Source organism: Martes martes (genome assembly GCF_963455335.1).
Source record: "Martes martes genome assembly, chromosome: 14".
In the NCBI taxonomy this organism is placed as follows: domain Eukaryota; kingdom Metazoa; phylum Chordata; class Mammalia; order Carnivora; family Mustelidae; genus Martes; species Martes martes.
Genome location: NC_137902.1, coordinates 28,574,045 through 28,718,223, shown reverse-complemented (window position 1 = coordinate 28,718,223; position 144,179 = coordinate 28,574,045). Strand labels below are relative to the sequence as shown.

The 144,179-nt window shown below is 43.3% G+C and overlaps 2 protein-coding genes across 3 annotated transcripts; one reads left to right on the top strand and one right to left on the bottom strand.

Annotated features, from left to right (window-relative positions):
* Positions 1–37,422: 37,422 nt before the first annotated feature.
* CNNM1 (cyclin and CBS domain divalent metal cation transport mediator 1) lies at positions 37,423–93,558 on the top strand (the record flags this gene model as incomplete). Of its 2 annotated transcripts, XM_080823035.1 has the most annotated exons (12): positions 37,423–38,989; positions 61,811–61,954; positions 65,394–65,534; positions 68,455–68,624; positions 70,124–70,223; positions 70,614–70,661; positions 73,770–73,832; positions 81,670–81,833; positions 90,381–90,564; positions 90,708–90,857; positions 92,433–92,534; positions 93,479–93,558. In XM_080823035.1, the coding sequence occupies 12 exons, from the start codon at positions 37,423–37,425 to the stop codon at positions 93,556–93,558; spliced, it is 2,913 nt and encodes a 970-aa protein (XP_080679161.1). The 2 variants fall into 2 exon arrangements, with proteins under 2 accessions (XP_080679161.1, XP_080679162.1); XM_080823036.1 differs by lacking the exon at positions 73,770–73,832.
* A 4,492-nt stretch (positions 93,559–98,050) lies between these two features.
* Positions 98,051–129,377, bottom strand: GOT1 (glutamic-oxaloacetic transaminase 1). The gene is made up of 9 exons (XM_080823262.1): positions 129,119–129,377; positions 119,940–120,121; positions 111,906–112,029; positions 111,333–111,445; positions 110,994–111,098; positions 109,111–109,261; positions 108,865–109,030; positions 108,054–108,196; positions 98,051–98,447 (listed from the first exon to the last, which is right to left on the bottom strand). Exons 1-9 carry the CDS (start codon positions 129,234–129,236, stop codon positions 98,308–98,310), a joined length of 1,242 nt encoding a protein of 413 aa, XP_080679388.1. The 5' UTR covers positions 129,237–129,377; the 3' UTR covers positions 98,051–98,307.
* Positions 129,378–144,179: the final 14,802 nt, after the last annotated feature.

Below are 144,179 nucleotides of genomic sequence, written 5' to 3'. Positions count from 1 at the left end.
AGTAATTACTTTAAATATAAATGGATTAAACTTTTCCATTAAAAGGCAGAAATTGGCAAAATGGATTAAGAAACATGATCCACCTATGCACTATTACAGACTCATTTTTACACAAAAACACAAAAGGTTGAAAGTAAAAGGATGGAAAACTACAGTCCATGCAAATAGTAATGAAATGGTAACAGAATTAGCTCTACTACTATTAGAGAAAAACATACTTTAAATCAAAAGATATTCCAAAAGACAAAGAAATACATTATACATTAATAAAAGGTTCAATAAAACAATTATAAGCTTCTATGTACCTAATGACAGATCATCAAAATATACAATGCAAAAACTAGAACTGAAGAGAGAAATAAACATTTCTATAGTGATAGTTGGAGACTTTAATACCTCACTCACAATAATGGGTAGAACAGACAGAAGTAAAGAAATAGAGGACTTAAATTGTATAAAACCAACAACAGATATATACAGAACACTTTATCCAACAACAGCATACACATTCTTCCAAATGCACATGGAACATTTTCTAGGATAGCCTGTTAGGTCACAAATTATGTTTCAATAGACTTAAAAACTAAATGTCATACAAAGTTTCTTCTCTGACCACAAAAAGATGATATCAGAAACTATTAACATAGAGAAAAACGGAAAATTCACTAAATGTTGGAAATTAATACATATTAAACAACTGATGGGACAAAGAAGAAATCACAAGGGAAATCAGAAAATACTTAGAAATTAATGAAAATGAAAACACAATACATCCAAACTTAGGAAATAGAGTAAAAGAGTAAATAGAGTAATAGAGTAAAAGCAGTGCTATGAGAGAAATTCTTACACTATACACAAATTCTTACACTATAAAACAAGAAAGACAGCCCTGGCACAAAAATAGATACATAGATCAACAGAACAGAATAGAGAGCCCAGAAATAAACCCACACATACGGTCAATTAATCTTCAACAAAAGAAGCAAGAATATGCAATAGGAAAAAGTCTCTTCAACAAATGATACTGGGAAAACTGAACAACTACGTGCAAAAGAATGAAACTGGACCACTTACACCATACACAAAAATAAACTCAAAATGGATTAAAGTAAGACCTGAATGTGAGACCTAAATATGAGACCTGAAACCATAAAAATCCTCGAAGAGAGAACAGGCAGTAATTTCTCTGACATCAGCTGCAGCAACATTTTTCTAGATGTATCTCCTGAGATAAGGGAAATAAAAGCAAAAATAAAGTATTGGGACTACATCAAAATAAAAAGCATCTGCATATCAAAGGAAACAATTAACAAAACTAAAAGACCACCTACTGAATGAGAGAAGATATTTGCAAATGACTATCTGATAAAGGGTTAATATTCAGAATGTATGAAGAATTTAAACAACTCAACACCAAAAAAACAAATAATCCAATTAAAAATGGACAGAAGACATAAACAGATATTTCTCCAAAAAAGATATACAGATGGCCAAAAGACACATGAAAATATGTGCAAAATCAGTACTCATCAGGAGAAAGCAAATCAGACCTACTATGGCATATCACCTCACACCTGTCAGAATGGCTAGAATGAGAAACACAAAAAACAATAAATGTTGGCAAGGATGCAGGAAAAAAGGAACTCTTGTACACTGTCAGTGGAAATGCAAACCAGTGCAGCCACTGTGGGAAAAAGTATAGGGATTCCTCAAAAAAACTGAAAACAGAATCACCATATGATCCAATAATTCCACTACTAGGTGTTTATTCAAAGAACAGAAAACACTAATTTGAAAAGATACATGCACAACTATGTTTACCGCAGCATTTACATTAGCCAAATTTTGGAAGCAGCCCAAGTGTCCATCAATAGATAAGTGGATAAAGAAGATGTGGCATACACACACACATACACAAATATTACTCAGCCATAAAAAAGAATGAAATCTTGCCATCTGCAACAGCATGAATGACTCTGGAGAGTATAATGCTAAGTGAAATAAGTCAGTGAGAGAAAGACAAACACCCTATGATTTCACTCATGTGCGACATAACAAACAAAACAAACAAACAAAGAAAAAAAAGACAAACCAAAAAACAAAAAATAAAAAACAGATTCTTAAATATAGAGAACAAACTGATTGTTACCAGAGGGGAGGTAGGTGCAAGAATGGCTGAAACAGGTGAAGGGAATTTAGAGTGAGGTTACCATGAGCACTGAGTAATGTATAGTATTGCTGAACCATCAGATTATATATCTGAAACTAATATAACACTGTATGTTAACTATACTGAAATTAAAATCTTTTTAAAAAGATATAAAAAACAAGACAGATTTCAAATCAACAATCTAACTTTACAGCTTAAGGAAGTAGGAAAAGAACAACAAACTAAACCTAAAGCTAACAGAAAGAAAGAAATTATAAAGGTTGGAACAATATAAACCAAACAGAATAGAAGAAAAATAGAGAGTATGAATGGAACAAAAAGTTGATTAGAAAAAAAGAAGATCAGAATTAAAGGGGGGACATTCCCATCAATTCTACAGAAAAAAGGAGGATTACAAGAGAGTATTATGAACAACTGTATGCCAAAGAAATTAGATAACCTAGATGAAATGGTCAAATTCCTAGAAATACAAAACCTACAAAGACTAAATTACTAAGAAAGAGACAATCTGAATAGTTCTATAATTAATAAGGAGACTGAATTAATAATCAAAAATGTACCAATAAAAAAAGCCCTGGACCTGATGGTTTCACTGGACTCTACCAAACATTTAAAAAAAGAACTAATACCAATCATTCTCAAACTTTTCCAAGAAATTAAAGAGGATGGAACACATTCTAACTCATTTGAGGCTAGCACAACCCTGATACCAAAGCCAGACAGACATTACAAGAAAGCTATAGGCCAATACCCCTTATGAATATTGATATTAAAATCAACAAAATACTAACAAACAGAACTCGGTAGCATATTAAAATGATTACATACTATAACCAAGTGGGATTTATTCCTGGAATGCTAGAATGGTTCAATATATGAAAATCAATATAATATGATCAAAATGAAGGGAGAAAAGCCTCAAAATTATCCCAATTGAAACAGATAAAGCGTGTGACAAAATTCAATACCTTTTCATGATAAACATTCAATAAAATAAGAATAGAAGGAAACTGCCTCCACATAATAAAAGCCACATATGAAAAACCCACAGCAAGCTTAATACTCAATGTTGAAAGACTGAAAGCTTTCCTCTAGGATCAGGAACAAGTCAAGGAAACCCATCTTCACCACTTCTATTCAACATAGTACTGAAAGTTCTAGCCAAAACTATTAGGCAAGGGGAAAAAAAGCATCCATATTGGAAAGGAAGAAGTAAAATTATCTGCTTGCAGATGATATGATCTTATACATAGAAAATCCTAAAGACACCACAAAAAAATTGTTAGAACTAATTAATGAATTTAGCAAGCTAGCATGATACAAGGTCAACACACAAAAATTAGCTGCATCTCCATACACATAAATGAGCAATCTGAAAAGGAAATTATAAAAACAATTACATTTATAATAGCATCAAAAAGAATAAAATACTTAGGAATTAACCCAAACAAGGAGATAAAAGACTTATACAATGAAAACTACAATGAAAACTACAAAACATTGCTAAGAGAAATTAAAGAAGACATAAATAAATAGAAACACATCCCATGTTCATGAATTGGAATACTTAGTATTGTTAAAATGTCAGTATCACCCAAAGTGATCAGCAGAATCAATGCAATCCTTCTCAAAATACCAATGACTTTTTTGTAAAACTAGACAATCTCATTCTAAAAAAATTTTTTTAAAGATTTTATTTATTTATTTGAGAGAGAATGAATGAGAGACAGCATGAGAGAGGAGAAGGTCAGAGGGAGAAGCAGACTCTCCAAGGAGCTGGGAGCCCGATGCGGACTCGATCCTGGAAGTCCGGGATCATGACCTGAGCTGAAGGCAGTCGCTCGACCAACTGAGCTACCCAGGCGCCCCTCATTCTAAAAATTTTATGGAATCTCAAAGGACCCCAAATAACCAAACAACATTGAAAAAGAAGAACAAACCTAAAGATTCACACTTATTGATTTCAAAACCTACTATAAAACTATAGTAATCATAAGAGTATGGTGTTGGCATAGAAAGATATATAAACTAAGAGGATAGAATAGAGAGTCCAAAAATAAACCTTCTCATGTCAAATGATTTTTGACAATGATGCCAAGACCATTCAATAGTGAAGGACAGTCTTTTTATTGAATGGTGCTGGGAAAACTGAACATCTAAATGCAAAAGAATGAAGCTGAACCCTTACCTAATACCGTATACAAAAATTTACTCAAAATGGATCAAGGACATAAGTGCAAGACCTTAAACAACAAAACTCATAGAAGAAAACAGAGGATGAAAGCTTCCCAACACTGGATTTGTCAATAATTTCTTGTATATGACACCAAAGGTATAACCAACCAAAGAAAAAGATGCAAATTGGGCTTTGTGAAAATTTTAAAAATTTGTACATTAAGAGACACTATCCACAGAGTAAGAAGACAACCCACTGAGTGGGAAAAAGTAATTGCAAATCACATACAGATTTTCCTTGACTTACAATGGGGTTATGTCCTGATAAGCAAGCCTATCATAAACTAAAAATGTTGTGAGTCAAAAACACATTTAATACACCTCACCTGCCACACATCACAGTTTGGTCTACCCTTCCTTAAATGTGCTTAAAACACTTACATTAGCCTGTGGTTAGGAAAAATCATCTAACATAAGGTCTATCTTATAATTAAGTGTTGACTATTTTATGTAATTTATTGAATTCTATACTGAAAGTAAAAAACAAAATGGTCATATGGGTACAGAATGGTTATGTTTTTACCCTTGTAACTGCATGGATGACTGACAGCTATAGCTCACTGTCAATGCCCAGCACTATGAGAGAGTATCATACCATATATCGCTATCACTAGCCTGGAAAAAGATCAGAATTCGAAACTTGAAGTATGGTTTCTCCTGACTATGTATCATTTTCACACTGTCATAAAGTCTGAAAGTTGTAAGTCAAACCATCATTAACTGAGGAATCATCTGTGTCTGATAAGGGATTAATAACCAGAATATATAGAGAATATCTAAAACTCAGCAGCAACAAAAAACCCAATTCAAAAATGGACAAAGGACTTGAACAGACATTTCTCCAAAGAAGATATACAAATGGATAATAAGTATATGAAAAGATGCTCAGCATCACTAATCATTAAGGAAATACAAATCAAAAATACAATGAGATAGATACTACCTCATACCCATTAGGATGGCTAATATTAAAAAACAGAAAACAAGTGTTTGTGAATATGTAGAGAAACTTGAGCTCTTGTGAATGTTGGTAAGAATTTCAAATGGCACAGCTATGGATAATAGTATCAAAAAACTGAAAAATAGAATTCTCATATGGCCCAGCAATTCCACTTCTGGGTATATATCCAAAATAACTGAAAATGGGATCTCAAAAAGATATTTGTACACCCATATTCATAGCAGCATTATTAACAATAGCTAAAATATGGGAGCAATCCAAGTGTCCATCGACAGATGAATGGATAAGCAAATGTGGTCTAGATATACAATGGAGAGTATTAGTGAGACTTAAAAAGGAAAAAATTCTATATGGTATAATGGTGATTTCCAGGTGCACGGAGATGAGAGAATGAGGTGTTATCGTTTAATAAGTATAGAGTTTCAGATTTACAAGATGAAAAGAGTTACGGGGAAGGATGGCAGTAATGGCTACATAACAGTGTGAATCTATTTAATACCACTGTAGAGTACACTTAATAGTTAAGATGGTAAATTTTATGTTATATGTATTTTAACACAATAAAACAATACAAAGGAAAAGCAACTGGTGAAAAACCAAAAGTAATTAGGGCCAAAGTAAATCCTTCCAGAACCCCTCTCTTATGGGTATTCTGTTTCCAGAAGAAAAAATAACAAGTAGGATTAAAGAGCAAGAGAATTTACAATGTTGATATTAGAATAATAGAGCACACAAGGTCACAAAGGGTGGGTCAACCAACAAAGTTCCCATTCTGAATTCGCAATGGTCTGATCATCATTTCTCATTCCTGCTCTCTCCAGTTAATGGTTAGAGAATCACTGAGTGTTATTTCCAGAAAGAAGCCTAGAAATCATCCTGTCTCCCTGTTTTTTCTATGAAGATCTGAGATTCCAAGAAGAGATTCCCCCAAATTATACTCATGATAAGGATTAGGGATGGCACCATCATCCAAATCTTCAGACTGTCTGTGGCTTTGTATACTTTTTCTTACTTGGCTCACATTCTCTCTTTTTTTCTCTCTTGTTCTCACTCCCATTCAGATATTTAGTTGTAAAAGATAATGGCCTGTAGAGGGTTCCAATCTGCCAAGTGAATCACACTATAGTGAGCCCCACTGAGAAAGGCCTGTGCAGGTGTCTGGGCAGAGAGAGAGAAAAGCTAGATCCTTCTCTCTCAGCCTTTGGCAAGCTCCATTCCCCTCAGTGAACTTTAGTTGAAATTTGCAAGGACAAACAAAAAGCTAGAAACAAGAGGGAACCAACTAAATGGCTTTTGAAGGAATAAATAAAAGACTGTCAGAACCACATGCCATGCTGGTTTAAAGATGCCCAGGAAAAAGAATTTAGATGAACAGGGAAAGGGGAAATGAGAAAGGAGAGAAAAGGAAAGGGGCAAGCAGCCAGACATATCACACTGAAAATGTCTGAAAACCAGCTGGAAACTGGCTAGTAAGAAATGAAGTAAACATCTGGGAAGTTTCCATCAGAAAACATTATTTTATTCATTCATCTAATAAACATGTTCCAAATGCCTACTATGTGTGTAACACTCTACTAAGCCTATGGGGAGGCACTCAAAACATTAAAATGCAGTGGTGGGTTGTCAGAAGGTTTTAATCTAGTTGGAAGGGAAGACATGATTAAACAAGCATTCAGGGAGTACTTACCAGGTGCCTGGCACAGTGCTAGATGCTAGGTATTACAAAGATGAAAAAAGCAGTCCCTGCACACTCATAATCTGCATCCTAGTGTGGTGTTGCCCAACAGAACTATAATGAGGACCAGAAATATGAGCCACATATGTAATTTTAAATTCTCCAGCAGTTACACAAAAAAAGGTAAAAAGAAACAGGTAAAATTAATAATATTTTATCTAGCTCAATATATCTAAATATTATCACTTCAACATGTAATTAACATAAAATTAGTGAGATATTTTACATTTGACATAATTTTTATAAAAAGTCTGAAATCCAATGTTTCATAGTTAACAGAACATCTCAATTCAATCAATCCACATTTCAAGTACTCAAAAGCCACGTGTCCAATAGCTATCTTACTGGAGTGTACACTTCTAGAGCAATATTTCTCGAACTTTTTTTAATAAACCTAAATATCTCACACACCTCTGAAGTTTCTCATCTGTATTGTCTGTATCTACCTCACCCCAACACTTGGTCAAGAGGAACTCCTTCTCCATTCTCATCTCTCCCTTTCTATCCTTGTTCATTTGGTAGGCTCTAGTTTACTGGCTAGGACAGGTGGCTAGACAGTCCATGCTTTTCCAAGGTACATGTGACCCTCTTTATCTGTAAAGTCTGATAGGCAGCTATCTGTCTCCCCAACTCATCACCCCTCAGACACACACACCATACCTATTTGAGAATCACCATTAAATTTAAAGAGTGCACAAATATAAAATAGTGCTGTTATAGGAAGTAAATAGAAAAAAAAAGGCAAACTAGATAAGCTATTTCACAGACCAGTGCATAATTATATAGCAAATGTTAAGTCAGGAGTGAGAAACACTGGCAAGGCAAGAGCAGCCAGGTAAGGCTTTATTGAAGGAATGGGACTTGAACTGTGCTTTTTCAGATGAATAATGCACATTGAAATAAAATTTGAAAACTTGGGTAAGCCGTGACTTAAAATGCATTAAAAATTTTTAAAGAGACTGTTTACCCAGTCCTAGAATAAGTTTTAGGGACAAGGATGGGAACATTTTGTTCTTCCTATTAAAAATAGGGGCGGGGATAAGGAGGAGTCAATTAAGGGTCATGCTCAAGTGAAAAACAATTTTTGTTTCTTACAGCTGCCAGTTTTAAAATAAAACATACACCCTGGTAAAGTTTTTTTAATCTTTAAATAATTCAAAACAGGGGACGCCTAGGTGGCTCAGTTGGTTAAGCGGCTGCCTTCGGCTCAGGTCATGATCCCAGCATCCTGGGATCGAGTCCCACATCGGGCTCCTTGCTCCGCAGGGAGCCTGCTTCTCCCTCTGCCACTCTGTCTGCCTGTGCTCTCTCTCTCTCTCTGACAAATAAATAAATAAAATATTTAAAAATAATAATAATAATAATTCAAAACAGTATACAGTCACAGAAGACTAATATAAAAACTGATCAAGAAAAGAGAACATTAGATTTTAATCAATAATATAGCAATTATGATTTTTTTAAACTTCAGGCCCAGATTATAGCCAATTCCAGGAGACAGAAAGTAGAGGAAAATATGGGCAGATAAAGGTAAAAATGCCTTACTCTCTCACTCAGTCCAAACCCTGGCTATCCCTGTGATTTTCCTAGTCTATTAGCCAAAATGCATGCCAGTAAGAATGTTCCACCATTGATGGACAAAGCTAACTAACACTTATAATTCTAAATGAGGTTCCAAGTTTCCTACTTAGTCTTCACATCCTAGCAAATGTACTTAGGGCAAGAATACCCTTTTCTAGGGATATTTCTCTCAGGTCAATGTAACTGTACAGTCTGATCAATGGATTATGTTTTTAAAATTGTACCCAATATGAATATACCTTAACCTCTTTCAATACTCAAAATGGGGTAGTGGTAAAAGAGTATGGCCCTGGGTATTACACTGCTATAGTTTGAATCCCCATTCTGATGACCTTGGGCAAGTTACTTAGCCCCTCAGAGCTCTAGTTTTCCATGTGTAAACAGTGCTAATAGTATTTCCGCATATGCTCTGTATGCCCTAAATGACACAATAGGTGTAAATTCCTTATTATACAACTTGAACCTAGTAAGCGCTCAATTTGATATTATTATCATTATTTTCCCATTGACATGATAACCTCCATCGTGGAGACAGACCTATCAGGCAATCTGAGCCTAGTGGTATAAAACATTTGGTATGTCCACCAACTCTCTCTGTTCTGTGTCTAAATAAGGCTTGGACGCCTGGGTGGCTCAGTCAGTTAAGCATCTGCCTTTGGCTTGGGTCGTGTTCCTGGGGTCCTGGAATCGAATCCTGCATTGGGTTCCCTGCTCAGTGGGGAGTCTGCTTCTCCCTCTCCCTCTGCTCCTTCCCCGGCTTGTACTCTCTCTCTCACTCTCTCAAATAAATAAAATCTTTAAAAAAAAAAAAAAAAGAAAGAAAGAAAGAAAGAAAAGAAAACAAGACTTTCCACTTAAGTCCACGTACAAGAAAACGGGTTTTCATTTACATTTATATATATGATAATTCCTGAAGTAGTTACATTTCTAATTGAAGATAAATCTTCTAATATAAAAAATGTCAAGAAAAAGCTGTGATACATTTATAACATTTTGCCAAGAGCACTCACAAGATAAAACTATAATCATTCTAACTCACTGCAAGGGGGAGGGTAAAATATAAATTAGCAACACACTTGGAAAGCAATTTGGTGAGCTGTTTCAAGAGCTTTAAAAAATACATTTGACCTTGATGAAGTCCCAAAAGTTCATCTTTGCCTTTGTTTCCTTTGCCTTTGGAGACACATCTTGAAAGAAGTTGCTGTGGCTGATATCAAAGAGGTTACTCCTATGTTCTCCTCGAGGATTCTGATGGATTCCTGTCTCACGTTGAGGTCTTTTATCCATTTCGAGTTTATCTTTGTGTACGGTGTAAGAGAATGGTCAAGTTTCATTCTTCTACATATAGCTGTCCAGTTTTCCCAGCACCATTTATTGAAGAGACTGTCTTTTTTCCACTGGATATTTTTTCTTGTTTTGTCAAAGATTATTTGACCATAGAGTTGAGGGTCCATATCTGGGCTCTCTACTCTGTTCCACTGGTCCATGTGTCTGTTTTTATGCCAGTACCATGCTGTCTTGGTGATCACAGCTTTGTAGTAAAGCTTGAAATCAGGTAACGTGATGCCACCAGTTTTATTTTTGTTTTTCAACATTTCCTTAGCAATTCGAGGTCTCTTCTGATTCCATACAAATTTTAGTATTATTTGCTCCAGCTCTTTGAAAAATACTGGTGGAATTTTGATCGGAATGGCATTAAAAGTATAGATTGCTCTGGGCAGTATAGACATTTTAACGATGTTTATTCTTCCGATCCAAGAGCATGGAATGGTCTTCCATCTTTTTGTGTCTTCTTCAATTTCTTTTAGGAGTATTCTGTAGTTCCTCGAGTACAGATCTTTAACCTCTTTGGTTAGGTTTATTCCGAGGTATCTTATGGTTTTTGGTGCTATAGAAAATGGAATCGATTCTCTAATTTGCCTTTCTGTATTTTCATTGTTAGTGTATAAGAAAGCCACTGAATTCTGGACATTGACTTTGTATCCTGCTACATTACTGAATTGCTGTATGAGTTCCAGTAGTTTGGGGGTGGAGTCTTTCGGGTTTTCCATATAAAGAATCATGTCATCTGCGAAGAGAGAGAGTTTGACTTCTTCCTTGCCAATTTGGATACCTTTTATTTCTCTTTGTTGTCTGATTGCTGTTGCTAGGACTTCTAATACTATGTTGAACAAGAGTGGTGAGAGTGGGCATCCTTGTCGTGTTCCTGATCTCAATGGGAAGGCTGCAAGCTTTTTCCCATTGAGGATGATATTTGCTGTGGGTTTTTCATAGATAGATTTGATGAAGTTCAGGAATGTTCCCTCTATCCCTATACTTTGAAGCGTTTTAATCAGGAACGGATGCTGGATCAAAAGCTTCTGCATAGCAAAAGAAACAGTCATCAAAACAAAGAGGCAACCCACGGAATGGGAGAAGATATTTGCAAATGACAGTACAGATAAAAGGTTGATATCCAGGATCTATAAAGAACTCCTCAAACTCAACACACACAAAACAGATAATCATATTAAAAAATGGGCAGAAGATATGAACAGACACTTCTCCAATGAAGACATACAAATGGCTACCAGACACATGAAAAAATGGTCATCATCACTAGCCATCAGGGAGATTCAAATCAAAACCACATTGAGATACCACCTTACACCAGTTAGAATGGCCAAAATTAGCAAGACAGGAAACAACGTGTGTTGGAGAGGATGTGGAGAAAGGGGAACCCTCTTCCACTGTTGGTGGGAATGCAAACTGGTGCAGCCACTTTGGAGAACAGTGTGGAGATTCCTCAGGAAATTAAAAATAGAGCTTCCCTATGACCCTGCAATTGCACTGCTGGGTATTTACCCCAAAGATACAGATGTAGTGAAAAGAAGGGCCATCTGTACCCCAATGTTTATAGCAGCAATGGCCACGGTCGCCAAACTGTGGAAAGAACCAAGATGCCCTTCAACGGATGAATGGATAAGGAAGATGTGGTCCATATACACTATGGAGTATTATGCCTCCATCAGAAAGGACGAATACCCAACTTTTGTAGCAACATGGACAGGACTGGAAGAGATTATGCTGAGTGAAATAAGTCAAACAGAGAAAGTCAAGTATCATATGGTTTCACTTATTGGTGGAGCATAACAAATAATATAGAGGACAAGGGTAGATGGAGAGGAGAAGGGAGTTGAGAGAAATTGGAAGGGGAGGTGAACCATGAGAGACTATGGACTCTGAAAAACAACCTGAGGGTTTTGAAGGGGCAGGGGGTGGGAGGTTGGAGGAACCAGGTGGTGGGTATTAGGGAGGGCACGGATTGCATGGAGCACTGGGTGTGGTGCAAAAACAATGAATACTGTTACGCTGAAAAGAAATTAAAAAAAAAAAACTAATGATGTATTGTATGGTGATTAACATAGAATAATAATAAAAAAAAGACGAAGAACCATTCAGTGTCTTCAAAACCAGCAATTCTGCATCTTTTTGACCTTCTTCCACAATTAAATCTCTGCCTTATTACAGCCAGGAAAGGTCCTCTGTGTTTAAGGACTCCTATAATTAGACTAGACACCACCAGATAATCCAAGACAATTTCCCTACATCACAAGTCTTTACCTTAATTATATATGCAAAGTCCCTTTTGCCATGTAAATTATTCCAGAGATTATGACATGGACATCTTTGAGTCCATAATTCTGTCTACCACAGAAAGGCTTTAGCAACCTCCTTTCATAGATCTTAGACCTCAGGATCACCCTTGATGACCATGAATTGTCTGTGGGTTTTTAATGTAAGAAACTGCTCTCCTCAACCCCACACTACATGCTAATAGAGAGAGGCGATTATTGGCTCATTACTGGGATCTCCTGGAAACAGAGGCTCTCATAGACTGACCCAGTTATTCTACACACTCAGCTGCTTGTTATGCGTTGGGTCATGGAAGCAGCCCCCACAAATTCAGCATGGCCATTGAGGCACCCTTACTAAAATGGAAACAGTACCTTTAAGTTAGAACCAAACCTGGGCCCTCTGGCATTCCTCATTTGCCGGAGGGGGTAGTCTCTCTTATTATCAGTCCCTTGACAAATGCCACATTGCCAGAGAAGTTCACTTATCTCTCAGATGCCTGGGGAGCCCCTTTGGATCATCTGAGTGAACAGCAAAGGGCACTCATATACTTTACAGACAGCAGTACCACCATCACACATGATGGAGTTTAATGGACAACTACTGCTTTTCATTAGGCACATCTCTAATAAAAAGGAAAGAACTCAAAGGTCAGCAAAATTGGCCAAACTTCAGGCAGTCTTCTTAGCCCTGGATGGCCTAATCACAATCTGCCCCCTTTACACGTTTTTACAGACTCCAACAATTTCTTATCCAAGGTTGCCCCATTTGAGGCAAAGAACTCTCAGAATGTCATGCCTTACTGATGTCCAAAATATACATTAAGATCACCCATATCTCTTCACATCCTAATGCTACACTATAAGATCTAAGACATGTCTTATTGCCTTTGGTGTTCCAAACATTATTTATAGTGACCAGGACACACATTTCAATTAATACATAATACTGGTCTCTTGAACAAGGCATTCAATTGAACTGTAACTCCCTTAGCAGCTTCAGGCTGCAGGCCTCAAAAATGCCACATGGCTTAAACAAGTTCAAATTCAACTCAATAAAACATGGAACATCTCAGTTGTCAAATATCAGAGTTGAATTATAATAAAGAGTTTGACTCCCATTTTTGATGTCTGACTACTGACAGCTTCCAAACCCCTTATCTGAGAAAGCTGATAATAATGTTCATGAACTCTCTCCTTTGGTACAAATGGAAATTTAAAATGTACAAACCCTATCCAACATATAAAAATCCTCATTGTGGCCCAACCCCTAATGACAGTAATAGCCAAAGCCAGTTACCTCTTCTGGTTCTTGCAAGTCATTTTTGGACCTATTACAAACCTAGCTCTGCTCTCCTGAAAAGGCTCATACACATCCCAAATAAAATCCCAGCCAGTTTTTTAAAATATGTAATAGGAAAACTGATTCTAAAATGTGTAACAAAATGCAAAGGACCAACAACAGCCAAGGCAATCTTTTTTTAATTTTTTATTTAAATTCAATTTAGTGGGGCACCTGGATGGTTCACTTGGTTAAGCGTCCAACTCTTGGTTTCAGCTCATGATCAAGCCCTGCATTGGGCTATGCATTGTGTGGAGCCTGCTTGAGATTCTTTGCCCCTGCCTACCCTTCTCCTTCTGCTCCTGCCCTTGCTTACGTGCTCTCTAAAATAAGTAAATAAAATCTTTAAAAATAAATAAATTCAATGTAGTTAACATATAGTATATTATTAGTATCAAGGGTAGAATTAAGTGATTCATCAGTTGCATACAACACCCAGCACTCATTACATCAATTGCCCTCCTTAATGCCTGTCACCCAGTTATCCCATCCCTCTACCCACCTCCCCACCAGCAACCCTATTTGTTCCCAATAGTCAAGAGTCTCTTATGGTTTGCCTCCCTCTCTGTTTTCTTTTTTTTTCTTTTTTCTTTTTTTTTTTTTTAAGGTTTTATTTACTTATTTGACAGAGAGAGACGCAGCGGAGAGGGAACACAAGCAGGGGTAGTAGAAGAGGGAGAAGCAGGCTTTCTATGAGCAGGGAGCCCTATGTAGGGCTCAATCCCAGGATCCTGGGATCATGACCTGAGCAGAAGGCAGGCGCCCAATGACTCAGCCACCCAGGTGCCCCTCCCTCTCTGTTTTTATCTTATTTAATTTTTTCTTCCCTTCTCCTATGTTCATATGTTTTATCTCTCAAATTACACATATGAGTGAAATCATATGGTATTTGTCTTTCTCTGACTGACTTATTTCATTTAGCATAATACCCACTAGTTCCATCCACACTACTGCAAATGACAAGATTTCATTCTTTTTGACAGCTGAATAATATTCCATTGTGTACATATACCACATCTTCTTTATCCATTCAACTGTCTATGGACATCTTTCCATATTTTAGTTATTGTAGACATTGCAACTTAAACATTGGGGTCCATGTGCCCCTTTGAACTATATTTTTGTACCCCTTGGATAAATACCTGGTAGTGCAATTGCTAGGTCAAAGGATAGTTCTATTTTTAACTTTTTGAGGAACATCCAATCTTGAAAACGCAATCAGGAAAAGAAAAGAAAATGACTGAATTACGAAGTAAGAAGGCCTAATATAAAATCCTAGGAATTAACACACTGATGAAAGGATAAACAAAAACTAATGTAACAATACATGCTACAATGTGGATAAAAGCAGAAAACATTATGCTATGTGAAAGAAGTCAGGCACAAAAAGGTAACATGGTCTATAATTGAATTTATATAAAATATCCAGACTGCATACATAGAGTAAATCCATAGGGACAGAAAGCATAGTGGTGATTATCAGGAGCAGGGGAAAAGGAATATGGGAAGTATCTGCTTCATGCGTACAGGGAGTGATAAAAATGCTTTGGAACTAGACAGGGGTGATGGTTGCACATTGTTTAAGTGTATGATGAATTGTTCACTTTAAATTGGCTGATTTTATATTATGTGAATGGCTTCTTAACTTTAAAAACTATGATAAATTGGGCACCTGGATGACACAGTAGTTTAAGCATCCAACTCTTGATTTTGGCTCCGGTCATGATCTCAGGGTGGTAAGATCGAGTGGAGCCCACTTAAGATTGTCTTTCTTCCTCTCCCTCTGTCCCCTCCCCCGACCCACGTGTGTGTGCTCACGTGTACACATTCTTGCACACGTATGCACACCTCTCTCTCTTTAAAAAAGTAATTTAAAAATTGTGATAAATGGTTTTCAATTAGAAAGAGTAGCTAGCCATGAAATCGAAAAGTGAGCAGCATGCACAAAAAATTTTAAAAAATGTTTCAACACTATTAAAACAGAATAGAGAGCCCAGAAACACAACCCATATATGTGGCCAACTAATTCAAGAAAAAAAGATGATAGTCCACTCAGGAAAAGTGAACTGGATATCCATATAAAAATAAAAGTAACCTTGACTTCTAACACCTAAAATCAATTCCAGATTGATTTTATGGAATGCAGACCTAATTGTGAAAAGTAAAACAATAAAGCTTTCAGGAAAAAGAATACAGGAAAACATCTTCACAACCTTGGAGTAGACAGAGATTCTTAAATAAGACACAGTTAACTAAAAAGAAGAAATGGTAAACTGGATTATATTAGGAGTAAGACCACTTGCTGATAAATAGACATCATTAATATTGCAATGACACCAAGAAAAGAAAGTACTTTTACAAATTAAAAAAAAACCCAATTTTAAAATGAACAAAAAACATTAAAAAAACTATCAACATATGAAAATCAATGTAATAAACCATACATACAGAATAAAGAACAATAACCACATGACCACCTCCATAAATACAGAGAAAATTTATGACAAATTCCAACACTCTTTCATAATAAAAGCACTCAACAAACTAGTAATAGCAGGGGACTTCCTCAACACAGTAAAGGGCATCTACATGAAACCCACCACTAACATAATAGTTAATGGTAAGTCCGAAAGCTTTCTCCCTAAAATCAGAAACAAAACAAAGATAGCTTCTCTTATCCCTTCTATTCAACATTTTCCTGGAGGTTTTAACCTAAACAGAGCAATTAAGCAAAAAAAGGAATTTAAAAGCATCCAGGTCAGAATGAAGAAGTAAGATGTTCTCTATTCATGACATTAACATATATATGTAAATATATATTATACATATAAAACACTAAGAAATCCACTAAAAAAACAATTAGAATTAATAAACAAGCTCAGAATGTTGCAGGATAAAAGATCAATGCAAAAAAAATTGTATGTCTACACACTTACAATGAGCCCCTAAAAATGAAATAAAGAAAACAATTCCCTCTACAGTAGCATTAACATGAACAAAATACCTAGGAATAAATTTAACAAAAGAAGTATAAAACCTGTACACTGAAAACTACAAAACACTATTGAAAGAAATTGTAGAAATCCTAAATAAATGGAAGGACATTGCCTGTTCCAATGTTCATGGATTGAAAAACTTCATACTATTAAGTTGGTAATACTCTCAAAACTGATCTACAGATTCAACACAACCCATATCAAAATCCCAGCTGTCTTTTTTTTTTAGTACTTGACAAGCAATGGTGACCACCTGGAGTGGCCAAAACAACCTAGAAAAAGAATAAAGTTGGAGGACTGATGCTTCTAGACATCAAAATTTAATGCAAACCTACAATAATCAAGAAAGTGTAATACTGGCACAAAACAGAACCGAGAATCCAAAAATAAACCCTTACATATATAGTCAACTGATTTTCAACAATGGTGCCAAGACCATTCAATGGGGCAAAGTCTTTTCAACAAATGTTGGGACAACTGGATATCCATATGCAAAAGAACAAAGCTGGGCCCTTACCTGATGCCATAAACAAAAATCATTTCAAAAAGGGTCAAAGGCCTAAATGTAAGAGCAGTTTTGAAACTATAAAATTCTTATGAGTAAACATGAGTGGAAATCATTGTAACTTTGAATTAGGCAATGGTTTCTTAGATAGGACACTAAAAACCCAACTAACAAAAGAAAAATTAGATAAATCAATTTTCATCAAAATAAAATACTCTGTGCTTCAAGGATACCATCAAGAAAGTGAAAGACAACCCAGAGAATGGGAGAAAATATTACAAATAGTATATTGGATAAGGGACTTGTATCCAGAATGTATAAAGAAACTGGACAACAATAAAAAGATGGACAACTCAATTAAAAATTGGCCAGAGAATTTAAAAAGACATTTCTCCAAAGAATACATACAACTGGCCAATAAAGCATGAAAAGATGCACAACATCATTAGTCAATAAGGAAATGTAAATCAAAACCCAATGAAATACCACTTCACACCCACAAGACAGCTATAAGAAAAAAAGACAGACAATAACAAACTATGGTGAGGATATGAAGAAATACTGGAACACTTAGATGTTCTTGGTAGGATTGTAAAATGATTCACCTGCTTTGGGAAACAGTTTGGCAGTCCTCAAAATATTAAACATAAAGTTACCATATGACCCAACAATTCTATTCATAGGTATATACCCAAGAGAATTAAAAACATACATCCACACAAAAACTTGCACATGAATGTTCACAGCATCATTATTCATAATAGACAAATTGGAATCAATCCAAATGCCCAACCACTGACGAATAAACAAAATGTGTTGTATCCAATACAATGGAATGTTATCTGGCCATAAAAAGGAATGAAGTAATGATACATGTTACAACTTGAACTTTGAAAATATTATGGTAAGTAAAAGAAGCCAGACACAAAAGATCCCATATTATATGATTCCACCTATATGAAATGTTCAGAAAAAGCAATCCACAGAGACAGAAAGTAGATTAGTGGTTGCCAGGGGCTAGGAGCAGAAGGAATGGAGACCATAATTGTTAATGGATATAGGTTGGGTTTTTTGGTGTGGGGGTAATGAAAGGTAGTGAAATTCGGTACTGATGATTATTACACAATTCTGTGAATATACTAATGACCACTGAATTGTTATTTTAACAGGTTGAGTTTTATGGCATGTGAATTATATCTCAAACTGTTATTTTAAAAATGAACAAAAACTTGAGGGACCCTGGGTGGCTCAGTTGGTTAAGCAACTACCTTCGGCTCAGGTCATGATTCTGATGTCCTGGGATCCAGTCCTGCATAGGGCTTCCTGCTCAGCAGTCTTCTTCTCCCTCTGACCCACTCCCCTCTCATACTCTCTCTCTCACTCGCTGTCTCTCTCAGGTAAATAAATAAAATCTTATTTAAAAATGAACAAAACATTTGAAAAGACACCTCACAAAAGAGTACATCTAAATGGACAACACCTGAAAAGAGGCTCAACTTCATCAGTCATCAAGGATGTGTGATTTAAAACCATAATGAAATATCAGTACACATTGACTAGAATGGCTAAAATGAAAAGAACAGAAAATACCAAGTGTTGGTGAGGATACAGAGAGAGTCCGCAAACTAGGACCCACCACCTATTTTTGGAATAAAGTTCTACTGGAAAGGGTTCATGCTCTTTCATTTATGGGATGTCTATGGCTTCTTCTGTGCTACAATGACAGAGTTGAGTATTTGCCCCAAGTCCATATGGCCTATAAAGCCTAATATATATACTATCTGACTCTTTCATATCTGGCACCCAGCCCTTGATGCAGAGCAACCAGAATTCTCATACACTGCTACTAGGAGTGTAAATCAGTACAATCACTCTGGAAAACTACTCCGCATTATCTACTAAAACTGAACATTTGCATACACTATAAACTTTATGTATTAGTTTCCTGTAGCTGCTGTCACAAATTACAAGGTTAAAAATAACCTTGATGGCTTAAAACAGAAATTAATCCTCTCAAAGTTCTGGGGCCCAGAAGTCCAAAATCAAGGTGTAATTCACCACAACCATAAGATTCAAAGTATTTAAAAAATTTTCTTTTGAATGATACTGCCATTATAATTAGTACCCAAATGAGCAAAATAGCATAAACATAATTTATATAGATATTAAGCATAAGAAAATTTTTTGACATCATGAATCTTAATGAGATGAAATGTGGCTTTTACTTTATAAATCTATTGATAGTATTAGTCAATGTACAAAATCAATCACTTCCCTTTTTAAATTTTATTTTTAAATATAAGCTCTAAGTGAAATAAGTCAGTCAGAGAAAGACAATTATCATATGATCTTACTGATATGAGGAATTTGAGAAACAAGACAGAGGATCATAGGAGAAGGGAGGGAAAAATGAAAGGAGATGAAACCAGAGAGGAAGACTCTTAATCTCAGGAAACAAACTGAGGGTTGCTGGAGGGAAGGAGGGTAGGAGAGATAGGTGATGGACATTCGGGGAAGTATGTGCTATCGTGAGTGCTGTGAATTATGTAAGACTGATGAATCACAGACCTGTAGCCCTGAAACAAATAATACATTATATGATAATTTTAAAAAATACATAAACTCTGAGAAAGTTTGTTTACATAAATAAGTAAATAGGAATAATAACCATTTTCTTATAGCAACATCACATAACTCTTTGCTCTCCTTTAGAGTTATATGCCAAATCCCAGTGATCTCTTGTTAAAAGTTACTTTTAATTATCTATCAATTAACAACTACAGTAGGTGCTCCTTCGGTTTTGTAGAAAGAAGTGGAAACCACCTAAATTGTATAAGTATTTGTGGTACAATGATTTGGGTCATTCACTTTCTTAAGATTGACACTAGTTTTCCTTCTAGGCACCATAGTAAGATTAGGAATAGATGCAAAATAGATGCAAAATAGATGCAAAATAGATACGCAAAGGAAACCAATTATATTGAACTATACTTATCAAAACGTGTTTTAAATTACTGACATAGTATTAAATGTTTCAATGTTAACACTGAATAAAAGATCAGGGGGCAAATCACATAACTCAAAGTTTCACAGGAGTGAGCAGGAGTATTTCTAAATATCCACAATGTGACCGTCAACACCTAAGATTTCTGTGGTCAAAGGTACAGGTACTGTTAATACTACATGATTTCCACTGATGACATTGTCACAGGTACTGCTAATTACTTCTGTGGTTTACAATTTCATAATTGATGAAAATGCAAAAGTTGATTGATACTTATATAAAATATATATATTTATATAAAATAAACATGTGATTTTCCTTCCATCCCAGTTCACGAATCACCAAAATTCTAGGGTTAAGAACGCCTGGTTTAATGGACGAAAAGAGGATAGGAAGAAAGAGAAGGAGTGACAAGTGAGGAGGGGAAAAAGAGGAGCAGGGCAGGCAGGAGGAAAGGGAGAAGAGCAAGCAAGAAACATATATATATCTAAATCTCTACACTCAGACTCTAAGCAAGTAAGCTTGGATATTCACTCCCATTGTTATCGTTATGTCTAAAGAGATGTTATATATCAACATTTTATAACTAGGTTGTTCAGCGGAGTCCTACCCACTAATCTCCTCCTCAGTTCCATAGTCACCCAACTGCAGCAACTTAGAGTCCAAATACAACCAGTATTTCCCGCGGTCTTCCAGAACAGTGAGTATAAATCTGATCCCATTACAGCCATAACCCAAATCTCGCGCCCTCAGTCTCCATCCCCCCTCACCTCCAGTTAACAGGGAGTCCATATTTTCTCCGGACACCCCCTCCTCCATTCGTCCCTCTAAGAGTTCTCAAAAGCGAGCAGTGCTCACCTGTCTCCTGGGCACCACCTGTTGCTCTCCAATCTCCGCCCAGGGTCCCTCAGGCTCCGGTGGGTGTCAGGTCCGGTGGGCTCCTCTGTCCACCGACCCTAGGGCTGTGGGCAGCCCTGCTGGCTGCGAAAAATAATCTCCTCCTGGGTCCCTCTTTTTTCTGGAAAAAGAGCTTTCCCGCATTTGCCAATCTGGGTTTTTCCGCTTATCGCCAGTCCTCCGCCCCCACAGGGCACACGACGATTCCCCAGGGACAACGGCCTGCCTTTCTTCCCTCGCGGGCATTTTTCCTCTCAGGGACTCCAGTCAGGCGGCCACCATTCTCCCGCAAGCTCTGTCGGTCCAGTCTGGTGTTCCAGGCCCAAAAGACAAGCCCAGAGGCGGAACACGTGTTGGAAGGTCATTAACCATTCGAAGACCTAAGAAGATTCCTGAACTTTCCATAACCCCCGGGGAACCTGTCAAATGCGAACACGCTGGGCTTCAGCTGTGGTGTCGCGAGGTCCTGATTGTTGAGGAGGTATCGCGATGTTTCCGGCTGAGAGGAGGGTCCTGGCTGAGGAGGAGCCGCGCTCCCTAGGCTCACAGAGGGCTGGTGGGATGGTGTGGCCGCTCGCAGCCAAAATACCGGTAGACCCACGAGGGACCACAGAGGAGAAAGCACTAAGAGCAAATCGGTACAGCATCCACCTGCTCCAGCTCTTTGTGTTTCTCCTGAGCATCTCTGCTGCCTTTGAGTTCTTTCTAGGATGTGCTTTGAATCGCTCCCACAAGAAATTCAAACAGGAAAATAACTCTAGTTACATTACCGACCCACAGTATTAAGTATCTAAAAATGTCCAGAATAGGAGAATACCTCATTCAGGAATTGTAAATCTCAAGTTCATTTGTATAACAAAAAATGTTTCCTGTGCCCACTGTGGGGTAGGTCTTGGAGATGTAATGATCCATGAGATCATCACAGTCTCTGAAATCACAGAATCTAAATTCCTATCAAGAAACTAAATAAATTAGCCACTATAATATAATGAATAAGTTATATGGCAAGGGAAGAAAGGGGATTTAAAGGAATATAGAGCAGGATCTTCTGACCCAGACTTGGGAAATTATGTAAAGCTGTATGTAAGATACAGAAACTTGTAAGCTGAGATGTGAAGGATAAATAAGGGAGGAGTTTTTCAAGACAGGAGAGTGAACAGAGAAGATTCCAAGCAGAGGCAAGAGCATGTAGCAAAACCTAAAGATAAGAAAAAGCATAGTTCATAGGAGACAATGAAAGAGATTATGGCTGGCTGCTGGGACAATGCGGGTAAGCAATTAAGAATATTATTACTTGGGGGCGCCTGGGTGGCTCAGTGGGTTAAGCCTCTGCCTTCAGCTCAGGTCATGATCTCAGGGTCCTGGGTTTGAGCCCCACATCCGGCTCTCTGCTCAGCAGGGAACCTACTTCCCCCTCTCTCTCTGCCTGCCTCTCTGCCTACTTGTGATCTCTGTCTGTCAGGTAAATAAATAAAATCTTAAAAAAAAAAAAAGAATTATTACTGGGAAGTCAGTTATCTGGGTTTAAATTTCAGTTCTACCATTTAGCACCATTGAGAAGTAAAATGATGATGCAGAGAGAAGACTGCTCACAAAGGACTTTAATAAGCCATGTTAAAGGATTTTTACTTTATCCTAAGATCAATAGACAGCCATTGGAGGCAGGGGATTGATGTAACCAGATATCTGTTTTATAAATATTGATCTCTTCCCAAACAAAAGCTGAAAGAATTTGTCACCACTAGACCTTCCTTACAATAAATGCAAAAGGGAGCTCTTTTTTTTTTTTAAGATTTTATTTATTTATTTGACAGAGAGAGATCACAAGTAGGCAGAGAGGCAGGCAGAGAGAGAGAGGAGGAAACAGGCTCCTTGCCAAGCAGAGAGCCCGATGCAGGACTCGATCCCAGGACCCTGAGATCATGACCTGAGCTGAAGGCAGAGGCTTAACCCACTGAGCCACCCAGGTGCCCTAAAGGGAGCTCTTCAAGCTGAAACAAAAATATACTAATTAGAAACCAGAAAACATATGAAAGTTTAAAACTAATGGTAAAGATAAATACATAGTCAAATCTTCAATACTCCAATACTGGAATGATGATATGTAAATTGCTTTGTACTCTCATGTAATGACTATAAGACAAAACTGTTAAAAAATACCTGTAGCTAAATACTTTTTTAGTGGCTATCCAATATGAAGAAGTTCTATTGTGACATTCACAATATAAAATATGTGTGTGGGAGGACAAGTAAATACGTAGAGCTTTTTTATGCAATTTAACTTAAGTTGTTATTGGTTTAAAATAGACCACTGTAAGATGAAAAAAAAGCTGAAGGCATCACACTCCCTGATTTCAAAGAATATTACAAAGATATAGTAATTAAAACAGTATGGTACTGGCATAAAAACAGAACCATACACAAATGGAACAGAATGGAGACCCCAGAAATAAACCTACACATATAGTGTCAACTATTCTTTAGCAAGAACACATAATGGGCACAAAGTCTCTTCAATAAACAATGCTGGGAGGGGCACCTGGGTGGCTCAGATGGTTAAGCATCTGCCTTCAGCTCAGGTCATGATCCTGGGGTCCTGGGATTGAGCCCTGCACCGGGCTCCCTGCTGGGTGGGGATCCTGCTTCTCCCTCTCCCTCTACTACTTCCCCTGCTTGTGCTCTCTCATGCTCTGTATCCAATAAATAAATGAGACCTTAAAAAAAAAAAAAGATTTAAAAACCGTAAAATGAAATAAATGGTGTTGGGAAAACTGGATATCCACATGCAAAAGAATGAAACTGGACCCCTATCTTACAACACTTAACAAGAACAACAAAACACAAAATGGATCTACAATCGTAAGTGTAAGACCTGAAACCATAAATTTCCTAGAAGAAAACATAGGGGGAAAGCTTCTTGATACCAGTATTGACAATGATTTTTTGGATGCAATGCCAAAAGCATAGGCAACAAAAGCTAAAATAAATAAGTGAGACTACATCAAACTGAAAAGCTTCTGTACAGCAAAGGAAATAATAAAATGAAAAGGCAACCTACATAATGAGAGAAAATATTTATAAAGTATACATCTGATAAAGGGTTAATATTCAAAATATATAGGGAACTCATATAACTCAATAGCAGAAAAACAATACAATTTAAAAATGGGCAAAGAAACTGAACGGACATTTTTCCAAAGAGGATGTACAAATGGCCAATAGGTACATGAGAAAGTGCTCAACATCACAAATCATCAGGAAAATGAAAATAAAACCATGAGATATCACCTAATATCTGTCAGGATGGCAATTATCAAAAAGAGAAGAGATAACAAGTGAAGATGTGGAGAAAAGAGAAAACCTTCTACACTGTTGGTGGAAATATAAATTAGTATAGTCATTATGGAAAACAATATGGAAATTTCTAAAAAAAGAGAGAGAGAGAGAGAACAATCATATCCAACAATCCCACTTCCTGGTACTTATCTGAAAAAAAAAAAAAAACCAAAAACACTAATTTGAAAACATATATGCATGCCTATGTTCATTGCAGCATTATTCACAATAACCAAGATATGGAAACAACTTAAGTGTCCAGATGCATGGATAAAGAAAATGTGATAAACACACACACAAAAAATGGATTCCACCTTTTTTATATTATTCTGCCTTTAAAAAATGAAAAAGAAGTTCTTCTATTTGCAACAGCATGGATGAACCTGGAGGACATTGTGCTAACTGAAATAAGCCAGATACAGAAAGACATTACTGTATGATCTCGTTTATATGTGCAAGTAAAAAAAAATTCAATCTCATAGAAACAGAGAATAGAATTGTGGTTTCCAGAGGCTGGGAAAAGGGAGAAATGGGGAGATGTAGATCAAACTTTCAATTATAAAATGAATGAGTTTTAAGTATCTAATGTAGAGCAAGCATGGCTACTATAGTTAGTAACATAATATTGTAGACTTGAAATTTGCTGAAAATAAATTTTCAGTGTTCTCATCACACATGTACAAAAGGTTAACTATGTGAGATATCAGACATGTTAATCAACTTGTTCCTGGTATATATATATATATATATATATATATATATATATAATCATTACATTGTACAGTTTAAATATATATAATTTTATCTGTCAATTATTCTTCAATAAAGCTGGAAAAAATATACAAGGAACATTTAAATCTTAACAGTAAAAAAACAACCAGATTTTTAAAATGTGCCAAAGGTCTAAATGGATCCCTCATCGCAGAAAATATAAAGTTGGCAAGTAAGCATGTGAAAAGATGCTCCACATCATGTGTGTTCAGGGCAATGCAAATTAAAGCAATGAGACACTACCACATACCTATCAAAATAGCCAAAATCCAGAACACTGACAACACCAGATGCTGGTGAGTATGTGGAGCAACAGGAAATTTCATCCATTGCTGGTGGGAATGCAAGTGGTATAGCCACTTCAGAAGACAGTTTTGGTGTTTTCTTAAAAAGCTAACCATACTCTTACCATATGACCCAGAAATTGCTCTCCTTAGTATTTACTAGGTAGTCCTAATAGGGGGGAAAGATAATAAATGAGTAAGTAAGTAAATAAGTAAGTAAGATTGTGATAGTGCTGTAAACAGGATGGTGTTATGGGGATGGAGACTTGATTTTTTTTAAAGATTTTATTTATTTATTTGAATGAGAGAGAGGGGGAGAGAGAACAAGTGTGGGGAGTGGGGAAGGGAGAAGCAGACTCCCAGCAGGGAGCTGCATGTGGGGATGCATCCCAGAACCCTGGGATCATGACCTGAGTTGAAGGCAGACACTTAACAGACTGAGCCACCCAGGCACCCTGGGGATGGAGACTTTAGAAGACATGTTTATGAAAGGAAGAAAGATGAGAAGGAATCAGTAATGCAAGAAGCTGGAGGAGTGAACAGCAAATGCAAAGACCATGGGGCTGTAATGATCTTGGAGAGTTCTACAAACAGCAAGGAGACCAGTGTGGCTGAAGACTGGGGAGCTCAGGGGAGAGTGGTAAAAGTCAAGATTTAGGCAAAGGCCAGATTCAGCAGAACAGTGTGGGCCCTGTTAAAATGTTAGGTTTATTCTAATGGAAGGTTTTAATCAGGAGAGTATCAGATCTATGTTTTGGTTGTTGTTTTTTTTTTAAGATTTTAGTTATTTATTTGAGAGAAAGACAGAAAGAGCACGAGCAGAGGGAGGGGCAGAAAGAGAGGGAGAAGCAGGCTCCCCGCTGATCAAGGAAGCTGATGCAGGACTCGATCCCACAACCCTAGGACTATGACCTGAGCCAAAGGCAGATGCTCAACCTACTGACCCACCCAGGTGCCCCTCAGATCTATGTTTTAAGAGGACTCTTTCTAGAGCTCTATGAAATGCATAGCCCAAGAGCAACCTGCCCAGCTAACAGAATAGAATTTTAGCACAGCCCAGGAATTTAAAAATCATCGAAATTCACCTCCAAAGTCTCTCCCTGCTTTAACAATCAGTGTGTCCATGCTGAAATTATAGTGAAAAGACCTTTGATTTCTTTGATTTCTCAGCAACACAATCTAAGTATAGAGTTTCATTATTCCTTTTTCCCTCTGTGACATTGGTTTTGAATGGTTGAGTCGTGTCAAATAAATGTTTTTAATTGTTCCTGTTTCTTGCCTCCAAATTCCCAAATGTTAACCAACAATTTTCCACTAATGAAGTGTCCAAAACTAAAAACAGCATACCAGGTGCTATCTCACTAGGGCCAAACAGAAAGAACCATTATCTCCCTGCTTTGTAACCAGAGGTCGGTGTCATATTTTTCTCACAATATTATACAACAGACATGTATCTAATTTGCCATTTAGCATCACCCTTGGGCCTATTATAGCCATCACTATTTTCCAGGTGTTGCCCTTCCTATGAAAAATTTTCTTTCCAATGACTTCTCCCCAGATGCCTCTACTTGAAATTTTTCCAAGTCGACTGTCATTCTCTTTGCCATATTGCTAATGTTTTACATAATTTCTTCAGTTTTCCTGGTGTTTGCAGCATATCCTCTTTTGGGGTCATCTGCAAATTTCATTAACATGTTTGTGGACAGGATGTAGCTGGAAGGGAATTGTTGAGGGATCCATCTTCTGTTTATTAGTTAGGAACTACTTCTAGAAATGGAGAAGGAACCCTCCATCAAAAGTAGAAATTCCTTTTGCTCTTATATACACAGGCTCACGGGTACACACAGACATAAACATACACACACACACACACACACACACACACACACAGTTAAAAGTGTTCCCAAGTCTCTAGACCTCTCCTTTAAAAAAAAAACTTTTTGCCATGAAGAAAAACAAAAGCTCTGTATTGGGGTCCCTAACATGAGGCTCATGGACACACGGCTACTGAGGTTCCCATGAATGCCCTGCAACTGTAATCCAAGATATTCACATTATTGTGTCCTTGTATACATGTGCAATTTTCTAGGAACAAACCCCATAGCTTTCATTAAAAATTCACAGGAATTCATAAATCTAAAAAAGATTAAAAACCTCTCCTCTGTATCATTGTTTCTCCAAAAATAAGCCAACCAGCGAGCTCTATTGGAATCACAAGAGATGCTTGTTAAAATGCAGATTCTTGATCCACAGAATCAAAATGGAAATAAGAGTGTGCATTTTTTAATTAAATGTAAATTATGTTGAATAGGAAATCGATGTTAATTGTACAAAATTTAAAATATCAAAAGGGAAAAGTCTCTCTCCTATTTCCCAGCTACCAGTTTCTCTTCAGAGAGGCAACCACTGTTCCCAGTTTACCAGTTTCTATGTATTCTTCTAGAACCTGTTTCAACAAAAACAAACTTTCCCAGGTGATTTTTATGATTATTAGGCATAATGAAATTAGAGAAACATTGCTGTATGAAGGAAAAAAAATAATGTTTTGCTACATTAAAGACTGTCTTAATCACATTGATTTTTCCCTTACATTCTGAGAACATATTATCCTGAAAAACAGTTCCCAAGCTGATCACATCTGAATAACACTTCATTTTCCCCAATTCTTCTCTTCATCTTCAATAAAGAAAAGAAAACATCTTCAATATTTTTTTCTGTATGCCTAGAGGTTACCTCTGCTTCCAGCTCTCTGTGACCCAGTCCGGTAGCCCACATTGGATGGCCTGATTTCAGTCAGGTGATCAAGTGGGGTTGATTTTCTGACTGCCAAGATGCTGGGATTAATCATTTCCCTAAAAAACTCTTCACCTTTTTTGAAAGAAAAAGGAAAAAAACAAACAAAAAAAAACCCCTCCCTGCCCTAGGCAAGAGCTTTTCTTATTTACTATAGAAATGCCTGTATCAAATGGCTAACAGACACAGGAAAAAATGTTTATCACCGCTACCCATCAGGGAGATTCAAATCGAAACCACATTGAGATACCACTTTACACCAATTATTAACAAGACACTAAACAATGTGTGTTGGAGAGGATGTGGAGAAAGGGAACCCTCTTACACTGTTGGTGGGAATGCAAGTTGGTGCAGCCACTTTGGAGAACAGTGTGGAGATTCCTCAAGAAATTAAAAATAGAGCTTCCCTATGACCCTGCAATTGCACTACTGGGTATTTACCCCAAAGATACAGATGTAGTGAAAAGAAGGGCCACCTGTACCCCAATGTTCATAGCAGCAATGGCCACAGTTGCCAAACTGTGGAAAGAACCAAGATGCCCTTCAACGGATGAATGGATAAGGAAGATGTGGTCCATATACACTATGGAGTATTATGCCTCCATCAGAAAGGATGAATAGCCAACTTTTGTATCAACATGGACGGGACTGGAAGAGATTATGCTGAGTGAAATAAGTCAGCCAGAGAGAGTCAATTATCACATGGTTTTGCTTATTTGTGGAGCATAAGAAATAACACGGAGGACATGTGGAGATGGAGAGGAGAAGGGAGTTGAGGGAAATTGGAGGGGGAGGTGAACCATGAGACACTATGGACTCTGAAAAACAATCTGAGGTTTTGGAGGGGTAGGAGGTAGGAGGTTGGGTGAGCCTGGTGGTGGGTATTGTGGAGGGCATGTATTGCATGGAGCACTGGGTGTGGTGCATAAACAATGAATTCTGGAACACTAAAAAGAAATTTAAAAAATAAATAAAAATTTAAAAAAATAGAAATATACTAAGTCCTACAAGGTCCTGCTCTACAAAAAAAAAAAAAGAAAAGAAAAAAAAAAAAAAAGCCTGTATCTCAGAAATGCTGGGCACACAATTAACTGTTTATTGTAGACATTAACAAGTCCAGACTGCCTTACCCCTGCTTTACTGAGAAGTTCCATCTCATGTTTCTGTCTCAGTAGGGTCCAGGGCTTCAAGCAGAGTGAAGCATGGGTTAGTGTTTTCAGATATAAACCACTGTTGAAAATACGTCCTATAAAAGAAAGAGCAGGTGTACTTTAATTGTCAGCCCAAAACTTTAGCCCCATTCCACTCAATTTCACACCTGAAAGACTAACAAATATATATGAAGAGATGCTCAAAGTTATTGAGAATAATTAAAAACAGGCAACTCCTCCCTCCTTGGGAGCTTTGTACTATCACTTTGTTATCACTCAACAAACCTTGTTTTGCTGCCCACCAAAAAAAAAAAAAAAAAAAAAAAAAAAAAGAGAGAGAGAGAGAGAGAGAATCAAAGACATTTGTATTTTAAATATGAGATAGCACTTCATACCCCATTAGCCTGGCCAAATTTGGAGAGTGAATAATACCAAATTTTAGCTAAGACATAGGAAAACAGGAAATTACGGACAGTGCTGGTGGAGATAAGCTGACCATACTGAGTGAAATTAAGTGTATGTATGTATACATACATATGTATGTAAGTATGTATACACTGTGACCCGACAGTCCCACAGCAGGCACATCCGAGAGGAATCCTCCATAAGTCCAGTAGGGAATGGCCAAGGATTTCAGTGTGGCTTTGTGTGTGGTAGTGGAAAGTTGATGGTAATCTAAGTGTCCACCCCCAAAGGATAGGTGAAAATAATGTGGCTATCCACTGTGGAAGACCATCCAGCATTTAGGAACATTAAACCAGGCACACATTCAGCAACATGGACTGATTTTACAAACACAGTGTTGAGTGACAATGTAAGAAAAACAACAAGTTCTAGAGCACATTTAATGAAAATGAAAAGTACATATGTAGAAAAATAGAGATCAGCAGATGCTAGGGCATAGGGCAAGAGAAGGAAGGTGATTGCTAATGGGTATGGGATCTCTTTTGGAGGTTATGAAAATACTCTGGAATTGGGTAGTGATGATGGTTGTAGAACTTTGTGAATATATGAAAAACCATTGAATTGTTTGGTTTAAAAGGGTGAATTTTATGGTATGTTAATCATATCTCAATAAAACACACACAAAAAAAACAATTTTACAAGGATACATATGTGTTTAATGATACATCAAAATATTGGAGTGGCTACCTAAAGAGAGAGAGGATGGGATTGGGAATTAGAATGAGGTGAAGGAGGGTTCTTCACAGCCCCTGAACTGAGGAAGATGATTAACTCAATCCTCTGGGCCAATGATAAAATCAACAAATAACAATAACCACCACCATCACCATTACGCCAGAGGATGAGAGGAGGGAAGAAAAAAGGAAAAACATGCTTATACATAGTTTTATTGAGGAAAAGTATGCCATAATGATGAATGAAAAGAAACAGAATATTATAATTATAGGAACATAAGTACAACTATTTAAAACAACACATGCAAATATTTGTATGTATGTATGTCATAAGAATGGGACAGATAGCTATAGTGTGTGTAGAGTAAAATAGTGTAGTCTAGTAACAGTACCTATGCCACTAGTTGTATAATCTTGTTCATCGAGGTACTTAATATGTCTGTAGCTTAGCTTCCTCTTGTAAAGTGGAAATGATAATAAAAATACCTACTTCCAAAGGTTCTTATGAGAATTAAGTGAGTTAGTTGATGCCTGATACATAAGCCTTATGTAAGGGTTACCTGGTGTTACTATTATTTTACCAGCTTTTTAAACTGTAAACTCCAGACTCAGACTGTGTATCCAGTTGGGCTCCTCAACACATTGATGACAATTCACAAAGGTACACAATCAGAGTCCCAGTTTTTATTTATTATTAAGATTAAAAAGGAGAATATACTTGGCACATAGTAAGCTCTCAATAAATGTTAATGAGTTTATTATTAAGAATATTATTAATACATTGTCATTGTTTTTTATGTATAAAAAGGGATAGAAAGCATAAAATATATTTTTCACGTTCTTCCAATGTATAAATTCTTCCATTTTCATTGAATTCCATTTTTGGGTATAGTCTTTCTAAACTTTCCTCTCTAGATGGGTACCCAGATTATATACTTGTGTGACACTTTGACCATCATCTTTATAGGAGTGATTAATTAATTAGGGAGGTAAATAATATCTGGCTCATGTCTGTCATCTAGAAGCTAAGCTCCATGACAGCAACCATGGTATCTCTCCATGCAGAATATCTAGCACTGTCTGGCACTTTGTTCACAGGCAAGAAATCACTGAATGAATGAACAAGTAATGAAATAAACAAAAAGCATTTTAACATGTACATTCTGAAGTAGCATAGTCTTGAGATTAAAGGCAACTATCATTTTCTCCATCTCTCTAGGAAGTGAGAAATTGCCCATCTTCTAAACTAGGAAGTGCCCATTTCATAAGAAATCTGATGATCTCATCAAAATTCAGATTCCATGAAGATATTTTTTGCAGTTGTTCCTTTCTAGAATCACACTGCCTACACCTGTCCCCAGGTATCCTTTCAGTTATAGTAGAGCTCTGGAAACAGTACTTTTCCAGAACCTCCTGTTCAGTAAAGGAAAAGTATGTCTCTCTAGATTATCTTCACCCAGTGTACATCAGCCCTTACTCACTGACTCATGAAAGGTTAGGGACCTTAAAACCGTCTTTCATTTCACAGATGAGGAAATGGGCCCAGAAAAGTGGATAGACTTTTCTAAGCCTACCACTTGTGAAAAATAGAGTTGATGCAACTGGAAATAGTTTCCTTCTTACAGTTCCCCCTTTCTCAAAATATAATAGATATATAGTAATAGTCCCATTTATTAAAAATTACATTTACAAAATATTTTTTTATATTTAAGAAAATGCTCTTGAAGGCAACCCACGGAATGGGAGGAGATATTTGCAAATGACAGTACAGACAAAAGGTTGATATCCAGGATCTATAAAGAACTTCTCAAACTCAACACACACAAAACAGATAATCATATCAAAAAATGGGCAGAAGATATGAACAGACACTTCTCCAATGAAGACATACAAATGGCTACCAGACACATGAAAAAATGTTCATCATCACTAGCCATCAGGGAGATTCAAATTAAAACCACATTGAGATACCACCTTACACCAGTTAGAATGGCCAAAATTAGCAAGACAGGAAACAACGTGTGTTGGAGAGGATGTGGAGAAAGGGAACCCTCTTACACTGTTGGTGGGAATGCAAACTGGTGCAGCCACTTTGGAGAACAGTGTGGAGATTCCTCAAGAAATTAAAAATAGAGCTTCCCTATGACCCTACAATTGCACTACTGGGTATTTACCCCAAAGATACAGATGTAGTGAAAAGAAGGGCCATCTGTACCCCAATGTTTATAGCAGCAACGGCCACGGTCGCCAAACTATGGAAAGAACCAAGATGCCCTTCAACGGATGAATGGATAAGGAAGATGTGGTCCGTATACACATATTATGCCTCCATCAGAAAGGATGAATACCCAACTTTTGTAGCAACATGGACAGGACTGGGAGAGATTATGCTGAGTGAAATAAGTCAAGCAGAGAGAGTCAAATATCATATGGTTTCACTTATTTGTGGAGCATAACAAATAACATGGAGGACATGGGGAGATGGAGAGGAGAAGGGAGTTGGGGGAAATTGGAAGGGGAGGTGAACCATGAGAGACTATGGACTCTGAAAAACAATCTGAGGATTTTGGAGGGGCAGGAGGTGGGAGGTTGGGGGAGCCAGGTGGTGGGTATTGTGGAGGGCATGTATTGCATGGAGCACTGGGTGTGGTGCAAAAACAATGAATTCTGTCATGCTGAAAAGAAAAAAAAAAAAAAAGAAGTAGTTGAACAATGGCCGAATGACCATTGGAATCGAGCTAATCAAGGGGAAAGAGTAATAAATACTTCCTGAATAACATATATTAAATATATTAGCCTAAATTTAAATGTGGCCTTCCTCCCAAGAAGCTGAGAAAAGTTTACATTTTGTTTTTAAAATATTTTTGTAAGTTATCTAGATAATGAGTTAACTAATAAAGATTCCTATTCTCATTGCAAAAAAAAAAAAAAAGAAAATGCTCTTGATATATTAAGTGACAGAAGCAGAGTAGAATTGTATGTATAATATGTATTCCAATTATAAAATAGATAAATATATGAGGGCTTACGTGTGTGTGTGTATGTGTGTATGTATTTCTCAGTTATCCTTGTATATAGAAAATAAGGAAATGTGCCAAAATATTAACACTGTTTATCTCTGGATGGTGGGGTTGTAGTTTATTTTTATTATGCTTTTCTGCTTTAAAATTTTATTTGCAATGAGCATACAATATTTTATAATCAGAAATTTAAGTTTTTAAATTCCTGATCTAATATTTTTGAAGGGTTTTATTTTGGTACTGGTCAACACTGCAAGTTGAGGGGGCATCAATCTAGAGTCCAAAGAAGTTTTACCCAGTCATTTAACATGATCTGTAAAATGGGTAGAATCACATCTACTACACAGCACTAGTGTGTGTGTGTGTGCGTGTGTAATAATAAATTTGACATTCCTTTGTAATACTGAAGCTTGATAAAGTTGTTAAGTGGTGTTATAACAATAATAAAGTCCTGTGGCCCAAAAGAGGTGGGAGAACCCTTAGGATAGCAGGTAGCTTTGTGTTGAGGAAGTTGGGTTGGGAGAGGAGACAGGAGAGAGGATTCAGGGAGAAAAGCGAGAGCGGTTTTGGCCAGTGCTTAAGAGAAACGATCACATGCTTGACCCCTTTTCTCCCTTTCCCCCATACTTCCCCTACATGCTTCAATGTTCCCTCTTGTGATCCAATCTTCCTTCTATCTCTCAAGCTGCCCTCACAAAAGGCATCTTATAATAGATAGGCTCTAGTGCATGTTAACGCAATGGTAGTTTTGTTTCACAATCTATTCTATTTCACACTCCCTGTGAAAGGAAGCTTATGTAGGAATGTGACCAGTGGTCTATTAAGGCCTATCTAGTCCCAGACTGGGAGGCGTTTTCTTCCACTCTGGATGATAAGAGTGTGTAATGAAAACAAGGCAACTTTTAGCTAGAACCATTTGTACTGAGCTATATCCTTCAAAAGACGTTCTCAATCAATATCTTTGGGGTCTTACTAATTCTATGGAAAATAAGATTTCACACACAGCAATGATTTTTTAAGTTAGTCAAAGGAGCCAAAGGTATCCTGTCAAATTATTGTTACTTTTACATTTTAAAAAAAGTAATACAGACCTATAGTCAACTTACCCAAGAAAAATGAAAATATATTTTCACAAAAAAGTCTGCACACAAACATTAATAGCTGCTTTATTCATAATTGACAAAAACTGGCAATAACTCAAATGTTTAAAAAAAAAAAAGACGCATTTATTCAGCATCACACTTAAGTGGACACCAGGCCTTTGAGAATCTTCTCTTCAGACAGCCCTGTTAGGTTCCACAACTCTTCCATCCACCTTATGTGGCCTCGAGTTCATGGCTGCATCCATTTCTTCCACATTGGCTTCCATGACAAACCCAAAGCCTCTGGAGCCCTTGGTGTTTGGATCTCTGATTACCACATAGTCTGTAAGCATTCCCCATGGCTCAGAATGGCTCCTCAGACTCTCGTTGGTTGTTTCAAAGCTCAGCCCTCCGATGAAGAACCTCCACAGCATTCCAGGCTCTTTGGAAGACTCTGACTTAGGCATGACAGCGGTGGGAGAGGAGACTAAGGATGCTTACTTGCCGGCGTCCATGAGCAGAAAGGAGTAATCTAACGAAGGTATCTCTCAAATGTTCTTAAACTGGTAAATGGATAAACAAACTTTGGTGCATCCACGTAATAGAATACTACCCAGCCATTATAGAATACTATCCATAATAGAATACTACCATAGAATATAGCCATAATAGAATACTACCCAGTTCATTCCAAAAAGGAATGAACTATTGATTAAACACAACAACAGGGTTGACCCTTAAATGTGTTATACTAAGTAAGGGAAGCCAGATCCAAAGGTTTTAATTGTATTATTGCACTTGTATGACACTCTAGAAAAGGAAACTATAGGGGAAAACAAATCAGTGGTTGTCAGAGGATGGGATTGGGGGGAGGGGTTCTGCAAAGAGAGACTCAGAGTGAATATTGAAGTGAAAAAAAATTTTTTTTAAGATTTTATTTATTTATTTGACGGACAGAGATCACAAGCAGGCAGAGAGGCAGACAGAGAGAGAGGAAAGGAAGCAGGCTCTCTGCTGGGCAGAGAGCCCGATGTGGGGCTTGATCCCAGGACCCTGGGATCATGACCTGAGCCAAAGGCAGAGGCTTCTTTTGGTATTACACCATAGTTAAGATGTAACCCCCGGAGAAAACGGGGTGAGGAGTAGGAGGATCTCTGGATTTTCTTTGCAATCTCCTGCATATATATACTTAAGTATCTCTCAACCGAACTTTCAATCTATTCCAGCTCTCCGGAGGTGAACACTTAGAATTTCTTGTGTATCTTCTGCATAGTAATCCTTTATATGTGTATATATGCACATCTACACTTAACTTTTAATTCAAACTAGCATATTACACATTGTCCTGCATTTCACTATTTTTCTTAAGATTCATTTATTTTATTTTTTTAACATCTTAATTTTATTTATTTATTTTTTTTTTTTTTGGTGTTTCAAGATTCATTGTTTATGCACCACATCCGGTGCTCCATGCAATACGTGCCCTCACTAATACCCACCACCAGGCTCACCCATCCCTCCACCCTCTCCCCTCCCAAACCCTCAGTTTTTTTTCTCAGAGTCCACAGTCTCTCATGCTTCCTCTCCCCCTCCGATTTACCCAAATTCACTTTTCCTTTCCTTCTCATGTCCTCCATGTTATTCTTTATGCTCTACAAGTAAGTGAAACCATATAATTGACTCTCTCTGCTTGACTTATTTCACTCAGGATAATCTCCTCCAGTCCCTAAGATTCATTTATTTGAGAGAGAGAGAGAGAGAGAAAGAGAGAGAGAGAGGACAGGCAAACACGAGTGAGGTTCGGGACAGAGGGAGATGGAAAGAATCTCAAGCAGACTCCCTGCTGAGCACGTCCCCCCCCCCCATCTCAGGACCCTGAGATCATAACTTCAGTGGAACTCAAGACTCCCATGCTCTTGAGTCCCATGCTCTGACTGAGCCACCCAAGCACCCCTCCCTATTTTTCCACTGTTACTTTGGAGATATTTCCATATCACAAACACATGGATCCACATCACTTTTTTCCTGCTGCATAGTATTCCATCACATAGTAGTGTCACAATTTATTTTAACAGTTTCTTATTTATGGACATTTGGATCTCAACAAGGAGTTGAACTTAAGTAATGCCTAAATTTTTTTTAAATTTTTTTTTAATTTATTTATTTGTTAGAGAGAGAACGAGCGAGCACAGGCAGACAGAGTGGTAGGCAGAGGCAGAGGGAGAAGCAGGCTCCCCGCCGAGCAAGGAGCCCGATGCGGGACTCGATCCCAGGACGCTGGGATCATGACCCGAGCCGAAGGCAGCTGCTTAACCAACTGAGCCACCCAGGTCAACCAGAATTGAGATCAAATGCAGTTTTTACAGATTCGAGGCTGTCTCTGGAATATCTTTTGACCAGAAGGGGGAAGGCAAGAGGCAAGAGAGGCGAAACGCTGGGAAATATCCCTGGCCAATGGGGAAGCTGTGGTGCCGACAGGGAATTTACTGCCGGGTAGGAGTTCGCAGAGTGCCTCCCTACTGCTGGAGCAGGAGGCTGAGCTCCAAATCAAGCTTTCCTTAGGCTGCCGCTCAGATTCACCGTGTTTCGGGGGTTATGCGTGGTGCAGTGATGCGTGGCTACCTCCGGCCTCCTGCGGGGACCCCAGGCGGGGGCTGGGTCTGAATCCCCATCGTCTACAGCCCACGCTTGCAGGGGGTGCACACGTGGTGACCCGACCGCGGCAGGGTTGCCGGCTCCGGCTCCTCCTCCCTCCAGATCTCCCTCTGTTCTCTGCAGTATCACGTGCATCCGCGCCGGGTGCAGGATGGCGGCTGCGGCAACAGCGGTGGGTGTCAGGCTCCGGGACTGCTGCAGCCGAGGCGCTGTGCTCCTGCTCTTCTTCTCCCTGTCCCCTCAGCCCCCGGCCGCCGCCGCTTGGCTGCTGGGCCTGCGGCCCGAGGACACCGCTGGAGGCCGCGTGTCCCTGGAGGGGGGCACCCTGCGCGCGGCGGAAGGCACCAGCTTCCTCCTGCGCGTCTATTTTCAGCCCGGGCCAGCGGCGCCCGCGGCGCCGGTGCCCGCACCCACCCTTTCCCCGGGAGAGAACGGCACCGGCGACTGGGCTCCGCGGCTCGTGTTCATCGAGGAGCCCCCGGGAGGTAGCGGCGTGGCGCCCAGTGCTGTCCCCACGCGCCCCCCGGGTCCGCAGCGCTGCCGGGAGCAGAGCGACTGGGCGTCGGACGTGGAGGTTCTGGGGCCGTTGCGCCCCGGAGGCGTGGCGGGTTCGGCTTTAGTCCAGGTGAGGGTGCGGGAGCTGCGCAAGGGCGAGGCAGAGCGGGGCGGCGCGGGCGGTGGCGGGAAGCTCTTCTCGCTGTGCGCCTGGGACGGACGCGCTTGGCACCACCACGGCGCCGCCGGCGGCTTCCTGCTGCGCGTCCGCCCGCGGCTGTACGGTCCTGGGGGGGACCTATTGCCCCCCGCGTGGCTCCGGGCGCTCGGGGCGCTCCTGCTGCTCGCCCTGTCTGCCCTTTTCAGCGGCCTGCGCCTGAGCCTGCTCTCGCTGGACCCGGTGGAGTTACGGGTGCTGCGGAACAGCGGCTCGGCCGCAGAGCAGGAACAGGCGCGCCGCGTGCAGGCCGTGCGCGGCAGGGGGACCCATCTGCTCTGCACCCTGCTCCTGGGCCAAGCCGGAGCCAACGCGGCCCTGGCCGGCTGGCTGTACACCTCGCTGCCGCCGGGCGTCGGGGGCACTGGAGAAGATTATTACAGCGAGGCAGGGATTCACTTCCCGTGGCTGCCGGCGCTCGTCTGCACCGGCGCCGTGTTTCTGGGCGCCGAGATCTGCCCCTACTCAGTGTGTTCTCGGCACGGGCTGGCCATCGCTTCGCACAGCGTGTGCCTGACCCGACTCCTGATGGCGGCCGCCTTCCCCGTGTGCTACCCGCTGGGCCGCCTGCTGGACTGGGCGCTGCGTCAGGAGATCAGCACCTTCTACACGCGGGAGAAGCTGCTGGAGACGCTGCGGGCCGCGGACCCCTACAGCGACCTGGTGAAGGAGGAGCTCAACATCATCCAGGGCGCCTTGGAGCTGCGCACCAAGGTGGTGGAGGAGGTGCTGACCCCCCTCGGGGACTGCTTCATGCTGCGCTCGGACGCGGTGCTCGACTTCGCCACCGTCTCAGAGATTCTGCGCAGCGGCTACACTCGTATCCCCGTGTACGAGGGCGATCAGCGGCACAACATTGTAGACATTCTGTTTGTCAAGGACTTGGCCTTCGTGGACCCCGACGACTGCACGCCGCTACTCACCGTCACTCGCTTCTACAACCGGCCCTTGCACTGCGTCTTCAATGATACCAGGCTGGACACGGTGCTGGAGGAGTTTAAGAAGGGTGAGCAGTGGTCTATCTCCTCTCTCAGCTCCTTACCCTCTCAAAAATATTAATAAACATGTGAAGTTTCATATGATAGCAAAAACTCAAGGAAGGCCCCACCTTTTGGAGGCTATTTTCATTTCACTTTTCCTTACCTTCCTTGCAGCTGACTGAGCCCCAGCCTCTAACCTTTCACTTGGCTCACAAGACGCTCTATATTCCTCATTCATTCCCTTTCAGGATTTTTCAGGATCTAACAGTTGCCAGGTACTGTGCAGGTTGGACTCTGTGGATAGTCCTAGGAGGTCATTGGGTAGCTCCCCACCCAATACACGAAGATCCTTTACACCGTCCTGGAATAAGCAGTCTTCCTTTAAACTCTTCCCAGGGCTGGAAACACAATCTCCCAGGCAAATGAACTCCCTTGTTGGACAGCTCCAGCTGCTGATAATGTCTTTCTTACATGGAGCAGAAAGTTATGTCTCAGGAACTTCTCTCTGGGTCGTCTTTCTGTCCTTTGAATCACAAAGAGTAATAAGCCCCAGACTCCTCTAGTGGTTCTTTTCCCTATTTAACTTTCCCAGTACCTAGGTTGGATTAAAAATTGACCCAGCTTAAAAGCTGATTAAGGCAGCGAGGTCCTTGTACTTCTGGGAACCCGGGTCCCATAAGGAAGGGTTGATCTGGATGAGAGCAAATAGTCTGGTAAAGGGAACCACTAGAAAATTTGCATCTACAAATGAATGGGGTTTCCTTCAGAGTAGTCACCACTCCACCCCTGTCATGTCTATAGCATGTTTACTACTGTCTGGGGTTTGCCTTTAGAAACTGTCTTCTGGAGCTGAGTACAATTCACTCAAGAAAAATCAGCCTGTATTCTTTAGGATCCATCTTCTTGGGATTACACAGTTTGACTGGTTCTCCTAGTTACCCAGAAGGACACTTGATTGTTTTTGAAAATCAAATCTACCTTCAAGAGTCACCACTGAGTGCAGAAGACTATCTTACAGACCCTAAAAACAATTCCAGGAATGAGTTGAGAACAGTGACATGGTTAGAGTAAGTATAGAACCTTCTAGAAATGACCACTTTGAAGGAGGCATTCATCTGTACATATGAGTTAGCATGTTTAGTAAAAAAAACAAAAAAATCAATCCCCTGATTTTAGAATCAAGCTTCAAATGTAGATTCCCTGTGGTTAGCAGGAATCACATTTGGCATATCTTTTTTAAAGATTTTTTTTTTTTTTTGACAGTATCACAAGTAGGTGGAGAGGCAGGTAGAGGGAGAGGAGGAAGCAGGCTCCCCACTGAGCAGAAAGCCCGGGGGCTTGATCCCAGGACCCTGGGACCATGACCCGAGCCAAAGGCAGAGGCCTGAACCCACTGAGCCACCCAGGTGCCCCATATTTGGCATATCTTGACATATCTTTTTGTTTATCAAAAATTCAGTCTCCTTACTTTATCATCACAGGTGCTCTTTAGGACTTTCATACAATGAGAAAACTTGGGTCTTCCTCCTGCCACAATTTTTTTAGACAAGTAATATTGTGTTAAGTATCAAAGTGTAGCCTGAAGGGGGAGAGGGTGTTGAAAACCTATTTTCAGTCAAAGCTGTAGACTTCCTATTGGTATCATGAGAAGGGGAGGGAAATGTGTACATATTACAGCTGTTTTAGCCCAATCTGGGCTACTATTTCACCCTCTTCATCTGTCTCCTCCAAGTCCTTGCATGACTCATTCTCACTGTACCCTTAGGTTCATTCATCCACTCTTAGAATTATTCTTACATGTTTTAAGACTCCTACAGAAAGGAGTCTTGGATCTGGGCAAAAAAAACTGTGCAAATCTATATATTAGTTTGCAAAAACTACCATAACAAATCCCATAAACTGAGCAGCTTAAACAACGTAAGTTTATTTCCTCATAGTTCTAGAATCTGGAATTCTAAGATCAAGGTGTGGGCAGGTTTGGTTTCTTCTGAGGACTCTCTTTTTGGCTTGCAGATGGCTGCCTTCTCTCTGCATCCATCCACTGTCATCCTTCAGTGTGTGTGAGCTCATTCCTGGAATCTCTGTGGTTCTAAGCATTTCTTCTTTTATAAAGACATCAGTCAGGGGACTCCTGGGTGGCTCAGTTGGTTAAGCGGCTGCCTTCGGCTCAGGTCATGATCCCGGCGTCCTGGGATCGAGTCCCACATCAGGCTCCTTGCTCCGCGGGGAGCCTGCTTCTCCCTCTGCCTCTGCCTGCCACTCTGTCTGCCTGTGCTCGCTCGCTCTCTCTCTGACAAATAAATAAATTAAAAAAAAAAAAAAAGACATCAGTCAGGTTGGATTGGGGCCCACCTTATCAGCCTGATTCTGACATAACTATCCCTTAAACATGATAGTTAAGGCAGAGTGCAGTTAAGATAGTATATCATTGTCATGTGCTACTGGAGGACATTTTTCATGAAACTCCTGTAAACTCATTCATTCATTCATTCATTTACTATTTATTTTATTATCTATGGAGTAGGCAATAGGCAAGACAATAACAGTGCCCTTAGAAAGTTAACAGTTAAAAAAAAAAAAAAAGAAAGTTAACAGTTTACAAGGATGTACCATGTCAGAAAAAGAACAGTCCTCAAGCAGGAATTGTGTCTCACTAACCTTTGTATCCCTAGCACCCTGCATATAGTAGGCTGCCCAAAAAAGTCAGTACTGATCTGAAATGAGCCGTGCTGCAGAATGTCTAAATCTTGTCTGAAAAAGGCTTGTCAGTGTTCTATCAGCAGTTAGTTTGTACTTACATTGCTAAAGAGAAGCTGGGAGTTACAGTGCACACTATGCCAACGAAGAGATTTCCACATCTCTTCAGAGCCTTGCTCCTTACTTGTGGTGAGCTACTAAAACCAGCAGCATGGGCTTCACCTTGGACCTTGGTAGATATGTAGAATTTCCTACCTCATTTTAAATCCACTGAATGAAAATCTGCACTTTAATAAGCCCCCAGGGGACTCATATGTACATTAAAGTCTGAGAAGCACTGCCTCCAGAGAACCCTTATTAATAGTGATTGGTAGATTTACTTAGAATAAATACAAGGAATAAGTATCAAGTTGAGTGTTCTCTGGCTTCATGCCATATAACACGGTCATGTGCTAAACACGTGTTTGCACCATAGATTAGGAAAGGAAAGCTGCTTTGAGCTACTTTTCTTTACCCTTAAAGTCATAAAAGCCCTTCTGTTTCCCTCACTTCTTTGCATTTCAAGTAACTTAACTAAGCAAACCCCTTAGGAGGTAGGGGAGGAAAATGACAAATAGGAACAACAATTACCATTAATTGAGCCGACAGCTCTGATAGGCACCCTGCCAGGCCCTTTACATACTCACAATGACCTTCCTGGGTGGGCATTATCAACTCCATTTTATACTAAAAGAAGAAACTAAAGCTTAGTTCCATTACTTGACTTAGTCAACTCCCCACAGTTGATAACTGAATTGTGATTTGACCTAAATGGGCAGGACCCCAGAACCTGTTCTTTTGCCACTACACCAGTCAGTCACATTCCATCCTCCACCCCGCAGGCTTCAAAGCCAGCCTTTCACCTCTGGCTTGCTGCCTCTGGCTAATTTGCCTCTAGTTTTCATAGATTAGAAATGGAGCTTTTATAATTACAGTGATTGCTAACATGTATATCGCCTTTTACAAAACATTTCTACTTATCTTCTCTTATCTGATCCATAAAACAACTCTGCAGTTACAGATGAGGACCCCAAGACCCAGAAAGGTTACTTGGCCTATCTAAGACCATCACCTAGCTAGTATTCCAAGGCCCAGATTCAAATCCAGGTCATGTGACTCCAAAGGTCTTATCCATATGGGATTTTACCACTATATTTCTTATGAACTCCAGGTCTTTAGAAATGGGGAAAAGGAAAAAGGTCTTTCTAGCTAGCATGCTAGCTTTACTAAAAGGAACAGTATTTATTCCCACTGGACTGTGAGCTCCTAAAAGGCAGACAATGAATCTTACTTATTTTGTATTCTCAGGACAAGCACAGTGGCCATCAATGCAAGGGGGATGAATAGAATATTTATTGAATGAATGGTTTTAAGTAGCTAATTTCTACTGTATTTTTTGTTTGAGTAAGGTGAACCCAAAGTATAGGATAATTAGTGTTGTTCCATTGACCATAACCAACCTCTCCTTTTCCCAGATTCTCTACCCTAGTCAGTGGTACCACTGCCCCTCCAGTCTCCAAGGTGAGAAAGCTCCCCTTCACCCCCCACCCTCATCCTACTAATCACTGTCTTAGTCTGCTTGGGCTGACATAACAAAATACCATGGACTAGCCAGCATAAACAGACATTTATATTCTCACAGTTCTGGAGGCCAGAAATCCAAGATGAAGGTTCCACCTGATTCGCTTTCCCATGAGAGCTCTCTTCCTGTCTTCTCACTACATTTTCATAATGGCGTTTCCCTCAGTACATGTCTATAGAGAGTGCAAGTTCTGGTCTCTCTTCCTCTTACAAAGACAGCAATCCTCTTGGTTTAGGGTCCCACCCTTATGAACTTATCTAACTTAAATTACTTCCTTAGACACCCCACTGGGGAGTGAGGGTTAGTGCTTCAACATATGAATTTGGGACGGGGTAGAGAGACATTCAGACCCTAACAATCACCAAAGTCTGCCAAAAATTTGCCAAAATTGCATCTAAAATATTTCTTGAATCTGTATATGATAGAGTCCACTAATTCTTTCACTTAGGTGAGTCATGGAGTTTATTCAAGAAATAGTTACTGTGTACCTATTGTTTAGGCACCGCAGAGAACATACAACGATCCTCCGTGTCTGCACAGAGCTTTCATTCCAGTGGGAGAGACTAAAATTAAACAGATGAGATAGTGATTAAGAACAGAAGCTTTGCTGCCAGACTGTCCGAACTACATGCTGGCCTTGGGACAGTTACTTAACTGTTTTGTTACTTGTAAAATGAGGATAATAATGGTATTTACTCATAGGGTTGGTTGAAATAATAAGATACTATTGCATTATACTGCTTATTTAGTAATTGTCATTATAAATGCTAAATAAATGTTCGCTAAGATTCTTAAATACAAACACAAACTCTTGTGCAAATGCCTCCTAAGAAACTCCGCTTTATCCAATTTTTGTCTCCCTCAAATCTGTCCTCTCCCTTGCCACTAAAATACTCTCTGGTGAGGTCATCCCCTGCTTAAAACCCTCCTGCACTCCCCACACTGCCTGCAGGATAAAGTCTAAGCTGTGCTCTCCTGACCTGCTCCCTGCCCTCCCCTCCAGGCTTATCCCTCACAGCTTCCTACCACAGTTGGGGCAACATTGAATTTCATGGCCATACTGCTATAGCTTGTCTTTGTCCCTTTACTGTTTCTTGCCTTTGTCCCTTTCCTCAGGCCATACTCTTTGTCAGGAATATGCATTGCCTGATTAGTCCCTACTCCAGCTCCTCCTCTAACACTCAGCACTGGGGCCACCTCTTCTGAGAAGCTATTCCTGTAAACCCCAGTTTGAGCCAACAGTACTTGTCCCATATCTCTCTTATTGAATTAACAGGTTGCATGATTGGTTTTTGCTTATTAGTGCCACTCACCCACATAATGAGCCAAGACTATCTTATCTGTCTTTGTAGCTGTAGCACCTAACAATGGATAGAGCCCTTGCTAAGTTTTCAGTAAATGTTTGCTGAATGACTAAATGAATAACTGGAGGAGTTATACTTTAACAGAAAGGATCTGAACAGATTTGTAGTAAATGCATCATTAATGATCTCAGCCAATCATTGTGGACCATGCAGGACAAAGGCAAATTTTAAGTGTTAGAAGAAAAGTGTTGCATATATGGCTTCTCTACTTTTTTAGGTATATCTGTTTATTGTAACAATTATTTATCCCTTGTCATGTTGAAAGCAATGTGCTAAGAGTTGGATGTATGAGACACAGTCCCTGCTCCCAAAGAGCCTACAGCCTGATAGAAGAATGTTCCCTTTTGAAAAGCTAGGAGACAGGCTGGACTCACCTTTCTCCAACCCTACCCCCCACTTCAGTAACATTATAGTTTACAAGTCATGTTTTAGCATGGAGCATGTGGATAAGACAGACCTGTATATAAATCATTAAAACAAGAGTGATAAATAGAAATATAAAAATGCAATGAGAACATGGAGAAGAGAGTGACTATGGTTAGGTTTTTTGGCTTTTATAAAAATTTTTTTTATTATTATTTATTTGACAGAGATCACAAGTAGGCAGAGAGGCAGACAGAGAGAGAGAGGGAAGCAGGCTCCCCGCTGAGCAGAGAGCCCGATGTGGGACTCGATCCCAGGACCCTGAGATCATGACCTGAGCCGAAGGCAGCGGCTTAACCCACTGAGCCACCCAGGCGCCCGGCTTTTATAAAATTTTTACGGAAGTTTGTACGTTTCTATACTACATTACAACTTACAAAAAACATTTGTAAGTTTTCATTACAGAAAACTGAAAAATATAGAACAGTAGACAAAGCATGGAAATCACCTGAAGGTAATCATCCCACTATCCTGAAGTAATAACTCCTAATATTTTGTCATATTAAAAAATATAGCACCCATAGTAACAACCTTAATCAAATTCTTAAAAAGAAAATAAACAGAAAAAACCCTGGTCTTGCCTTCCTCCATTAATAAAATATCCCATTCTAATCCCAAGAGTGATTTTTTTTTAATATGATGATAATTATTTTCACTCTAGTCTCCTTGGGAGTGAGTCCCATAATTTGGGAAGACTAATTTATCAAATGGAGCCCTAAAGATTTGTCAAACTTAATTTCTACAGTTTACTCCGTTTATTGGATTATTTTTAGGAGAAAACCAACCCTATGCAGAGAACAGGGAGAAGGAATAAAGCTTAGGTCTGAAGCCAATGGCCTCTGGGTGCTATTGCTCCAATATTTAACAGTTAAATAAATTGGCTTTGCCAGGTTAGTAACACCATCTTCCTAAACAAAAGACCTCATCATGCATATAATGTTGGATTATTCTGTCTATAGACCAGCATAGCTATAAGATAGCTTATTGCAGTTTTCCTACTCAGTCTTTGATCATTCATTGATTCCTTCATTTATTCAGTAAATATTGAACTCCTGCTTTAGACCAGGCACTGTACTAGGCCTTGGGAATACAGTGGTGAACAAGACAGACAGACAGGAGCTGAAAAAGTATCTTCTTCAATCTTTGGTTCTACTTCATGTGATCTGTTGCTTAAAAGTCATCCAGCTTGCCAATAAGTGCTCCTGGCACAGACATACAATGTAACATTTTCACTGAGGAATAATCTGGTTGAAAAGTCAGGGTTTTGCTTTATCACTCCAAATTCTGGTGTGATATTTTAGCAGGAAGAATAATCATCCCGTTGCTTAATTCTATAAAAAGCTGCCGAAACATTAGTGCTACATTTTTTGTCTTTCATAAAAGAAAATGAAAAATTATTTCCACTCAAAGTTCTATTTCACTGATTTAATTAGATGTAATGTGTTTAAAAACGTTAAACGTGGCTGCCTAATAATTAGTCCACGTTAGAATGTTTACCTTCTAAATAGTATTTAGATTAAACAGTAAACGAAGCATAGCCCATCGTGTACAGGGAGACAGAATAAAAATGAACATGAAAAAGTAGAAATTATTAAATATACAAGGGATTAAATTGCCAATTTATATTTCTTTCTTTAGACATTTCTATTACGATTGTTGTAATACTGTTCTGAAATAATTTTCTTTTTCTCAGTCTGGCAAAAGAAATATGAGGTAACAATAGAATCGGAACTGGAAGGGGCACTGAAAAACCTGACAGAGAATCTAATTCACGCTTTCATTTTTAGATTTGGTTATCTTTTCAGGACATGACAGCCTTCATTGTCAGACTTTTTATCTAATCTAAATCCCACAGGCTGCAGTGAAATTCCATTGCCTCGTTTTATCATCCTTGGTGAGTCCTCTCTTATTTGAAGAATATAGTAGCTCACCTCAATTACATTTTTTAACAATCAGATACATTTGGTTGTGTTTCTGGACCCCTTAAAGCATTTGGGTATCAAGGTAGGGGGTGGTATCTGTGGATGATTCTAATATTTTCTTAAACTGGTTTACATCTAGGCCCAGTTTGGAGGTCCCTAGACCTTCCATAACATCTCTTCCAATTCTCTTTATTTTCTGCTGTCTGTTCCTTTCCAAACTGGGATTCTTCTCAATTCATTTTTCTTTCCTTTCTTTCTCCCTCCTCCCTCTCCCCTCTCCATCCATCCATCCCTTCCTCCCTCCCTCTCTTCCTCCTTCCCTCCCTTCGTTCCTTCCTTCCAAATGACATTATTCTGTGTCAGGCCTCTTGCTCTCCTGGTGCTTGCCATGCAGTAGCAAGTTCTACATTAACCAATAAATAATTATAAGTGGTAACAAGTGATTTGAAGAAAAGGTAGAGGGAGCCATGAGAGTATATAATAGGGGCCCTGACTTGGTCTTGTGGGTAAGGATAGATTCCTCCTCCTCCCCAAGTGATATTTGAGCTGAATCTTAAAGGGTAGCAAGAAGGAGTTTCCCAGGAGAAGAGCTTTCCAGGGGAAGGGAGCAGACATGCAAAGCTTTGAGGAAAGGGGGCCAGTGTGGGTGTCATGTGGGTTCCTGGGCCATTTTACATCCAGTAGGGAAAGTGCCATCTAGGCCAGCCAACCTTCCCTCTACTCTTACTGATTGTGTGGTCAGCTGAGTTCAGGAACTTTCACTGAGTGCATAGCTACTAGGGCTCTGGGAGATGGATGCAGATATAAATATGGAAAAGAGCCTGCCCTCCAGGAGCCTGAAAGCAGGAAGGGCCTTGATGGAAAGGGCTCTGAGCAGCCTGGTGGACAGGCAAGTGCATCCAGACATCTGTGGGGAAGGCCCAAGGGAGAAATTCCCTAGAAGGATCTGGGAAAACTTCTCTGAGGAAGTGAGAGAAGGATTCTGACAAGAAATTATGAAAGGAGACTGAACGAGAAGAATAAAGGCAGAAAGGAAGCCAACGCCAGCCACACTTGAATGCTGGCAAGGCAATGATCTTCATGCTGCTTTTCTTCCAGCAAAATAGGGAACTAGGCAGAATGAGATATTTGTCAAACATAATTTCTGTTCTCTCCAAAGGCCAAAGCTATATATTTTAACCATTTTTGGTGGTGATATTTCTAAAATGTTTTATGCCCATTCCTGCCTTCCTTAGGAAAGGATCCTAAATATAACTTTATCTTTTTCTTGATGACGCAGGAGGGTGGTCATGAGAATGTAGTTATTTTATGCTGTGTTATCAAGCCATTTGTTGTCTACTTTATTTTTTTCTGTCCTCTGGTTATCAGCTGCTAGTTCTCTCTGAGTCGGCCTCGAGCAAGCCCCTCCCCCCACCTCACTCCTCACAAAACCACTCTTTTCTGTGTGTCTTTCACAGCCTCTACTGAACTGAGAAATCAAGTAAATATGCATGTTGGGAATTGTGTGTCTGGTATACAGTAAGCTTCAATAAATATTTGGTGAATAAATGATTAATTAGGCTTTGACGGGGAGCCTAGGGCATGGGCTGGGTGTATGGACCTGGGGTAGTTCCTTCTGGGACCAGATTTAGAGCTGTGCAAATTCAGATCTCCAGATAATGGGTCGTTACTCTGCTATTTTTGCAGTGTTGCTTAGCAAGCCAAATTTCCAACCAGCTCAGTTCCTAGTGATTAACAACTATTTTTTCATGCCCTGGTGATAACTGGTTACCATGGTGTTCTGGGTGACACAGTTGGCTTTTCAATAACTGCCTTTTAGTGGCTCAAGAAATTTTTTTTTTTAAGAAATTTTTTTATGAGGAGTGTATTGATTATTCTTTTTTGGGGGTGAAGTAGAACAAGGTAATTACTACAAAGTAGAGCCTTTTTTTTTTTAAGATTTTATTTATTTATTTGACAGAGAGAGATCACAAGTAGGCAGAGAGGCAGGCAGAGAGAGGGGAAGCAGGCTCCCCGCTGAGCAGAGAAGCCCAATGTGGGGCTCGATCCCAGGACACTGGGATCATGACCTGAGCCGAAGGCAGAGGCTTTAACCCACTGAGCCACCCAGGCACCCCGAGCCTTTTTTTTAATAGAGAAAAGGACTATTTGGTCTTCCCAAATCAAGGTGGTGGCTACCGGACTGGTAAGTAGGGTAACATTTTTGTGTTTCTCTTCCTGATTTGATACAAAATAATTTGATTTGATTGTATATATAAAAAAGAAATCTAGCATGTGTCATGGTAAATGTCATGACACATGGTTTTTCTCATCTTATTCCAACAGAATTCTTCAATACTAAGAAATAAACATTAGGCGTTCACAACCCTTTGTAAACACAAGAGGCTATAACTGTGAGCCCTGTTAAAATTCTGGTGTATCATCACCAAGAATCATCCTATAAAACCAAACTGTTTTAATGTAGCCCAAAGTGTTTAGACTTCTAAAAGTAGAGAATTTTAGGGGTGCCTGGGTGGCTCAGTTGGATAAGTGTCTGACTTTTGACTTCTGCTCAGGTCATGATCTCAGGTGTGGAGCCTGCTTAAGATTCTCTTTCTCTCCCTCTGCACCTCCCCGCCCCCAAAGTAGAGAATTTTGCCAGAAAAGGCTCCTTGGAGGTTGCCTGGTCCCATCTTTTAGTTTTAAGGTGGAGGAAACTGAGGCACAGAAAAGACAAATAATAAAAATAGCAATGATAATCCCTTACAGTTAATCTTTACATTTGCAAAGAACTTCCCCAAACAGTTAACTCATTTTGTACCACCATGCATGTGAAGTCGGTAGCATTTTTTCCCTTATCGTATATGAGGCACCTGCAATCTGGAGACATGAGTGTCCTGCTCAATGTTAGTGACTAAGGCAGAATCAGAAGCCACATCTATGACTTGCTGCCTCAGGCCATGGAGCCACAGACCAAGTCCTGGACACGTGGGCTCAGATCCCACCTTCTTTGTTTACTAGTTGTGTACTAGGGCAGGTGATTCTACCACTCTGACTGAGGCTTATCTCCCTTCCCCAAATGCGAATAATGATACTATATTTTAAGTTTACTGCAAAGGCTAAGGATAATGCCTTTATACTATACCACATTCAGGACACTCCACCATTTGCCTCCTACCTTACTGATCTAATGATACCTATTGTATCTAGTTAATCATTTAGTGTAACAAGTGCATTCTCTGATCCAACCCATGTAAATGTGACTGGACATAATGAACAGAAGTGAGAGCTATTTACTTTGGACAGTGACTATTTCTGAGTCTCCATTTTCTCATTCATATCTTAGTAGTACCAGTCCCCATTTGGCAGAGATATGATGAAGACTAGAGGTTAATGTATGCACCAATAGGTATGGCAGTTACTCCTAGGACAAAAACTGGGAAATGGGGTGAATGTTGACCTGGGCTCACAGGAGTCAGCTTGGTTCAGATCAGAAACGGGGAGAATGCTGGAGTAGCTGTTGGCTATCTTTACCAGAATGAGAACTGTCAAAAGGATGGGTTTTAAGGTCACCTCCAGAGTCTGGCTTACTTAAATAGAGTCCCTGAGTGCCACATCTCTCTCCTCCCTGGGACTAGCCTAGTTTGGCCAGAGCTGCTGGACTGGCCCAGAACCGCATGATCTTTAGACAACTTAGGCGAGGCCTATTTGCCTTTCAGTGTCTTTCCTCATGTCTGAGGTTGGTTCATGGCCTGCAAAAGTCACCATCAGTCAAAGCTTAGCCAGATCACTCTGGGTCATCACAGCGATTTTTTTAAGCTAAGGATCCTGGTTATGTTTAGCCTGAACCTAGAGAGAGACAAACTAGCCCCACGGGCTGCCTCTAAGACCGGCCCTGAGTCTGAGAAGCCTGAAGCTCAAGGATCCAGTCTCATTTAGTTGTCTTGAAGCTTTCCCCAAACCCCAGGTGGGTGGGTCCTATTCAGTTCCCTGAGTTCAAATATTGGTTCTACCATTTATTAGCTGAGTATCCTTGGACCAATTATTGTTTGGGGAATAAACACAATCCATTTTGGTAGAGTAGTGGGAAAGAAGGCAAGGTATATACCGAAAAAACCATGGAGGCCTTTAATGATAGTGAGAAGACTTCAGAAATGATCCTTCCTGGTAACTGGTACATGTTACAGAAGTGGGGAATAAGCTCATGAATGCTGTTTGGGGGCAATCAGTCTGGTTTGGGTTGATAGAATGGATTGGAGCTGGAGAGACCAAAAGGAGGACTGGTTAGGATATTAGTGCAATTGTCCAAGATGTAATGAGGACATGGAAATTAAGGACTTTGCACTTGCAACTGGAATGGAGAAAACCTCTGAGATTTCATTACCTTCTAGACATTCCTTTTCAGGCTCCTTTACTGGTTTCTCCTACATCATATTCACTGATATATCCTCAAGCACTTGGAGCAGGGCCTACCCATATCAGGTGCTCAAGTATTTGTTGCATGAATGTTCTATGACCTCTAAATTTTGGAACACCCCAGGGCTCAGAAATGGATCTCTTTGTCTAGTCTCACCCCCGTGATTATTTTATTCATTCTCCCAAAGTTATAATCAACTCTGGACTTATAGTCCCAGCTTGTACTTGACATTCCACTTGGAGGTCTGAAAGGCATCCCAAACTTAAACTGTCCAAAACTGAGCTTCTGCTATGGGTGCCAAACTGACTCCTCGCGTAATATTTCCAAACTCTGTAAATTGCAATTTCATTCTTGTTGCTACTTGGGCCCAAACTTCTCTTTTGCTCTTGTCCCACATCCAATCCCTCATGTAGGCTCTGCTTTCAACAGGTCTAGAGATCCTGCTTACATCTCGCTACTTCCCCTGCTACCTCCCATCCAAGCCCCCATCCATCTCTCACTTAAATGACTACCAGAGCTTCATATGAGGTCTCTGTGCTTCCTTCCACCTCTGCCCACTTTGTATCCATTCTTAAGACAACAGCTAGAAAGAGTCTTTTAAAACAAAAGTCAGATCATATCACTCTTTTGTCAAAAAAACAAACATGCACACACAGAGACATGCACACAAGAAACTGTACAATGACTTCATCTCGCTCAAAGAACCAAGTCCTAACAAAGGCCTTCCAGGCTTTTTCACACACGCACCGGTTACCTCTTACTTCCCTGATCTCGACTCTTACTACTGTACTCTCCCACACCCAGAAGCCACCCTCCTGGCATCCTTGCTATTCCTTAAGCACACCAGTAATTCTAAGGACCTTTGCTTCTTGTTCTATTGCAAAAGTTGTCCCTGAGATACCCACAGGTCTCCCCACCCCACTGCCTTCAGATCTTTACTCAAATACCACCTTCTCGGGGAGTTCACCCTGCCCTCCCTTACCTAAAATTGTAACACTCACACACTTCCTCATTGCCTTTTCCTCTTAGAACTATGATGCAGATTTTACATATTTATCTGGCTTATTATCTCTCACCCCAAGTTACTAGAATGTAAGCTACAGAAGGGAAATGATTTTGTCCATTGTGTTTATTGCTGAATTTCTAGAACAGTGCTTGGTACATAGTAGGCACTTAATAAATACTTCTTGATAAAATGAAGGAAGAAAAGAGGAATTGCAAGCATGTGGGGATTTTGTTTCCTAGTAGGAACAAAGGAAAAGAAAATAAAAAGTAACTTCTGAGTGATGACTCTGGGTAACTAGAAGGTTGATAGTGCCACTTACTATAGTGAAGGGGCAAGAAGAACAAGGATAGTGGCCCTTGAAAATCATATGATCCTATTGTGATAAGTGATTTTGACAAGACAAGGAGACTACTTGGGCAAAATGTTTAAAACAGGATGGGAGAGGAGTGCATGGGTGGCTCAGTCGTTAAGCGTCTGCCTTTGGCTCAGGTCATGATCTGGACTGAGCACCACATCAGGCTCCCTGCTCAACAGGGAGTCTGCTTCTCCTTTCCCACTCCTCCTACTTGTATCCCCTCTCTTGCGGTATCTCTGTCTTTCAAATAAATAATAAAATCTATTAAAAAAAAAAAAACCAGGATGGGAGGTCAAACTAGACATGGACACTGGCATATAAATTTAGTCCTCGGGGCGAGGTAGGGGTGATATTTAAAGTGATGGGCTCTGCTGGGATCTGTAATCAAGAAAAGGGCAGCAGAGGATCAAGGACTGGAGAAGAGGCTCTTAACTGTACAGTAGAGTCACCTGAAGAAGCTTTAAACATCCCAGTGCCTGGACTGTACCCCAGGCCAGTTAGATCAGAACTTCTGCAAGTGGCACACAGGTAATCAACAGGTTTTAAAGCTCCCCAGGTGACTCCCACTTGCAGCCAGGGTTGAGAATCTGAGCTAGAGCCTTTGAGATGTATTTACCTTTAGGTGAGGTTGAAGGAATCCACAGTGGAAACAGAAACATGTCAGTCATAAGGCTGGGAAGAAAACTAGGGTCCTGACCAGTTCTCAGACCCAGATGTGCATAAGAACCACCTGGAAATCCTGAGGACATGCAGATTCTGACTCAGATGGCAGGGATGGGCTGAGCTGCCACGGCTCTCACGAGCCTCCCAGTAATGCCAAGTCTTCGTCTGTGAGCTCCACGTGGAATAGCAGGTGTCAGAAGTAGTGCTTCTCAAACTTCAGTGTGCGTAAGAGTCACCTGGGATATCACTGAAACAGCTATCTGGGCCGCACCTCCCCACCAAGTCAGAGGTGGCACCTGAGAACCGGCATTTTGAACAAGTGCCCAGGTGAGGTTCAGTGCTGCTGCTCCCAGGAACACACTGGAGTTCAGACACTCTGGGGTAGAGGTCTCCCAAGACCAAAGTAAGAAAGAAGAGGCACTCAGTGTCGCCTACTAAATGAGTAAGAGATGTTGCAGGGACACCAGGGAGAATAAAAAGAAAACAAATGTCAATGTATTTTACAAGGTGAAGGTCATAAGAGAGGCAAAGCCCATAAAAACCATAAAATGATTTCTGCTTTCCTTAGTTCTCTGTTTCCAAGCAATTATGCTTTTGTCTTAGCTTCTAAATTTTATCTTGGGAACAGTTACCTCAGCAAAGTGCTGTAGCTATTTTTGAAAGAGAAAGGAAGCAAATCAACTATTTGCCCTCTTTTTTTTTTTTCAAGGCATATGCTAACAGAGGCCTTAGGAGGTCTTCTCTGTGATGTGCCTAAACCATCTAGATGCTATATTTATTGAAAACCCTTAGGGAATATTTCCACTTCTTCCAACACTGAAATATAGTTGTGGTATTGCCACCTCTTACTGACTTTGTCTCTTTAAAGCAAGGTTTCTAAACTCAGCACTGTTGATATTCCTTGTTGTGGGGCTGTCTTGGGCATTGTAGGATGCTCTAATGTATCCCATTAGATTGCAGTAGCATTCCCCACCCCAAGTGTGAAAACCCAAATTTGTCTCCAGGCATTGTCAAATGTCCCCTGGGGGGTTGGGGGTGGGCAGTGAATCAACCCAGTTGAGAACCATTGCTTTAAAAGCAATGCTTGAAAACCTAGTTGCCCTTCTAAGAAATGTGACGTGCAGTTTGGGTGTGTTAATGCCTGTGGTGATGAGATAGGCTACTTCCAGAAACCAGTACTAGAACCATCCTTTGGATTTGGGGGACAAGAGAAGTGACTGGTTTGATTTTCAGTAGTGGGAAATTTTATTGATCTGAATGAGACATACCAAGAACCTAACCTATAGTGCAGTACCTCAAGCTTGTCTCAGAGGTGATTGGTACAAAAGCTATAAGAAACCCCTTTTCAAGTGCAGCGTTAAACAGTCAACACTCACTCTCTGTCCAGTGTCAAACCAAATGCCATAGCCACCAGCACATATGAGGGAGCACACACATCAGCTTGCTACTGCAGCTACCCTTTGTTCCAGGAGGTTCTTTTCTGTCTTAAGTACTTAGCATCTGGCAACTTAAACCAGGTGTACCAAAGGGACCAGGATTTTACTAGACATCTCAGTGCTTGTTTTTCTTCCTCATTAGTAAGTCATCCAACAAATAACCAGAGTGCCAGAGACTACCCATAAACCAGTGGTTTTCAAACTTTAGCTTACATCTAAACTAGCTGTTGAGCTTATTAAAATCATATATCACTGGGCACAACCCCTGAGATTCTGATTTACTAGGGGTGGGGTAGGCCCTGAGAATTAGCATTTCTAACTAGTTCTCTAGTGATGCTGATGCTGCTGGTCCAGGGAGCACACTTTGAGAACCATGACTGTAAACCAACTAGTAGTTCTCAGCCTTGACTGAGCATTAGCATCCCCTGGGGAATGTTCTAAACTATTGATGCCATAGCCCCACCCCAAATGGTTGACATCAGGATCTCTGGGTGTGGGATCCAGTCTTTATTTTTTTCTTTAAGATTTTATTTATTTATTTGATAGAGATCACAAGTAGTCAGAGAGGCAGGCAGAGAGAGAGGAGGAAGCAGGCTCCCCGCCAAGTAGAGAGCCCGATGTGGGGCTCGATCCCAGGACCCTGAGACCATGACCCGAGCCGAAGGTAGAGGCTTTAACCCACTGAGCCACCCAGGCACCCTGGGATCCAGTCTTTAGAACATCAAAGCTTCTCAGATGATCCTACCACCGTACCTCCAGTGTTGTCAACCATTGAACTAGTGAAATGTATTCCAAGGGATTGGCCTTAGAGGGTCTTACGTTTAATTGAGGGCTATAATATGACTTAATCCCAGATAGGTGGGATAGACTGACCCCATTGAGAACTGAGTTCCAATCAAAACCATCCTAATGCTGTGGTCCAAGCAAGACTCTGGCCATAGGAATGTCTTCTCTACTTTGTGTGGACAGCATTAAAGTTAGAGACTCTAAATCAGAGGCTGAGAGAAATTAGTCCAGGCTGGAGGGAAGCAAACCAAGGCTTAAGGAGCTCACAGCTGCTAGATGCCAGGAAAGGCATGTTGGCAAGTCAAACCATCAGGACAGAGTTGGGGCTTCTGCTGAGACTGGACACCAGGAACATGGCAGGGATTCAAAGCAGAGGACAGAGTGTCTGTAGTTACCAGTTCAAAAGGAGAACACCAGTAAACCCAGAATAAAATATACTCTTTACAACAGAGACAAATGTAGCCTTAACTTTTAGAAAGTACATTGCCATAAAATCCCCTGTGTCTGGATCATTCAACTCAGCTCCCAAATTTCCCATCTGTTGGTGTTCAGTGCCATAGTAGTGTGGTCCAGGGACATAGTACCTCATAAAGCAGTAGCATTCACAAGTTTTCTATGTAAAACATTACCTCTTGCCTCATTATGTCTTAAAGAGATATTTGTTCTTAGATTCTTTCTTCCCAGCTGCAACAAACCCTCATCCCTGCTTGCCTTCTCCACCACTACAGAAACTGACAAGATGGTGCCCTCTCCCCTGTTCCTATTCTCCTGATGGCCGCGCCTCTGTCTGCTTTTGGTCTCTGCCACATCCTAGAGCACAAAATGACAAGTGCTCTAAACTAGCATTTGACCAGCATCACCACCTGTGTCCAAACCAGTATGGCTCTTGTATTTCAACCTATTCTCTTTTAATGAAACCAGTCCTATTTTTACTCACCCATTGACTTCCTGCTCATTCAAGCACTGGTTCTCTTTTTTTTTTTTCCAATTGGCTTTAATAACAACTTTATTGAGATAAAATTCAAATGCCATAAAATTCACCCTTTTAAGGTATACAATTCAGTGGGCCATCAATTGTGCAACCATCACTATCCAATTCTGGAACATTTCATCACTCCAAAAGAAACCCCACAGTTTTTCCCCATCCCCTTCTTCCCTTAGCTCCTGGCAATCACTAATCTACTTTCTTTCTGTATAGATTAGCCTATTCTGGACATTTCATGTAAATGGAATCATATAAGGTGTGTCTTCTTGGGCCTAGCTTCTTTCATTCAGTATAATATTTTCAAAAGTTTGTCTGTGTTGTAGCATGTACCCCTACTTCATTCCCTTTTTATGGCCAGATAATATTGCATTGTCTGGATATACCACGTATTATTAATCCTTTCATCAGTTGATGCCCTTTTGGATTGTTTTGACGGTTTAGCTATGAAGAATAATATGAACCTTAAAAAAAAAAGTAATATGAACCTTTCTGTACACATTTTGGGGAGGACATATGCTTTCAGTTTGCATAGGTGTTTACTGAAGTATGGGTATACACCCATATATGGATTTGGTAGAATTGCTGAATCATTTGATAAATTACGTTTAATATTTTGAAAAACCACCAAACTTTTCCAAAGCAGGTAACTCATTTTATAATCCCACCAACAATGTCTAAGGGTTCCAGTTTATCCACATCCATATCAACATTTGTTACTAACTTTTTTATTATAGCTATTCTGGTGGGTGTGACATGGTATCTCCTTAGAGTTTTGATTTGCATTTCCCTAATGACGAAGATGCTAAGCATCTCTTTGTGTGCTTATTGGCCACTTGTATATCTTCCTCAATAACTGTCTAGTTCCATTTTTTTGCCCACTTTTTAATTGAGTTGTGTTTTTATGAGTTGTAAATTTTCTTTGTATATGCTGCATATAAGCTCCCTATCAGATATAGGATTTGCTGGTAGTCCGTTAAATACGTTCTCAAAGCATTCTAAAGTCCGGTTGATCTATTTTTTTCTTGGTTGCTTGTGCTTGTGGTGTCTTATAAATATAATATATAAAATATAAAAAACATAAATATAGAAAATATAAAAAAATATTTTCTACTCCAAGGTCACAAAGATATACTCCTATGTTTTCTTCTTCTTTTTTTTTTTTTCCTATGTTTTCTTCTAAGAGTTTTATAGTTTTCACTCATACATTTAGGCATTTGATCCATTTTGAGTTAACTTTTGTGTACAGTGCGAGGTAGGCATCCAGCTTCATTCTTTTGCATATGGATATCCATTTGTCACCCACTAACTATGGAGCTCTTACTCTGGGCCATGTGCTATGCTTAGATTCTGGGGAAATGGAGGTTAAGTAGAACATAGCTGTTGCCCCTCAGAGAGCTTGCCATTATAGGAGGGGAAATCACAATAGTGTGGTGAAATTATGCCTAGCTCCTGAAGAAGATATAGCAAATTGTAGCTGTGATGATGATACTGATGATGATAATAAGAATAATGGCTATTATTATTGTTATAAATGCCAAAGAGAGATCTGTACAAAGTGCTGTGGTGGGAAGGAGTGACTATATTGTCCATGTCTCAAGACTGGCTTCACTGGGAGCCAACCCCAACCCCTCGGAGGCCTAGAGGGGTACAGGGAGATGGGTCTCTTAAAGGGCAACCTTTTTGAGAGAAGATGGACCTCAGGTTTGTGTGTCATGAGCACAGCTGGTTTCTGATGTTATGTGATTTCTGATTCCTATTTTAGTCTGTACCCAAGAAAGAACAACTTCCTTCATTTGTCTGGTAGATCTCTGTAGGCATTTGAGGAGATCAGAAAGGCTGATTGTGAATTACAAAATATTTCTAATAGATTATGTAAGTGTATTGTCTTGAATATTATACAATTAGGACTTAACATCTCTATTCCCTGGTGCTCACAGAGTGGACATCCTCAAACTGACCTTATGAAGTGTAGATCAATGTTGATTTTCACACAGAGGGTATGGCCCTCTGTGAAGCATCATAAAATGTTCATTTATTTAATCCCATTACATGAACTAATCTCTTAGTGGCAGAAATATGGCTCTATTATATATATTCCGAGCTCCACACTATAGAAATTATCCAATTGCAGAAAATAATTTTAAGAAATCACTTCTCCAAGACTTCTGTTATACTAGTCTTTTGTCATCTGTTAGCACATGTTAGCAGGAAAGTGAGAACAGGTGCCATAAGTTTTAGAACAATGCGTTGAGGAAAAACCCTTTAAACTGAGCACATTCTAACAATTAACATAATCTAATTTAAGCTACAAAATACAGTTGCAGTTGTTTCAAAGAAGGATAATTTTAGAACCACTGATGTAGAGTTTAAATTTTAACTTAAATACATTGTATTTTATCAAAAAATAAAGGTTTTAGTATCTGGTTTTAATATCATCTATTGTATCTACTATGGATGTTCGTTCATTTTAGTTCAGTTCATCAGGCACGTATTTGGCCTCCTGTTATATGAGAGTACCCTATCTTAGTGTATATCCTGAAGGAGCTTATGGCCTAAGGAAGAAACATTGTCCAGTAGATGATACACACACTGCTAGTTAGAGAAGCAGCAAATTGGGACAAATGCTGTAATGGAGTTATCACGGGTTTTGAAACACAGGCAAGGAGAGATTGGTTCAGATTCAGAATGAGGCAAATCTGGTAGGACTTTCTTGAGGATCTGGCCCCTGAGCTGGAACTTGAAGAGTGGAGATGGAGTGGGAGGGGCTGGAGGGCACAAAGCCTTAGAAAGTACACATGGACAACGTCGGGGAGGTGAAGGTAACATGGCACACCTGGCGTATTGAATGAGCAGGGGATGGAGCAGGCCATTTTACGGTCTTGATAATACCAAACCCATGAGTCTCAATTTGATTCTGTGCATATTATGGACACTTTGAGGGTTTTTGAGCAGGCCAGTGGAATGATCAGACCAGTCAGGAGATAGTCAAAGGACGGGATGAAGGTGGAAAAGAAAGGAGAGACCATTCTTGAATGAGACAAATCCCATCTTTCCAATTAAAATTCCCAATGGGTACCTATCCTGTGATTTGAAGTATCTGATACAGAGGTTCACATGTATAATTTTAATGGTTAATTATGTCTCCAGCAAGCTGACTACTCCTTTTTACTCTGATATTTTTAGCAATGGCCAAGCTTATAATGGGTAACACTGATAAAGCATGAACTTCCGTTTTTTTCCCCCCTTTTTTTTTTCAGGCAAGAATAACTTCTAAGTCAGTACCCTAGATTTTTCCCCTTTAATGTCTCTCACCCAAGGAAAAGAACCACCCACATTTGCATTTTAGAAATAGGAACAGGAAATGTGTTCATCAGCAGATGGAAACAAAACGAAGGTGAAGCAGGATTGCAAGACTGTTCGGTAAGACTCAGTCCCCACTTTAGGACTGAGTCCAGTAACCTAGGTTTGCAGTCCAGCTGTGCCACTTCCAGCTTATGTAACTTTAGACATGTTACTTAACTCATTTGTGCCTCAGTCCTTTCATCTATAAAATGGGGATAATAATAGTACTTGTCTCAGGTTGTTACAAGGATTAGATGAGTCGGTACACACAAAGCCCTCCAAATAGTGCCTGACTCACAATGAGAGTTCAGTACACATTAACTATTATTATTCAGTTGTTGGACAATAAAGATTCCTGCCTGCCTGTGACCACTGTAGTTTACAAAGCACGTTCACGCACCCTCTAGGTCATCTGAGCCCCACAGTGACTATGGCTATTGGTAATCCTAGTTGCCATTACTGCTCACAAACCACCCCAAAACTTAACAAGCATAAAGCGACAACCATTCTGTGATGCTCACAGATTCTTTGAGTCGGAATTTGGATGAGGTCCAGCAGGACTTGCTTATCTGTTTGGCAGCATCTGTGCCTGCAGCCGGAGAAGGCTGAAGCAGCTGGGGAGGCCTCCAGCGGGTGGGGCTGGATCAGCTGAGGTTGCAGATCCGCTGCCAACACAGCTTCTCCCACTCACCTGTGTGGCAGTGTGGTGGGATGGCTGGAAGGCCAGGCTCAGCTGGAACTGTCACCTCAGCACTTAGACTTGCATGTGCCTCTCCATCATGGTGCTCTCAGACTTCTTGGAGCATTTCTCTAGCAGAAGCCGCATGCCTTTTGTGACCTAGCCTCAGAAGCATCCATGCAGACGCATCCCTGGCCTCTGTTGGTTAAAGCAGTCACAGGTCCGCCCAGACTCAAGGGAAGGAACTATAAACCACACCTTTCAGTAGGACGTGTATCAAAGAATTGGGGGCCAAGTTATAAAATCACCATACTGGTATTATTCCCTAATTCTAGATGAGAAAACAGAGACTCAGTAGAGGTTAAACGATTTGCCTAGGGTCATTTGCACAGAGAGTAACTGGGATAGTTATGGGGGAAATTTGGAGGAGGGAAAAAGACTGCTAACCTACTTCCTTTGATTCCAAATTCTCATTCTTTCAATTAAATTATTCATCCTCGGGGCACCTGGGTGGCTCAGTGGGTTAACCCTCTGCCTTCGGTTCAGGTCATGATCTCAGGGTCCTGGGATTGAGCCCCACATCGGGCTCTCTGCTCAGCAGGGAGCCTGCTCCCCCTTCCCCTCTGCCTGCCTCTCTGCCTACTTGTGATCTCTCTGTCAAATAAAAAAAAAAATTATTCATCCTCCTTCAGCTTAGATGTACTTGTTAATATGTGAAAGCTAAAGGAAAAAAGTTAACTGGCTTTGTGTTTATTAGGTAATTAGTCTCTCTAGAAAAGAAAGAGATATAAAAGTATAAGGTTTGGATGTACCCGGGTGGCTCAGTCGGTTAAGCATCTGCCTTTGGCTCAGGTCATGATCTCAGGGTCTTGGGATCAAGCCCCACATTTGGCTCCCTGCTCAGCAGGGAGTCTGCTTCTCCCTCTCCCTCTGCCCCTCCTTCTGATTGCTCGTGTTCTCTCTCGCTCTCAAATAAGTAAATAAAATCTTTTTTTAAAAAAGCATGAGCTTTGCATTTGTAGGAGCTTATACACAAACTTCATATTTTAAGGAGGTCCTAAGATGAGTTCAGTCCCAAGATTAGCCACAGAGCAACTTTGTATAATTTTCTCCTAAGGAAATATTTCTAAAAATATTCCAGATCCTTAACTGGAACTTGGTTTGTTCTCTAGGAAAATCTCACCTGGCCATTGTCCAGCGGGTGAACAATGAGGGAGAAGGAGACCCCTTCTATGAGGTGATGGGAATTGTCACCCTGGAGGACATCATAGAGGAGATCATTAAGTCAGAGATCCTGGATGAAACTGACCTCTACAGTAAGTACATGGCCTTGGCTCCTGTCCAAGGTCATCCCATTTCTTTTGAGATTCTCAGAACTGGCTTAGTTTGACATCTGTGTGAAAGGATGTTGGGACAAGCCAATGCATTGCCAAGTCAGCCCCCAAATGTTAGGTGCTGGCACGGCAAGATACCCCGGCTTGAGTCACTCTGAGTCACTGAGAACATGCTAGCTAAATGTTTGTCAGGAGGGAACCTGTGGGAACCAAGCCAAGAGTGAAAAGGAGACCTCCTGGCCTTAGGATGGAAAAGGAAGTAAAAGACAGTAAATGTGCCTCGGGTGGCCACTCTGCCCTTGTTTCCCTCCCTCCCCCCACCCCATGTAGGTTTGTTTTGCTTTTGTCTCTTCATCCATCTAAATGCAGACCCCAGCTGTCCCTGGGGTTGCCCTCACAGTCGGCCCACACCACAGCACCAGCACGCGGCAGGGACCAACGTGAGACTGCCCACACACAACCTAAGCCAAAGCCTTAAATACCCCCTTCGATGCTACTCCTCTCCCTCACGCTTTCCAGCCCTACAGCCGGGTTTCTCATTCTCCCTTCCTACCCCTGCCCTCCTACCCACACCCTCTCTCAAGAACAATATGGACTCTATGCAGACAGGGACTGCTTTCGGTTACTGAGCCTTATCAAAGCTTTGCTTGCAAACATTACAAAGGCTTGCTTTGTCTGTGGGATGAGAGTGTTATCTAAATCTATGGGAGTCCCTAGGCCAGGAAGTGTTTCCTCCTCTGAATTTCACTTCTTGAGACAGCAGTCCCTTTTCCCTACCTCAGATAACTCATTCCATCAAGACCCCTGTCCTTAGTTTGCTAGAAGCAGCCATTCAGAAACCAGCTCCCAGTACATAGAACTTTAATGCTGGAAGGCAGTGAGTGGTGCAGAAAGACTGCCGTCCCTTTAGAAGAGATCAAACCCCAAAGATGGATCAGGCCCTGACAAAATACTGTAAGAGTGTCACAGTATCTGGTATTGCTCTGATATCCTGGCCAGGCCCAATTTCTTCAAACAGGGGTTAACCTCTACACCCCACCCCCATTTCCTTCTTCCCCCACCTCTGCCCACGCTCTGATTTAGAATTCCCATCTATCTCCGTAGATCTGTTGGGGAAGATCACACTACACTGTTCATGGCTGATAGTAGCGATGGTAGTCTAAATGAGCATGCTCTCAGTGAATCTTGGAACACTGAAAAAATTTTAAATAAATAAATGTGCTCCCCCTCCAGCATTTAACCACCTTAATGCTCCAAATACTCACTATTAAAATAATAGGAATGAAGAGGGAAATGAGGAATGGTTCTCCAATGATGAAATGTTAAGTGGCATTCTGGTAGAGGAGGGAGAGGGGATATTTAGGCAAATGTCCTATAAAGCAGAGGGCTGCTCACCAGTGAGAGCAAAAGAATTGATCCCACACATGTATCTGCTGCTCTCTTGCTGAGCAATCCTCTTTCTGAAGGAGAGGATTAGGGCTTTCCCACCCTTATAAATAAGCTGCTGGTATGATTCCTTAAGAGCTGTGAGAAGGCCAAGGAGCCAGGAATACAGTGTTTCTTCTCACTTGACCCTGACCCACAGGACAGCTGGGTCTGCCTCTTGCCACTGTTGCTACCTGAGCAAAAGGGGTGTTAAAGCAGCAGCTCAGAGTCCAAGATAGACCCACAAGACCTCAGTACCATAGAAGGGCACCTTCTGTCCTCTAGAGGGAAACCCAAACAGTGGGGCTGAAGTGAGCTCCAAAACGAGAAGGAGAATACCAGGGTGCCGCTTCCAGTCGGCGAACGGGAGAAGAATGAGGCACAAACAAGTCGGCTGCAAGAGATTGGGAGCAGGGGACAACAGTCGAAAAGACTGCTGCCCCGAGCAACTCCATAGTCTCGCTTTTATTAGATAGAAACAATAGTCCACAGCAGAGTCGATGAAGGTCAAACGTTAGTCATATGCCTTGTAGATAAACAAGAAGGAGGGCAAAACATGTCTGTACAAGTAGTATAAAGTTTATAGTTGAACAAGCACATTCAAAGGACTTATCTAAGTAGCCACAGGTGCTCGGGGGGGGGGGGGGGAGTGGGGGGGGTAGGGGAGGTAACAGAAAAATGAAGCAGGCGGCGTTCGCCCAGAGCGGGCCGGGTGTCCCCAGCAGCTCAGCTTCAAGGCCGTATAGCGTCCTCTCCCCCAGAGGCCTGTTGCAGTATCTGTTTTTCTTAAGGCTGTATCTAAATGTGCTTGGTAACTAGTAAAATTTCCCGGGGGTTATATTTTAAGTAATACATTGTTCTGAGGGGCAGTTGCACCAGGGAGCCAGATTCTAGGGGCCCAGTTCCTTGTTCCTGGGATTCATTCCCTTCAGTGTCCACTGTGTCCACTCAGTCTGCACTGAAATTCCCCCTAGCCCTGTTTGTCTCCAGGCCAAGTCTGGAGAAAACCCAAATCCCTTTCTCTGCTCCCCTTAGCACTGTGAAGTAGGCATGACATTTCAAAATCTTATTCAAAACTAAGGGAAAGCAAAAGACACCCGACCAAGGAAAACATTCCCCCTACCTGTAAGAAAATATTTTTTTTAGAACAAGCTTTAAAAAAAGAAGGGAGAAAAAGTTAAATTGGAAAAGGCAGATTTTCTTCATCAGTATCTCAGGCCATCTAAAGTTCCCCTAGGTTCTGCCTGAGGGCCCCCGCCTAGAGAACCCAACTTTGTAAGTTATAGGGCTATGCCCATTCCTTCTCCTTTCTTCTTCCCTAGATTTTTTCCCCAATCCTCTGCCTGGGGCGAGGCTAGGGTTGAAGCAGGAGAATTGTGAGTGGAAGAGGAGGTGACCACCCAGGTTCCTTGGGCGACATGCCTCAGATACTGCCCAGGGCGTGGTTTAAATCAGCAGGAGGAGACCTGGTGAACCCAGCTCTGGGGACAGGAGAAGGGCAAGAGGGGGAAACCTCCTGGGCTCCGCCAGCTCCCCTGATGCTGAAAAAGCTAGTCCCTCATGCACAAATGCCATTTTGTAGGCACTTCACAGGTGGTTCTGCTCGGAGTCTCAGAATAACCACATGGGATGAGGAGAAGCATTATCGCTACTTATGAACCTCATTGTGTAGATGAAAATGAGCACACACTCTGATGCCCAGAGAGGTTTCACAGCTGGTAAGGAGGGGAGCCACCACCAGAAACCTGCCCTCAGGGGCGCCAGGCCAGCCCTTCCCCTCTTCCACTCCACACCATCTCAGTGTAAATAGCCCTGAGACCTGGCAGCATCTCCCACCTTCTACCCCTTAGTAGCATCCTCCTGCTCCTCAGGAAAGAGAAGTCGTGAGGTCACCTACAGTTGACATGTCGCAGAAATTCATGGGATCCCAAAGGATCTATCTCCCATATGACTATGGGAAGACTGATTCTGATATCTCCACTTTGTGACCCTGCAGCTGACAACCGGAAAAAGCAGAGGGTCCCACACCGGGAGAGGAAGCGGCACGACTTCTCCCTATTCAAGCTTTCTGACTCGGAGATGAGGGTGAAGATCTCTCCCCAGCTTCTGCTGGCCACACACCGCTTCATGGCCACAGGTATGACTCTGCCCCCCACCCCCCACCTGCGTCTCCTCCCCAGACAAGGAAAGCAGAATCTGGAAGGTGAAACCCACACACCAATCACATTAGTACCTCGCAACCTAATTCCAGTGCACAGCAGAGATGGAGAACCACTGTTCCAGGGAGAGGGGATGCCGTAGGTTGGGCCGCAGGAGGCCACATACTGTCCTGTTCAGCCCCAGGCCTGATCTTCTAGGACTGAAGTGAGTACAACTCAGCTCTGCTTTCCTCTCTTCTACTCAAGGAAAGAGCTAAAGAAACCACTGCTGCTCTCTTCCCTTCCTCCCCTTGCTTTCTGGCAGGAGCCTGAGGCCGAGCTCCATCTTGTTGGAGCTGGGGTGCCCCCCGAGGATTTGCTGAGGAAGAAAAGGCCTTGTCCTACCCAGCAAGGAGGCCTGGGGTTGGTACCCTCCCTGGACCAGAGAGGCTTGTGAGCTACACAAGCTTTTTTTTTTTTTTTTAAAGATTTTATTTATTTATTTGACAGAGAAAGAGATCACAAGTAGGCAGAGAGGCAGGCAGAGAGAGGGGAAGCAGCCTCCCCAATGAGCAAAGGCCAATGTGGGGCTCGATCCCAGGACCCTGGGATCATGACCTGAGCCGAAGGCAGAGGCTTTTACCCACTGAGCCACCTAGGTGCCCCAAAAAGTGACTTTTCTTTTCTTTTATTATTTAAGATTTTTTAGTTATTTATTTGACAGAGAGCGAGATCATAAGTAGGCAGAGAAGCAGGCAGAGAGAGAGGGGGAAGCAGGCTCCCTGCAGAGCAGAGAGCCTGATGCGGGGCTCAATCCCAGGACCCTGAGATCATGACCTGAGCCAAAGGCAGAGGCTTACCCACTGAGCCACCCAGGCACCCCAGCTACACAAGTTCTTAAAATACGGAAGTCAATTGTGAATCTTGGAATCTTTAGGGAAAAAAAAAAAATGAAGATCCAAATACAAACTTCCCCTTCTTACAAAGAAGGTACTATTTGTCTTTGAACTTTCTAGTCTTCTCACCCAGGCTCAATTAAGGTGCTGACTTGGAACAATAACAGCCATGACTAAGTTCAATTGTCAGTTAGTCCAACATCTATTTATTGAGTGTGTTAGGAGTGCTAGGACTGTTCAAGGTGCTAAGAAGTAGAAAATTTTAAATTGGAGTTTCTTTTTTTTCTAAGATTTTATTTATTTATTTGACAGAAGAGAGAGATCACAAGTTGGCAGAGAGGCAAGCAGAGAGAGGGGGAAGCAGGCTCCCCGCTGAGCAGAGAGCCTGATGTGGGGCTCAATCCCAGGACCCTGAGATCATGACCTGAACCAAAGGCAGAGGCTTAACCCACTGGGCCACCTAGGCACCCCTAAATTGGAGCTTCTTGAAAGTAGTTTTCAACATGTTTTCTAGTCCGAATTACAGATTTAACTACTGGCTGCCTGTCACAGCAAAACAGCCATGTCTGTTCATAACATGACATAACATAAATAATATCTGTTAATATAAAAATGTGATATCACAAGACTTCACATTTTGGGGAACGTATCACTTAAGTAATTAACTCTGTATTAACTTGGAATTTCATTTCATTCAACAGATACATGTCATACCAATAAGATTAAATTCTCTGTGTTTCATTTGATGATAGCAATAAAGCCTTTGTTTTTCACATGGCTTGCTTATCCGTGCTCCTCTTACCGTTGCTTTTTTTCTTCTTGAACCATTTCATTGAGGTAAGATTGACATACGAAAAGCGGTATGTATTTAACATATATGACTTGAGGAGTTTGGAGCTAAGCTGCCATAAGCATATCCATCACCTCTAAGAGTTTCCTCCCACCCTCTTTCTTTATTACTGTTTTTCCTATGTTAACATAAGATCTACCATCTTAGCAAAATTTTGCATATACGATACACTGTTGCTAATTACAGGCACTAAGCTATGCAGGAGATCTCCAGGACTTACTGATCCTGCATAACTGAAACTTTGCCCTCTTTGACCAGTACCTCACCCATGTCCCCCTCCCACTAGCCCTGGCTAACTGGGGTGCTACTCTCTGCTTCTCTGAGTTTGACTGATTTGTTTCATTACTTTTAAAAATTTTTTTGAGAGAGGGACACCTGGGTGGCTCACTTGGTTGAACGTCTCAGGTCATGATCCTGGGGTCCTAGGATTGAGTCCCGCATCGGGCTCCCTGCTCAGCAGGGATCCTGCTTCTCCCTCATCCCTCTGCCTGGTGCTCCCCTGCTTGTGCTCTTTCTCTCTGTGTCAAATAAATAAATAAATAGATAAATCTTTTAAAAAAAAATTTTTTTTGAGAGAGTGAGCACAAGGGTGGGGGAGGGGCAGAAGGAGAGGGAAAGAGAATCTTAAGGAGGCTCCAGGCCCATCATAGAGCCCAATGAGGAGTTCAGTCTCACAACCCTGAGATCATGACCTGAGCCAAAATCAAGAGTCGGATACCCACCATCTGAGCCACTGAGGCACCCCCAACGTGACTATTTTAGATTCATCATATAGGTGGTATCATACATATTTGTCCTTATGTGTCTGGCTTATTTCATTTAACATAATGTTCTCCAGGTTCATCCATGTTGTTGCAAGTGGCAAAACTGCCTTCTTTCTTAAGGTCACACTCAACTTTAAATAACATCAAGAAGAAAATTAATAGCAAAAGTGACATTTCCAAAATGGTGACCTGTTATCTCCAGGGTGCCACCACAGGGACACATATCCCCAGAGGGCATGGGGAGAAGCTGAGGTGCACAACCCCCCAACCCCCACTCCACCTGAGACTCACAAGAGCCCTGCCGGCTCGGTCCCCCAGAGCATGAATCGAGGTGGCTGTACACACGTGCCTGGTTTGCCCATCCTGTCTCCCCAGCTGCTAATCCGTTCTGCTTCCCTATCTTCCCTAGAAGTGGAGCCCTTTAAATCTCTGTACCTTTCGGAGAAGATCCTGCTCCGGCTCCTCAAACATCCCAATGTGATCCAGGAGCTGAAGTTTGATGAGAAAAACAAGAAAGCCCCAGAACACTACCTCTACCAGCGCAACCGCCCTGTGGACTACTTCGTGCTGCTTCTGCAGGTGAGTGGGAGAGTTAGAGACCCTCCAAGGGCAGGACGAGGGCATCTCCAGGCTAGATAGAGAGGAAGGGCTGGGCCTCCTCAGCCAGGTTCGAAGCCTCAGCGTGCTACCTCAGGGCAGGGCCAGGTGGGGTGGGCGTTTGTTCATGACCCGCAGAAGGGCCAGGTGTGACTGGCCACTGTCCCGAGAGTGGTGGGATCTTGATGGCAGTTAGTCTGACCGGTCAGCAGTGTTTATGGTGCGGTGGGGTGGGGACTTCTCCAGCAGAGGGGTTCTGAGACTACACTTCCAAAACTGTCATCCTGCAGAATCCCAAAGCCCCCTTGTCTGCTCAGACTTGCCCAGGAATGCGACAGTCCACTGCCTCCCAACTTGCAGGCCTGTCTCGTGTCTGTCATGCTGGCGTCTCACCATATCTGACTCCCACCTTCTCCTTGCTCTGGGGGTGCGTGGAACACATCCACTCTCACTGCCACATTTCAGCCTTTGCAGCCTCTCGAATCTTCTCCTCCTTAAGAGGACCAGGGAGGGAACAAATGACTGAATGAAAGAGGTGTAGCATCTTCCCGGTGCTCACATAAGTCCCGGCGCCTTCTGCCCTGGGTGCCTGGATAGGACTGTCGTAAATACACGTGACATGTGGTTCTAGCTTGTGATGCTGCTGGCTCCCTGGCCTGGCTCTACCATTAGCTCTGTCACTATTGCCCATCTCTTCTCAATAGAATCTTACAAACCCTAAATACAGTGACTGCCTTAAAATCTTAATTAAGCTCAGTGACCTTAGAAGTGGCCTCTTTGTGCTTACTGTCCACCTACAGCCTGTCTGCTCTGACCCTGTAATGGGCCTCATACCCATCCTAACACAGAGCCTCCTTTCTCCAAAATGGAGTCACAGTCTTAACTGCTGAAAATCAACAAGAGTCCTATCCCATTGTTTATATAATGTCATGAACTCATATAACCTACTATCTAACGCTTCATGTAAACGTAACCATTTTCAAATAAAAGTTGGAGGGACTGAAAGGTAGTGGCAAGAGTGTAGGTTCAGCAATGCCAGTGTTGCCACATTCTAACTAACCTTTACCAAGGTATGTGACCCTCTGAGCCTCAAATTGGTTCACCTGGAAGCTGGGGATAAAAGCAGTATGGGCAATGAAATATACAAGCTCTGCACAGAATCAGATTTTCTCTCAACCGGTGGGGCAGTTTATGGGGCCAGGGGCTAGCTGGGGCCAGGACATTCATCATGGAAGTGCCATTAGAGGATGCAAAGAGAGTTGGTTAGCCAGGACGGGACACTCCTCTATGAACGAAGCAATTAACGTACTGCTGAAGTCAGAGGTTCTATTTTTGAAATGGATCTAGATAGACTTCACATTTCCCTGTGATAAGAACTTAAGTCCACCTGTTTGTTACCATACAGAAGTGCTTGGGGTTATAGTCAATAATAGCACTGGAAGTGCTCACACACGCCCTTATACACTTCCTTCTTTCCCCAGGGTAAAGTGGAAGTGGAGGTTGGCAAGGAAGGCCTTCGCTTCGAGAATGGAGCTTTCACCTACTATGGAGTCCCAGCCATCATGACCACTGCTTGCTCAGGTATTCCAGGCCCCAAGCCAGAGCTTCTTGGGGAAGCAGTGGGATATGGTGGAAGAGAACATCTGGGTTCAAGTCCTGACTCCTCTTAGGGATTCTCTATACAAGCCACTTAACTCCCTAGACTTTAGTTTCCTCCTTCATAAAATGGGTGTGAGAGTCCTTTCTTAATCAGAGAGTCTCTTCATGGAAGTCCAGGGTAAACTGCAGTGTTATCAAGTGTCAGGAGTGGATAGTGGTATTTTCTGTATGAAAAGACAAGTTTATTTTGCTTTTTACACTTCCATTTGATTGCCTGGTTTTTGCAGAGTTCGTTGGTGCTGCGGGTGGGGTGGAGGAGAGGGCATTCCCATAAGGAGGTGTGTGTTCTCAACTGCATCCTTCTGTCCTTAGATAATGATGTACGGAAGGTTGGAAGCCTGGCTGGATCCTCAATCTTTCGTATGTATCTCTCAAACCTCTCTCCCACCTGTCCCCATCGTAGTTTTGTCTCAGCCCACTCTGGGGACCTGGACCGAGCACTTTGAGGCTGGGCTGGGGCTAACCCAAATGCTGGCAGCCTCTTTGTAATGCTCTGCCAGGAACACTGCCTCCTGCCAGGTACCTACAGACCACAGGCGCCTCGTTTCTGTGTTTGGAATGTTTCCTGCTGCTTCTCTGCTCATGTGCAAGTGACGAATGACAGGGAGGGAAGTTTCGAGGGAAGGGGACCCCATTTACTGTCACCTGCTGGGGAATGCAGGCTGGTGATTGGGTGCTCTGGTGCAAGTTCAGCCTTTCCTTCTCCACTAGGCTATAATTCACCCCCTGGCCTTACTTTACCTGACATAGGTCTGTCATTACTGTATTACATTACCATACCGTAGGAAATGCCCACAAGGTCTTAGGATGTGAGTCCCAGGCTGCCACGGTATGTTGCTTACCTGCTTCTCTTTCCTCGTCACACGCCTCAGCTGATGGAGAGCTGGCTGCCAGTTGGCTGTGCATGCTGGTGCTGGCGGCTGCCACAGGGCTCATGGCTGGTTTGTTCTGCCCCTTCTGTGCTCTACCTTCTTGCTGTTTCCTGTGTGGGGATATTGTACTTGTGCTTAGAAGGGATGGTGTTTATTGGGATGTAAGCATGATCCAGAACGAATTACTTCTCTAGATTTCTTTTTGGTTCACGGGTCTGAATTTTGCGTTGCTTTCAGCTGTTTATGTTTACAGCGGTGGCTATTTTCATGCCAAATGGGGTGTTTTCTCTCATCATAAAGAAGATTTCTATGGAGGGCTTTCTATTGGGATTTACCAGAGGATCCCAAAGCTTGATCTCACAATCCCTAGCACAGGAAAGGTAGATACCATTTTAACAGAGAAATTAAAGAATTGACTTGCTCCCAATTACCCAGCAAGTGGATGACCACGCAGTTGCATTCCCATGTCCTGGCTAGTTCACACAGCACAAAGAAATAGATTTGAGACCCATCACGTTCCAGAATGTAATTTCCATGTAGAAACAGTGGAATGGTTTACAGTGTAATTTATACCTTAGCCGAGCAGAAGGCTGAAATGAAGTTGAAGTACCTGTCCATACCCAAGGCATGGCGCAACATGAACTGAAGATCGATAAAAGTAAAGCCCTGGTACATATGACACTTATATAAGCCAACAGATCTCAAGCAAGGTTGAGGAAGGAAGCATCATCGTCTTAGAACAAGAACTCTGAATGGGAGAGGGATGAGCTACAGGACCAGGGAAATCTTGGTTCTCTAAAGGAATTTCCATCCATCACATTCGGGATTGCTTAGGGTGGGGTAATTCCTAGGATTCTAAATGTTACCTAGACATTCGGCCCTGTTCTGGCTCTTTCAGAAGACCAAAAGACAGGGGGACAAAGAGCTACATGAGACTCCCCAGCCCACCTAATATGGATGATCTTTTTTCTTTGAAAAGAAAATTATTTTAAAAATCTTGGGAAGCTGTTACCTGGTTTCCTCCCTTCTTTCCTTCTTTCCTGTCTCTAGTTCTTTCTATCCATATCTCCTTCCATTTTATCAGTGAGACAGGCATAAACTTGTAACACTGATCTCTTCTTCAAAACTGGTTAACTAAAAAGGAGCATTAAACTTTTCCCTCTTCAGAAGGAGAAAGAAATCGAATTAACCAGTAGGGGTGTGGAGACATTTTCCATCATCCCCCGCAAGCGCTCCCCACTTAGCAAAGTACAGTGCGAAATATGGGCCAAGGCTGCCACACCTCACAGTTATGCCTAGGTGCACCCCCACCCCGGGGTCTAGCTGCCCAGCATCACTCAACAGCAGCGAACCTCAGCCTGCAGTCAAAGGAGAGCATAAGGGAGTGAATTCTTATAGGGTCTGGGTCTGGCCAACTACCCTTGTCCTGGAAGCCAGCCTATAGCTTTATTAGCCTTTTAAATGGGATGAGAGGTTCGTCAGAACACTGGCCCTGTAACCTAGCCTCAAAGTTGAATTTGAGGTTATGAGTAAGTCACCCTGGTTTTCCAGTGCAGGGTAAAGGGAAACACAGCCAGCACTGTCTCCTCTCTCTTGGATCTGATTGCCAGGGACTCTAGGAGGATCACAGTGAGCCTGGGAACTCTGAAGGAACCAGGCTTGAGCTCAGGGTACAAGGAACAGATGCCCACGGGGCAATGCAAGCAGAGAGAGGGTGTCTTCTCCCTTTTTGGTGGGGTATACATTTCATTTGCAAGTCCAAGAAACTCTAGGATGCTTCTTGAGACTGTGGGGTTTCTTATCCCGGTACGTCTCACATTAGGAGCCCATTCCAATATTCTTTGACATCTGGTGTCAGACCGAATGATTATCAGTCAGGTAGGTATAAATCTCCCCCGCTACCCTGTGCGTATGAACTCAGTACAATTACCTGGCACGGCAGGTAAGACCACAGTTGCCGGTTTCGGTGCGCTGTCCTCTACAGATTGACTTCATTTAGTCCCCAAGGAAGGGGCTCCCTGAACAGCTGGATAAGAGAGAGGAAGACAGATTCCCAGACAGAAACACCGCTTGATTCCGCAATGCACAGTTGGCGCCCAGCACTGTGAGCACCGAGGAGCTGCTGGGAGGCTGAGGCAGGCTTCTTCCGGCCGCCGCTGGCCGGAGCATGCGCTCTGCTTGGAGCCGCGGCGCAGGCGCACAGAGCCCGGGGGTGTGGGGAGAGCGGGGGGCGAGGCGGTGCGGGACATCTAGCTTGTTTGGGCTCACCGAGAATGCTGTAGACACACGTCCCCACCCCGCAAGGGCCCCTGCCCGCTCTTGTCATCGGCAGGTCGAATCCCCTCTAAGATTACTGCACATCTTTCCGGAAAGACTTTCAGCCAAGTCTGTTTTACGTTTGGGTTTCTGGAGGGTGACTTTGTGAGAGGATTTGCAATTTCCCTGTTCTCAGAGGCAAGATTCCCTTTTGCAGAGAAATGTGATGTTGTGAAGACTCAAGAACAGACTGACTCACACACTTTGCTCTTTTGTCTTTCTCCTTTTCTGTTTATCTTCCCTTTCGCAACTCACAAATCCTTGGCCCTTGACTCTTTAGTGCCCGTCTCTGTGTCCCGTACCTTCGCCTTCAGCAGAGGGGACTCTCTGGCGGGCTCCCCAGGTAAACATACGTGGATGTGTCGGGTCTCCGTAGAGTCAGTGGGGTGTGCAAGAGGCCACTGGTCTCTGTCGCTGTCCTGCGAGGGAACTAGTGTCTCCCACAGGCACTGCCAGGACTAAGGCATAGCCCATCGCACAGATGACACTCCCTGGCACACACGGCCCAGGTGTTGCTGAGTCAGTGGTGTCACTTGTGAATTTAGCTCCCGGGAAGTCTCTGTGTAGGTACAGGGAGAAATGATAGAGTGAGGGCTGGTGTGAGTTCTTCCTCATCATTTGTTTCGATGCAGAATGGAGAGATGAGGAGTGCAGCAGGAGAGGACTAGAAACAAACAACAGAGTACCATCCCTTACTGCTACCTATTTTCCCTCGACCATTCATTCTCTGTGGACTCTGCCTTTAGCTGACCACTAACTAACCCAGCCTCATCTTCCCCTGTAATGTTGCTCTCTGGTGACCATGTTCTCTCTGGCCTTACTCATACAAAGAATACGTGTAAGAATTTCAAAACAACTTTTCATTAGGTTTAACCTCTGTTGTTAATTATATAAAAGTTGCTGGGTTTCTTTTTAACTGGGTCAGGCAGCTCCTCATAGAACTAATGAGTAACCCAAGGGTTGAGGAGAATGTAATCAGTCTAAATAATTGATGAAGTGTTTGTATTGTTTTCATGTCTAGAGGATGCTCTCTCAGGCTCATGAAACAAGTAATGAGCAAACCAAGAATTTCTGTCTTAAACCTCCCTGAAGTTAGAATGTAAAAACACGTCCAATTCCCTGTACCCCCACCCCACATCGGTCTTCCTATCCCAGTGCCACAATAGGATTCTGAGGCCCCACCATAACCTCAGCCAGCAAGAATCCAGTTATGTTTTGCTATCTGTACAGTAGACCCTCAACTTTCAAAAAGGCTGTGTCCTGAGACCTCAAACCCCCAAGTTTGCAGCTTCAGAAGAATTTATGTTGACTCTTGTTTCTTCCAAATCACATTTTTCCCATCAAAAACCATCTGGTTCCCATGTTTATCTGTACAAGACAAGTTAATCACCTTCTCAAATATCATCAATGTTTTCTCTCTCATTTAATGATTTTCTACCAAGAAATAAAATCTTTCTTGCTTTGTGAGAGCTCATGCCTTCATGATGACTACTGACCAGCATGGTCCATGTGGGGTGCCAAGCTGGTGCCTTCTACCAGCTAACTGGTCTACTCCTGCCTGTCAGCAAAATGAGAAGTGACCACATCATGGAACTTCAATGAAGGTCCTTCCTTGATGAAGGAAGAGTATGTTATGAAGCTTCCGCCGAAAGGCAAGGCTTACATTTTTAAGAGATACTCTATCAGAAGCATCAAAGCAGGGGTGTAATTTCCTTTTGAATTACCCTCAGTTAACCAGACAAGCCAGTTCTCTGTAATTTTGTTAAGGGAAGGTTAATTCTAGTTCATTGATATTTACTATGAAAAACTTGATGGTAACCCAGCATCAGACCAAGATGAAGGTGACTTGTTCCTGCAGTGGGACACCCCCAGCTCCACCCCCACCAGGAGGTGCTATAACTTCTGATCCAACCCTGGTGGGTGGCAGCTGCTCCTGAGAACTCGTGCCATCTTCCCCTCCTTTTCCATGCCTGGGTCTTCAACCCAACAAGAAATAAGTGAGCCACAAAGCTGAGAGAGCAAGACCAGCTTCTTCCCACCCTTGGTTTATCTCTGCAGAGTGGAGCAGTGACAAACAAAGCAGGAAAAAAGAAAGGGCGTGGATGCCTTTCTTCTCCTTTGACTCTCTCCTTCCCACCTCCTTTCACTTGGTCTCCTTTTGTCTGGCCCCATACTTGATTTATGATCCAAATACAATTATTTGCATATATTACATCTTGCCCCCATCTTACACAGAGGAGAGAGAAATCCTGGAAATTAATAGGGCCTTTATGCTTAAAAAGAACTCCGTCATTTTATTTGATCCCCACAATAACCTCAGGAGATGGGAAGGAATTAACATTGCAAAACAATAAGTAGGGAAACAGCCTCTGAAAACATCGAGCCATCCAGCAGTATCACCTGTGTAGTGAGAAGGCAAAGGATGAAGATTGGAATCCAAATCTCTCTCTTTTTTACTGTTATTTTTTTTCTAATTTCTCCAATTCTTTTTTATTTTTAACAAAAAGTTTTCACTTGAAATGAATAAGTCACAGTAATAAAAAGCAAAGCAAAAGGAATAGTCAGTGACACTGATAGCGATGTAATGGGATAGAAGGTAGCTTGTCAAATCACTAAGTGGTACAGCTGAAACCAGTGTACACTGTATGTCAGCTATACTCAAAACAAAGTTTCCAGTTTTATTGAGACATAATTGACATATAACTGTAAATTTAAGATGTATGTGATAATTTGATACATATATATTGTATACATTGCAAAATTCTTTGGTTGTTTTAAATTCCAGTATAGTTAACATACAATGTTCTTTTAGTTTCAGGTGTACAATATAGTGACCCGTGGCATTTTATAAACAGAACAAATGAGCAAAGGAAAAAGAAAGAGAGACAAACCAGGAAACAGACTCAAACTGATGGTTCCCAGAGGGGAAGGGATGGGGAGACGAGTAAAATAGGTGATGGGGATTAAGGAGTGCCCTTGTCTTGATGAGCACTGGGTGATGTATGGAATCTGAGTTTCTTAGGTCCTGCTTCTATTGTCCTGGACTTGGCTACCCCTCTGAACATGAGCATTTTGTGCCCCCTAGAGGACTGTGACTTACTAGCATTTTGAAAGCAGTCATGATAATGAATTATGGTGCTCACTGTGGATTGAGGCCAGCGGTCCCTGAACCAAAGATTGCCACCATTATCCATACATAGGCAGTTTCCTTCTATTTGAGCTTTAGTTTGAAATAAGGAGAGAGGAGTGGTTTTGTGCATTGCATTGCTTCCAGGGTATGATGTAATTAGCCAGCTTTGCAGGTACTTTCATTTAAAAAGTAGACTTCTGATCAACCCACTGAGAGTTCTCAGCTCCACTGCAGTTATCATCCCCTCTCCCCAGATTCATTCCTTTTTTCTTTTCCCAGTGGAGATGATTTCAAGTTCCCCAAGACAATCCTTCCAAATCCACAAAAGCACAGAGGCAGGAAAGAGGTCAGGAGCAGTGATTCTTTTTCAGTGTTCAAGTGACATCTGTAATGTGCTTTGAGATCAATGGGGACCGTTTCCTCCCAGGATATAGAGGGAGTCTCTAAAAATAATCCTTTTACTTTGTGAAATGTGGTAAGTGGCAATACTCCTTTGGGTTGGCTTGTGTGTCATAAACATTTGGGAACCATTAAAGCTCCCTGTAATGTGAGCGAGTTCATCTGGGCTCCTAACTTGGGCTGATTTGCAGAGTTCACATTGTAGCTTTGACAGAGAGCTTTTGGCATTTGGTTGTCTGATGTTGAATATTACCCCAGAATGATGAATTTTAATAATCCTAGTTTGTATTCATATAGGCCTATGTAATTAAGCTCCCCCATCTAGTTTGGAGAACACAGGTGGCCCATGACACAGTGACTATGACGAGAGAGGGCTGATCCCTCTTGTCCCTCACTGATGCTCTGAAAGATAGAAGCAGGCAGCTGCTGAACCCTACTTTCCCCTCAAATCCCCAGACTGAAACAGGAAGTGGGGCATTCTCCTGTATCATGGGTTCTGCTCTAGGTACAGGTGTCATGAGTGAGGCAAGCATCTCAGAGCTGTGTGTAGGTTCAGGGAGCCCCACACCTATCAGTGCACAGAAGATTCCATTCAGCCCCAGTTAGAGTGTCAAATCCTCTTCCACCCCCTCTCCCACCCCACACCCAATCATACCCCAGGGTCTTCTCCGCCCAATCTCAGTATCTCCAACTTGCCGTCTAGGACAGATATCCCTTGCAGCCTGACTACGCAGAGGCTGCAGGAATGGGGTCTATCACGCTTCTCCACAGCACCTTGGAGTCTAGAGAGGAAAAGCCTGCTTCCCACCACCCAGTCTCCAGGGCTAGCTTGAGGGTGCGATGTAAGGAAGAGCGGACAAAGGTATATGTCCATGGCGTGGCCTACCTCCTGGTGAGGAATTCTGTGGTCAGTTTGATCACTGTTTGATCTGTCCCCTCTTATACCTCTTTGACTGTAGTTTCACATTTTCCTCTTCACTTCACACCCCCCAGCCTGGGCCTCTGCTCTTAGGAAATGCCAAGGGGAATTATACAACTTGAACTCGTTTGCCATGCTGCTAGGACACTCGTCTGTTACTGATTTCTTCTCTTTTTTTTTATTAAAAGCATTTCCATTTCCCTTGCTCAAAAACCTCTGAGTGTATGTGCGCAATTACCAAAACGCCGAGTCATCAGCATCCTACCTATTGAGGAATTTCAGGCTCTGGGATATGAAAACATTGATGTTGCACAACACTCACATGAGCTGGGACTTCCTTTGTTGTGAAGTGAGGCTTTTTTTTTTTTTTTCTTTTAAAAATTGCTTTTATAGGCCCGACCTTTATAAGACAGTTGTATCTTTTGGTGTTGGGAATCCTTTGGGATTCTGAATAAACCTTCAATAGCTTTGTTCTTACTTGAAAAAACAGAACACCACAATACTTCTCCCCCTAGCACGACAGTGATGTCACTTGCATTTGACGTGTGGTCCTAGGAGTGACAGCAGAGTGGCATGCCAGCGAGGACCAGAGGTCTGGGTGGGATGGGGAGGCGTTTGTGGCCTCTGTTTCCAACAGAGTGTGGAAGTGATTCAGGCAGAGCCTTCTATGGCTAGAAGTGGTCTAGTTGATAAGAGAGCCTTGTCTCTCTGCCATCCTCCTGGCATATGCCTGGGATTGTGGTATAAGGGATGACAAGGTAGAACAGGACACATGGGGTATATGTAGCACGTGTCCCACCAGGTAAAATCCTGGAGGTTTGTCGGGGAGAGATGGTTATTTCCCAGGCCCTACTTATACTCCCTTCGCTGGTTCCAAACTGCGCTGAGGACAAGACCCACCAGGTCAGGGTATGGTGTTCCAGATTCCACTCACATGACAAAGAAGTCACCCTCCAGCAGAACTGCCTGCCCCCTTTTCCACAGCAGTTACCCTGAGGAAGTGCCATTGATTTACTTGGCAGCCACCAGCTCAGAAGACCACAAAGGGTCTAGCCAAGCCAAGAATGCACCAGCTTGTTTTCAAGGGACCAGAACCAGAAATGAAACGCGTGTTCTTCTGCCCAGTACTGCTGCCATTTACAGTCTCCTGGGTGCTTCACTCTGTTCTCCATGGCACCGTCACTGGCTTCAGTCCTTGGTCACTGTGGAAGAGGGTCTGGCCCTCCATCTCCCAGTGGAGAAGTAGGGCCCTAGAGACCTGAGGCCAGGATCCCCAGTTTCACGTGCTTTGGGTAAACAAAGTCCTGGTTTTCCCTGTGGCCTCTCCTCAAGTTACTGAACCAAAGCCCGAGGCCTCTTGGTGCCCTTGATTCTCACTGCACACTCTGACTCTGTCCAGCCACAATGTTGGAGTGTCCTTCTCTCTACCCTTAGTTTCTTGGAGAAGTCAGCTTCCCCAGGATGATTGTAAGTTGCAAAGGCAAGACCTTCCCATCCAGGATGCTTTGAGAGCTCTGAAATCTTTTTTTAAACAAAATGTAGGTTCTACATTAAAACTCTTTAAGGGATGCTTAGGTTTTGATTCATTCATTCTCTACATTTTTATTGAGCACCTACTCTAGGCCAGGCATAGTGCTAGATACTGAGTGGACCACAATGACCAGAAAACACAAAACCTCTGTCCTCGTGGAATTTAGCATTGAATTGAGTAGATGTCACAAGTACGAACACATAATGAATTAAAACTTGTGAAAAGTACATTGAAGGAATGAACAAGGGACAGTGATAGAAGAAAACAGGGAAATCTTAGGACAGCCAAAGTCTTCAGAGAGGGTAGCTTTCAGCTTCAGCTGAGACCTGATGACTGAGATCCTAGCTGGGGTGGTGGACGGAGGTGGGCAGGAGAAATGGCATCTTCTGAAGTAGTGGGGGAACACTTGCATGATTGAGGGCAGCAGAGCAAGCAGGGGAGGGGAAGAAAGTCCTCAAGATGAGACCAGACAGGAAAGCAGGAGTCAGGTCATGGGGGACTTTTGGGGAGAAAGCAAGGAGTTTAGGGGTCCAGGGAATTGGGACTTGAGGGGGTACAGAGATAGAGACCAACAGGCTTATGTCCAAAGTGGAGGTGAGAGGGCCTGGTATGGGGTTGGGGGAGCGGCAAGGGTCTGGGGGCACCCCCCCCCAGGTTTCCGGCATAAGTAATGGAGTATATTTGAAGGGTACTTCATGAGATGAGGACACTGGAATTAGAATCCTTAATTCTATAATCCTATCAAGGCAGCGATTGTTATGGTTCTAAAGAGAAAAATGATGCTGCCTGTTGTTATTTTACCCTTTCTGCTACCTGGTTTGCCAGACAATGGTAACAGCTTGCAGCTAAACACACCATCAACCCTCAAGGACTCACTCCAAATAGATGCTAATCAATTATCTTGACTGATGGCACCGTTATCTCCTGAGACAGGATTGAGTTCCCGCGGTTCTCCTCTGAGAGCACAGGAGCGGAATTTCTGAGGAGCCAGACTGGGCACTGGAGCCCCTGAACTCAGTCTGTGTTCCGAGAGGCTCGCAGCACGCCCCTCCCCCTCTGGGGAAGGAAACATGGGATGGCACTCTCCCTTGGGTTGATTCTGTGCTTGAGATCAAGCTCGGGTCACCTGAAGAACCTCTCTTCTATTGATCCAGGGAAGGTAGTTCACATAATCCATTTAGAAACCAAGTGCCATGGTCTTAATTGAAGTTTCCCTAGAAGGTTCTTGAAAATGGGAAAACAAACTAACCAACCCTGACTCGGAACATTTAGGATGCCTGTGGATTATTCCAGTATCCCCTGCCCCCATGTAGGCCTAGATGGAGTCCTGCCTTAGACCCACACTTTAGAGGACCCCACTTTGGCCCTCCTCAGTCCTAGCCCTTTCTGTGGGGTGAGGAACTCACAGGGCCGGAGCCTGTGTTCTGCCTTCTGGACCACACTTCAGATGGGGCAACCCTGGAATTCCTCCCCTAAGCCACCCTGGGGGAAGGGGACTGGGAAGCCCCTAGGGCAGGGGCTGTTTGTCCCCATACAGCCCTGTTTCGTGTTTTCCGCTTTAACAGAAATTCTAAGGAGTTGGACCTTGCCTTCCAAGTTATGCCAGTATAATTGTCAAGGACAAGGATGGAACGAATTTTAACAGTTTCTTCATGTGACTTAAATCAGTACCCATATAGTTTGTGGGCCTCAGCTTGTCCAGGGTCCTGCCAGTGTTAGGGCAGAGCTGAGTGATCCCTGCTAACATGCTCACCACCGCAAGGATCAGTCGTCTGTGCCCTCAGACCTAAGGCGTTCGCCTTTCCGAACAATGAGGCTTGCGAGCGGAGTTGAGATCCTGGCAGAGGGTCTCTCGCTCAGGGGAGCTATACCCACACCCACAGCATGGTCCTCATCTCTGACATTAGTCCAAAGAGCTGAACTGAGAGAGGCTGTGGACCGCCTCTGCCCAGCTCCTCCCAGGTGCAGACTATGGGGAGCTGGAGGGGCCTGAGCAGAGCAGAGCTCTGAGCCTCAGCCGTGAAGGGTGCGGGCCTGGGTCTAGCACCCGGGGTTAGCGTTGCCCAGAAGTCCCGCCGGCCCTCAGTAAACACCTCTCTCTCTCTCTCTCTCCTCGTCTCTCTCTTTCCATTCCCCTCTCTTTCCTCCCTGCCCACCTGTCCTTGCCTTTTGTCCCCCGGCCTCTCCCCCACCATCTGCAGTAAACCGGTCCCCTTCTCGCTGCAGCGGCTTGAACCGCTCCGAGTCTCCAAACCGTGAGCGCAGTGACTTTGGGGGCAGCAACACCCAGCTGTGCGTCAGCAGCAACAACCTGTACACTCCTGACTACTCAGTGCACATCCTGAGCGACGTGCAGTTTGTGAAGGTAACTCCCCCGGGGGGCCGTCCCTGCGCCAGCCAGCCAGCCAGCCAGCCAGCAGGATGGGATGCACCTCCCCGTGCCCCCTGCTCCCAGAAAACGCTGGCTGCTCATTGTTCCCTGGCTTTATAAGGGCCCTGTTTTCAGTTAGCTTGATGACCGTTCATTATTAGCTATTCGTTTATGATCTCCTGATCCCCATTTCATGGGTGGGGAAACTGAGGCACAGAGCAATAGGGAGTTAGCTTGCCTGAGACAAGTTGCCAGCGGAACTGTTTCCTTTGGATCCCCTGCCATTGGCACCAGGTTGCTTTGTTTTTTCAATAAATTTGCAGGTGATTAATAAACCAAGTGTCTAGAAGAAACCATGCTATGGTTTGACGTACAATGGTGTATTTCTACATCTTACTGCTCCAGTGCAATTTGGCATGTGGGTTAACCACTAACCGTTTGTGTAACTGTCCTCCCCTTAGCCATCACAGGGCTGGTGGAGCATCACTTGGCACAGGCAGGAGAGAGAAGCAGCAATGCTTATTGCCTTGTAGTTAAAGAGGAGGGGAGCTCTTTCTTCATACTTCTCATTGGGATTGGGATTGCACAGAAACCTTCTAGAGTTTCCTCTTTTGCTTGCTTTGATAGGTTTTATTTGTTTTGTTTGCTAGCATTTTGCAAACCGTTACATGCTTGGGCGGGAGATCAGGAGTAAGCCCCATTTCTCCAAGTCCAACAAAACACCCAGTGAGTCCACTTGGTAAATTGCAGGCTGGATTACGAGAGATGTATCAATCACAAAGGTGGGAGGAGGTCCTCTCCTTCTGTCCAGAACACAAGCTCTGATAATTTGATAGCAGTGTGCGCTGGCTGGTTTTCTGTGTTTCAGAATCTTGCAGACACCCTGAGCTGAAACTGTAAGGATGGAAAATTACCAGAGATGGGGACTGAGCCTGGAGGGTGGGGCGGGATAAGTATTTGTGGGGTACTCTGTACATGTGGTCTATGGCTCCTTTGTCTGATTGATTCACTTAGTCTTACCACTGCCCTGGGAGGTAGGTCCTACTGTCATTCCCATTTTAGAGATGAAGACACTGGAGCTTGAGGAGTCTGAGGCCCCAGGGCTGGTGAGTAGCAGAGCCAAGCTTCAGAGTTGGGTCTCCAGAGTCCAAGCCCTCAAATCCCTGGGCTTTAGGGAGAGTTGTGGGAAATCAGAGCTGAAGGAGCCCCAAGGAGAAGTGACTTTGGGAACTAACCCAGCAATACTCATGGGTCTATATGACTGGAGACGCTTAACAAATCCTGTATCACAAGGAAGGTAAAGAAAACTGAAGCCTGTGTTTCCCCAGAGGCCCTCTCATTGCAGGCCTTCCTCAGCAGTGGAGGTAGGAAAAAATGGGAGCCGAGAAGCTCTACTGTGTCAGCTCTCATTGGTTTGTAGTCCTTGTCACATGGTTTGTGGGCAGAAAACTTGGAAGTCACAGTGTGAGTAAGTGCTCAACAGTACTGACCGCAGGCCTGCCCTGTGCTTGTCTCGGCATTGACAGGAGACTGTGGTGAACAAGACCGTGAGCTCCTGCCTTTCTAGAGCTTCCATGCTAGGAGGGGACCAGAGAGGATAAACAAGTAACCACAGCATAAAGAACTGTGCGAGAGGGGTGGTCTCACAGCCCAAGCCCCTGTGAGGGGCTGCAGGAAGATTTTGCAAGGGTTTTTCATGTCCAACAGACTGTAGTTCCAGAACAGCTATCAAGACCAGGAGTAATTTGACTTCCAGATTAGTTACCAAATTAGATAGGTGTATCTCATGATTATCTGGGAGAGCTATTGAAGCTGTGATTAATCATAGTTAATGAATTATGAATGGAGGCACCAAAGCATCCTTATGAATTTTTAAAAATTGTGTTTTATAAATATCATTATTAGACTATTTGGCAGCTCTCTTATGGTCTTGATTGTGTAACCGTGACCAAGATGCCCCATCACCATCTGGTGGCAGAATCCCTAAATTGCAGGATGATGTTTTGGGGGATGAAAGTCATAAAATGATAGGAGAGACAGCATCCTGGTTGAAGGTTAACTTCTGAACACGTTGGCTAAAAAGTCAAAGTGTCCAGAAGGGCGCACTTGCTTCTGGTTATTCCCAAGATAAACAGATCTCCATTTCCTTTGTAATTTAGCGGCTGTGTGAGTTCTTAACTGGCCACGTGTAAGAGAAGACTATTTGAACTCAAGCTGTTGCTCAGAAATGCTTGCAGCTACAGTGATAAAGAGAGAATAAAACACGTTGCCTTTTGAGCAGCGGTTTGATTTCCTCAGTGAATGAGTCGGTACGTATTTATTAGCATTATTAATGGTTCTAGACACTACGGGGTACTCTAAGCAAATATAAACCTATCCTCTGCCTTATGAGGAGATTAAAATCTAGCTAGGGAGAAGAAATGTAGGTTAAGCTGTAGTGACCCAGGTGATTATGAATTCGTATGGGACATACTTTAAGCACCATGTTGCTGGAGAACGTACCAGGCGTTTAAGAGTGAGAAAGGAATAGGAGGAGGGACACTGATAAACAGATGTGTGGAAGGCAAGTAGGCAGGTGCATTCAAGGGACAGTGAAGAAGCAGCTGGTCCCGTGATTGTGTGCAGGCCATGGGAGTACCACTGGCGACGCAAATCTGTGTTCTCAAAACTGGGCAGAGAGGTTCAGGTTGATCTGCTGGACCTTTGCTGTCCAGCCTGGGAGCCAGCAGCCACACAGCACACAGCACAGCCACACAGCCACACAGCACAGCCACACAGCCACACAGCAGAGCACACGAAACGTGGCTCGTCCAAACTGATGAGCCGTAGATATAAAATACTGCTGGATCCCAAGGACTTCACACACACAAAAAAGAATGTGTGATTCCCCATTCATAATTTTATGTTGATTCCATGTTGAAGTGAATTTTTTTAATATGTTGGGTTAAATGCAACATTATTAACATTAATTTCACCTATTAGTTTTTATTACTTTTAATGTGACTACAAGAAAATTTTCAACTACCCGTATGACTCCCGTTCTATTTCTGTTGGATGGTACCGTGCCAGAGAGGAAGAAGTTCTCAGACGGTTGAACAGGGGAACCAAAGTGACAAAAGGTCATGCTTGAAGCAAAATTAAAACTTTAAAAAAAAAAAGAACTGAAGGGGTGGGGGGGTGGGGGGAAGAACGCTTGAATCTAGAAATGTAGCTGGGGAGAGGTTGTTTCCTGAATGCATTTTCTAGAGTGGTGCCTTGTCAACAATTTCTTTGAAGGTGACATGTTGACAGGGCAGTAGTTTATGATTTTTTTTTTTTTTTAGTTTAAAAAGAGGAAGCATTGTGAAAACACAGTTGTGAGACAGAGAGAGAAGGTAACCCGTGGTATGGTGCCCCTGCCCCTGAACTGGGCAACCCCCCACCCCCACCCTCACCCCCAGAGCCATGCTTCTGCCCACTGATATTGGGTCCTAGCTGGGGTTGTCTGAATCTTCCCTCTAACACTGTCAACTAGTGGTTATCTAATGTCTGTGTGAATGCCTTCATGACAGGGAACTCAGTACCTTGTAAGGAAGGGATGCTAGAAACAATACTTTATGCCCAGCTCCTTGTCTTACTCCAGAACAATGCTTAAAGAGGGTTAGAGTTCCTGGATCCTTGATTCCAGCTTACCAGAGGATGATATCTCTTTTTCTAAAGAACAAAGAGAGAATGGTATGGCTCACTGCGCATGCAGCCTGGACAGAACCTTTCCAAAAATAAACTAAATACAGCACTTTGCAACACTCCCAAGAGGCTTCTGGCTTGGCAACCACAGCAAATGCACAAGCTGATTGGAGCCCTGAACCCCCAAATCCATCTCAGTCAAACCAGAGCACACCCCCTTCCTTCTCCCTCCCTCCTGTCTTCTCTCACTCACTGTCTCTCCTCTATCTTCCTCTTTTCATTGTCCCCACTTGGAATCTCCTTCCTTCCCCTACTTTGTCTTTTGCTTTATTTTCTTAGTTAAGGATTTACTTTCCTAAGACCTCGTCCTGCTTTGGCAGCCCCTCCACTCACTCCTTCTCCAGGGGCAGAGGGACCATGGCCCCAGCCCCCACCTACTTCATGATGTGCTGTCCACCATTTAGACATAATGAGATGGTAGGTTTGACCCCTTTCTTTGAAGTGTATGTCCATTATAAAGTTAATTTGTGAGAGATGTTGCAAACAGTCGTTTCTAACAGCTGGATGACAGGTTCACTGATGTTATCTCATTATCTCTGGGCCTCTTTTATGGGCTCAGAGAGGTTAATGATTTTGCCAAGGTTGCCCAGCTTGAAAGTGGCAAAACTGGGACGAAACTAGAAGACGAATCTAAACTAACTGGTTGACTCAAAAAGAGTAACATCAAGTCCTTTGTTGAGCTTATCAGGGTTCATTTAGGAAAACTTTCTGTCCTTTAAGCCAGGAGAAGCTACAATATCCCAAAGAAAGTTTCACCTAGGGGAAGGCTCTGGGCACGTTAGAGAATTGGGTTTGATGGCAACATTGGTTCAGGCCATGTGCCAGAGTCCTTTCAGTCGTCAGATGCCTGTAGACCCCAAGCCTACAAAGCAGTTATTGGGACACCTGCCCAAAAGGACTGTGAAAACAGCCTTGTGCTGCCGGGGACAGCCATACAGTGTACAGAGCCCAGGTTGATTGAGATGGTTGTCCCTGGGGAGCAAGAGCAAAGTCCTTTAAATCCCAGTATCTAGGTTGCAGGGGTACCATTATGAGACTCTAGAGTTGCCCCCTCTGGAATTCCCCCATCTCACTTCCCCATCTCCCTGGCTCCAAAGAGTGACCAGCACTTTCCCAGGCAAAATGCACAGCCTAGGAGACAGTGCACTGGCTGGGAGTCTGAAAGCTTGCTAACCGTCCAACTTTAGACAATCCCTCGACATTTCAGGACCTCATTTTCTGATCTGCACACCGAGGATCACAAGCGCTCTCACACACTATGAGCAGCAAAGGAGATAACACAAATCCCAGTGCTCTGTAGGCCATAATACACTCTATGGATGGAAGGTTCCGTCCTCATATCCCAAGCTGTCCCTGCAAAAGCAAGCTCTTAAGGGTAACACTAGTGCTAGGGTTTCCACCAACATCTGAACACCTAGTATCAGTCCTATTCTGTAGGATATTTATAGAACTTCCAGCAATGTATACGATTTCCCCCAAAAAATTAACCCAATGATGCTTTAAATAAGAAAATGAGAAAAAAATTGCAAACCAGTTTGATGAAAAAGCTATCAGGTGTGAATTTGTTACTCTCAGTAAATAATAAATTTATCTGTGAGCTTCCTGGTCATAAAAGCAAAGAGGGCAAACCTAGTGGGATATTTGGATTCTCATGTGATGTAAGGAAGTACATCATTTATCTGTAGAAAGGAGGGTTGTTTTGTGTTTTTTTTTTTAATAGAAAGGAGCTTTTTCCTGGCAGTCATTTCTTGAAGGGTTTATCCGACAGATTTCTATAGAACTATGGAAGGCATCAGAAAGTAATACATATTGGCTTCATCTGTAGTTTTGCCAGAGTTTCTGTTCTTCATATGGAGGTTTCTTATTTCAGGCCTCTGTGCAAGCTGGGGGTCCAGCAGGAAAGTTGAACATCAGTGAAGGCAATTATCAAGGGGAGCCAAAATAATAATTGATTACAGGGGGCATTTCTAAGAGTCCAGAGCTGTGATTCTCACCCGTGGTGCGCACTTGGGATCACCTGGGGAGCTTGAGGTGATCCTGATGTCTGCGTCCCACTCTCAGAGATTTGGATATAATTGCTTAAGGGTGTTGCCTGAGTTTCAGGATATTTTAAAGCCTCCCAAGTGGTTCTAATATGCTGCCAAGGTTGCGAAGCACTGTCCCAGGAGGCATGAATAATTAGCATGTCACTTTGATCCTTTCTCTGCAGCATTGCAAGTCCCTGAACCATCAGCCTGGGCTGCATGACAGACCGTTGGTGGTGAAATCTCTAATACATGCCTGATGGTCTGTTTGATTGACTCAAGATAAGATTTAAGACTGAGGGTAGGCTCAGAGTTGACATCTCCTGGGGAAATTTCAGAGCCTGACTTCTCTTCTCACTTCCCAACAGAGGGGGCTGCAAAAGTCGGCAATCCCATTGAATCTACTGAAGACTTCAGATGCTAAGTGGAGACCCCGGTTGTTACATGCCTTAATACACAGAACATATCCTTTTGACCTGAAAAATATCAATGCCCGTTAACGCTTTGCCACTTTATCCGTTTGACTCCTTTAAAGGGAGAAAAGCAAAAACCTGAGAAGGACTGTGTCTGATTTTTTTTTTTTAAGATTTTATTTATTTATTTGACAGACAGAGATCACAAGTAGGCAGAGAGGCAGGCAGAGAGAGAGGGAGAAGCAGGCTCCCCGCTGAGCAGAGAGCCTGATGCAGGGCTCAATCCCAGGACCCTGGGATCATGACCAGAGCCGAAGGCAGAGGCTTTAACCCACTGAGCCACCCAGGTGCCCCAGGGCTGTGTCTGATTTTAACCAGGTCTTAAGTCAGTGGTTCTCAGAGTGTGATCTCTAAAGCAGCCGCATCCGCATCACCTGGGAACTTGTTCGAAATGCCCACCCTGGGCACCGCCCCAGACCGAGTGAATTGAAATGTGGGCAGTGGGGCCCAGCAATCTTGCTTTAACAAGCCCTCCAGGTGATCTTGATGTTGAAGTTTGAGAGTCACGGTTTTAAACCATCAAGAGAACTCTGTCCCCTCTAATGGACAATAGTATGGCTAGAAGCTTAGGATCTCTGCATGTGTGTGTCCCATAAGGATCACAAAAGACACACATTCTTAATAGGTGCTTTGCAATTCGAATAGTTGTGCTTGCATGTGCTTGATCTGCACACACGATATCCTGAAGTCTGTTAGAGAAGAAAGGATGGTTAATGTCCAACAGAGTAGTGCGTTCCTGGCTTGAGGGAAAATAGAACATTTCTCTTTATAGAGAGGAAACGCTCACTGCCTAAATGGTCGTGGAGATATTTTGGTGAAGATGGTTATCAAACATTCGGGATGAGCACTAAATAATTTTAAAACATTCTGGAGGAACTGGAAGACCATAGGATCTAGAAAGTGTAGGAAGAACATCAGAGGATAATAAAGGAGAACAAATTAACTCACCTATTCAATAAAAATGACCAGAGCACCAGCCCGTGCAGCAAAGAAAGGAGGAAAGCCAGTGTGTGAGGAAGGCAGAAGTGGGATGAGCCCCAGGTGAGGAAGAGTCAACCCAGAGCGTGTGAGGACAGAGCGGTCTAGGCTTGACTCTTGGCCTTGGGTTCGACCATCACCCACAGCCCCCAGGGAGGCCAGGCATGGGGCACATTCCAGCCACTGGGGAAAGGGGGACCTGGGAGCAGGTGCTAAGGAGTGAGCAGTTGGCGAGGGGCCGATGTCGGAAGAGCTCTTGCCAGATACCAAGCCAGCTTCTAGCAACCTCTGTTCCAAGTGGAAATCTTAACCATTCCCTCTTCTGTTTCCAGCTGCACACCCTTCCTGTTCCCACATGTAATCCCAATCCTGCCCCTAAAGGAAAGAGGAGGACTATGAACAGTTTGTAGTTTTGCCAGTTGTCTAGCTAAATGCAGCGAAGACAGAAGGGAAACACTGAAGGGGCTGTGGTACGTGGGAAGGATGTACCGCTATGGGCCATTTTCACTTTTCACCCAGGGCCTTTCACTGAATAATGGTATCACGTTTCCATATTGGGTGGTGCAGAAAAGTGCCCTTTTTTTTTTTTTACCAGAAACCAGGATATCAGGCAGACATACACCCAGAGAACAGGAATGACCAATAAACCTTTCCGTATTCCAAAAAGACATTTGATCCATACTTTTCCTGCCTGGAATTCTGGAAGCTCCCTTCTGCTCTGGCTAAGCCTGACTGTCTAGATGCTTCTACTTGTAGGTGAGGCTCGATACATCAGTAAAATCACAAGTAAGATTCCTGTGATCTGAGGAGGCAACTGGGAGACCTCTGCTGTGCACTTTTCCCACATAGGAGCGGGAGCCCACATCCGGCCGTGGCCCAAGTCCAAATCAGAAATGCCCACGTGCTCTTGGGCCTCAGCCTCCAGCTTCCTGACGGGAGGACCCAGAGCAGCAGAACGTCCCTCCCACAGTCCCCGACTGATCCTCAGGATGGGGGCCCTTGGCAATTGTATGCATTTAAAACTTGTCCGTGGGCAGCTACCCTGCGAATCGAGGGTACCCTCCATCCTCTCCCGAGTCTCAGGAGAAGAAAGTTTAGTTCTTCCTGGTGCACTGAGGAGCCCAGAGCCAATAAAAAAGAGAGCGGGGACACATTGTCCCTCAACTGCTAGGCTGGTACGGCTTGAGAAAGGACCCAGTTCATAGATCCTAGACCACAGAGGCCAGGCGTTCCAACGCACCCTAGCAGAGCTGCTTCTGAGCTTGGAGAAGCTGACCACATCCAGAGAGGGCTCTGCCCCGTCCTCTTGAGCTTCCTCCCACTCTGCCTCTTTCCTCCAGATCACACGGCAGCAATACCAGAATGCACTCACTGCCTGCCACATGGACAGCTCACCCCAGTCCCCCGACATGGAGGCCTTCACTGACGGAGACTCCACCAAAGCCCCTACGACCCGGGGTACGCCCCAGACCCCCAAGGATGACCCTGCCATCACCCTCCTGAGCAAGAGGAACAGCCTGCCGTGTAAGTCGGGTGGGTGGCCCGGCCCGGGCTGAGTGCAGCCCCCCCTTCCTCCCTCACCCCTGCCCAGAGCTGCCATCCGAGGCCAGCTGGAGTCTCGGGTCTTCTCCAGAGCAGACTGGTCACACACTTGCTGTCCTCCCCAGGCAGCCGCTCAGATGGGCTGAGAAGCCCCGGCGAGGTTGTGTACCTGAGGATGGAGGAGATGGCCTTCACCCAGGAGGAAATGACAGACCTCGAGGAGCAGAGCACACAGCAGCTCTCACTGTCTTCTGCGGCCATTCCTACGACAGCAGGTCAGGGAGGGAAATCGGGGTCCTCATTGTCGGGCGCTGGGATGGCCCCGGGGAGAGCCGGGCGAGGAACGCCAGCCCCCATGTGATATTTCCCACCTCCTCTCACAGCGAGCGAGGGAAGGGAAACACACACACACACACACACACACACACACACACACACACACACACACCGAGCTCCAGCCCCTCCTCAGGCCCCTCCCTCCATTCTCCCAGGAAGACCTGACCTTAATAGGTAAGTTTCTTCCTTATGTTAAGAGATATAAATCACGGTGGCCAGATCATCAAGTAGCTTTGGGCATAAATGAGATAGCAAATACAGAGGGCATCTCACAGTGCTTGGTACCAGGCTCTGGGCATAGTAGGAAGTTCTCATTAGACCTGCCTTACACACGAGGAGACTGAAGTCAGCTGTTCCTCCTACTGACAGGGCTCTTCCCTTCCTTTGGGCCAGAGGTGATCTGTAGGACTTGTCCTGAGCGCTGAGATCCTATCCCCTCCCTCTGAGACTTTGGACACTTCCATCTTGGCAGTGGTGTTGCTCCGAGCTCCCAGCGACCCACCAGTCCTGAGATCCTCTTGTACCTGCCTTGCCGAGATCTACTTCTCCAAGCCTGCAGCCCGCCTGTGCTCCCCCCAACCTGTCCCCGCAAGGCAGCAGTTACCCCACCTGGCCTCCCAGACCTGCTCCAGTCCATAGTCTGAGACCCCTCAAGTCCAGGGTAATGATCCAGCAAGTGCTCTCCATTTCTGTGGTCAGTAAGCCAATATATTTGAACTTGTGGCTAATTCAGAGTATCTGGGACATACAGAGTCACCGTTCTGAGACCTGAATACAGAACGGATGTTCTTTTTCTCCCTTGCACACTGAATTTAGTAGCTAAAGCATGTAGCAAGAAATTGTATCAAAGGCAAAAGAATGGAGAAGATAGTCTTTGGAGTTCGTCTAGTCCATCGCCTTGTGTGATACAGGGACCTCGTGTGAGGACCCTGAGGCCCAGAGAAGGGACTTGTCTGGTCTATAACACTGCATTGAAGCAAGCACCCCCAGAAGTGTCCACCACCCCACTCTGCCTCCCAGATCAGGTCCTTACCTCACAGGCTTGAAGGGCCTGGGCCTCTTCCTAGCTTTGAGATTCTGTGCCTCTGAACCCCCACTGGGTTCGGTGGGAGTTGTTAGAGACGTGTGCTTAATTATTATTGAGTCCCATGATCTCCCGGGTCTGAGCAAGTATTGGAGGTGAAACCCCACCTCCAGGGTCCTCAAATATGCTTTGGGTCTGGCAGAGATACTGAACAGAGAACATCTTGTCCTCGTCTCCCCTCTCCTGCCAAAGAACATTTGGATAGTTGGATTCTCGCTCCTGAAATCTTTGTTCCTTTTGTGGCCCTAAAGTGCCCCTTGCTGACTAACAAAAGCCCACGGCTCCCTGGGCATCCCTCCCTGTCACGGCCACCATGGCCTTGCCTCTGGTTTTGAACTGCTACCTGCTGAGAAGCATCAGCCAGAGTCACCCTTCCTAGCTCCCTGGGTGTTGGCAAGACCTGAGTTCTTTCTTCTCTCCTTTCTCTCAGCGTCAGACAGTGAATGCTGTAATATCAACCTGGACACAGAGACAAGCCCCTGCAGTAGCGACTTTGAGGAAACCGTGGGCAAGAAGCTTCTGAGAACCTTAAGTGAGTAGCTCTTTGCCCAGATGAAGGACTCCCACCACCTGGTCACTAGAAAAAGCATGTTGACTCTTTGCAGGAACCTGATGAGTACACCCATGGGCTTGGGCCAGTACTGTGCCCTTGAGAGTTTGGGGATGTGTCCCATTCAGCTGGCGGTCATCTAGGACTGGGGTCTGCAAGCCATGGTCATGGCCAAATCCTGACCTCCCTCTCCTGCCTGTGAATCAGAGTCCTATAAATCAAGACTCATTGGATGCTAGACCCATTCGTTATCTATGGTCATAATGGCGTCATTGAGCAGTTGCAACAGGGGCTAGATGGCCTGCAGAACCTCTAAGATTTACTGTCTGATCCTTTAAAGAAAGAATTTGTGTCCAGGAGACTTAGTAGCAAGGAAAGCAATATCCTTCATGGAAGGAAGTCGATAGCAGATAGAACAAGGTGAAAAATACTCCTTCCTAAAGACAACAGAGCTGGGGATGGACTGCCCCTCCATCCTTGAGGACAATTATGGGATTATCCCACCTGCCCCATTGCAGAAGGAGGGTTGTTTCCAAGCTACAGAATGTAGATGTGTGGGCATGACTCCCAGCTACCCACCAAAACCCTGGCTCCTGGAACATCATGGGCTGGAAGACCAATCCTCTCTCAGGTATCTGACTATGAGTTGGGCCAGGGCCTTCAGGGGATGGAGAGATGATCCTGAGGCATTACGTGGGCTTCACTCAAACCTCCGGTGGCGGTGGGGGGAGGGGGGGGCGGCGGATCTCCATTCCCCTGACACTAGCCTGGCTTTTTGGAGGTGTTATCTCAGGTAGAAAGCGTTGCCTTAATCCTTCCAGATGTACCAATGCTGATACCTGCACTGGGATTCCATGCAGATTACTTCCTGCCAAACTTTCTGCCTCTTCCCGGCCAGAGGGTGACCCTTACAAATTGTTTTCCAGGTGGTCGAAAACGGAAGAGGTCACCGGATGGAGAGAGAGCCTCTGAGGAGAACTCCAATTTAATGCCTCTGATCACATGACAGGGCCGACTGTTTGCTGGGAATGTGAGATTCAGCGTTGAGGGAGAACCCACCCTCCCATTTCTGCGTCTCCCGAGGCCTCCCACAGGTGACAGAGCATTCTGCTTTCCTTACCACCTCCTCACCCCTCGCTGTCAGCTTGGCAGATTCCCCCTTGTTGCCTCCAGTTTGACTCAGAGCCTTGCTGTGGCCATCACGGATGGAGATGCCTCCGGGGGAACATGCTAGAAATGGTCTTTTCCACAGTACAGTCTGGGACTGGAGGAGAAATGACCCCAAGCTGACAATGCCACTCTGGGACCCCTGACTCCTTTTTTTGTTCTTTGGGATCCCCTGATGCCATATTTCATGCTTCGCTCAGCTCAGAAGGTGCCACCGGCAGACAGGCACAGAGACAGTGGAGAAGCAGGTGAAGGTCAGTGCAGGAGATGCCCCGAGATTTCCTCCAGGACTTGAATGCAGTGGGACCCGGCTGTGTTGGCATGGGATGGTACAGAACAGAAAACTGTTGGTGACCAGTTTCCTGTTAGATAAGGGTTCTAGCAGCCAGGGAAGTGTGTCTTGGCTGGAATGGGAAGACCATGAGACGGAACCTCAAGTCACTGTTTTTTCCCAGGGACATATCTTTTTGGCTCCCAATTAGCAGTTCTCGATCCAGTCGTAAATCTGCTCTGGAAGAGGAGGAGCAGAGAACAGAGACCGGACTGGGAGCCAGAGATGGAACTTCAGGTTTTAAGTTGAAATCAAAGCAAACAAACAAACAGAAACTTACGTAGAAAAATTCTAAGCTGTTGAAGCAAGTTTAGCCATGACAAACCAAAGAGTGCCCAGGTCAGCCAAGAAGGATGCAAGCTCTCATGGGACTTCAGTGTGAATTACATGGGAACACTGGAGAATTGCTCTTCTTTTTCATCTGCTCCCTCCACTCCACCCCACCCCTTACTCCTCCACCCCAGCAGGTCAGCTAAGGGTACTTTATTCCAAGAACTTTACTAGATCTTTTTTTCACCTGGATGTCAGAGCAAATGCAATTCCAAGTATGGCCACCAGATGGCAGAATGACTCCCTACCTACTTCAATAACTAAAATTCAGCTCACTAACCACACCGCCAATAAACCTTCAGGAGTATGTGGGAGTAAGTGAAGGTTGTCTTTGGGACACCTGTATCCCTTTCTATCTCCCATCTCTTGAGTTCCCTCTATCAGGGATCCAGTGATCCCATTCTGCCTGCTCAATCTCCAAACCATTCTCAAATCTTTCCCTGGGATATACTATCCAGGCTTCCCACGCCTTCCCCCAAAACCTTTAATGTCACACCCCACACGCATTCAGTCAGTAATCACAAGGAGAGAGGGGGAGACTGATAATTCCTCTGGGTTATTTGCATCTCAAAAGAAAATGCTAACCCAAAGGAACCTTTAACTCAGGGGTTCTTAATTTGGGGGTCAGTCACCCCAGGTGGGTCCATTATTGGACTTCAGAGGGTCTGTGAAACCCCTAATACTGTCAGAGTTTAGTGTATGTGTTCTTACCTGTTTTGTCCAGAGGGCTAAAGCTTTCAGGAGATTCTCAAAGGTCTGAGACCCACAAAGGGTTAAAAACCACTATTTTAATTAGTGAAACTTTCAGCCCAAAGTTTCTGCAATGCAGAGTGAAGTGAATAGGGGCCAGTCCGAGACAGACTTTGAGACAAGCGCTCTTCTCCAGTGTTTATCGAACCAATGGGGAAAGTTAGCACCTGCCAAGAAGTGAAGTCTTTGGAAAGCCTTGGCACACACCAGGGTACCGTCACCATACCCCCACGTAATTTTGTCCCCTCTTCCCCACCAACCAGAGCAGGTGCTGCAGATGGGAGGGCCACAGCACGTGGAAGGACTTTCCAGCTGGAGATGCCCTTTCCTGCAATGGATGATTTACTTCTCCCCCCTTGCCCAACTCTCCCTGAGGCTCAGCAGTGCATGACCCCTAGAGAACCCCATAGCTGCCACCCATCCCCAACACCTGCTCCTACCTAATAGGAATAGGCCAAGCGTCAGCCCCTCCATGCTGGGAACCTGAGACCCAAACCGGCCAACAGTGAGTTTCCAGCAAGAACTGTCATCATGCAGTCTTCTGGCCCCGCTGGCCACTGGCTGGACAGCGCCTGCCTGGCTAATCTTCGTTACCCCTCAGGCCACGGGGCTCAGGCCACTGCTGCTGCGTTACATCCATCCCTTTGCAAAATCCCAAAGGAGCCTGTCACCACTCCCCTCCCCATTCCCTGCTCCGTTCCCCAAGATTTTCTTCAGGTTAAAAAAAAAAGTTAAAAAAAAAAGAGGATTTTAAAATAAAGTATTTATGAAGGCTTAACAAATTGTAAATAATTTTTAAATAAAATGAAAATGCTTTTCCTGGAATGTTTTATCTCGCCCTTGAAAGGTCTCGGTTCTTTTTTTTTAAGATTTTATTTATTTATTTGGCAGACAGAGTTCACAAGTGGGCAGAGGAGAGAGAGAGAGAGAGAGAGGAGGAAGCAGACTCCCTGCTGAGCAGACAGCCAGATGTGGGGCTCAATCTCAGGACCCTGGGATCATGACCTGAGCTGAAGGCAGAGGCTTTAACCCACTGAGACACCCAGGGCTCGGTTCTGATGTGGTTTCACATTAGAGATGAAGGTGGGGTGGAGCACAGGGAATTATCTTAGCTGAGGCCCACCTGCTGAGGAGGGGAGGTTCTCAAGGCCAGGTGTGAGGCTGCGGTTAAAGTTACAGGAAAGCCCTTGCGTTCTACTCTGGGCCCCAGATGGGTAAGGTTTTACTGCAGCAAATGCCAGCATTAAAAAACAAAAACCCAAATGAGCAGCCAGAGTGTGAATGAGGACAAAAAGCAACGAGAAGGGCTGGCATTTGTTGAATCCACGTGATGGGAAAGGAACTGGACTGGGCACCTTCCAAGTTCAAGGTCTTGGGGGCCAGCCCCTGAAGCAATGTGCTGGGGGAACTGCCTCACTTCCCCAGACCCTTTGGAGAGGAACCAAAGTGCCACAACTCCTTTGGTTTCCAGCCAAAGGCTGGGAAAAGTCACAGGGGAGTGGGCCAGGCATATGCGTCAATGTTAAGCCAACCAATACCAGCAGGAGGCAAGAACCAGGCAGGTGAGGTGTGGTGTTTGGGCATCTAATATCTTTGTGGAAGGAAGGTTGGAATTTGATACCTACCAGGGGTTTCTCAAACCCCTACCAAGGTCAAGGTCAATGGGTGGCCTATGGACGACTACGGATTCCTCCCAGGAGCCTCCAGAGTTTGCTACTCAGCAGCAGCTGTTTTGGTGAGGGGTTTCTGTGCCGAGTACTATGCTAGGTACACATTTGCTTGTTTCTGTCTCAAAACCACCCTGCAAAGTTTAGTTTCTGAAACAGGCTCTGAGTGGTTAAGTGGCTTGCTCAAGGTTACACGGCCAGGAAGTGGCAGAGTCTGGCGGTGGGAGCACCCCTCCGTCTGAGGAGACAAACCATGTAAGAAGGAACAGTCTTGCCTCTGGAGTGTGCGGCGTGCCCCGGCATGAGAGGCACCGTGAAGACCAACCAAGGTGAAGAAATCCGGACAACTCCCGAAGCCCAGCTCTCCCCAAACCCAACACAAAACGCTTTTTTCACGTGAGCACGGAGGGGACTAGAACACGAAGGGGGAACACCAGCCTATGTGTCAGGAGAGAAGGAGGACCCAATTACCCTTGATTGGGGCTTTTTTTTTTTTTAAACACAAAAATGTATTTTAGCACTTTGGTAGGGACATCTTGGTTTAAGGAAGTGCTTTTAACCATTTTTTTTTTTTTTCACCGAAGTCTTCCCCCAAGAGAAAAATTAAATTCTCCCTAACAAGAGAAATGAAATACTAAGAACCGAGACTTTGTGGGGTAGGTCTGCACTGGGGAGGGCCACACCCCGCTTTATGGTCTCAGACTTCTTTTGCCCTCTTGAAGGTACTGTCACCTCCTAGTTTTTTCTTAAGCAACTAGCAAATTCCTCTAGAGCATTCTTTTTAGACTATGGCTTGCAACCCATGAGTGGATCACAAAATCAATTCCATGGGTCTCAATTCAACTTACATTTCTTCAGTGAAACAGAACCCAATAGGACAGAAACTATCAGAACACACTGCTCACAGCAAGGGTAAATACTGTGGTGTAAAACTTCTGTTTCTGTGTGTGTGTGTGTGTCAGAGAGAGAGAGAGAGAGAGAGAATGTAAAGCTATCTCTTACCTTGCTCGCCCCAGAGAGCTAAAGCTTAGGGCAAGGGACACAGCCACAGAGAAAGAGCAGGAGACGGACACTCTGGGTAGAGATGACAAGTTTTAATGACACAGCCAACACTCACAATCACAGTTGGCTCTTCAGACAACTTGATCTTTGGGGCAAGATTTTGCGCAGAGTCAAGCAATACACAGAAGCACAGGAGCGACAGAGGCAACATTCTGGCTTCTAGTGAGGGAGCAAGATAACTACGTCTCATGATCAAGGTACCTTTTTATTCTTCTTAAATAAAAACCTGATTTGCTCTGGCCTCCCAAGAAGCTCTGATCCCAGGCCCCCGTTCCTTGACAAGGGATGTTGCCCTGTGCGGGGCCACCTTAACCAGAGGCCACCTCACCAGAGCCGGTTCCAGTCCTCCGGAGTCTCTTATCCACAACACACAGAGCAAGGCTGGTGCAGGCAGGGAACACACGGGACTGAGGGCCGCTTTGGTGGTGCTGGTTCGGGTGCTGCTTCTTCACTGGATTTTGGTGACTGCTTCATGGATGGAGGTAGCCACATAATCTAGATTTTTCGTGGTTAAGCCACACATGTTGATCCGACCACTTGGCAGCAGGTAGATGTGCTTTTCGTTGACCAGATATTCAACCTGCTTGGCTGTTGAAAACCAAAAGAAATATGATTTAGAGGAGGAGGCATCCTCTCAGCAATAGGGTTCGGAGATTCCATGACACTTACCGTTTTCCTTCTTTCCCCGAACACAAAGAAGCAAAATAAAAGGAACTATTTTTTTTAAAGATTTTATTTATTTATTTGACAGAGAGAGAGAGATCACAAGTAGGCAGAGAGGCAGGCAGAGAGAGGGAGGGAAGCAGGCTCCCCGCTGAGCAGAGAGCCCGACTCGGGCCTCGATCCCAGGACCCTGAGATCATGACCTGAGCCAAAGGCAGAGGCTTTAACCCACTGAGCCACCCAGGTTCCCCAAAAGGAACTATTTTTATCCAATCCAAAAACACAGGGAAGTATGCTCGATTGATTCATACTTCTAATCCCCAGAAAGTTTAATATGGCTCCTCTTGATGGGAAACTTTAATCTGGGACTACCTCCCAATGGAAGCTTGCATGTTACCTTCACCGAGACATCTTTTTTAAGATTTATTTATTTATTTGTCAGAGAGAGCGAGAGAGCGAGAGCGAGCACAGGCAGACAGAGTGAGAAGCAGGCTCCCTGCCGACAAGGAGCCCGATGTGGGACTCGATCCCAGGACGCTGAGATCATGGCTTGAGCTGAAGGCAGCTGCTTAACCAACTGAGCCACCCAGGTGTCCCTCACCGAGACATCTTCTGAAACAACTCTCAGACTTAAGAACATTCCACTGATAAGAAAAATGGGTCTGAAGGGCTTCCTTCAGCTCTTCCTTAACCCCTGGAAGGAAGGAGGCTTGCTTCTCCCCAGAAACGGAGCAGCTCTCTTCGACATCTGCGTGTCACAGCACATTCTCCAAGGCCCCACGCTAGAGGTAGTGGGTAAGCGCTAGGTGCCATGAACCTGCAGGCTGAGACACTGCCAAGGCCCCTGTGACCTGACACTTCTCAGGTCCCTCACTCACACACACGCAGGAGGGCTATCCCACGTGTCGGTACAAATGCTCGTGCAGGAAACAGGAAGGGGCTGCCTATCCTTCCCTTATGCCACAATCTCTAGAGATTTTTGGTTTACTGCAAAGCTATGAAACAATTTTATTTGATTTTTGCCTAAATAATTAGCACCCTTAATTAGCACCACTGATTTGAAGGAATGGGCAATTGTCATGGACTGGATGTTTGTGTCCCTTCAAAACTTCTGGATTGAAACCCTAACCTCTAATGTGATGACATCAGGAGCTGGGGCCTCTGGCAGGTAATGAGGTCTGGGTGATGCCCGGAGAGTAGAGCCCCTGTGTTGGCAGGAGGGCCCTTATAAGAGACTAGAGAGCTGTTGTGTTGTGCATGTGCTCTCTCTCCCTTTCCCTTACCCCCTGGCATGGGAGGACACAGCAAGAAAGCAGCCAACTGCAAACCAGAAGAGAGCCCCGACCAGAACTGACCATGCCAGACCCCCTGTCTCAGACTGCCCGGCCTCCAGAACCCTGAGAAAGAAATGCCTGTTGTTGGGGTGCCGGGGTGGCTCAGTGGGTTAAGCCCCTTTGGCTCAGGTCATGATCTCAGGGTCCTGGGATCAAGCCCCGCATCGGACCCTCTGCTCAGCAGAGAGCCTGCTTCCCTCTCCCCCTCTGTCTGCCTCTCTGCCTACTTGTGATCTCTCTCTCTCTGTCAAATAAATAGATAATATCTTAAAAAATTTTAAATTAAAAAAAAAAAAAAAAGAAATGTCTGCTGTTGAAGCCACCCAACCCATGGTATTTTGTAACAGCAGCCCAAACTCATATGGTAATAAAATCCTAGTAATCAGAGGGGCACAGAGAAGCAAGATGGTCAAAGAGTAGCGGTCCTCATTTCATCTGGTCCCTTGAATTTAGCTAGATCATTCTGAACACCTATGAATTCAACCTGAGATGTAAGAAAAGAACTGCTGGAATTCTACAAATAGAAAGGTGACCACTTTTTGCAAAGGTGGGAGGTGTAAAGTGAATCAGAAGGGATTTATCGGAAGATAAACAGCAAGGGAGGGAGCCTCCGAAAGCCAGCTACTGGCCCCGGAGCCCCAAAATCAGAACTTTTAGAAATCTGCTCCAGTGAGAGACATCCCTGCCTGAAAGATGCTCAGGTGACTAAGAGGGGCAGAATCCTAGGTGAGACAGTGTGGTCTCAGGATCCCTGGGGGTCACAGAAAGAAGGGGTGCCTGAGCCATTCCAATGCTTGGGAAACCAACTATGGTCAGTGAGCCCAGAAGTGGGTGGTCAGCTCAGTTTGCCATAAACCAGGAATCAATGCGATGGGGTGACTGCTCTGTATCAGGGGCCCTACAAGCAGCAGGCCCCCGGCCACCCTCCTATCTCCCCCAGGAGGCTCAGGGCAGCTACGCGCTCCAGGTGTCCGCAGAGTCTGGTGCACGCTAAAGTAAAGGCGGCATTTCCCTGAGAGTTTACTGAAGAGAGAGGGCCGCAATCTCTCAGCTCTGGGGCTGGAGATTGGGGCTTGGCCATTTTTATTTTCATCCTCTGAAGCGACAGGAAAGGCTTTAGAGAACAGAAGCCACATAGAAGAACTCGAAGCAACTTACACTGGGCCTGGCCCTCTGCCAAGGGGCGGTGTAACTTGGCCCAGGCAGACACCTGAGAATTAGCACAGCAGGCCCCGCCCCCAGGAGAGCAGCAGGAATATCAGGCTAATACCAAGTTTACCAGGAACACAAAAAGGCAAAACCAGCACTAGGAGAAAACAGTATATAGAATTCAAGGTTTCTTCTATGATTCTTCTACCTTTCAGTTTAGAATTTGCCTTTTTTTCCTTTTCAACTAGTTTATTATTTTATCAACTCTTTACTTTTAAGTCATTTTTTTGTAACATTCATTTTTACATTTACATATTATAAATATACTCCTCATTTTTGGCTTCCTTTCACTGTATTCAATTTTATTCTAAGTTTTGTTTTCTTTACAATTTTAGGATTTTAGTGTCTTCTAACAGACCAAAATACACCCAGGACCAAGTGGATCACCCTGTTTTTCCACCGGGAGATTATATTCTCTCCCCTCCCCCCACTCTTTTTTATTTTTCTTTTCCTTCTGGTTTCTGACCTCTTTGGATTTGTCTAATGTGTATTTCTTTTGGGTCATGGTTGATATTTTTCATTTTTTCTGTCATTCATCCATTCTTCTCCAGGTAAAATGACTAGAAGGAGGAATTCACAACAAAGGAAAAAACCAGAGGTAATACACTTTGCCACAGATCTAATTGATACGGACATAAGTAAAGTATCAGAGCTGGAATTCAGGATAACAAACATAAAATTACTAGCTGGGCTTGAAAAAAGAATAAAAGACACTAGAGAATCCCTTAGTGTAGAAATACAATCTAATTAGGCTGAAATTAAAAATGCTCTGAGATGCAGTCTAAATTGAAAGCTCTAACAGCTAGGATAAATGAGACAGAAGAGAGAGTCAATGACCTAGAAGACAAGATGATGGAGAGGCAAGAAATGGAGGAAAAGAGAGAAAAACAACTAAAAGACCATGAGAGGAGCCTTTGAGAAATCAGCAAATAATATTAGAATTACTGGGGTCCCAGAGGAAGAAGAAAGAAAGATGGACAAAAGGTATATTTGAGCAAATCATAGCTGAGAACACCCCTAAGGTGGGGAAGGAAACAACCAAGTCCAAACCTTTGGGATACAGCAAAGGCAGTCTTAAGAAGGAGTATACAGTCATACAAGCCTTTCCCCCAAAATTAAAAAAATCTCAAATACACAAGCTAACCAAACAACTAAAGGAGCTGGAGAAAGGACAGCAAATAAAGCTTAAATAATAGAGATTACAGCAGAAATCAATGAAACAGAAACCAAAAGAACAGCAGAACAGATCAATGAATCTAGAAGCTGGTTCTCTGAAAGAATTAGTAAGATCAATAAACCCCTTGTCAGAGTTATCAAAAAAAGAGAGAGAGAGAGAGAACCCAAATTAATAAAATCATGATGAAAGAGGAGAGATCACGACCAACATGAAGGAAATATCAACGATGTTAACAACATACTAGGAGCAACTATCTGCCAACAAATTAGGCAATATGGAAGAAATGGATGCCTTCCTAGAAACATATAAACTACCAAAACTGAAGAAACAGAAAACCTCAACAGATCCATAACCAGCAAGGCAATTGAAGCAGTTATCACAAATCTCCCAACAAGTGAGTCCAGGTCCACATGGCTTCCCCAGGTAATTCGACCATTCATTCATTCATTCATTCATTCAAGATTTTATTTATTTATTTAACAGAGAGAGACACAGGGAGAGAGAGAGAACACAAGCAGGAGGAGTGGGAGAGGGAGAAGCAGGCCTCCCATGGAGAAGGGAGCCCAATGTGGGGCTTGATCCCAGGACCCTGGGACCATGACCTAAGCCAAAAGCAGATGCTTAACGACTGAGCCACCCAGGCACCCCTCTACCAAACATTTAAAGAACTAATACCTATTCTTCTGGAGCTGTTTCAGAAAATGGAGAGGGAAGGCAAACTTCCAAATCATTCTATGAGCCCAGCATTACCTTGATACCAAACAAAGGCCCCCAACAAAAAGGAGAATTACAGACCAATATCCCTGATGTATAATATGGATGCCAAAATTCTCACCAAGATACTTGCCAGTAGGATCCAACTGTACATTAAAAGGATTACTCACCACAACCAAGTGGGGTTTATTCCTGGGCTGCAAGGATGGTTCAACATTTGCAAATTAATCTATGTGATACATCATATTAATAAAAGAAAGGACTCTCAATTGATGCAGAAAAAGCATTTGGCAAAATACAGTATCCCTTCTTGGATTAAAACTCTCCACAATGTAGGTATAGAGGGAACATACCTCAATATTATAAAAGTGATATACAAAAAGCCCAGGGCGAGTATCATTCTCAATGGGGAAAAACTGAGAGCTTTTCCCCTAAAGTCAGGAACACGACAGGGATGCCCACTCTTAACCACTGTTACTCAACATAGTACTAAAAGTCCTAGCCTCAGCAATCAGACAACAAAAAGAAAGAAAAGGGGGCGCCTGGGTGGCTCAGTGGGTTAAAGCCTCTGCCGTCAGCTCAGGTCATAATCCCAGGATCCTGGGATCGAGCCCCGTATCGGGCTCTCTGCTCAGCAGGGAGCCTGCTTCCCTCTCTCTCTCTGCCTGCTTGTGATCTCTATCAAATAAATAAATAAAATCTTTTTAAAAAAGTAATTAAAAAAAAAAAAGAAAGAAAGAAAGAAAAGGCATTCAAAATGGCAAGGAATAAGTCAAACTCTCACTCTTCGCAGATGACATGATACTTTATGTGGAAAACCCAAAAGACTCCACCCCAAAACTGCTAGAACTCATACAGGAATTCAGTGAAGTGGCAGGATACAAAAATCAATGCACAAAAGTTAGTTGCATTGCTATACACTACCAATGAGACAGAAAAAAAAGAAATTAAGGAATTGATCCCATTAACAACTGCACCAAAAACCATCAGAGACCTAGGAATAAACTTAACCAAAGAGGTAAAAGATCTGTACTCTAAAAACTGCAGAACACTTATGAAAGAAACTGAGGAAGACACAAAGAAATGGAAAAACATTCCATGCTCACAGATTAGAAGAATAAATATTGTTAAAATGTCTAGCTACCTAATCTACATGTTCAATGCAACCCCTATCAAAATACCATTGACACTCTTCACAGAGCTGGAACAAATAATCCTAAAATTTGTATGGAACCAGAAAAGACCTCAAATAGCCAAAGGAATGTTGGAAAAGAAAACCAAAGCTGGTGGCATCAAAATGCCAGACTTCAAGCTCTATTACAAAACTGTCATCAAGACAGTATGCTACTGGCACAAAAACACACATAGAGATCAGTGGAACAGAATAGAGAGCCCAGAAATGGACCCTCAACTCTATGGTCAACTGATCTTCAACAAAGCAGGAATGAACATCTAATGGAAAATATTTCAACAAATGGTGTTGGGAAAATTGGACAGCCCCATGCAGAAGAATGAAACGGAACCATTTTCTTACACCATACACAAAAATAGACTCAAAACGGATTAAAGACCTAAATGTGAAATAGGAAACCATCAAAATCCTAGAGGAAAACACAGGCAGCAACCTCTTCGACCTCAGCCATAGCAACTTCTTGGTAGTCACGTCTCCAAAGGCAAGGAAATAAAGGCAAAAATGAACTACTGGGACTTCATCAAGATAAAAAGCTTTTGCACAACAAAGGAAACAACCAAAAGATAACCCAAAGAATCGGAGAAGCTATTTGCAAATGACATATCAGATAAAGAGCTAGAATCCAAAATCTACAAAGAGCTTATCAAATTCAACACCCAAAGAACAAATAATCCAATCAAGAAATGGGCAGAAGACAGGAACATACATTTCTCCAAAGAAAACATCCAAATGGCCAACAAACACATGAAAAAATGATCAACATCACTCAGCATCAGGGAATTACACATCAAAACCACAGTGAGATACCACCCCAGACCAAGTGGCTAAAATTAACAAGACAGGAAATAAGAAGGGAACCTTCTACACTGTTAGTGGGAATGCAAGCTGGTACAGTTACTCTGGAAAATAGACAGAGGTTCGCCAAGAAGTTAAAAACAGAGCTACCCACCCAGCAATTGCACTACTAGGTATTTATCCCAAAAATACAAATGTAGTGATCTGAAGGGGCACCCACACCCCAGTGTTGATAGCAGCAATGTCCACAATAGCCAAACTATAGAAAGAGCCAAGATGTCCGTGGACAGAAGAATAGCTAAAGAAGATGTGGTTTACAGATACAATGGAATATTAATCAGCCATCAGAAGGGATGAATACCTACCATTTACATTGACATGGATGGAACTGGAGGGTATTATGTTAAGTGAATAAGCCAATCAGAGAAAGACAATTGTATGGTTTCATTCCTTTGTGGAATGTAAGGAACAGTACAGAGGATCACAGGGGAAGGGAGGGAAAACTGAATGGGAAGTCATCAGAGGGAGACAAACCATGAAGAGACTCTTAACTATGGGAAACAAACTGAGGGTTGCTGGAGGGGAGGTCGAGGAGCACAGGGTAACTGGGTGAAGGGCACTAAGGAGGACACATGATAAGCACTGGGTTATACACAACTGATGAATTATTGAACACCATATATTAAACTAATGGTGTACTATACGTTGGGCAACTAATTTATTTTTAAATAATAATAAAAAAAATAATCAGAGGAGTAAACACTATGTGCCAGGCAGTGTTCTAAACACTTCATATTAATTCAGTTATGCGGAGAGAAGTTAGAAGAGCTTCTCAAGGGGCACCTGGGTGGCTCAGTGGGTTAAGGCCTCTGCCTTCAGCTCAGATCGTGATCCCAAGGTTCTGGAATCGAGCCCCATGTCGAGCTCTCTGCTCAGCGGGGAGCCTGCTTCTCCCTCTCTCTCTCTGCCTACTTGTGATCTCTGCCTGTCAAAATAATTAAATAAAAATCTTTAAAAAAAAAAAAAAAAAGAAGAAGAGCTTCTCAATGTCAAGACAGCTAGTCAGCGGTGGGTCTCGGCTTTCAAGGCAGGCAGTGTAACTCCCAAGTCTGAGCTCATAGCCATGAGGCTAAGCTTCCTTTGTACGGAAAACGTAAAAACTGGACCCTGTACCCAGTGCTCCCAAAGCAAGGTGATCTTCAGAAGTCGCCCTGGCCAGCGCTGAGGTCTGTGAACTACAGTCAGGCAAGGAGACAAGGCCCAAGTTCACACACCATCAGAGCCACCACTATTTGTAAAGCCAGACGCCCACTGGCAGATGTGGTTCCAGGGCTCCAACCCTGTTTTTTGTTTGTTTGTTTTTAAGATTTTATTGATAAGGGGCACCTGGGTGGCTCAGTCCTTAGGTATCTGCCTTTGGCTCAGGTCATGATCCCAGGATCCTGGGATCGAGCCCCACATCGGGCTCCTGCTCGGCAGGAAGCCTGCTTCTCCTTCTCCCCTTCCACCTGCTTGTGTTCCCTCTCTTGCTGTGTCTGTCAAATAAATAAATAAAATCTTTGAAAAAAAATTTTTTTTTATTGTTAAGTAATCTCTACACCCAGTGTGGGGTTCAAACTCACAACCTCGAGACCCAGAGTTGCATGCTCCACCACTGAGCCAGCCAGGCGTCCCGGCCCCGTCTTTTTTTTTTTTTGTAATGAAAATGAAAACTCTCCTTTCGTCAGGGGAGGGGAGCATCACAGTTCAGAAGCTAAATTTATAGACTCTCTCCCTAGAAAAAGGCCAATACACACATACATAATTTTTCAAGTATCATTTCAGGGGCTTCACAGATCTGCTAGAGCAGAACACGGACGACATGCTGCCAATCCGTTCCGAAGGACAGAGTATCTTCAGGGAGCACCGCAGCAGGAGCACGGTAGAACCAAGATGGTGGGTACAATCCCTGCCAACTGTTCCATTTTAAAATTCTTCCTCATAAAATGTTGGGAAGGAAAAACGAAACAAAACAAAACACGTTTTTAAAAAGGGTAAATAGTGCCAGGTGCTAAAAATGTCACTTATGTGTTATAGGCACAGGACTGTTCTCACCATTTTTTAATTCATAATAAAACTTACTTCCTACTCTGAGAGTGGATAATACAGGTATTTTATAGGGAGACATCCCCACCTTGTGAGCTTTGAGAATATTACTCCTAAATACCATTTCCATTACACTTAATAGCCTAAAAATTATAAAGGATGATTTTACTTATTTAAGTGAACTCATGCCCTATTCCAGAATCACAAGGACACCTATGGCTAACTGAGCCGTCCCTTTACTTTTTGGGAAGCCTCATTTTACCCCAAAGTATTCCTAAGGGTCTACTTATATGCAGTTGCTGCCACCTTTCTTGTATTTCCTTCTGCTTTTTCTGAGCTCATTTCACACAGGCACCCTGACAGCCCTGGTTTACTGTGCTGCCCAGCACCTCTCATGTTCCACTGACTTACCCATGCCAGGCACGAACTGTCCCTAGAGCCACATGAACACAAGCTCCACACCCAGGCGAACGGCCACATCAGCACCAGGTGACCCATGGCTTGGCCAGTAGGTGCTCGGGAATTACTTATTAAGTGAATGAATCCTGTCTTCAGAAGGACAACTGATTGCTAATAAGCCCCACTGATGGCTGACCAAGATTACACATAGACTTTCAATGGGCTCTCAATTCCAACTACCAATCTTTCCTATTTATGAAATAGATACTCTGTAACCTCTTCTTTCATGGCAATGCTTGGAGACTAGGAAAGACCTGTTAAGAAATTAGGTCCCTGAATAAGCAGGTATAATAATTACACTTAGGATTAAGGAAAAGCCAAAAGGCACCCGAGCATTTATTTATGAGACCTTTCATGAAGCAAGGCTCCTGGCTACAAATCCTGTTACTTCCCAGCCCACAAAAACGAAAATATCCTCATTATGGGTCAGCAAGTTTTCACTAAGAAAACCGAACTTGTTCTGGCCCAAGGTTATGGCTGACCAAAGAGGTGACAGCTAAAGGAGTCAAACCCAAGAAGAGCACGAAGAGAAGAGCAAGCATTCGAGGTGGTTGGGGGACACTTACGGTTCAAGCCAGTGAAGCTGAACATTCCGATTTGCTCAGTGATGTGGTTCCAGGTTCCAGGCGTCTTGAGGGCTTCTAAGCGTGCCCTGAGTTCGGATCTCATGGTCAGAATCCGGTCAGCCATTGTCTTCACATTACCTGTCCTGAGTGGACAGCAATATAAATATTAATCCAGATAGGGCAGACAGATGGCTCACGGAAGCATGTAGATTTAAGAAATGTAATGTAATCTATACACTGAAAATGAGATCACAACCTGCCCGTGGTAGCATGTAGGTGCCCGGATGGGTGCACGGGCAGGCCAGAGAGACTCTTACCAGGCAGAAGGAAGAAGTGAGCTTCTGATGGAATTTAGTGCTCGTCTTGGGTCTACTGGCAGTAATACCACTCAGGTTTTAACCCAGAATTCACCTAAGCACTGACCCAGACGGGGATAATGAAGCAGACTGTAGATTTAGTTACTATATAAAAGTTACTTTTTCAAAATGAGGCAAAATATATGCAAATCAAGGAAGGACGAAGAGTCCCCAGACTGTCGCACTGATTTGCAGCTAGATAATCTGTTCTATCAGGAATTCCTTCCTGTGTTTCCCAACTGTTAGGGGAGGGCAGGGGGAAGCGCCCCATTCCTCAATGCTTCCTCCTCTGGGCCTGAGCTGTGGGAGTAGGTGCTAGCCTCATTTTACAGAAGTACCTAAAACTCAGAGTTTAAAGTGATATTGTCCTGCCTCTGCCAAAATCAAAGGGAGAGAGAGTTAAATGTTCTGTTCTCCATTCCCAAACCTCACCCATCGGGCTCTGCGCCCCTTACCATTCCTTAAAGAGCTCAGGATTAGAGAGGGTACAGGCCACAATCCGCGCGCCCTGAGCAGGGGGGTTGGACCAAGTAATTCGCACAATCTTCTCCATCTGGGAAAGGACCCGCAGGATGCTATCAGGATCTTTTGCAACCACGGTCAGATTGCCCACTCGCTCATCTAAAGGGAGGGAGGAGAGTCAGCTCGGGACACCAAGGCAGGTGGGGTGGGGCAAGGCTGAAACTCAGGAGAGCACTCACTGTAGAGCCCGAAGTTCTTGGAGAAGGACTGAGCGCAGAAGAGCTCAAATCCTTCAGACACGAAATAGCGAACGGCCCAGGCATCTTTCTCTAGGTCTCCAGATGCAAAGCCCTGATAGGCTGAGTCAAAGAAGGGGAAAAGAAACCGGCGCTGCGAGGAAGGAAAGCGAGTCAGAGCAGGAGATCCTTCTGGAACAAACCTCAGACACCAGCCTTCCTTCCCCAGCTGGTGCCCGCACAGAATCCCTAACACTACCCATTTCTCCTCGCTCTCCCCTTTTGCATTCAACCACCACTTTACATCTGTTTCTCTGTTCAGCTTAACACCAACAAATCTAACAATTATTGTCCTAGGGCATCACAATGCCGCTTTGCCAACAGGACTTATTAGTGAGACATGGAGGTAGTGCCCTGTGTAGGCCCTGTGTTGTTCCCGCTCAATTCCTGATGTGGTAAGCTTGGTCAGCTGGGTCTCTCCAGAACTCCCCAATGATTTGGGGCTAGTCTAGCGGGCACTCAAGACAAAGGAGACCTCGGAGTCCCTACTCTCATCCCCTCCAACCTCCTGATAGAACTCTCCACAATTGAGATTTCCCTTGTACTGGGCTCGTGCTCTGAGTGGACACCACTTCTATGCCCCCAACTATCCAAGCCAGGGGCCAGGGTGTGTCATCAACTCCTCCTCTGGTAGCCCTCGCATCCAACTACAGCCAACTACATCCCAGTTCCTATCAACCCATTTCCCCAGAGCTCGAGACTCCTTTCAGGTCTACCCCTGCCACTGCCCGCACTCAGCTCCCAGTCAGCTCCCACCCGGATCGTGGCACCAGCCTCCTCACTGCTCTCTGGGCCTGTCTAATCTTGCCTCCCTCTGATCCACTCCCTGCTACGTAGCCTGAAGACCACAAAGTTTTGATGGCATCAAAGTTTTTCAGTGGCTCCCCAATGCCCTCCAAATGAAGTCCAATGCCTCAGCACAGGATCTGGCCCCCATTTACCTCTAACTCACTCATCTTAGAACTCTAGGCTATACTGAGAATTACTTCCAATACCTTAAATGGGCCGTGACTTCTGCCTTGGGCATTGATCACACTCCTCCCTCTGTAGGGGAACACTCCATTTCTGCCAACCCCCACCTGTCCTCATCCTTCAAGTTTCAACATGACATCTTCTGCCACTACTGCACTCCTAGCACACACGCGCACACACATGCACACACGCACACACTCCTGAAGTCTGTGCTACGGGCCTCCACGTGACCCCTTCAACACAGCCACAGTACTTGGCTGTCTCCTCAGACAGGCTGGATGCTCTCTGAGGGCAGGGACCGTCTCCGCTGTGCTCACTCTTGTACCCTACTTGGTGCCCGGCAAATAATAGTTTCTCAATGAGTATTCTTTAAACATGTTAAAGAAGAATACATGCACTTTGAGCTAGAAATCCCAACCTAGAAAGTTATCCCAAAGAAATAATAAAAGGGAGTCTTATATATAATTGTTCAGAAGAACAAGAAACCTGAGATCTCAATGTCCATTGACTGATTTAATCAATCGCTAATGTGCCACAGCCATGCATGGGAACTGTGCTACAGAACTTAAAATGACATGTGAAGGAATGCCAATGAAAGACAAAGTATGTTACAAAACTGTACAGATAAAATGATGCCATCTTTGTGGAAGAAATATATTTACATGTGTAACTATTTTAAAAGAAAACAAAAAAACAATATTCTATATACCAAAATAGTAACAGTGGCTTTCAGTTAATACTTTTCTTCTATGGGCTTTTCTCCATTTTCCAAACTCTTCCGTACACAGGTATTGCTTTTGAATACATAAAAAAATAATACAATTTCTTAAAAGATGCTCGGAAAGGGCAGTTACCTTCATGACAGACGCAATCTGCTTCCACTGCTCTGGAGTTGGGTCAGTCCCAGTTGGGTTGTGAGCACAGGCGTGGAGGACAAAGATGGAGAACTCGGGGGCACTCTGTGGGGGAAGGAAGTTACGTCAGCTTTGACGCTAGCAGGAACACCCGGAGTCAGAGTCAGTGACACACAGGGCAAGGGGCAGCGTATTTCTTCCTCATGTGCTAACTCAGAAACCACCATTTTGGTTTGAGTAGGGCTGTTTCAGACTCTCCCTTACCAACTGATCCAAAGACCTTTCCCTGCTCCTCCTGACACCATGGGGCTCTGTTTACTTTTCATCTTAATTGCCCACCTCCAGATCATTCAGGAAACCTTGGAGATCGAGTCCTCTCTTCGCTGCATCCCAATAGTGATAGGACCGAATGTCTTTAAATCCAGCAGCAGAAAACACACCGTTATGATTCTCTGTAAGCAGAAGGGTGAAAAGTTAAACGACCTGACAAACACAGAGGCCTAACTGGAAGGGACGTACGTCAGCTGCTGGGGCCCTCACAGGCTCAGCAGTCACTGGGTCAAAACGAGGTGAGCGGTGAAGACGTGGAAGAATGACTGTAACCACCAAGGACAAGTTCAACCAGTCAGTCGTGCTAAACTTCCAACCTACCATGGTGAGACTTCTGTTTCCACACTTACTGCCTTCTCAGGGAAGTTTCGACATGGGCTAAAACACGGGTCTTGAGAACAAGGATTCCTAACCTGGCCTGGAGCATCGGGTCACTCACATATTGCCGTAACCCACTGCTCCAGACATTCCCAAATGTCAGCTGATCCAGGGCTGGGTTACATTTCTGCTCAACAGTGAGAGTCATGAGGGTAATTCCCCCCACTCCTCTGTTTCTCCTCTCGCTGTAGCTCAAAAACTCACCCCAGGTTGGTGAGGACACATAGACAGGCGTGTCCTTGTTGTTGGTTCCATTGTACCATCGGGCTAAGAACTCGGCTCCGATTCGGAGTGCCCCTGTCCCCCCCAGAGACTGCACACCTCCAACCTGAAAGAGAAGCAGCAGCAGGGTCACTGGCTGGTAGTGGCAAAATCAGAAGATTATCAGGAAAACTGTGGTAATGAGCACTGATTTTGTGCCCCTTCTGTGCTAAGCCCTTTATTTATTTTTTTAAGATTTTATTTATTTACTTGACAGATAGAGATCACAAGTAGGCAGAGAGATAGGGGGAAGCAGGCTCCCTGCTGAGCAGAGAGCCCGGATTCAGGGCTGGATCCCAGGACTCTGAGATCATGACCTGAGCTGAAGGCAGAGGCTTAACCCACTGAGCCACCCAGGTGCCCCCAAGCTAAGCCCTTTAAACATTCTCTTATGGAAAGCTCACAACTACACACGGAGATGCTATAATTTGCCCATGCTTACAAACAAGGACACTGAGCTGATGAGAAGTGAAACACCTTGCTCAGTAAGCAGCCCCTGGGCACTAAGTCGAGGTCTTCAACCCAGGAAGTCTGGGAATCTAACTCTGGGGGGAGCTTCCCAACAACACAGGTTGAGGACACACCCAGGCCACAATCCAGTGTGCCCACCTGGAAGGCAAACCCATCCCTTCAGCAGCACCTATCCCAAGATCAGAATTTATGCCTCCAGCAGGAGCCTGTGAAATACTATCTCTGGTTTGCCAGCGACCTCAACCTGTAATACTCACTGCTACAAAACAGGCTCATTAATCCAGAGAAGTACGTCCTAACAAAGGTGGCCTGCGAGGATTTCCTTCCTTAACTTCCAAGCATCTCAAAATGACCTCACGTGGGCAATGATAGAATCCTAGGTGTTTCCATTTACCAAAAACCTTCACACATTCTCATTTGACTCTTACACAACTCTCCAAAGTTAAGTCCTAATCCCCCAACTCACACACAAGGTAATCGATTCAGAGAAGTGGCCTGCGAAAGGCTAGGGGTGGCAGAAAAGCGCGAAGTGGCGGAAAAGCGGGGAGCCGCAGAGCTGGAAATGAATCCAGGAGGCCATCTTGCTTCAGTCCTAGTCACCCGCCCGGGTTATGCTGCTCTGCCTACACGCCTCCGAGTCTGCCCTCTCACAATTCTCAGTAGGCTTTGGCTTCTTTCAGTAGAGAAATGGCCTACACTGCTCAGTATGTCTACAGGACTAAGAAGAAAGAAAAAAAAAAAAGGATCACCTAAGAAATTCTATCTAAATAAAAGGAAGGGCACACCAATCTAGCAACAGTGGCAACCTTCAGGGAGGGACCTGTAAGGGGGAATAGGGTCAGGGGACTCTGGCCTACTCTAGAAGTTATTTTTTAAATTAAGGAGAATATATTCACGTATTATTTGCCAAATTTTAAAATAAATTCTAAAATGTATTTAGCTCTCTGGGATTTGCTGTAAAATAATTCGCCTTTCGCACAGGGTAGGGGGGGTGTCACTGTTGAAGCTGGGTGATGGATTCAACTGGGTTTTGTTCATTACACCACACTACCTTCTTTTGTAAATATTTGAAAATTTCCACAATAAAAATGGTCTTAAAAAACCCTTCCTAGACAAAGAAGAAAAACTTCTAAAATTTTTAAAAAACAAGACACTGATGCTAAAAGATAACAAAGGGGAAGAAAAAAATGGAAAAAGGGGAGACTGAGCTCATTCATGAATACTGATACTCACTTTCCAAACATTAATGAACAGCACGACGAATCCAACCGTACACTAAAAAATACCCGCTTCCGCAAGTGACAGTCAGCCCATGAGTGCATTATTAAGAAATATAATATAAAATGTGTCACGCTGGGCGTCTGAGCAGCTCAGTCAGTTAAGCATGTGACTCTTGATCTCAGCTCAGATTTTGATCTCAGGGTGGTTGAGTTCAAGCCCTGAACTGTGCACCACAGTGAGCACAGAGCCTACTTGAAAAAAAAAAAAGTGTCAGGCCACTGACACTGACAGATTAAAAACGTAGCTATTCCTGATTTTGATGCTCAGTGAAACAGGAGATAATGGAACTTCTTGAAAATAACAGGAGAAATTCATTCCGCCGTGATGAGTAAGTCAGCTTCATGATGAACAGTGAATCATTGGCAGAAATCCTCTTTAAGCCACGAACAAGGCAGTGCTACCAATTACCACCATTTGTTACTCCTCCCCAGGGTTCTATTTGTATTCAGAGGTCTGACATCTGTGAAGGAACACTGCTGCAGCATGAAACAGAAGCCGAGTGGACACTCAGGGAAAGGAGGAGCTGTGCACGGTTGAGCACTGTAGGTGAGCCAAGACAGCGGACTGGCTGCGAATGGCCAGCGCCCGGCAGGCTAGGCACACCAGCGCGCCTCTCCTTCCAGGAGAACCACTGAACACCCCTCCCATACTTTCCAGGTCTTTTTTTTTAAAAGATTTTATTTATTTATTAGAAAGAGAGAGAGCACATGCAGAGAGAGAGGGAGAAGCAGACTCCCCGCGGAGCCAGGAGCCCCACATGGAGCTTGATCCCAGGACCCCGAGATCATGACCTGAGCTGAAGGCAGATGCTCAACTGGGCCACCCAAGCATTCCTACTTTCAAGGTCTTGCCTTCACATGTCATCTATCTGGATTCTTCATACAAATCACTACACCAAGGTGATGTTAAGCCTTATGCGCATTTATTTCTCATGGATTTGTCACCAGCTAAGTTGAATGTCAACTTTATTCATGATTTCACATTTCAAACACCTAAGCAATTCTGGAATGTTGATATTTTTATACAAATGAGCAAGGCTCCCCTTGAACCTGGTTTTCAGTTATCATGGATACGTGACAGGTGTATGTGGACGTTAGTGCAAACATTGCCAGGTATAATCTTTTATTTCCTTTCTCTCCCACTTCAAAATGCAAAGTCATTGACCAGAAGAAGTCAGAAGGTCAGCAGACTAGACTGAAAACATGTTTGGAAGAAATAAACCCACTTCAGTAACACTGACCTAATCCCTAACATTCGTGATGCATATGACCCTGGACATCAAATTCTCAAGAAATTATCATTCCCCAAGAATATGCTGAACACAGCATGGCTTCAGTGAAACACAAACTGTATCAGCAATGAAAAGAGAAACATTTGGGGTGAACCAATAATGTATCAATTTGGTCATTCTGTGACCTGAATTTTGGCGAACTGTTCTACAGCCCAAGGAAGGCCTGCATTTGGGATGAAGGAAACAAGTGCTAAGTTCCAAAGGAGCCACACAACTAGCCCTGGGCGGGTGTCCAGAACCAGAAAAATCCAGTAACACACAGTGTGCATGATGCCAGGAGGTAGTCTACACTCCCGCTTTAGCTACATGGCCGGGAAGAAATCCCTGCTGGACCCGATTAACACCTGTCTGAGACCACAGTTTGCCAATGTGAGAACTTCACTGTGAGGAGCAGGAGAGCAGACCAGAAGCTGCTTATGGCCAAGACCACGGCGCATGAACCTGGGCATGCCTAGGAGTTCACACGGTCTCTGGCACAGGGTGCTAACATGGGCAAAGCAGATGAAGACGACGACAGCACTGAAAGGATGAGCCACAGGGAAAGCCCTAAGCCTCCCAGAGGTGACAGTCAAAGTGAGGACCTGGGATGGTATCACACAGCCCACAAGCCCTCCTACCAATGGTGACTGAGGAATTTCCAAAGCTGAAATACTACAACACATGACGTGAAAAATGATACATGGTCTGGATCCTAAGGTCTGAAAATAGAAAGCAGTAAGAGGCAGGTCTCCTCAAAATGGTTGATGAACCTGGTAAAGTTAAATTTGGAGAAGACAAATCTAAGGGAAGACATGATTACTGATTGTTTTCTGGTCTATTCATTCATTCACGCTGCATCTCCTTCAAGTTTTGGCTGAGGGGCACCTGGGTGGCACAGTCGGTTAAGCGTCCAATCACGATCTCAGAGTCATGAGCTCAAGCCCCACTTTGGGCTCTACACTCAGCACAGAGTCTGCTTAAGACTCTCTCTGCCTCTGGGGCACTTGGGTCACTCAGTGGGTTAAGCCTCTGCCTTTGGCTCAGGTCATGATCTCAGGGTCCTGGGATGGAGCCCCACACGGACTCTCTGCTCAGCAGGGAGCCTGCTTCAACCGCCTCCCCCCCACTGCCCCGCCTGCTGCTCTGCCTACTTGTGATCTCTGTCAAATAAATAAATAAATAAATAAACAAACAAACAAGTCTTTAAAAAAAAAAAAAACCAACTCTTTCTACCTCCTCTTCCCTCTGCCCCTCCCCCTTGTGCTTGTTCTCTCCCCCAAATAAATCAATCTTTAAAAAAAAAGTTTTGGCTGAAATGTCATTTCTATTTCCATCATGACCACCCTAGTGAAAACTCTATCTACCCCAACTCCCACACTCAGCCTCTTCTACTGATGTGCCTCTTCTACTCTATTTTCACAGCATTTATATTCTTTTAATCTACTCTATCATGACCTTATCTATTACATTTACAGTTGGCTTCTCCTCATACAACTGAAAGCAAGGGCAGAAGATTCTGGGTCTTTTGGTCACTGCTGTGCTCCAGCTTCTAGAACAGTGCCTAGCCTACCCTTAGTGGTAAGCACTCATCTGCTGATTGACTGACTGACTGAATTCAAACATCTGAGAACCTCTGATACGCCAGGCTAGGAGCTATATGCTGAAGATACACTAGATAAGTAAGTAAGCCATCATCCCTGCCCTGAGGGAAGTCATGGTCTTGTGGGAGACAGACATAAAATTATGCATCATGGTAATGAGCACAGTAAGTACAGTTATTCCTAAGCTGTGAACAAAGTCCTGTGATAACTTGGCCTGGCCAGAGAGAGCTAAGGATTCAGCATGGAAGTGACCCTTGGCTGGGCCCTGCAAAACTTATAGTCTCCTGGAATGTCAGGAACCTGGGGGGAGGGGGGTTGGGGTTGGGGATTGTGAGTCACTGGAGGACAGGATGAAAGCTGGCTACAAATTATACCACACACCCAGCTCTAAGTCTAGATTTGCCCTGTAGATAATGGAGGGGCTACCATGTGTGCATATGTGGGGCAAAGAGCAGGTGACATGATTATCAGCTTTCTTTGCTATGAAAGATCTTCCTATTTGCACTGTGCAGAACCTTTAGGATTTTTTTTATTTGAGAGTAAAGGGGAGAAAGATAGAGCACACGAGCAGGGGAGAGGAGCAGAGGGAGAGAGGGAGAAGCAGATGTCCCGCTGAGCAGGGAGCCCAATGCAGGACTCCCTCCCAGGACCCTGGAATCATGACCTGAGACAGACACCTAACTGATTGAGCCACCCAGGTGCCCCTGCACTGTGCAGAATCCAACAGAATGGGGAGGAGACTAGAGGCAAGAGGCTATCACAAGAATCCTAACGAGAGGATGGTGGGCTGAACTAGGACAGCAGCTTGGGAATGGTGAGGACGTCCGAGGGAAAAAGGAAGAACTCAGAGCTCAGAACCAGCCAGGACCTAGGGTGATGCAGATGCCAAGACAACATCCTAAACTCTCCCCCCACACACCCCCCCCCCAAAGCCTTCAAGTATTTACAGACTGCCATCTAAATTTGTTCTCTGATCAAATACACAACATAGAAGGAAGCCGACTAAGAGGGAAGGCCATGTAAATGACCAAAACGGGAACACAGGGCAGAGGAACAAGCACCTGTCCAAAACGATCAGTAAGTGTTGTAAGAAGTATTATAAGGTTACTAAGTGTGTAAGAAACACATAGTTTTAGAGGAAGGTCCCCAACACAGAAACTGTCTTTCTTTCTTCTTCAACAATGGAATTCCACCGAATCTATCCAGAGTGTCTCTCAAGATAACCCTAGCTGCCTAAGTCCTCCACTCTCAAACTTCATCAGGACTCTCCTTCGGCAAAACTCATTAATTACTTGTCTAATCATAACCCAAGTTCCAGGACTTTCACTCAGAACCTCCCAGCCTCCTGACAGAACCCTGGGCCTGTGTGCCCCTCATTTCTCCCCTGCTTACCAAGGCATCTGGGTAACAGCATGTGGAGAATAAATCAGATTCCAAGATGTGGTCCCTTCCATCACAAAGGCTGCGCTACGACACTGGCCCAGAGGAGCAGTAAGGGCAGCTGCCTTAAACTGGACAATAGCCACCTGGGCTATCGTGACACCCCACGCCCATCCCCTGCCTACCGTGCTGCCAGCTTTATCTTCTTTGAACACTTTGACTGGGTTAACTCCTCTGCTCAAACCTTCAGGTGGTTTCCCCTGTCCAAGGTGCCAAAATCAGCCTGGACATGCTCCTAGCTCCAATCAGGGAGGTCTCTCTTCCGCCTAGACCCACTTACCTCCTGACACCTCATTCCCACTACTCCAAAAAAATACTCTCCTTTTCCTCCCTCTGTGTTTGCGGTTCCCAACCCTGGCTGCACTTTGGAGTCACCTGGGGAGCTTTTAAAACTACACCCTTGCAGGAACGGAACTGGGGGGAGGAAGGGGGAACTGGGTCGGAAAGGGCAGGGAAGCAAAGGGCAGGGAGCGGGGCTCCTGGGTGGCTCAGTTGGTTAAGCATCTGCCTTTGGCTCAGGTCATGACCCCAGGGTCCTGGGATCGAGCCCCACATCAGGCTCTGCTCAGCGGGGAGCCTGCTTCTTCCTCTCCCTCTGCCCACTGCTTTCCTTGCTTCTGCCTGCACTCTTCCTGTCAAATAAATAAAATCTTAAAATCTTAAAAACAAAAACAAAAAACGGACAAGTAGGACAGGGAGTGAAGGGGCACATGTACCCATCTGTACCCATCTGTACATGTGTATGTAAAATTCCCCAGGTGATACTATTCTACACTAATTCCCAGAATTGGGAACCAGAGTCCTGGCCTCATTCCCCAAAGTTCAGCCCACATGCCAATTCTATCCCTACCACTATCCCTGGCTTCTGAATCCCCTTCTCCCCAGAAATACACATAGACACAGAATTCTGCATAAAATGTCAGGGTCTGGGGGTGCCTGGGTGCCTCAGTCAGTTAAGCATCAGACTCCTGAACTCAGCTCAGGTCATGATCTCAGGGTCATGAGATCAAGCCCCAGATCAGGCTCTGCACTGGGCGTGGAGCCTGCTTGGGACTCTCTCCCTCTCTCTCCCTTCTACCCCCACCCCCTTGGGCATGCTTTCTCTCCAAAAAACAAAACAAAACAGAGGGGAGGGGGAAAAATTTTTTCAAGGGGTTCAGAGGCCCCTTAAATAATCCCCTATGGGACCATGAACCACAAACCAGTCCTTTCCTAACACAGATGACATGTAGGGGTTAGAGAGTAAATGCCTTACCCGTGGTTAAAGAAGGAGCAGATCTGGGTCCAGACCTGATTATCTTGGTCATTCCATTAAACTCCCTTGGCTTGGCATTTCCACAGATGGCTTCGACCCAGTAGCCACAATGTGACTGTCTACGGCACAGGACCCAGCAGCCAAGGGGCCGCATGCTGTCCGGCCCTACCACATGCACTACCCGGGCCTTCAGTTCACACTACTTAAACCCTTATTCACGGACACTGCAACAGACTTTAAATCAAACTGAGTTTTCAACCTTGTCTCACCTTTGCAGTTTCTAAAGAAAATATAGTTGACCCTGAATGACACAGGCTTGAATTGTGCAGGTCCACATACACCTGGACTTTTTTTTCCCCCACAAGCCCAGTACAGTATTAGAAATATATTTTCCCTTCCTTACGGTTTTCTTAATAACATTTTCTCTTCTCACTTTATTTTAAGAACACATACAAAACACGTGTTTTGTGTTCTGGTTATCCATGGGCAGCCAGTAGCCTATTGGCTACTGACTGTTCAGTTATCCATAGGCGGCCAGTAGCCTACTGGCAGGTCAGTTTTGGGAGAGTCAATAGTGATTTAAGGATTTTCAACAGAGTCGGCACCCCGAACCCCCACACTGTTCAAGGGCCAACTGTCCATCCTTTCCCAAAACTCACCCGCTTCTCCTGGATAGCTGGGCTGTTATCCCCGAGGGCCAAGCGGGAAGCACAGGTCCGGAACTCAGCGAGGCCCAGGATGGGCAGGTACTCATGGTTCAGACTGCTGTCATTAGCGAGTTTCTGCTCCACCTTCCTCACGACCGGCAAAACCCAGGGCTGGCAGTCATCTGTGCGATAAGCTGGAACACAGCAAAGTCATGTAAGAGGGAGGAGGCAGGCTTCATTCAAGGAAGAGCAGGCGCTGGGACTGGGCGCCTTCCACCTCCTTCCATCAAACAACAGAGAGCGAAATGAAAGTCAAGTTCATTTCCTGACTGTCCATCTGCTTTGGGCCAGGCACTGGGTGAGACGCTAGGGCAGGCAAAACAGCCATGGTGCCTACCCTTATAGATACTCAAGCTCTTAAATATGTGATCTCGGAAAGACAGGATGCTAAAATAACACTGGGACATCACAGAGCCTGATGGACGGAGAGTGCACGAGACAGCACTCTGCACACTCACGACCACCTAACAGTTGCTCTGTTGATCGTCCTAGCACACTGAGATCTGTAAAGGCATAAACCCAGAATCTTCTTCCTTCTCCCAAGAAATCTCCCAAGAGAATTCTGGAAAAGTGCTAGGTGCTACTTCACATGACTGCTACAACTTCAAACATGAAATGTGGAGAGGGGGTGGCAGAAGGCCTACCTCCCCCTCTTGTCTTAGAAGAACAGAAGTGGGACAAATCGTGAGCAGAGGCCCCAGGGCTGAAGATGCCAGCAGATGGTTACACAATCACCAGACAACCTATTTGATGTCCGCACACATCTTTGTCCTCTCTCTGCCATGCCTGACCATTTGACTATTCCTCTTACTTCATATTCCACACTTTTATTGATCCAAATGTATCTATTTCATAATATTTAATCCTGCCTATAGCAAATTTCTAAGCACCTCGACACTACAAGTATTTCTAGTCCCGTTATCCTATCACTGATTTTTTTTTCCCCTCTTGTACCGTATGATTATCTCAGGATTACAGCTTTAGAGGGCAGCTGCTGTGGCTTGCACCCAAGCCAATGATCTGAGCTGATTCCTCACAGGGGTCACCTGACTCTGCTGGAATGTTTAGTTCTCCAACAGACCCACACTTTTTCAAGTGATTTTGAAACCGAAAATTTTAGAGTAATTCTGATTATTTTATCTTGTTGATTTCTGCCCAACATGAACCCCTGACTTCTTTTTAAAAACCACTTTTTAGGGTGGTTGAGATTGTTTACAGAACAACATATGCTGACTGTAGGAAATTTTAAAAAGCTCAGAGAGCAAATGATAAACATTATGATTAATATGTAATCCCAGCACTCAGAGATAGAGTATGAACATTTTAGTGTACAACCTTCTGAGCTTTCTTTTACATGAGCATTTTCTTTTATAAAATCTGCATCATACTGTATATAAAATTTTTTCAACACGCTTTTTTCCACTTACTAAGTACAAGTATTTTTCATTGTCATTAACTATTCTTTTAACAGATGATATATTCACGTCCCCACTCCATCCTAAGCCTCCATCTATCTCGTTCCAAATCCTCCCCTCCAATAAATAAGTTATTCTTCATTTCTTTTGTATCTTTCCAGAATTTCCCTATGCATACATAAGCAAACACAGCCTCTTACGTCCCCCTTTTTTACACAAAAGGTAACATATACTATACACTGTTCTGTTCCTTGCTTTTTCTAAAGATCTTTTTCTATCTGTGTACACACTGCCCTTGATTTTTTTTTTTTAAGATGTATTTATTTTGAGAAAGAGAAAGAGAGCACAAGTGAGCGCAAGGTGGAGGGGTGGGGAGAGGATACAGAGGAAGAGAGAATCTCAAGCAAATGCCAGACTGAGCAGAGCCCCCTTCAGGCTTGAGCTCACTACCCTGAGCTCATGACCTGAGCTGAGATCAAGGGTCACATGCTTAACCAACTGAGCCACCCAGGTGCCCTCTTTCATTCTTTTTCTACAGCTGCTTAACTGATGAATGTACCATAATTTGTTTTGCCAGTCTCCTGCTGATGGACATGTGAGCTGTTTCCAATCTCTGGCTATTACGTAACAATACTTCAGTGAACAACCTCATACACAATGTCATCTTCATGTAAATATACCCATAAGATGCAGGGTTGAAAATGGAACTGTAGGCTAAGAAGTATGTGCAAAAATTTGTAGTTCTGACATATCTCCAAATTGGCCTCCACAGGGATTTTATCAGTTAATACTCCTACCATCAACATATAAGTATCTGTTTCCCATAGCCTCATCCAGAGTAAATTTTTGCCAGTATGAGGATGCAAATGGTACCTCAGGGTAGTTTTAATTCACATTTCTCTTATCATGAATTCGGTTGGTCATTTGTCTTATTTACTTATTTACTCTCATACATATTTATTTAAGTAGGCTCCATGCTCAGCACTGAGCCCAACACAGGACCTGAACTCATGAGACTGAGATCAAGACATGAGCTGAGATCAGGAGCTGGAGGCTTAACCCACTGAGCCACTCAGGCGCCCCCACTGTTCATATTTATGATCCATTTACAACACAATTTTAGTGGCTAGACAACATTACTTTTCATGCAAAATTTATTAACTATTTATGTTGCTTCTGATTATTTGATATTATAAACACTGTGAAAAATGTTCTTAGATCTTTACATATATTCATGCATGTTCCCTTAAAATAAAGTTTCTAGATGTAAAATTACAGTCAAAAGTCATACAACAAATGAGACTTTATAAGATCATTCTGACTTGGGGTCTTTTTTTTTTTAAGATTTTATTTATTTATTTATTTGAGAGAGAGAGAGAGAGAGAGAGAAAGCATGAGAGGGGAGAAGGTCAGAGGGAGAAGCAGACTCCCCATGGAGCTGGAAGCCCGACGCGGAAGGCAGTGGCTTAGCCAATGAGCTACCCACGCACCCTCAGGGTCTCTAGGGATGTGTCATCTATGAATTTGATAAGCACCTCAAACTAGTAATAAGAATGTAGACAGAGGTGCAGACTGACACAGCCACTAACCAATCAACAGTGCCTAGGTAGGTGGCTATGACTCACAACACTGTCACAACACTTACGCGCTACCCCCTGGCCTACCAAATTCCTTCCAAACAAGTCATAAGCCTATTTTATCAGGTGGGATTTAGTCTGGTTTTTTTTTTTTTTTCTTTTTAAGATTTTGTTTATTTACTTGAAATGAGAGAGAGGGAGAGAGAACACGTGTGTGTGCAAGAGCAGGGGGTAGGGGCGGAGGGAGGGGAGGAAGAGGGGGAAGCAGGCTCCCTGCTAATGCAGGGCACGATCCCAGGACCCTGGGATGAGGACCCTGGGATGATGATCTGAGCCAAAGATCATGATCTGAGCCAAAAGCAGCCGTTCAACCGACTGAGCCACCCAGGCACCCCTGGTGTGGTTTTTTAAAGAGATGCCAAAATAACAACTTCCAAGTAAGAGCTGTCCCTGAAGATTTCTCTATAATCACAATGCTACCATTGTTCATAATATTCTTGGAATTCTTCTTTTGGAATTATTTTTAGACATGATGTCTCATTATTTTGAATATCCTCAATGGTGCCAAATCTTTGTCCTTTGAAAGTAAATTTGAATTCTGGAAATGGAACTTGCAGCAAGGGCAAACATATCTTTAACTAAACCACAGAGTATGGGATACTATTTAGATGTACAATGTGGGTGTTCATAGAAAAACCAGTTCCGTTATGCTTCACATCTGTGTTTGGAGGTTATGTGTATTGCATAATTACGCCATATGTATTGTATTTATGATAAGTCATTTGTAAACCATGTATTATAAATAGGAAAGACAAAAAAGTCCCAGAACCACCATTCTTACCCATACTGTCTACTCTGTACTACTCTAAAAAATCTTGTCATAAGACTAGACACAAGGAGACATTGTGTCTATACTGTGACAAAAGAGAAATTGGCCAACTTGTACCTCCCCTGCCTCCTTCACAGTCCAGTTTCTCCCGGGTTCAGTTCCAGGTTCATGCCCCAGGCCTTGCCTAACTGCCCTAATGAAGCAAAGAGCAGAAGGCTCTTGGTGATTAGAGCAATGAGGTCAAGCATTATTAACAACTATATACTATATACTCTCCCAGGAGATTTTCATTCCTGTCAGACCCAAGGAGTTTCTCATTCATGTTTTCATTCACTCATTCATTTAACAAGGACTTACTTAATCTACCAAGAAGGAGACATTGGCTACAAGTAGCTACACAGAAATGAGCAAGGCAGAATAAGATACTGTCTGTCCTGGAGGAAACACAGAATATACAGCCCTTAATTCTCTTGTAATGAGTCAGGGAAGACTTTACAGAGAATGAAGGATGAAGAGTGAGTAGGAGTTTAAAAGGTAGTCAAGGGAAGGGCATTCCAGCGTGGAAGCGGAGTCTTCCCTTCTGCCCTTCCAGTTTCTTTGGCTGGTCTAGTAATTAAATTGCCATAGCAGATTAACAGAAGAAAAACAAAAGTTTAATAACCTCTACCACCTGTATCCATGGGGGAGAGACAGGGCAACTGAGTTAACTCCCCCCAGTGGCCAAAGCCGTTTACGGACTTCAGCTAAAGACACAAGAAGTTGGGGGTGGGGAGTTAGTTCTGCAAGATGATCCTAGGAGCACAGGAAACAAGAGAAAGGTCAAGATGCTGATTTAAGCCCCACCTCTCCACTGATAGTTCCTCCAGATTTAGAGTCACCTGAGAAAGACATTCTTACAAATGGATATTTCCCTTACAAATGTAAATGTTTTTGATAAAAAGGGTAATTTCTACTTGGTTTTCAGAGCTCCTCCTGTATTTAGTTTCTTAAAAATAACCAGCTTAAAAAACAAAACAAAACAAAACACAGCTTAGGAAGTGCCTGGGAGCTCAGTTAAGCCGCTGCCTTCAGCTCAGGTCCTGATCCCAGGGTCCTGGGATCAAGCCCCACATCCGGCTTCCTGCTCAGCACAGAGCTTGCTTCTCCCTCTCCCTCTGCCTCTGCCTGAAGCTCCGCCTACTTGTGCTCTCTCTCCATCAAATAAACAAATAAAATCTTAAATAAATAAATAAATAAATAAATAACCAGCTTAGAGCCTATTGGGGGGGGGGGGGTTACATTTTGCTTCCCTTCACCAGACTGAGGGAAGGCCTGTCTGAAGGTCCAAGAGGCTTGGAGACAGGAGGCTTTTCAGGATCTGCATCTTCACGGCTCAGACATAGGACCCGTGGAGGAATATGGGTCAAAGCGTCTTGGAGGACATCCTCGTCTAAGGAATGTAGTTTCAATGGGGAAACCACTGAAAGCTCTTGAACAAGAGTGATGTGGATAGTGGTACATTTTAACAGGATCATCTGAGTGACACGACAGAAAATAAACTGCAAAGGGGAACAGAGATGGATCGTTAAGTCAGGCGGGTATTGCAGGCATTCAGAGAGGCAGTAATGGGAGTCTTTAATTCAGGTAGTGGCAACAAGGATAAAGAAAAGACGAGCCACTCAAAATAGATTTATGAGGTAGAAAACACAGAACCTAATGACCAAATAAACTGATGTGGCATCAGGGAAAAGATAACAAATGACTCAAAAGTCTGTCTAGTCTGGATAAAGGCTGGTGGTGATGTGGGGGCGGGGAGGGGGTGGATAGAGAAGGGGTCCAACTAAGATATAAAACGTAAGCAGAAAAAGAAAAGATTGAGGGGAAGGTGGAAATGAGTTTTCTGAACATGCTGCATTTGTAGGATGTGTTTAGCAAACTATACCAAGTATGGGTCTGGCACTCAGGGAAGCAGTGCAGGATGGAAAGATTCCCTAATTACAGACATCAATAGTACCTGAGCCATCGTAATAACAAGGACTTACTGAATACTTACTTAGTACCTACGAGGCACTGTGCTAAGCGCTTTACTTTTTCTTCTAACCCCCGTTTAATTCCTGTAATGACTCACAATACAGATACTATGATCTGGAAACTGAGGTCAGAAGAGTTGAATAATTTGCTGAAGATCAAGTGGATTATAAGAGCTAGGCTGTCATATTAAGTTCATGGATCCATGTGGTTTTTTCTAAGAGCAAGAGAAAGCCTGAAGCAAGCAGACCCCAGAGGCCTGTGTGGTGGAGGGCTCTTTATCACACAGGTTTCAGGGGAGTTCAGGAGTGCTGCTTTCCAGAAGAAAGGAGGAACAGAGAGAATTAAATAATCAAACCATCCCCCTCCTCTCCTCTGAACATCTCCACTTCCCTCACCCTAACCCCCAGGAGCCCCTGCACGTATAAACTCCTCTTAAGGCCCTTTTCCAACTAGAGTCATGGGACGAGGGCTGGGGAGTATTCAGAAACACCTGATACAGCACTTATATCCAACAATTTTATGTGAAGATGCTAGAAATCCCCATTAAAAAACACAACAAATATTAAAGTAAGAGCAGGTTATTTGGAACTAAAGGAAGCTCAATTCCCATGACTGGAGTCTATGAAGCAATGTCTTGCTCAGGCAGCATCAGGTTGGACCCATGTCCCCCCTGCCCTTGAAGCCACTGGTCTCAAACCCTGAGAAGCACCAAAATGGCCAGCTCAGGGCACGCTGTACTTAAATGTGATGCTCTGCTTTACCTAGAAGGAAATTAGGGAACCAGTGCCAGCAGGAGTATCTCTGGAGAAACTCAGCAAGTAGAAACTAGGTAGTGAAATTATAGTTGCAGCTTATTTTAAACACATCCAACAGCACTAGAACATGAGCTGGATAATCTCCCCTGGGTTTTATCTTAAGGGGGTGGGGTGGGGAGTATCTTCTCCAAAGTCAGTGATTAATTAATTACATCTCCTTCACAAAGGATGTACTTGGGGATTTGTATTAACTGCAGCTAGAACATACAAAAGCTGGAAGGGACCTCTCATTCTACTTTAATCAGAACTTTATCTGCCATCCACCAAAAAAGAGATCATAAAAAGAAAAATAGTATTTTTATCTCTTTTCATTTATGTATCACATTTCACACATAATTATTCATTTAATCCTCAGCCAACTAATGAGGCCAACATCATTATCCTACATGTAATGTGCTAGTGAATCTTTGAGTAGTATTTTAGAGAGGGAGGCATTCCATCTCTGCTCCTCATTTAACAGACTGAGTTCCAGGATGTTATACAGCCCTCCCAAGGTCACGCTGCTGGACTGCAGGGATGGCCTGTACTGAGATCTCCCAGCTCTTTCCACTACAGTGTACTGGCAGCCTCTGGACCACCTGAAGGACCCAAAATAGAGGAGAGGACAGTTTCACCACCAATAGCCGTATGACCTGGGGCAAAATGCTTCATCCAACTGGGCTTCAGCTTCCTTCTGGCTGCAACAACCCTCCAGAGACCTTGTACGCATTAAATAAGATTAAATGCACACATTATTTGTTCCTGGTAAGGAGGGGACGTTCCTGGGTTCCTGGGAAACATGACAAAGGCACCGTCACAGGTGAGACGACCACCTGAACTGCAAACTCTACTTCTGGGCCAATCACTTCTGGCCTGGGCTGACAGGGCACTACTTCTCTGCACTGAGCAGTTTATTTCTGAACGAATATCAGAAATGATTTCATTTTGCAGTTTTTAAGCTGAAACTTTTTTTCAACATCTTCTGTGCAACCTACCCAAAGAAATGCCAAAACAACTCTTACATAACCCGTACTTATTTGCCAGACATTATTGTAAGTGCTTGAAACGTATTTGAGTCTCACAAAAACCCTGTAAGATCGTTTAATGGTAACTGAGACACCTCCCCACAAAAACTGAACATTTTTAGAAGATGTATTTAAGTCAACATCATATTATATATCTGGCCCTAATTAAATACCTGGAGGTTATAAATTGGATTTAAATTAAGAGCTTGAATGGTGCCTGACTCCAATTCAACTCAAGGCAAACTTTCAGTACTTCTCCTACTCAGTAAAAACATCACTTACTCTCCAAGGCTGAAACTACACGGTATTTACTTTTTAAAAGTGCTTTATTATGGAAAATTTCAAACATACACAAAAGTCACAAAAATAATATAATGGGTGCCAATGTACCCATTACCTAGCTTAAACAAACCATACTTTTTAATGGCTTTTTTTCTCACCTCTTTCCCATATTCCTTAGTGAAGACTTATTTTTAACAGGTCCTATGTACAGTCACTGCAGGAAGCCTGATTCTGAACCTCCTTCTCACCACCATCCACTACAGAATAGTTCGATTTTCTCTTTCCAAAATTTCTGGTCCTTTTACTCTAAATCTGTTCCTTAGCACGAACAGCATATTTTCTTCAACCTGGCTGGTCTTTGTGTGTGATCAAGTGTGTTTGGAGCTTCAAACATTTAAATGAGTGATAAGAAATAACAAATTCACCAAAGGTTAGAGTTATTCTGAGATACTCCAATCTAAACCCTTCTCTTGCAGAAGGGGAAACTGAGGTCCATGCTCTCAGCTGTCCAAGCAAGAACTTAGGACAAGGATGAGCAAAACTGAGTTTCTACTTCCTTTCCACTTTCCACTCCTTCCTACCCTCTCTAACCATTCCTACCACATCTTCGAGGACCAGAATATGATTCCCAGGTCCTCCCAGGCTGCATTAACCTGTCTTAGAAGCACTTTAGATTTCTATTATATCACACCTTGATGTTGATATCCTTGAGACCAAAAGCACGCCTCAGGCTTTCTCCCACAAGGCTTGGGTAAAGTGCTGATTGTGACCTACCTGGTAGTCACTCAAGTATTTACTAACCCAGACCAGAGTTTCCTAAGGCTCAGAGTTCTTCATTCGTTCTCCACCAACCAGGACATCAAGCCTATCAGGATTCCTACTTCCTCCCTCCCCTTATCTTGGGCCTCCCCACTTATTAACAGTTGAAAGGATGTAGTGTAAAGAACACAGAATGGGGAATCAGTAAAACTGGGTTTGTGTCCTGGCTGTTAGACCTGTACTGTGGACCTTGGACACATCTCCTTTTTCCAAGGACTCCACATGCCCATCTGTAAAATGGGCAGGTTGAAAAACAGCCCCGTGATTCTTGCCACCTCTCCAGCCAGCGCCAAGCTAGGCCTCGGCCTTTCCCACCGCACCAACCACCCGGGTTAGGTCCGCTCCACTGCCCAGGTTGCTCCTACTCGCCGCATTTTTACCTCCCACTCCCAGGTTGACCTTGCGGGGGTCCGGATCCTCCCGGAAGTCGGCAGTGAGCTTAAAGACCAGGACCGGCTGGGCCTGCGGAACCTCGGCGAACACAGACGGAGGCGCCATGGCAGGAGAGCCTGAGACAGGTGAGAGGTTCCACTCTGCCTCTGGAGCCACTGGGTCCGGTCTAGACAAGGCGACTGGAGGAGACTCTCACCTTCACCTAGCCGGCAGGGGCGGGCCCGCGGCCTCCAATGGTCTAGCTGCGTCAGGAACTTGGCAACGCGGCTAACCAATCGGGAGCTTCTGACGCAGGAAGGGCAGGAGGGAGGGGACGCTCTTAGCCAATCCAAGAAGAGAATCTTATCGGAGGCCAGTCATGATGCAACCAATGCACTGGGCGCCGGCAGAGAGGGGGACCCGGACTAGGGTTGATTGGCAGAGCGGAGTCCTATGGCTGAGGGCGTTCTTCCGGGGCCTCCGGGGCCTCCGGGTCTGCCGGGAGGAGCCGAGCGGCACGGGGAGCGGGAGGTGGCCTCCCTGACCTTCGAGGGCATAGCGAGGAGGAAGGTGGCCGGAGGGAATTGCGGAGGATCGGCCTTCCGGCACCCAGGAGCAGGAGTTCTCCGGGCCGGGTCGGGCAGCGCGCGCCATCCTGACCCGGGCTGGCAGCCAGATCCCCGGCGTCTGCGCGCTCGGGACGAAAAGTCCTTGGCCTGAACGTGCAGCTCCGGAGCGCGCGCGGCGACCTTGACCATCCCTGCCGGCTGTTCTCCCCGAAGGAAATATGGGTGGGCCGCCTGCCTAGATTTCAGGCAGGGGACATCCCACTAAAAGTGGGGGAGTGATCTTTCCTTACAAAGAGGGTCCCGGTCCTCAAGGACCTTCAGGATCTGGGCAAGGTGTCCCTCTCTAGCTTTGCTCCCCCTACGCATTCAGCCAGATCTTGCTGTCATCATCTGGCCGGTACCCAAACTGCCTCTTCTTTTAGTCTGGCTGTTTCTTCCTCCCCAGCTCCTCTCTCCACCGGGCGACCTTCAAGATCCCGAGTAAATAAATGCCTCCTCCATAAAAGACTCTCCTTAACCCCCACTCTGGTCAAAATCTGCCTCTTTTCCTGTGCTTCTGTACCTTGTTGGCAATATTCCCATTTCAGAAAATGCCCTAGTTAAGAACCTAGCTCACCCAGAACACCTAGCTTTAGATTCTGGCTCTGTCATTTACTGACAGGCAGGTTTAGGCAAGTGACTTAACCTCTCTGTTCCTGCTCTGTAAAGTGGAGATACTAGTATTTTCCTTAGGGCTGTTGTGGGGATTATATGACTTGATACATACAAAGTGTTTAGTTGCATATAGTAAGCACCCCCTAAATGTTAGTTAGCTGTTGTTGCCATTGCCCATCTGCCACACCCCTTGTAGATGATAAGCTTCTTTTGGCTAGAGATCCTGCCCTATGTAAGTATCCCCTAGTGTTTTGCACTTAGTAAGCAATAAATGGGGGAAGGACAAACCCATTCTCTTGGTGTTTCAGGAGAAAACAATACCCCAGCCTCTGTTCATTGATAATACAACAAATCTCAAAATGAATTTTCCATTCATAGTAACCAATACAAGCCAAAGAGACTTTGGACAGCACCTGCCAACCTTTGTATCACCTGCTTTTTTCCAGGAGCTTTGCCTCTGCTTTTAAAGCTAACTGCTCAGGGTGTTTCATTAATACTGCTTTCCTCTAAGATTGCAAGTTCAACACTGAAGGTGAAATGACAATGAACTGTTAGTAGTTCTAAAAGCAGAGGCAAAGGGCAACTGCTGAGAGGGGTGTTCTACAGCCCAGAATTCCCAGAGTTTGAGAAGGATGATCTTCACAGCGTTGGCCAACAATATCATGGTCATTTCTTACGTCATTCCTGCGGGAAAAACAATCCGTGGTTACCTAAACATGATGAACTTAGCTAAGTCCAAATAAATATTTATTGACAATCTAAGCAGCTCCATAACCAAGTCAAGGAGATAGGGGCAAAGAAAGTGACATCTGTAGTTTTTCTTCATGTCTTCATAATATCTGTTCTAAATTTTAGAAAGGGACAAACAGTTAACTGGGTGTAGCGGGGAGGGAAAGTACATATTATGTGGGATCCAAGTCTCGAACATTTTCCTTGGTAATATTAGGTTCTTGGAGATTACGTTCAGTTCCCTCTCTCTTGAGCCCTGCACCCCATCCCTCTACACAAAATGCCAATCTTGAAATAAACAAAATGCTTTCCAGGCCATTGCTAATTTTAACACTTTGACTTGGAATTGAGCACCGCTGCCTCCCTGCTGAATGGATAGAACAAGCAAAAGACTCTTCAGAGGCAAACATTGCCCAGGCAAGTAGGCAACCAGGCAAAGCAAGTGTCCAGGGAGAGAGCAGTAGAGTCAAAGGAAAGGAGGACTAGTATTCTCCTTGCCTCATGATTTGCTATGACTCCCATAGCATCCTCCCTACCAACTCCCTCCTGGCTTTTTTTCTTTCCCTTTTTCTTCAAAAGAATTGGGAGGGAGGAACTGGAAACCCACACAGCAACAGCTTCATCTGGAATGAATTCTTATAGAATATACTTGCCTGGAAATTGGAAGTGTTCAGAGCTGAGCAGCGCTGCCCCAAGCATAAGAGGCAGTCCAGGCCAGGTTGGCCATGGACACTGCACGGACCTCTAAACAAACCCAAACCTGCTTATTGTATTCAGTTTTGCCCCTGATACCCTGAAGGTCTAAACTTAGGAACAAGTCAGGAGAGGGAGGAGTTTTTCACACTTTGCACTCAAGGGCAAAGTGCCTCAGAATAGTTACATTTAGGTGTATGCTGTCACTAAGGGTAGGATATTTATCAAAATCTGACTTGTGTGCTGAGTGAGTATTTCTTTAGAAGCCAAACCTGCAATCTGTTCAGAATCACTGTGTGGCTGAGTAGCGGCCAATAAGATAAGCATAGAGCCCCTAAGGCGGTGGTGTTCTCTGCTGTGTGGCATTTACTGTTGCTGAGGAAGGTGATCGCTTATCAACCTCGTCCTTCAAATTAACTGGCTTGTTTCCTGGGCATGCCTTAGTGGAACTACCAACCATCTCCTTTCGCTTCTCTTCTCTCACTTCGCTCCTTCCTCCTGTATGTAGGACTCTTCTCCCCACCTGCACACATGGATGGGATCAAGTGAGGGTCTGTTGTTCCTTCCTAACCCATAGAAGGGTATGTACAATGAGGCCTGAAGTACACAGCAGCTAACCTTAGTTCCTGAACCGGGCACCCACATGGGCAGAACTTTTTTTTAAAGCTGCTGAGACCTTTGTACAACAGAGATATCAACTGGATGACAGCTGTCGATGGTTTTATCTACTCGCTGACCATAATTCAGTTCCAGGGCACTGTTTAGAAACTCCTGGGCTGGTGCACCTGGCTAGCTCAGTCAGTGGAACATGTAACTCTTGATCTCGGGGTTTTTGAGTTCAAGCCATAGCGGGTGCAGAGATTACTTAAGAATAAAATCTTTAAAGGGGCACCTGGGTGGCTCGGTTGGTTAAGCATCTGACTCTTGACCTCAGTCAGCTCAGGTCTTGATCCCAGGGTCTTGATCTCAAGCCCCATGTTGGACTCCATGTACAGAGCCTGCTTTAAAAAATAAAATCTTTAAAAGACATTGTTGTGCTGTAGAGTGTTGGTACTTAAGAAGTAGCACAGCTTCTTGTGGTTAAAAGCATGGCCTCTAGAACTAGTTTTCTCTGCATGCCTCAGTTTCCTCACCTCATCTATAACATGGGGATAATAACAGTTCTACCTCATGGGGTTGCTGTGAGGATAAAATGATGTACTTTTAAAAGACTTATTTATTTACTTGAGAGAGAGAGCGAGCGTGATCAGGGAGAGGCGCAGAGAGAGAGGGAGAGAAGCAGACTCCCCACTGAGTGTGGAGTCTGATGCGGGGCTCTATCTCACAACTCTGACATCATGACCCAAGCCGAAATCAAGAATCAGACACTCACAGGTGCCTGGGCGACTCAGTTGGTTAAGCATCTGCCTTCGGCTCAGGACATGATCCCCAGTGTCCTGGGATCAAGTCCCGCATCACACTCCCTACTCAGCAGGAAGCCTGCTTCTCCCTTTCCCACTCCCCCTGCTTGTGTTCCCTCTCTCACTGTGTATCTCACTCTGTCAAATAAATAAGTAAAAGCTTAAAAAAAAAAAAAGAGTCAGACACTCACACCCAAGTGCCTCAGAATTAAGTGATTTAATGGAAAACACTTTGAATTTTACAGGACACTTACTAAGTACGCAGTATGTTCTCAATCACCATCATCATCATCATCACAGATGTTGTTTACAAGCACTTGCCTTTGAGATTTGTTTCATTTGTTCATTGAAAGACAGCTGCCTAGTAAAACATTGCATCTGCTTTGCACATATAATCAAATTCTGGTTTGATTACTAGTCAACTAGTCCTCTTACTAGTCTTGAAACTTGGAATAAACTTCTTAAATTGGGACAAAAAGATTTTTGCTTAGTGTTGACACACACACTTTTAACACAGTTGTAGAAATTATTGCTATTATTTTATTTTGATGATGTTGATGATGATGATGATTACTATAGAGATTACACTTTGGTCCCTGGATAGCTATAAGGTATTAGTTAGGCTAATTCCAAAATCTCTCTGTCCTGGCCTCTTGCAGGCATATACTCTGAAATTTTTTAAAGATGAAAAAGAAAGCGGAGAACACAAGCTCTTAAATATTTAGAGTCCTCCAAAAAGTCTTTGTAGAGATCTGTAAAATCTCGAAGCGATTTAAAGGTAACAACACAATTAATACTTAATTAAAATATAAAAATGTTAATAACTTCTTGTATTTCTATATTAATTCTTTCTGACGAGTAGAAGGTGTTTTAGAAATGCTATTCCACTACTCTCAACATTTCAAGGTGACTGTTGCCTCCTGTCAGAAAACACAAAGGAAATGGATAGCTTTAGCAAAAAGCAAATGAAAACACTTCAAGTAACAGAAGAATAGGAGGTCTGCAGACCTTAAGTCATAAGAAAAGTTCCTCTCGGGGCACCTGGGTGGCTCAGTGGGTTGAAGCCTCTGCCTTCGGCTCAGGTCATGATCCCAGGGTTCTGGGATCGAGCCCCGCATCGGGCTCTCTGCTCAGTGGGGAGCCTGCTTCCTCCTCTCTCTGTCTCTGCCTGCCTCTCTGCCTACTTGTCTGTCAAATAAATAAATAAAATCTTTAAAAAAAAAAAAAAAAAGTTCCTCTCCTTGCCCTGTTTCTCCCTAAATGCATCACAAATACAGCCTCTTACTTCTAGAGCAAGGTATTAAGCTTTCCTCCCTCCCTCCCACCCCAAGATGAGATGTCCCTTTTTTGTTGGGTATGTCCTAACGTCCTATGCTTTGAGGCAAGATGAAGGTAGGTGAAGAGATAATGAAGGGAACACATTCAATGGGCTTGCCAAAGACAAATTTCTTTTAAACAACTCCTGAAAGGATAGTCTAACGCAATGTGGTATTATCCTAATCCATTCCACATAGCTCTTGAGGATAAAGGAGTGTATCGCTAAATTTCAACATCCAGCAGTAGAGGGCAGCACTGCCCTTCTTTTGCAAAATGCTGAGCGCTCCTAAGAAGGAAAATAAAAGACACTCTTGACCACCGTGTCTGTGTGTTTACTTTTACCTAATGCTTTAGAAAAAGAAACTAGTAGAGTCTTTCTCTTATTGTTTAGGTGATTAGGTAGAAAGAACGTCAGAGCCTGTATTGCCTTGAAGTAAATGGTGGAAAACACAGAATATGCTCAGGATATGGGTTCTGTCTAGCAAAGATAAACAGTAGCTTGACCCTGGGCAATCAGATAGGATTATTGTATGAACAGACCTAATTCTCCTGCACTTTCTGGGTAGAAGTCAATCTACTGAACTAGCAGGATGTGGTTTTAAAAATGTGTGTAATTAATATGGTCTTAGCCCAGATAACTAGTTTTAAATCAGGATTCACAGATATTATTTGGCTGTCTGTGTTAGATTTCCTATCAGACCTGGGTCAGATCAGACCTATCTCAACTATACCACTTGTATTATGATCTTAAAGAATGATGTCAGACATGATGGTAAGGAATGTCTTTCATGGGACCATAGTTGGCTAAAGGACTGTGTGTATATAGCAGTAAAACTGAAGGCTCATGTGCTAGTCCTCATTTTATTGCACTATGATTTGAGTTTCTCTGCCCAGTAGTAACAAAAAAAAAATAATCTGTTATTTTGTACTAAAAGTTATTTGATGCTCCTTGGCAGGATGACAGAGAGGAGAGAATAATCTTAACTTTAGCAAATACATAACCATAGTATCCCTAGCACATTTGTGTTCTGCCCTAACCCTCAAAACTTCCTTGGCAACAAATCTTCAGTGCCGATTCAGATCAATTCTACCAGGAGTAAGAGCTGGAAGACAGTCTACTTCCCAGCTCTTTGTGTGAACTTGGAAAAATTATAACCTCTGAGCCTCTATTTCCTCATCTGTTAAACAGAGATAATGCCTCTGAGATCTAATAAAAGGGTCAATTTAGAAACTATTAAAATGCTTTGAACACCATTGAAGTATCTAATGAATATTTCTATCTAGCCCAAAGAGATTCCTGCCTTTTCTATAAATAAGAAGGTGTGTCTTTTCTCCACCTGTGGTGACATTATATTACCTGAGATGGTTCGTTTTCACGGGTACTTAAGTTTTTCCTCCAACTAGACTGCTTGTGAGTTCCTTGAGAACTGAAACCATCAACTGTACTTCCTGGTATCCTCTATGAGAATATATTTGGTACTTAATAAGTACTCAAATATGTGCTGCTTGATTAAAAGCAAAAACCACAACAATGCAGAATTAACTTTTTATTGAATCGTAGTAAACACACACACACACATAATGTAAAATTTACCATCTTGACCATCTTAAAGTGTGTATACAGTAGTGTTAACTATATGCGTACTGTCGAGCAACAGATCTCTAGAACTTTTTCATCATAGTTATTTCTATTTCAATTTAGTTACTCTTAATAACTATCTTCCACATCTCATGATGTCCCAAGTGCTTATCTATTGATTGGGCAAAAATAGGAAAAAAAATTATAGGACTGTCCCTCTGTGGCTAGGGATGTATGGAACAAGCTTATCAAGACTTCCACTCTTTTAAATCCTTCCTGCCCTCATCGAGATTCTGCCTTAGTCTCTCTCTAATCCACAGATAAGTCATTTTCTACACACTTGGGATCATACGCCAGAAAGGGAGTGCCTCTGTAAAATGCTTCTATAAAATGTGTTCACGAGTCATTCACCTCTAACATGTAATTAAACATTTATATAAAGGAAACTATTACATTACAATAGCAACACTTGCCAATTATTTGGTTTTTCAGAAACCAAATTTTGTTGTGACTTTTGTTAATTACTGAAAATAAAGTGCTATTTTAAATCGTTAATGGTATCATAGTAACACTTTAATTTAGCTGGTATGGGGAGGACTGGGAAAACGTCCTCCAAAAAGACTCTGCTTTGGCTACCGGTCTATGTGCTGTTAGGGCTCTCCGAGGACAGTATGACAATATTGAACTCTCAGTATGTGGTTTTAGAAACTGCATCTTCTCAGCACAGAGTTTCATCTAAAGTGTCTGCTGATTATCATGTCAAATTCATTTGTGGTAAAAAGTTTGGTTTTCTCTTTTCCACCAAGTGAAAACAAAAATAAACTCTAGGTGGATTGAAGGTGTAAACATTAAAAGCTATGAACAAACTATGGAAAATAAAGGAGATTTTTTAAAATGATATTAGGGTAGAAGAGACTTTCCCCATCATGACATAATCTCAGAAGCCATAAAGATAAAAATTGACTTTGTATGGCAATAGATACCATAAATAGAAATATGATGACTTGGAAAAATTGTCTGGAATATGTTTATCATGCGTATCACACCTGTTATATGCTCAGTGCTTCCTTGTATTGACAGAAAAATGAATTAAGGATATAAAAAACCAATCAAGACAGAATAAATACAAATGGCCAATAAACATACCAAAAAATCATCCTTATTACTAAATTGAAACCCCACCAATTCATCCATTTTTGTTCATTAGACTGATAAAAACTAAAAATATTGGTAAATGATGTCGTTGAGAATGCAGGAGAAAAGGCACTCTGGTGCGCTATTGGTGACGGTGTTGACAGATGAAATGCTTTCTTACACTGCATTTTGGCAATATCAGTCAAAATTAAAATGGACATATCATTTTACCAAGCAAGTTCTCCTCTTGGAATCTATCCGAAGAAAGTTTATACAAGTTTGACAAGACAGGCAGGTACAGAGGTAAACAGCTGTGCATTCCAGCATTGCTTTAATAGAAAAATACTCGGGGTGCCTGGCTGGCTCAGTCATTAAGCGCATGCCTTCAGCTCAGATCACCATCCCAGGGCCCTGGGATCGAGCCCCGCATCTGGCTCCCTGCTTGGCAGGAAGCCTGCTTGTCCCTCTCCCACTTCCTCTGCTTCTGTTCCCTCTCTTGCTCTGTCTCTCTCTCTGTCCAATAAATAAATATTAAAAAAAAAATACTAAACGACAGAATTTCCAACAAATGTGTCATTTTATAGTGTAAAAAAAATCAAGTTCTTACTGAAAACATAACAGATTTGAAAGAGATTTCACAAGGATATAAAATTAAGATAGTCTCTAACAATGACAATTGGAACAGGAAGAAAAATTGTTGTCTAAAGCACTACAGATATTACCATTTAAAACTTCAGAAGTTATGAGGAACTACTTTCACTAAAGAGCAATGTTGTGTGCTATAGTTTACAGTTAATCTGGAAATCGAGAGAACTATCAAAAATCACGTATTAATAAAATAGTGATTTTTAAAAATATAAATCCCAGACTCTGTATCCCAGGACCTAAAGAAAACAGTTCCCGGCACTTAGTAGACAATAAATACTGGCTGAATGAATGAATGACAATGACACTTCCAACAGGGTTGTCCTAAGACTTGATGCAAAACTGCCTAAGGATTAGTGTTGATATATAACAAGTGTTTGGGAGATAAGAGTTCACTACTTTCCTGGAGGCCTGTTGGTGCTTAATAATTTGCCTGGCACATTATAAGAGTTTGTTTATTTAAAACTATGTATATAGTGCTTCCCATATGCCAGGTACTGTTTTAAGTGCTTTACAAACACTAACTCATTCAAATTACAAGAAGCTGAAGTAGCTGGTCTTATCATCCCACTTAAAAGATGAGGCAATTGAAGCAAAAAGCAATTGAGCAATTCCCCCAAGATGGCACAGCTGGACAACGGTGGGGATATGAACACAGATAGCCTAGCTTCAGGTCCCTGCCCCACTGTGCCATATTTGCTGGTCATGTGAGAAAAATTTTTCCAATGAAAAAATGAATGTTACTGCTTTTAGAAATTATATTGTGTTTTTCATCTAGGGAGCTCAGAATATTTTATATTAAATCATACCTGAAAGTTAATCTTGCAACTTCCCTTTGAAGGAGAGCTTATTTTAAAAACATTTAAAACGTATTATAAGTTTGGGGCGCCTGGGTGGCTCAGTGGGTTAAAACCTCTGCCTTCGGCTCAGGCCATGATCTCAGGGTCCTGAGATCGAGTCCCACATCGGGCTCTCTGCTCAGCAGGGAGCCTGCTTCCCCCTCTCTCTCTGCCTGCCTTTCTGCCTACTTGTGATTTCTGTCAAATAAACAAATAAAATTAAAAAAAAAAAGTATTACGAGTTCATGAATTGTGTTTGAAAAGACCATGGGCGGGCCTTGTTCCTGGTGATGAAGTCACTATATTTGCTTTGTGATGTCACAGAATTTCCATACAACAGTTTAAAGTTCTGAGCATAAAGACACCTTGCTGTAGAAATGGAAGAGGCATAAAGACTTACAGAGAACAATTATATAACAAGATCAAAATTATTGAAAGGGGTAAGGAGGTGTGAGCTGCAATCTTCCACGTGACTAACGCATTGGCTCTCCTTTCCAATTGGATCTCTCCTTTCCAATTGGATCTCTTCTTTCCAATTGGGAATCCTTCTTCTGTACTAGGCTTTGTAGACTTTTTTTTTTTTTTTAAGATTTTATTCATTTATTTGACAGAGGAAGAAATCACAAGTAGGCAGAGAGGCAGGCTCCCCGCTGAGCAGAGAGCCTGTTGCGGGGCTCGATCCCAGGACCCTGAGATCATAAACTGAGCCGAAGGCAGAGGCTTAAACAACTGAGTCACCCAGGTGCCCCTAGGCTTTGTAGACTTCTTGAGAGATTTTTGTTGTTTTAGTTTTAATCTAATTTAACTTCATTTCATAACATCATACCACTGTTTCTTTTTCATGATTTATTCATTCATATATTCAATTCATTTAATTAATATTTATTGACCATCTACTATCTGCCAGGCATAGCACTGGGTGTTAAGGATAACATGGTGAACAAAAACAGTCCTCGTCCTCATGGCTTCTCTAATCTGATGGGTAAGACAGATAACAAGAACACTGCACACATGAAATTATGAACATCACAGCCATGAGAAGGGCGACATACCTTTGTGGAAAAGGCACATGAGAGTATATGAAACGGGAAATGAATCTAGTTGAGGTCAGTTCTTTCCCTCTCAGAATGTTTCCTCCAGCATAGATATCATTCCTCTTCTACTCCCCATCTCAGCAGCACCTCTTAGATCCTACAGCTCGCACATATTAATCTTCAATTTATAGAATCCATTTTGACAGCCAATATATTGAAGAGAAAATGACCCATTAAAAATAATACCTTTATTACATCATTATTGCTTCTAGCTCTTTTGTTCCAAAATATAAAAACAAAAAAGGTCATTTAAAAAAATCTAATTTCCATTAGTAAGATGTATTTTTTAACTTGAAGATTGAATTGGTTTCATTAAATGATCCATGAACATGCCCCTGTTTAGGGCATGGAATTCTAGGATGAGGGCTTCCTGGTTTAGCTGATGTAGAAGACAGGTTTCTTTGCCCTCCATCCTTCCTCACCCTGTATTCCCTCTCCCTTTGCTCATCAGTCTGATGACACCCTATGTTTGCTGCTGGATTGGGTTCCCCATTGTATTTAGCTCATTACCGTTTACCTGCATGTTTATTAATCAGAGTGTGGTCCTCGGACAGGTGTGTGGAGCGGTGGCGTCGGTGTCATGTAAGTGCTTGTTAGAAATGCAAACTCTCTGTCTCCACCCCAGACCTACTAAGGTAGGATCTACACATGGAAAAGATCCCCAGATTTGTTCCTAAGCACGTTAAGATTGAGAGGCATCATTTTATCCCTATGAGCTTCCAGGAATGTAAAACAGACGAGGTCATTCCTGCCCAGCCTACCTTGCTCACAGCTTTGAATTAAAGAGGCTCTGAGATTTCAAAAAACAAAACAAAAGGCATTTTCAAGAGATAGAAATGCTATGTAACTATTAAACATCAAATTTAACACTATTTATTTTCACCTAAACAACTTGATTTATGAAACTTGTTTTCAGAGGAAACAAAGATTACTTCTGACCATTAGAGGGACTCTGTTCCTATAAAAATTGGTTGCACTATCTTAAAATACCCCCAGCGTTCTCTTCTATTTTGTGTAATCTATAGATCAATGATCCTTGCTGCACATGAGAATTTTCAGATTTTTTTTCTGAAAATCCAAAGCCTGAGCCCTACTCTCAAAGATTATCTGATTCAATGGGTCTGTGGTACAACTTGGACAGATGTACTTTTTTAAGGTTCCCCAGGTAAATCTAAGGTACTGCTAGGGTTCAGAATCTTTGACAGAAATAGTAAGAGATGAGGAGAGTTAGGCCTATGGTTTAATAACCATAGAAGTAGCAACTGCAATTGTTTTTAGGAATTCATTCTACAAGAATATGTGTGCAAAGATGTATGTGCACAGAGCCTTGTTGCAGCATTATTTGTTTATTTTTTAAGATTTTATTTATTTATTTGACAGACAGAGATCACAAGTAGGCAGAGAGGCAGGCAGAGAGAGAGGGGGAAGCAGGCTTCCTGCTGAGCAGAGAGCCGGAAGCGGGCCTCGATTCCAGGACCCTGGGATCATGACCTGAGCCGAAGGCAGAGGCTTTGACCCACTGAGCCACCCAGGCGCCCCTGCAGCATTATTTCTAAGAACAAATGTACGGGAAATGATTTTAATGTCCACCAATTAGCAAATGATCACATAAGCAGGACACATCCGTATAATACAATAATACAATACTGTGCTAATGTTAAAGTGAATGAGGAAGACATATCTCCTGCCATGAGAATATCTCCAAGATATATATTATGAAAATTTTAAAAGTTACCTAACAATATGTGATAACTGATCTCATTCATGGGAAAAAAACAAGTGTGCATATATACATATATGGCTATGTCAATGTTTAGAAAGATCACTGAAGGATACTCACCCATCCGCCGACAATGGTTACCTCTCAGAAAAAGAATGGGTGGTTAGGGGACTTTTCACTCTGTAAACTTCTAAATATTTTACAAGAGTATATCCATGTGCTCCTTGTGTAAGTACTCAAAATACATTCCAGGGCTGCTAGCTGTCATACCATCTGTAATCCTGGATAATAGACTATTTAAACTAATTATTATTTTAATATCATAATCTTGAATATAATTGTATAATAAATAGTACAGTGGCTGACAAAAACAAAACAAATCTATAATACCCACACAACACAAACACGACTGGGACACCGAGCATTTCTGGTATTCGACCTGTCACTTCTCAACTGTGAGATGACTGGAATTATGTTATTCGGACCCCTCAAGATCCCATCCCATCTGATGTTCTACTTGGCACTGACTCTGAGGACCGCTCTAGTTCCCTGAGTTAAGAACTCCCCCAGGCAAGCAGATCCCACTTCTAGAAGGATCTCTATATTAGCATTCTGTAACTTCTCCCTTGTCTAGCCCTAGAAATCATGGAGGACAGAAGGCCACCTACAGCTCAGCCTTGCTGAGAGCCAGGCCTCCTCCATTTTAGGTCATCGGGAAGAGCAGGCCGTAGTACGGGGGCTGTGTGTCCTGTCTCGGGAAAGAGTCTCCCAGCCGGCTGGGACAGCTCTTCCTCTTTGAAATGGTGAGTAAGTCCTGGAAATGTGTAATGAGAGAAATTGCTTAGGAATCTGTCCCTCTCGGCCCCAGGCCACTTCTCACTCTCTGAGAGAAACCGAAGGATTTTACACTAATAGCATTGGGATAAAGTCGGTGCGGAGGCCGCCTGACAAAGAGCAAGCTTCCAGCCCCAAGTGGGCCCCTGCTGACAGCTCCTTAGAAACTGTCTCTCTCCTGAGCCCCCTTTCGTTAATTCAAGTTCCAGAATCTGACAGAGTTGATGGGGAAAACAAGGCAAGAACATCCCCTGCGGCAACCAAGTCCCCACCGATCTCTCTGTGTCTGACAGACAAGGAGAGTCGATGTCACCCACAAAACGTCTCCCTCACCTGAGCCGAGTGTGCCCTAACGGGCCCTGCGGGAAGGATCCCATCAAGACCCACCTACCCCAACTTAGTCTTCTCTGGAAAGAAAATTATTGTAACCAGACAGTTCCTGGAATCCAAATGCCCCCTCTAGTCCCCAGAAAAGTGCGTAATATCTCAGGACTCCAAGGCAGTTACGCTTTGATTTACAAAAGTCTTTTCCGGGTTACACCCTCCACGTGGTCTCTGAGAGCTGGGGACCATCTGAGATCTGAGAAGTCCGTCTGCAATTCCGAGCAGAGTGTCTGGAACTCCAGTCTCGCCAAATTACCAGAAAGGGGGGGTGTGAAGAAACCAAATGCCACTGTGCTCCAGACTGCGGTGAGAAAACACGCTGAGGGCTCTCCGACAGTAAACGCACCTCAGAAAGGACTCTGAAGTTCATTTAAAATGCAGATCCTGACTCAAAAGGTGGGGGGTGGGTCCAAGGAATCTGCACTTTACAAACTCTCTAGGGGAGTCTGGATGAAGGTGATCCCGGGACCCCACTTTGAGAAACACTGCTGCTACTGTGCCAATACCTCCAGCCAGGGCTCGTAATGGCGCACCTCTTGGCCAACAAGGCTGGAGCTGGGTGTCAGCAGCTCTTTCCATTGGAAGTGGAGCCAGCTGTCTCTAGGCTTCTCCTGCAGGTACCAAGAGTCCCCAGAGGCCACTCCCAGCAGAGAGGCATCTCCAAGATCCATCATTCAGAACCTCCAGTAGAAGGCAACACTCAACAAAGAGCTGTTGAGCCCCCCACTGCCACATGGTCCTAGTGGTTGATTTGAACCAACTGATTTTTATTAGATAACAGGTTTTTGAACTCCACTATGCATCGGAATGACGCAGGGCAGCTTGGTTAAAGTCCACGGACCCAGGCCCCATCCCAGAACCATCCTCAGGATGGAGCTGGTTGAAGTGGTAGTTTAACAAGCTACCAAATGTAGATGTAAATGTAAATTTGTAAATTTTATGTAAATGTAGATGTAAATGTAGATTTACTCCAGAGCTTTCTTTTCATCTCTAAGAAAAGCATCATAAAACTCCAGCCATGGCATGGCAAAAATTGAAATCTAAAACAATTTTTAAAAAGATTTATTATTTTAAAAAGTATTTTATTTATTTATTTGACAGAGAGAAATAACAAGAGAGGGAACACAAGTGAGGAGAGTGGGAGAGGGAGAAGCAGGCTTCCCGCCGAACAGGGAGCCTGATGCGGGGCTCGATGCGGGGCTCAATCCCAGGACCTTGGGACCATGACCCGAGCAGATGCTTAATGACTGAGCCACCCAGGCATACCTATTTACTTATTTTAGACAGGGGGTGAAGGGGCAGAGGGAGAGAGAGAATCCCAAAGCAGACTCCCTGCTGAGTGCAGAGCCCAGTCAATGCAGGGCTCTGTCCCACGACCCTGAGATGGTGACCTGAGCCAAGACCAAGAATTGGCCACTCAACCAACTAAGCTCCACTCAGGTGCCCGGAAATCTAAAACATTATTAACACTGAAAACA

Bases quoted from the DNA above. Each gene is read 5' to 3' on its own strand.
- GOT1 (XM_080823262.1), bottom strand. From the start codon at position 129,236: ATGGCGCCTCCGTCTGTGTTCGCCGAGGTTCCGCAGGCCCAGCCGGTC. The intron at 120,122-129,118 runs GTAAAAATGCGG...GCTGTGTTCCAG, and splicing joins GGTCAACCTGGGAGTGGGAG to CTTATCGCACAGATGACTGC. The intron at 111,446-111,905 runs GTGAGTTTTTGA...TTCTGCTTACAG, and splicing joins TGTGTCCTCACCAACCTGGG to AGAATCATAACGGTGTGTTT.